This window comes from Pogoniulus pusillus, chromosome 10 (genome assembly GCF_015220805.1).
Source record: "Pogoniulus pusillus isolate bPogPus1 chromosome 10, bPogPus1.pri, whole genome shotgun sequence".
In the NCBI taxonomy this organism is placed as follows: Eukaryota; Metazoa; Chordata; class Aves; order Piciformes; family Lybiidae; genus Pogoniulus; species Pogoniulus pusillus.
The window spans coordinates 37,957,298-38,101,476 of NC_087273.1; the positions used below are offsets into that span (position 1 = coordinate 37,957,298).

Sequence of the window (144,179 nt, forward strand, 5' to 3'; positions counted from 1 at the left end):
ATCTCATCAATCTACCTATGTGAGGTTTTTTATACAGCTACTGCTCAACTCAGTACCATTGCAACGTCAGTGGAGGTTGAAGGATGCATAAATAGTCAGCACTTTGTTTGCACTTCTCAGAAACAGGATTTTCTTCTGCTCCTGCCCTGACTATACCTTTTCTGACTTTTTTTTTTTCAATAATCTCATTGAATGAAACACACACACAAAAAAAAGGCTTTGGGCAATCTGATCTAGTTGAGGATGTCTCTGCTTACTGAAGAGGGGGTTGAGATAGATGACCTTTGGAGGTCCCTTTCAACCCAGACAATGTTATAGTTGGTTAAACATTCTTCAACCCTTTTAATTGTCTTTTAGTATCTCATTTCCTAACTCTTATACCTAATTCTTTAAATTCTTTATCTCTCTGTCTCTCCATATATATATATATATGTATATACACCTAATTCCTTACATATATATATGTATGTACCTAATACCTATTACATATATATAATATATGTAAATATATATGCATGTATGTATATATGCACACACATATATGTATGCATACACACACACATATGTCTATATATACATACACACACACACATATATATCTACACATACACACCTAATTCCTTATATATATAAAATATTATTACAAAAGGGATGTGGAGATGCTGCAGCATGTCCAGAGCAGGGCCATGAGGATGCTGAGAGGGCTGCAGCAGCTCTGCTGTGAGGACGGACTGAAAGAGTTGGGACTGTTCAATCTGGAGGAGAGAAGGAGGCTCCAAGATGACCTTCTTGTGGCCTTTCAGTATTTTAAGAGGCCCTACAAAAAAGCTGGGGAGAGACATTCTGGGCTGTCAGGTAGTCACAGGACTAGGGGGAATGGAGCAAAGCTGGAGGTGGGGAGATTGAGGCTGGCCGTGAGGAGGAAGTTGTTGAGCATGAGAGTGGTGAGATGCTGGAATGGGTTGCCCAGGGATGTGGTTGAGGCCCCATCCCTGGGGGTGTATTAAGCCAGCCTGATCTAGGGTAGGGTATCCCTTCCCATTGCTATACATCTTCATTGGTTCCCTTTTCATATTAATTTCAATTATATTAAAATGGTATAGGTGAGTTTTAATGTTCATAAACAGTTTTCATAGTTATTAACAATCATGGCCTGGCTAGCAGATTTAAAAAAGATTATTAGTTTTGCATAATCTATCACAGTCCAGCGTGGTCCAATCTTTGTTTTTACACACTGTAGACTTTCCTCCAGAAGCAGAATGCCCATGCCTCTCAAGACAGCTAAATGCACTAGAATACACATTAGAAAGGTATACAGCAGCACAGCAAGTATGGATTACAGCCAACATGACCCAGTCAATGCATTGGAATGGACTGACTCATTGGCAAAAGCCCACAACCAAGACAGTCAAGAACAAATTGTATTAAAAAAGAAATAAATATATCTATATCAATTTGCTTATGTTACTAAAAATGGTAGATTGCCAAAACTGACTAAGAATAATTGCTTCTTTATATTTTACTCTGCCCATGCAACGAAATTAAATTGGCCTGCTTAGTCACACTTCTTGCTTGGAATCGCTGGGCTGTTTTGCTCCCATGAAAGCCAAAGGGTTTAATACATTTTGTTTTGATATGACAGCATTTAGCAAAAAAAAAAAAAACAAACCAACAAACCACCCAAAACCAAACAAAAAAACCCAAAAAAATAAAGGCAGACAAAAATAGCTGTCTTATTTTCAACATAATAAAAATAAGTTCACGTTTTCTGCAGACATAGAGTTTAATGGATGATTTTGCTTGAGAGAATATAGATTTTTCAGGTCTTGAATATAAAACACATCCTTGTGAGAGATCTGTTAAACCAGTAAGAGCGTCTTGAAACAGTCTATGAAGGTCTACACATGAAACCTTTTTAATTGAGTGGTAATTGGCTATTCCAGATCTTCATTAGTGACGTCTGGATTGGTATCAAACTTAATGAGAATTAATCCTTCCCTTCCAAACTCTTTATTTTGAGCCTGAAGAGCAAAGAAAAAGTTTGGAGATGTTAGGTAAAGTCTATGAAGCTTGTGACCCCCAACCACGCAGGTTGGGGTTTGGTTTCTTTTGTGTCACCTTATTCCAAAACAGTGATATTTTATTTTTCTTGCCCTTTTAAAGCAGTTTCACTTTCAACACTGAAGCCAGAGCTACTGAATTAAGTAGGCAAAGATAAGGTTTCCAAGTACTGGTTACGTCTCAGAATGAATTTGAAAGGAGATAAAGCAGAGGTGTTTGTGATATTTAGTGATGAATAAAAGAAGATAATCTGTCCTTGAACCTTGTCCTCTAAGGATCAGTGCAAAGAGTCTTATTTTGATTAACTCGTGAAAGATGAATTAGGGATTGGGGGAAGGAGGACAAAGGGAAGAGGAATCCTTAATTACATTCTGAAGCAACTGTGTGCAATCATGTTTCAGGATTTTCTTGCCTGAATACATCTTATTAAGTTGCAACCATGCACTCAGACACTCCATAACTTGGAGAATGAAGATTGCTTCTAGTTGCTCTCTTTAAACCACTTCTCCAGATCACAAATGCCACGATGCTGAATTGCCTCCCTCTGATTAGAAGGGTGACATTGGAAACCACGTGTCTGAAAATGAAGCTAAAAGGCAAGGAGCACATAGCAGTTGCATATTGCATTTACTAAAATGCCCGTGAATGTTTGCATTTGTGCATTCAAAGGCTGCAAATAAGTTCAGAAATTTAAACATGGTAAAAAAAAAATCCTTTGTGATCTAAACTAATTATTTTACTGCTTTTTCTTTGCTGTTTTCTTTTTTTAGCCTTTATCCTCGAGTTACTTTATTATCGTTGACTCCACACTTAACTGTATGATAGGGATGCAAATGAATGATAAATGCACATTGCTAGCTTGCTCATAGTATTTTGAGAATGCTTTTCGGGTGAAGTTATAAATTGAAAGCTGTTGGCAAAGGCTCATTTCTTACAGTTGCCCTTGGTAGGATCCATTGTTCTAAAAACAGTACGTGTTAAAAATATTTTTGTCCGTGGAAAATGTCAGTTCAGCAGCTCCACCAACACTTGGAACCTCTGCAAGGAGGCGTCCTGACTCCTGGGCGATCACGTTTCAGATGTAGATCTGTTTCATTCTCCACATCCCCCCCGCCTCAAAAAAAAAAAAAAGGCTTCGGCAGCGCTGAAATGAGGCAGAAAGTTTGCGCTGCTGCCGCTTTCCCAGTCGGACCAAGTCCAAAGAAAGCAGGTATTCAGTTCCCAAAGCGGCTTCCCCGGGCAGCTCCGGGGTAGCGAGCTGTGCGTGGATGCTGCCAGGCAGCAGCCCCAGCGTGACACTGCGCCTTCTCCTCCCACCGCGGCGCGCAGCTCCAACGCGGGCACCGTCTCCGCCGTTTGCTCACTGAGCACCTGGTTTATTTATCCCATCTACTTATTATTGTGTTGTCATCTCCTCCTCACAACCCCCTCCTCGTGGTCTGAGCAGGAGGCTGGGAAGAGGGGACAGCAGCACTAGGGAGGTAGAGGGCAGCAAGGGTGCAGGATTGTTACGTCCCTTGAGCAGGTCGGTGCCTTGCCCCGGGAAAGCTCCGTCGTGGCCCCGGGGCCAGGGGAGGGGACCCCGGACGGGCCAGCTCACTGACCGCCCCGTGCCCCCCGCTACCACTGCCGACGGCCCGGGGAGGTGGGGTGGCTTGCCCGTGGAAGTAGGGCAGAGTGGGGAGATGGGAAAGGACAAAAGTGTAAAGCAGGGGCCCCGCAAGTTCGGATTAGTTTGTGACTTTGCCTTCACGCCTCGGGAGCAAAACTGATCGCGGCTTCGATGGCAAGCGAGAGGGGGCGGATGGAAACATAAAATTTCCTAAACTCTCTCCTTCAGCTCCTCGTTTCAAATGCAAATCGGGAGGTAGATTGGCTCCCGCCCCACCCCCTAGCCCGGCTCCTGATTTTTATCCAAAGGACTCCATCTGTATATCCTGTCAAGGAGGAGGAGGAGAGGCGGGGGGGAGTGGGGCCGGGCCGGCTGCTTGCTCCCTGGATCCCTTTTCAGTAGCCGCCGCTGGGTCTTCAGAAGGTACAAAGAGTCCTGGTGCCTCCTTTGCACGCTCTCGGACGGAGCTGGCAGCCGGAGCGGTGATATCCCCTGCCCAGAGCAGCATCCCCACCTCCTTTGCCTTCTTCCCTCCCTCCTCCTTCCCTCCCTCCTCTTCCTCCTCCTCCCGCAGCCACGATCCGCACCCAGTCGGAGCTGGGCTTGGCACGGGCACTCACTTCTCCCACCGTGTGCCCAGCAGCCGGCCGTGCCGCGCCGTGCCGTGCCGTGCCGCGCCGCGCCGCGCCGTGCAGTGCCGCGGAGGAGAAGCGGAGTGGCGCCGGCGATCCTACCTCCGCGGCTGCGGGCGGGTGCGCGGGTGGGCGCGTAGCTCTGATGCCAGGCGGGCGCAGCCCGGCCCCCGCCTGGGAGCATCCCGCCAGCACTTCGGCGCGGAGGCGCAGTCGGCCTTTAGGATTAAAATACTCAGCGCGCCGAGCGGCCCGGGGAGAGGGGCAGCAGGTAAGTGCCGGCTGCACCTGAGCCTTCCTGGCTTTCCTCTCCCGCCTTCCCTCCCGTGCAGGCAGATTGAGACCGGAGGAGTTGCCGGAAAGCGTTGCGTGCGGTGCGTTTCCCCCTTCCTCCGACCCCACTTGCCCCTAAACTGGTCCTGCTTGGCTGCGGTGCTGCGGCTTGGGGTCGGCGGGGACGGGAAGGGGCCGGCGGGGCGGCCCGGGCAGTGCGACTGGGAGAGGCGGCACCAGATGTGGCAGGGAACCCGTTGGGTGTAAGGGAACTGATGCTGTACGCGTGTGTGCACCTGCTGAGGAATAAGAGAACAATAGCATCCCTCTGACTCTTCGGAGAAGTCTCTCGGAGAAGCGGGGAGGTGGAGTGGGGGAAGGGAACACCACAGACTTCTGCAAAACACTGGCAGCACCAAGTCCTGACTATCTCGGTCCTGTCTGTCACGCCGAAGCCGCTCATTGCTTCGAGCCCGGCACCGATGCTACAGAGCAAAAGATGACTGAGGCCAGGAAATTCCCCGGGTTATTTGGCAGAGCTTTCCTCCTCGTATGTCAAGGATGTTCTAGAGTTTGCAAATGTTGAAGTGATGAGAGCTTATTCCTTTGATTAGTATGCAGTCGGTAAGACTAGCTCTGCAGTGCTTGGCTGTTTGATGCTGACCCTTCCCCCCTTGCCCCGTCCCCCCTCATCTATCTGTACACCCACACACAACCGTGTCCTGCTTTCCTCAGCAAGGTTGTGTGCACCGATAGCGAGCGGTTTGTGATCTGACTTGTCGTGGTTAAAAGGAAGAGAATATATATATATATGTACATACACACACACATATATCCCTTTTTGATATAAGATTTAGCCTTTATATTTGTCCTTTCCAAAGGTGAGGTAGTTCAGGTGAGTCAGGATTCTGCAAACGATGTCATCCCCATGAAACCAAGAGATTTAGGCAGGGATGAGAGACGGGGACTTGTGAGGCACTCTGATTCCAGGAACTGAAATGCTGATACTTTAATCTTTTCCCATTGCAAGGATAAAATCTTGTGTTGTGATAGATAACTTCTCCAGTCAAAGCAGAGACTTGAAAGGGCAGCATATACTTTATAGTCTCTCTAACAAGACCTACAGCCTTGCCATTTTTCAGCCAGAACATAGGTGATTGTACAGCTTTGCAGAAAATAAATTGCTTTTCCAGGACAAATAAGTAGATACATAAAGGAGCCAAAGTCTGGAGAATGCTGGGCGCTGAAACAGTCTCTTCTTGGCAGTGATGTGCAGCTTCACTTTTCTGCCCTTATTGCACTTACTAATTGTTCCTCCCTTGCATTATTTGGAGTTTGCAGGGAATTTTCACTGGTCAAAGCCAGACACTTACACTGCTTCTGAAAAAGATCTACATAGTAGCACGTGAAGACTGATTTGGATGGGTAGCAATGTGGAAGTTGTTCCAGTACCTTAAGTTTGCTTAGCTTAATTAATACAGCTTCTGAAGTTCCGACAGGTCAACGGATGACAATCAGATGGGAAACGATGCTGATTTACTTTTAGCAATAGAACAAGTTCTAAAGCTGCAAAACTGAAGTGAGGATGTTTAGAAATATCAGGACTGTGCCTCATTAGAGCGAATTCAGTGCCATGGGTGTCTTGTCATCTTTAGGGGGGGGGGAAAGAACAAAAAATGCACTAAACAAAAGCCACAGAGCTGTCTAGGGACCAAATGTGACATCCTGTTTAAAGTCCTTGTACACACTTTTCTAGCTCTCCAGCTTGCCAACTACCAAGGGATCTAATCTAGGCACACTTCTTTTTTTAGGGTCATGAAGAGAGGCTAAAAGTAAGGTTTAAAAAAACCCAAAAAACAGTTGTGATAAAATACACAGCAAGGGGAGGAGAGCAGAGGGGCTAAAAGCTCATTCTAACAACTTTTAATGTTGAGTTTGTGAAACATCTTGGGGTTTAGTACGTAATATAGGTTAAAAACTGCCTGGGATAGTAGGGAGATATCAAAGGTAATTATCTGAGCTATCACTGCGTGTTAGAAGTCTGTGTCAGTTAAGGTGGATAAAAATACAAACATCAGTAGTTTCTTGCACAGGAAATAGTTGACTGTTCTTGAATGAACAACATTAAAGAGTGCAGTTTTAATCAGGGGACACTTCACCCTTATAATGGGAGACTTTACTGTAATTAAAGGCTGATGTAGGTCATTAGAATTGTGTTAAGTCAGATGACAGCCTCACAAGTCTCTTAAGTCTTCATTTAGCAGCAAAGCACTCTTGATTATTTGCTATTGATTTAATAGCAAAGCATTCCTATCTTTCTGTATAAAAGGGTAGTTAGAAAGCATTTGTGGAGCTGCAGATTGTCCATGAATTAACTGATTAGAAAACTGAATACAGCATCCATGGAGATTTTCCCCTAGCCTTTTTCATATATAATTGCTCCTGTGCTCTGTCCATATCTTTTTTTCTGGTGCTTCTTCAACAACCAAAGACTTTACTGAAGAAAACAGCAATTAATGCAAAACCTTAGGTTGTTCTACTCTAAGTTAAGATCCTACTTTGCTGTAAACCTGGTTAAGCCTTTCCTCAAGAGTATTCAATTCCCAAATTGACTCCAATGTGCAACGAAACCAGAAAACATATTAAACATCAAGTGGGATCCAGGTTAGTGCACTGCTTGGGAGCCGATCTTAATGACAGCCTGGCCACTAAATTTCTGTGTGTGTCTTGGGTTATTGGCTTCACTATTTGGTGTGTGCAGTGGTTCTTCAATGAAGGCCTTCAGTGAGCCATTCTGTTTCATTTAGTTTATTGCACACTTTCTTTTTCTTCCCACTTATTCCTGTTTTCTTTTCCTTTATGATGTATGCTTTCATGCTACTACTGGGTATTGTTTTCTTGTGGTGATAAAAATCATTAAATTCTAGCTGAGGAAGGCAGCATAAAACAGATGATGGTTACTTCGGTTCTTCCTGTCAAACAGGGCTTAGCTGTGAGCAGTAATGCAGGAGTGCCTCCCCTGGGAATTCAGAGGATCTGCAGAGAAGTCATCCCTGGGTATTACGTGAAGTTCTTCAGCTTAAATGGGGCTGCAGAAACGGAGCTTGTGTGAGATTTAAATATTGGACTCGATCAGTCGCAGCCACACAAACACGGCTGGCATTTCTTTTCAATACCTGATCAAATTAGCATAAGCCTTTCCAGCAACTTGGCTCTCTAAAATGTGCCATAGGAAGGCGAAAAATAACCCCCAAGAGGTTTCACATGGAGAAAGTTACACTGAAAAAAAAAAACCCCAAACCAAATATATAGCTATACATACACAAACCAAATCTTTCTGTTGTTAATTTTCCTTGAGGAAAATAAAGGAACGCATCAACGACCCAAACAGCTCAGCACTCGAGCCACGCACAGTCTTGTGTTCAACTGCAGAGCAGTATGAACAGAAGCAGTATGAAAGACCCAAAGCTGTTGCCTGGTTTTCTTTCCAGGTTTTTTGGAAGCCCTATCGTTTGCTGAAGTGTGCCTAGTGTTTTCCTGTTGTCTCATCGGGTTCCTTCACCTGAGTCAGGGGGTATTGGAGCCGGTTTAGTGTAACAGTGCCATATGTTTGGAGGAGTGATAGTTTTTTGCTTGGTAACCAGATGCAGGCTGCAGGATGTGCACTACATTTACAGCTCTCCCATGTGAATATTTAGGCCAGCTAGCAGCAGGAGGTTGTGGTCTGGAGTTGTAATGTCATCTGGCACTGGGAGTTAATAGGTTTCATTGCGCTGCCCTGACTCCCAGACCTTTATTTCATGGTAATCCCCCACCTCACTTGCTCCAAGGCACCCTCCTTTTTTTTGTTTTCCTTTCTCTTTTTCTCCTTAACTTTATTTTTTCCCTTGGTAAAAAAAAGTGATAACCTGACTTTGCAACCTACAGCATAATTAGACACGTAATCTTCTCTAAACCCTTTTGTCTCCAGAATCAGAGCTCCTGCGCCTATGAAGGAGTCTTCCAAGATATTTACATTGCTTGACATAGAGGAGCTGCAGGTTCATAAAAAGGAAAGAAAGAAGGAAATCTTCTCTGTCACAGAAAGTGACACCCTTTCCCATGGGCACTGTAAAACTGAATGTCAGTATATAAATATTTCATTGAGGGTAGTTCAGCTGTCAGGGGGCTCACTTGCTGAATCCACCATGGGTAAGGGATCATGGTTCGAGATGCAGTGGCAACAGTCACCCAACCTCACAATTATCTCAACACTCATAGCTTTGTTTCATTGAATGATATTTAAAAGCCCCAGACACGAGAGAACTGTGCACTACTGGCCAAATTAAAGCACTGTTTACTGGCAGGTGCTGTCTGGGCTGCACTGCATCAAAGTCCAGGTTTACACAGTGAATTTTTCAATGGTATCTAAAACTGAAGCAACCTGATGAAAGAATAATAATGAGGGGGGAGGGGAAAGGCAACAGAAGTGGGAAACTCTTCAGTCACACCTTCAATGAATGTCCTGAGCTGACAGCTAGCTTTCACAAAAAAGAAACATAACCCAGAGTGGTTGAGGCTTATAAAGGAGAAGGTTTTATATTTCCACTTCTTCCTGAAGAATTTTGCACATTGGAAAGGCTTTGGGATGATATATGGTGAAGGGCAAAATTCCCTGCTGGGCTGAAGAGCTTGACAGGGAAATGATATGGTTCATAGATGAAGCTGACACTGTGACACTGGGTAGTGACGTGTGAGTGGAAGCCTGAAAGAATTTGCACTTTGGCTTCAAAGGTTAGGTGGTACCAAGATTGTCTTGAAAGCCTTCTGCAGGCAGCACTACAAGGTGGAGGAAATGTCAGGGATGGGGGGAAAAAAAAGGCTTTAATGATGGTGCCTAGGAGACAGAAGAACATCCTTTTGCCCATGTTTCCTGGGCTTCATGGCTACACACAAACAGCAAGAGCCACTCTTCGTGTGCTGCTTTAGGAATTACAGAGGGAAGCAAAATATTCAGAGAGATTTTCAGTGGGTGTAAATTACCCTTAATTGCTTGCAGTGAGGAGAACTATTTCTTAAAGCTGAGGATCTTCTTCATGATCTGAATGTTTTCAATAACTCAAGATTGCTTCCCAGAGACAGGGTATAATAGTGCCTTTTTGACACGAGCAGATTGCTCGGGCAAAGAAGAGTAGTCACTTTTTCTTTCAGACTAGCAGTCTTCACCAGAATATTTCTGCTGCTAGATAGTGCCTGAAAGAGAGTTCAATTTCTCTACAGCAGATGGGAGAAAAGAGAAGTTTTATGGTATATATTGAATAAGGATGCTATTATTTTTGTTTTCAAATGGATGTGCTTCATTTTGATGTTTTCTGTATCAACCAACTATTTAAGGACAGAAATAGGAGGGTTTAGACATCTAGTGGATATTTTTTGGCGTTGGTGGTTTGTTTTGGGGTTGGTTTCCGTGGCTTTTGGTTGGTTGGGTTGGGTTTCTTTATAGCTGTTCACATGGACAGCGTGTTACTGGTCTGGTGAGGCAAACCACATGCACAGTCTAAACCCCAAAATGTGCTGTCTGAATTACACATAAGTTCTGATACTTTAGGTTGTTCGTATTTGTGATTGTCAGCACTTCAGATCGTTCATATTTGTGGTTGTCAGGACTTCAGATGGTTCATGTTTGTGATTGTCAGGACTATATACAAAATAAACAGGAAATGTAAGCTTGGATTTGAAAAGTAAAGTCTGGTCCTTTAGGTATTAATCCTTTAAGTATGTCAGCACACAAATTGAGATTGTTTTTAAAGCCTAAGTGATTTTTTATCTAAGCAAAGTGTGAATGAGGAGGTATGATTACGTTTTGCCCCCTAAAGGTGTTTAAGGGCAGGCTGGATGAGGCTGTGGCCAGCCTGATCTAGCCTAGGGTGCCCCTGGCCATGGCAGGGGTGTTGGAACTAGATGATCCTTGTGGTCCTTTCCAACCCTGACTGATTCTATGATTCTATGGGAAGGGGAGTAGCAGTTTGGAGATTCAGAAACAAGATGTAAGGGTGCATTGATGTCCAAGGTTAACCAATGACATGAAGATTCAGAAACAAGATGCAAAGGTGCACTCATGTCCAAGGGTAACCAATGGCATCAAGATTCAGAAACAAGATGCACAGGTGCACTCAAGTCCAAAAGTGACTAATGACATCAGGTGCAAGTGCTTCTCAGTTCTGTGTATTCTGAGCCCTGTTTGAGCAGAAAGTGATGGTGCTTCACAAAAGAGCATCTTTAAACCCCAGATACAAAATGGTTGCAGGTCAGTTCTGCCTGCACTTCGTATCCATGCCTGTAAATGCATACGACAAAGAAAGCCCTGGAACCAGGGTACTGATTCCCCCTATTGCTGTCAGTGTCACAGCTGCTGTTGCAAGTACAATCCTGAATGTTGAAGTTGTGCCTGATGAAGTTAAAAATAAAGAAGCAACACCTTTTAGTTTTCAGTTTTAGGAATGCTGTGATGTTGCTTGTGTGGGCTTGTGAACTTCCAACTTACAGACTTCATACAAGTGATATTGAAATGTTAGTTATGCTTGGATGGAAATATATATATATATATATATATATATATATATTTAAACCTATTTCCATATCAATAGAATTCAACATAATAAACAATAAACATAACATTTAACATAGTAAACATAATTTAACATAATAAACAATAAACAACATAAGAAACAATCATTCCCAAAACAGAAAAGCTTTTAATCATAGAATCATAGAATCAACCAGGTTGGAAGAGACCTCCAAGCTCATCCAGTCCAACCTAGCACCCAGCCCTAGCCAGTCAACTAGACCATGGCACCAAGTGCCTCATCCAGGCTTTGCTTCAGCAGCTCCAGGGATGGTGACTCCACCACTTCCCTGAGCAGCCCATTCCAATGCCAAACACTCTCTCCACGAAGAGCTTCCTCCTAACATCCAGCCTATACTTCCCCTGGCACAGCTTGAGACTGTGTCCCCTTGTTCTGTTGCTGGTTGTCTGGCAGAAGAGCCCAACCCCACCTGGCTACAGCCTCCCTTCAGGTAGTTGTAGACAGCAATGAGGTCGCCCCTGAGCCTCCTCTTCTCTGGGATAAACAACCCCCGCTTTGAGGAGTGTCACATTCAAAAGGCAATTTCAGTGTCACACTCAAAAGGCTGAAAAAAACCCAACCCTTATAAACAAAAAACTAATAAAAGGGGAAAAAAAGAGGTGATAAGAGGCACAGGAAGACTTCTTCTGGAGAAAAGGAGAGAGGGAGGGAAGATTGTTTTGGAGCAGGAAGCGCTGGCATACAGTTGAATAAAAATAATTGGAATTCTGGAGACAGTGTGGTGAAAAGTATTTGAGAATGAGTAAATGACAACATTTTTTTTTCCCCAGAGGGTGTGAGTATTCTGCTTTTCATCAGACTGTGCTGTCTAGCATATGGACTGGGTTTCAGTTGGTATTTTGGGTGCGTTTTTCAGTCCTGTGCTGTGGTGTGTGGCTGGGGACCGTGGCAGTCCATATGGTGGCTTTCATGCTTTCCCTGCAGGTGTAAAAGAAAGGATGTAAGAGAATGCTGTTGAAGATGAAAGGTTAGAGCAATTCTAGGTTTGGAATGTCTGTTCAGAGCAAGAACAAGACATTTCAAACTGCTTGGTGGAAAGACTCTAGCATATTGTAAATGTTTTACTGACATTTCTTAAGAAAACCCATTTTGTATTTTTATCTCTGTTAAATAACAATCTGCTGCCTCTCTGAAATAAACTGACAGTTTATCAATATCAGATGTCTTTAACCTGATGGAACTGAGAAACAGAGGGGGAAAGTAACGGCTGCATAAAGAGCCTCTACTACAAACAACGTTTGGCTTATTTGAACCGAACAGTAGGGAGGGGAGGTATCAGTGAGGAAGCACAGCTCCTCTCCTTAGAGCTCATGGCAGCCCTCTCAGTAACCACCGTGTCGTGTGGCCATGATTTAACCCAAAGGCCAGTTCCAAACTGAGCTATGGCTGGTTGGGATGGATCATTTCAAAGCCTGTCTGCTGACAAGGACAATGTTGGCAGGTTAACCCCGCAGCAAAAAGGATGTTGGTTCCCCTTGGAGAGATGCCTTTTCTAACTGCCACATCAGGGTTTGGAAATTAGGGTCTTTGGTGAAGATGTTGCCTCTTCTCTCTGTTTTGCCTGTGGGGACACACTGGATTTTCACACGTGGGAGCGTTCGAATTGCTGCCGCTTAGCAAACACGCTCAGTGGGTTCGTGGTTTATCCCACCAGTCTCTGAGCAAAGCCTTTCTGGTGCAGGGCACTGCCACAGAAGGGATTACTACAAAAAGGCTTTAAATACAGTCTGTTATCAGAAGAGGGTTTTATTTGTTTCGTGTTCCTGCCCTCTAGCTACCTTTGGCAGCCCAAGGAGTAGAAGTTTTGCAGCTAAAAGAGCCTGACATACTGAAAACAGAGGACGGAGATCCCATTTCACTCACTTTTACTAGTAGTGGCTGGGGATGGAATAATAGCCTGGGTAGAGCATTTGGGGTGTGTGTGATTTAAAGTCCAGCCTTTTTAGGTTAATTAAATGTAAAAAGATGAAGTCTTTCTTCCACAGCTTCCCAAGGAGCAGTTGCTCACTCCAATCTAGTGGCTTGCTCTATCTGTTTTAGTTTCATCCTGGTGTTCACTTTCTGTTTGGCACTTCTTAAATTCTCCTTAGCTACCTCATAGGCAGTTTAGATAAGGAGGATGTTTGTTTTGGAAGGAGCATTGCCTACCTGAGTTTAATGCAGGTGATGCTCCTTAGCGGCAAAGCCACGTTTGGGTTAATCATAGATTTCAAGATGAAGTCTGAATGCTTTGGGTAAATCATAGAATCAGCCAAGTTGGAAGAGACCTCCAAGATCATCCAGTCCAACCTAGCACCCAGCCCTAACCAGTCAACTAGACCATGGCACCAAGTACCAGATCTTATACTTTTAAAAACAGCATCATAGAATGTTAGGGGCTGGAAGTGACCTCTAAAGATCACCTGGTCCAACACACTGCCAGAGCAGGACCACTCTTTTTTTTTTTCCTTTCCTACAGTGCAGTTTTCATTTTTATTAGTTTTTTTTATCCCACTTTTCCTCCATCTCCCTCCTTTCCTTTCCATCTGTTTTCCTCCATCTGCCTCCTCTTCTTTCTATTTTCTTCCTTTCCTCTTCGTCTTTTTTCCCTGATGTTTTCCCCTTTCCTTTCCCCACCTTCCTCTTTTCATCTCCATCTTTTTGCTATCCATCTTCATCCTTTCAGCACCACCTCTGCTTTTCCACCATATCTACCCCTTTCCCATCCAACATTGTCCCCTTTTCCCCCCAAACACAGAGCACCTGGGTGCCGTTGGAGCCTCCTCCCACCCCAAGTGTTACCACTGTGCCCTCACTGCCCACTCTCCTTTTTCCTCCAAACACATAGCACCTGAGTGCAGTTGGAGTCTCCTCCCACCCCAGGTGTGACCACTTTACCCTCCCCGCCCACTCCCCTATTTAATGAGCCCTAGGGAAGGGGGAAGCCCAAGTTTGCCCATTGTGGGCAGAGGGATCCTCCTCGCATCCTTGCTGGTGAGTACCCATGGTGTGCACTGGTGAGTGGTGGAGGTGATCTAAAGGCCGGGGGGCCTGTGTGGCCCCCCGGCTAGCTAGGGCACATACTCAGTTACCATTCTAATGTCACTATTGGGTGGTGGTTGTAAATAATTGTTTAGACTGAGCTCCTTTCTGTTTAGCTGCTTTTTTCTGTGCAGTTAGGTCGAGCTGAAGTACGTGGCTGAACTGGAAACTCGTGAGAGGTCAGTATTGTGTTGTGCTAGAATAGCTTCAGTTGGAAAAGCCCTCCAAGATCACCAAGTCCAGCCTTTAATTAACATCACTATGGCCACCAAACTACATTCCGAAGTGCCATAGTCATGCATAGCCTGAACTCTTCCAGGAACAGCGACTCCAAGACCTCCCTAGGCAGCCTCTTCCAATGCCTGACCACTTTTGCAGCAGAGAAATAATTCCTCCTATCCAACCTAAACCTTTTCTGGAGTAACTTCAGGCCTTTTTTTTTTCCTCTCATTGTATCATCTCATGCTAGGGAGAAGAGCCCAACTCTCACCTCACTGCAACTTTCTTTCAGGAAGTAGTTAGTTGTAGTAGTTTCTTTCAGAGAGCAGTTAGTAACATGAAATATTTAGTCTTGGCCAGAGAAGGTTCCCAATTGCAGGAGGCAGAAAACAGTACTTGTGTGGGTATTGAAGGTGCTGCTTTTTTATGAGCTAGGGTTTGTTTTTTTTTGGTGAGTTCTGTGAAGTTATTAAATGGTGAAGCTTTGGAAATAAAACCCGAGAAGTTGCCAAAAAGAAGATGGAAAAAGTGTCAGTGCTGAAAAAAACGTTTGTCATTAAATCAAGTTTTGACCTGAAAGCACAAAATGCCTCTGTCCTCTCCTCTTTCTGAACAGAGTTGTGAATAAAGCTATAAAGCAGTGTTACATGCTTCTTACTGTGCCTGACGTTTGCTTTAGCTAAGTGGTAAAAATGGGTGGGGAGACTCTGAAGGTTTTGTAAGAGGGTCACATTCAAATGGGAACCTAACATAACATCTGGTGTACTGTGACTAAGAATAAATCAAATTGCTTCAGTTCATCTTCTTCTCCTTTGTTTTACTCTTTCCAGTTAGCTGGAAGAGAGTAGAACTAGCATATGTCTTTGCCATGAATATAGCTTCCTGCCTGTAGCTGGTTTGCAATTATATCATGGTAATGGTAAGTGTAGCAGGCAGAGGAGAGGGAAAAGAAATCACACCGAATTACTGTGAATATCTACACTTGCTTTGGTTGTTTTAAAGCATTGTTTTTTACTGGGGGGATTGGTGGTTTAAGAGAACAGTCCTGAGAAAAGTTTGTAGTGCTGCATAAAGATGTATCAGCAGTAGTGGTGCTGTGCAGCACCCAGGCTTATGTAAGCTCAAGCATGTCGATGAGGAGTAAAACCCTGAGTAAACCTTTTGGATGTGTTGTGTGAAAGCTGCAAAGACTTTGCCATTCTTGAAATAAAATAGATCTATATTCTCACAGCAGTTCTTGTCTTTTTCTTCTTCTGGATAGGTACCTATTATGCCATAACTTTGGAGGTGATTCAGCAGTGGTGACTTCTTCCAATCAGCCAGAAATTATTCTCTCTGGACTCTCAGTTGACACCGTGCCCGAGGCTAGAGCTACTGAGACAACTGGAATTGTGCCTGCTCTCGTCAAGGTTTTTTTTGTTTGTTGTGTTGGTTTTTTTTTTACACAGGAGGGGAAAAAAACTACCAAGCAAACCCAAAATACACACACAAAAAAAAGATGAAGTTGGGCAGAGTGGAGTTCTGCCGTTTTCTGCAGATATTAGCTCTTTGCCTCTGTCTTTCTGGGATGAATCAAGCAGAGCCCTCGAGGTCCAAGTCAAAGCCCTACTTCCAATCAGGGAGGACGAGAACCAAGCGCAGCTGGGTGTGGAATCAATTCTTTGTGCTGGAAGAATACATGGGTACAGACCCACTCTATGTAGGAAAGGTAGGGAATTTAAACCAACTTCGGAGGGGGTGGATGTTTGGGGTGGATTTGATGTGTTTATGTGATGCAACCTGAGCACTGGAGTTGGGTTTGTGTGGTTGATGCAAGCCAGGGTGGGACAACGTTTTGTAGTTTGAAGAAGAGTTTAGTTACTCAGAAGAGCAAGAATTACTATTATTAGCAGCTAATAATTAGTGTATAGTAGCTAATAAATATTAGCTAATGTAAGTATAGCTAATATAATAACATTATTATTAGCAGCTATACTTATATATGATCTATGGAATATATCATATATGGAATGTGATAATGGAAGTGTTTTCCCTGTGTTGATAGTAAGGAAATGTTTCATTACCAAGTATGCTATTACTAATATTAAATGCCCTTTGCTTGCCTTTTTTACTTGGGGATAGAGAAAAACAATCATGAATATTGTTTCAGAAGACCTACCAGGCAGTCCCAGAAAATAGAAGTTCTGTGTTGGGTTGTTTGTTCCCTAAAGATCAGTGCTACTGAAGGGAAGAGATAAAGAATCTGGCATCTGGGGAGTGTGACAAGTGAAAAAGGAGAGCAGGTCTGCTTTACTGCTTGGCTTTGATGTTGCCTGGCTGGCAGATGGGCACCTTGGGGGGCCTCGCTGCCCTCTGAGCAGTAGAGCCTTGTGGCTTTACCTTCTTTCTGATGGGCACTCAGCCAGGGCAGAGCAAGCCCTTGCATCATGGCATTCCCAATGGCTTCTTCTGCATGCCCATTGCTGCACATGGAGAGCACTGAGCACAGCTGGGAATCTGGGCTGTGGCTCATTCACTGCTGGTGGGTAATATGCTGCCTTCAGCTACTCTGAAGGGAAAAAGAAGAACCCAGACGAAACCAAACCAGCATCCTCTTGTGTTTCTATGTAGCACTAACTTGTGATCACATTATTGAGAGAAACTCCCCATTTTTCTACTCAATATCTGAACCAATCCATAGGATTTGTCATTAAAAAAAGGCCATGTGTAGAAAACAAAGGAGTGGGTGACAGCTTTTGGCAAAATGGCAAGTGTACAGCAAAGGAGATGAAGTCATCTGAAATCCAGCCCTTCAAATCTGCAAGTGCCATGAATTTCAGCTTACTTAATTTGGCCCTACTGAGACAAAAACCTTGGTGTTTGTGTTAACACAGTTAAGCACTTAAGGTTTAATCATGCCAACTGCATAATCAAGTTAAATGGGGAGCTGCTCTCGTGATTACAGCTATGGTTGTGTTTATTTGCTCTTCTGAAAGCTGGCACTTTGCACAGCTGAGCCCTTAAAGATGTGCTAGGATCACAAATACCATCTCTTACGACAGTAGTCCTGAAAGTTGCTGTTAAGGTTTAGGTTATGTAGCAGTTTCCATTCTGATGCCATGCAGCTGCTGCTTGGCTTAGTAAAGTTTCATCCTTTAGGCCAATTTGTTCTCAGGTTGGAGCTTCTCTTTTGCCTCTGGGAAGTAGTATGCTTGGCATTCTTGCTGGGTGATAAAAAGGGAAGTGTGGCTTACCAATTTGAATATCTCTCCTGCAAAAGAAGTGTCTTTAAATACTCCACTGAAGACTGCTTTTGATCTGTAGTAACTTTCATATGCCTTTGATTGCTGTAGTATGGCCAAAGATGCTGTGGTAGTGCTGGAGTACATGATATTTGCATGTGTGGGGTTATTTTTAGCTCCACAGTCTGCTCTTCGCTGTCCTTTGCAGGAGTCCTAGCATTCATAAGCAGTTAGCTTCTGAAAAAGCAAACCTTTTTTTAGTGTGTTTCTGCTGCTGCAGCCTGTGCCCAGCCTGCTTTTGCACCAGCAGTGTGAATGGTTGCCTCAAGAACTCCCATTGGTACCAGCAATTCAGTTTGTAGGAAAAGCAGATAGAAATTTGCACTTGCCAAAGGAAGCCTGTGTTCCTGGAAACGGAGTCCTTGCTGAGCATCTCACATGAGGAAAAGTGCCAAGTTCCTAACCTTCTCACTGGAGAAGCTTTTGACTGTGTGGTGCCTGAGGTGCAATCATGACCGAAGCTACATTCCCACGCAGGGGAGCGAAGAGGTGAAGAAGTGATTTGCTTTCTGTGCGTTACCATAATGTGTGTAACACCACTCTGAAGTTAGCAGCAGTCACCTTCCTCCTCCTCTTTCCCCCCCTTAAAAATACTGCTCGTGTTTTAAAGCCTTTACAGGCAGGTAGGGACTGAGAAGACGGAGATTTGGATAGCAGAGTTGGAGCTTTTTTTCTTCCCCCCCTTTTTTTCCCTCTCCTTTTCCCCTTGGTGAGGCAACTACAGCAAGGAAAGAGCTGGCATAACTCACTTATCTCATCAAGTGAAGTGGAAGCTGCAGCCAGACTCTGCCTGGCGTTCTGCAGAGTGCTCCACTCCTGGGTAGGTCACTCCTGCACCGCTTTAGCTTCACGATGCTTTGCAGGGTGCCAATCTAACCACGCATCCAGGAACCAGCAACCTTCCTCCAGCTCCTAAAAGGCTGCGAGACGAGAACGCTTCAGAACCACTCAGGCAAATGGACTTGCAGGAGGGAATATTTTCCTCTCCACCACTATTCAATTTTACCAAGCCCCAGGCGATGCTGTTTGGAAGGCAGCATTTGGGGAGCAGGAGGGTTACGTTCGAGGCTCCTGAAAGGCACCAGCGTTGCTTTCGTGTTCAACCTTAGCTCTGTCCTCCTGGGTGTGTGCGTTCTGGCACTTTACCTGCTCATACAGGGTAAAATCCTCTTCCTCTTAAATTCTACCCCAGGATTGCAGCTCAGTGAAGAGTGCCTTTCACTTGAGCTGATTTCTCAGTGTTTTCACCTGTATTTAACAAGAAAGCAGATCCATATCTGAGGTAGACTGCAGCCTTCACTTCCATTTATTGGTCAAGCCTTTCTTTTTTGTCTCCTGGTTGTGCTTTTATGTTGCTTTAGTTTAACATTTATTTTCTCAAGGCTTGTTTCTCATGTTGCTCTGGAGGAGTTTCATTTGTCTTGCACTAAAAGGAGTCAGAGGTTACTGAAGGATTTTTTTTGTCCCCCCCCAACTCCTGCTTATTTTTTCTCTTCTTCCTCTGTTTTATTTTCCTTTTTGCTGAGCATCTTTTCTCTCTGTGATAGGAATTTTAATCATCTTGAATTCAATCCTGAGTAATTCTGAGTGCCTTTGGGGAGGTGCTTAACATGTAATCAGTTTGTGGAGTGAACCAGGTACAATTTCTTTCTGTCCATCAGCACAGCATACGTTGCCTTCACTTGAAGGGCTGAAGCATTTAACTGTTGGATTGTGCTGTTTTGAAGCTAGCTAGAATGTTTTGGTGAGAAGAACTGGATTATAGGCTGTGGAAGGGAAACAAGGCTGATGTCTGCCTCACTCATAGGCTTGCTGAGATGGATAAAACCAAAAATCCAAACATAGATAAGGCACTGGCTCCTGCTGCTGGGGAACTGGCTGAGCTGCACCTCTAACCTCCCCCTCTCTGCCTTTTCTCTGACTAAACCAATTTGCTTCCTAACCTCCCCGACTGAACCTCTGTTGTTCCTTGGGACTGGGGTAAGGTTGAGAGGGGTAGGGGGAAGGTGCAGGGGTGGTTGGGAGCCCCTCCTGGGGACTCAGTTTTCTGGAAGGGCTGCTGTGTTTCTGTATTACCTTTTACCTTGTGTATTTTGTATATAACTGTATCTACTGTAAATATCTGCTTGTGTATTGTGCTAAGCTGTAAATAATAAGCTTCATTCAATCTCCAGAGCTCTCTGAGTCTAGTCTGGGTGATTTTACAAAGGGGAGGGTGGGGGGTGGGAAACACCCAACCCATCACATGAGCACACTCACAGAATGGTTTGGACTGGAAGGGATTTTTAAAGATCATCTATTTCCAACTCCCCTGCCATAGGCAAGGACTCCCTTCTGTTCAGACAGGAACTGTAATCTTCCAGCCATACCATGTAGGAGATGACAGGAATAGGCAGGTTCCCAAAGTCCCTCAGGATCACCAAGGCCAACCTAGAATCCTACTCTACAAGATTCATCTTAAATTACATCCCTGAGTACCACATCCAAATGACCCTTAAACACATCTGGAGTGGGTGACTCAACCACCTCCCTGGGCAGTTCATTCCAGTCTCTGACCACTGTCTCCATGGAAAAACTTTTTCCTAATGTCCAGTCTAAACCTCCCCAGTCTCAGCTTGAGGTCATTCCCCCTTGTTCTGTCTCCAATTACCTGTGGGGAAGCAGCAGCCTCTCCACAGTGTCCTTTCAAGTAGCTGTAGAAAGCAATGAGGTCTCCCCTCAGACTCCTCTTCCTCAAACTAATAATTTCCAGCTCCCTCAATTGCTTCTCCTAAGATGTATTCTCCAAGCCCTTCTCCACCTTCATTGCCCTCTTCTGAGTCTCTGGAGAGGAGGCACTAACTATGATGTTCATTACACTACAAGCATAGGTGGCTTCTGTTTGCCAGGGAATGTATACCATTGCTTGGTAATACATTCTGTGTAATGCCTTTCCCTGTCTTTTCCATATAAGTTACTTCAATGGAATCTCTTTGGGCATCAAAATAACAGTAAAGAACATTTTGCAGTGATTCAGTGTCTAAGTACCTGAAATTAAGGAAGAGTGTGTTGTTACAGTGAGTGCTTGAAAAGCTGAGTACAGTCATGGAATCAACCAGGTTGGAAGAGACTTCCAAGACCATAGAATTAGGGTTAGAAAGGACCACAAGGATCAGCTAGTGCCAACCCCCCTGCCATGGGCAGGGCCACCTTACCCTAAATCAGGCTGTCCACAGCCTCATCTAGCCTGGCCTTAAACATCTTAAGTGATGGGGCCTCAGCCACCTCCCTGGGCAACCCATTCCAGCCTCTCACCACTCTCATGCTGAACAACTTCCTTCTTATGTTCAGCCTGAATCTCCCCACCTCCAGCTTTGCTTTATTCCCCCCAGTCCACTCACTCTCTGGTAGCCTAGACAGTCCCTCTCCAGCTTTTTTGTAGGTCCCCTTCAGATCCTGGAAGGCCACAATAAGGTCACCTGGGAACCTCTTCCAGCCTGCACAGCCCCAACTCTTTCAGTCTGTGTTTATAGGAGAGGTGCTCTGATCATCCAGCCCAACCTATCACCCAGCCCTGTCCAATCAGCTGGACCATGGCATTAATGCCTTACTTTGTAATTAGAGTCTAAATATGTACACACTGGCAAAACTCCTGTGGCTAACAGTAGAACTTTAAATCTCTTTTGATGCCTCTTTTGGTTTTATTATGTAAGTGTCAGGTCTCCACAGCTGGGGTTGTGTGTTAGGTTTTTTTGGTGGGGTTTTTTTTTGGGGTCCTTGTTGCTGTTAGGGTTTGGTTTGGTTTCTGTTTCAAGTGTTCTGCTGCTGGTGTCTCCATCTGCTCAAAAGCATTGCAATGCCACACAGTCTCAGACAGTAATCTTTTCAGTTTTATTAGTAGAAAAATTAAGTAGACATAGAAAGTAAAGCTCAAAGAAGCCTGCAGAAGTGAAACAAGTCTGATCTTCATGTGAGATGCTGAGTGTTGATCAGCTTCACTGTTTCCTTTTGGATGCAAAGCAGAGCTCCTTTCCCAGTGCCTCTAAATATAGCTATAGTTCAAAACAGAGGCAATTTGAAGCTCTTGAGTTCATCTCAGCTTCTTTTTACCTCTGAAATCTCACTAAAATGTGGAGGAGTAAAAATAAAAGAGAAAACATAGGCTTGATTAGCCACAAACCCAAGAAGTTGATGTTTAACTTTGAGAGGACTTTGAAAACTAAAAGCTTGTAAAGTGCCCCACAGGGCACAGCTCATTGTTAGTTATAGTCATAGAATGGTTTAGCTTGGAAGGGGCCTCAAAAATCCTCCAGATACAGCCCCCTGTCATAGGCAGGGACACCTTCCACTAGAACAGGTTGCTCAAGGCCTCATCCAACCTGGCCTTGAACATCTCCAGGGATCTTTGATCGCTTTCTGTGCCTCTCTCATCCACAACCTCCCTGGGCAACCTGTGCCACTGTCTCACCACCCTCACTGCAAAGAACTTCTCAACATCCAGTTTAAATCTCCTCTTTGCCAGTTTGAGCATGCTACTTCTCCTCCTGTCACTATAAGACTTTGTCACTAGTCCCTCCCCAGATCTCCTGTAGTCCCCATCAGATGCTGGAAGGTCACTCCAAGGTCTCCTGGAAGCCTTCTCTTCTCTGGGCTGCAGAGCCCTAACTCTCTCAGCCTGCCCTCATAGCAGAGCTGCTGCAGCCCTCTGAGCATCTTTGTGGCCTCTTCTGAACTCACTCCAACACTTCCCTGTTCTTATAAATCATAGAATTAACCAGGTTGGAAGACATCTCTGAGCTCATCCAGTCCAACCTAGCACCCAGCCCTGTCCAATCAACCAGACCATGGCACTAAGTGCTTCATCCAGGCTTTTCTTAAACATCTCCAGGAGTGGTGACTCCACCACCTCCCTGGGCAGCCCATTCCAATGCCAATCACTCTCTGTCAAGAACTCCTTCCTAACATCCAGCCTAGACCTGCCCTGGCACAACTTGGCTCTGTGTCCCTCTTGTCCTTCTTGTGCTGGGGGCTCCATAATGTATGGAGAAGGAAAACATAAACCCCAATCTGCATTTTCTAGGTGGTAAAATCAAGGAAAGAAAGCTTACATGAGCAGCCTGAGTGTGTGGTGTTAGAGCTTTCAGTCATTACCTTCCAGTCCCCTTTTACCTCCTCCTTTATCCTTCTTATAACTATTTTAAGATAAAAAGGCTTGTTGGATTCAATTTTCCAGCATTTTCTGGATTACTGTAGAATAAGTGAAGCACAAAAGGCAAAAAAAAAGGAAAATACTAAGTAGTGAACGTAAACATTTGCTAGAAAATTGGTGCTTTAAAGTGCATTTAGAGGCTTATGCCAAGGCAGGATGGGGAAAGGGCCTTTGCAGAGCAGCAAAATCACATCCATCTGTGTTATTGTCATCAAAGAGAGAGAGTTGTTCAGTTGGGGAGAAAAGGAATCATAGAGTCAAGCAGGTTGGAAGAGACCTCCAAGCTCATCCAGTCCAGCCTAGCACCCAGCCCTGTCCAATCAACCAGACCATGGCACCAAGTGCCTCAGCCAGGCTTTTCTTGAACACCTCCAGGGATGGCAACTCCACCACCTCCCTGGGCAGCCCATTCCAATGCCAATCACTCTCTCTGACAACAACTTCCTCCTGACATCCAGCCTAGATCTCCCCTGGCATAACTTGAGACTGTGTCCCCTTCTTTTGTTGTTGGCTGCCTGTCGGAAGAGACCAACCCCATCAGGTAGTTGTAGACAGCAATGAGCTCTGCCCTGAGCCTCCTCTGCTGCAGGCTGCACCCCCCCAGCTCCCTCAGCCTCTCCTCACAGGGCTCTGCTCCAGGCCCCTCACAGCTTTGTCGCCCTCCTGTGGACACCTTCCAGTACTGCAACATCTCTCTTGAACTGAGGAGCCCAGAACTGGACACAGCACTCAAGGTGTGGCCTGAGCAGTGCTGACTCGAGGGGCAGAATAACCTCCCTTGTCCTGCTGCCCACACTGCTCCTGAGCCAGCCCAGGATGCCATTGGCTCTCTTTCCACCTGGGCACACTGCTGCCTCATCTTCAGCTACTATCTACCAGTACCCCTAGGTCCCTCTCTGCCTGGCTGCTCTCAGCCACTCTGTCCCTACTTTGTAACACTGCATCCTTGCACAAGTCCTCAGCACATGACAGTCATGAATCTACAGGAGTAAGTCCAGACAATGGCCACAAAACAGAGGGCTGGAGCACCTCTCCTAGAAGATCATGCTGAGAGAGTTGAGATTGTTCACCCTGGAGAGGAGAAGGCTCTGGGGAGACCTTATTGCAGCAGCCTCTTGGTACTTCAAGGGGACCTGTTCACTACTTAAGAATAGGGACAAACTTTTTAGCAGGGCTTGTTGCCATGAGACAAGGAGTAGTAGTTTTAAACTTAAAAAAACCCAAGGATGGGTGTAGGCTATATGTACTGAATGCTTTTTTAAGGTGAAAGAGGTGAAACATTGGCCCAGATGGCCCAGAGAGGCAGGAGAAAGCCCATCCCTGGAAACATTCAAGGTCAGGTTTTGAGGAGCTTTGAGCAACCTCCTCTAGTTGAAGATGTCAGTGCTTCTCGCAGGGGTGTTGGATTAGATATGTTTAGAGGTCCATTGCAGTCTAAAACGCTCAGTGGTTCTATGATTCCATGAGATTAGCCCTGATAGCTTTTAACCACTCTAGAAACTACACAACAGCAGTGTGGGGAAGCAGAGAGGAGGTGGGGTGAAATTACAGAGCCTAAGTGTAGATCAAAGGTTCTAGGCTGCCTCATTTGGAGAGAACAGAGATGGAGGTGGGTCAGGTAGAATTCCTTGGAATGTTTCTGTTCCTCCTTCTGCCTCAGGAGGCAACCCGTGGGGATCTGCACTCTCTGTAGCCTCAACCTGGAGTCTTACTGCTTTGAGCATCCTGTGCAAGATAAATGTTTGTGACTGCTTTGCAAGTAAACTCCCAGCTGAGAGTAGCTACAGCTTTGCACAGATTTTTGTTCCTTTTCTTCTGCTTCCCCTCCCCAGGTACTTTTTGGGGAAAATAAAACAACAAACCCAACTTTTCTTCATCTGTCTTTGTGGACACTATATGGAAAACAGAGAGGGGATAATAACCTGGAGAGAGGCTTCCCCTTCCTACATTTTTTGCTCCTTTTCTGTTTAAGTTATCTTTACTTCTAGCACAATCTTTGTAGCACTGCTGCTTTATGTCCTCCCAAAAGGCCATTTATGAAAGTGAAAAAGGAAATCTGCTGCATTTCTGACCTGTATCCATCTCAGGAACTCTTTGTTGGTTTGTGCTGTGAAAATTGGTAACAGTTGACCTCTGAAGGGAAAGAGGCTATGTTATCCCTGCCAGTGGTTTTCTACCATGAGTGCTGCAAATGAAACAGATGATTTGATTAAATAGTCAAGTCCTGCTTGCTTGCTTTGTGGATTTAGTAGGTCTTGGTGAAGGGATGCTTCAACTGCACAGCAGAGAAGTAGAAGTCATCCTTGGAAGCATTCAGATTGTTCATATTTGTGGTTGTCAGGACTTCAGATGGTTCATATTTGTCATTGTCAGGACCATATACAAAATAAACAGGGAATGTAAGCTTGGATTTGAAAAGTAAAGTCTGGTCCTTTAGGCATTAATCCTTTAAGTATGCCAGCACACAAATTGAGATTGTTTTTAAAGCCTAAGTGATTTTTTATCTAAGCAAAGTGTGAGTGAGGAGATATGATTACATTTTGCCCTCTAAAGGTGTTTAAGGGTAGGCTGGATGAGGCTGTGGCCAGCCTGATCTAGGGTAGAGTGTCCTTGGCCACAGCAGGGGTGTTGGAACTAGATGATCCTTGTGGTCCTTTCCAACTCTGACTGATTCTATGATTCTATGGGGAGGGGAGTAGCAGTTTGGAGATTCAGAAACAAGATGTAAGGGTGCACAGCAGCAAAGTAGAAGTCATCCTTGGAAGCATTCAAGGTCCGGTTGGCCTCTGAGCAACCTGGTCTAGTTAAACATGTCCCTGCTCACTGCAAAGGGGTTGCACTAGATGGATTCTAAAAGTCCCTTCCCAGCCCAAGCATTCTTTGAGACTATGATCTCAGCTTGTACTACGCAGTCACTAGCAGCCTCTTTTCTTTACTGGGTAGTCACTGTGGGCTTTGTGCTTTTCCATCCTTTATTTGGATTACCTTTATGATGGTTTGGGAGTTACCCTCCTCTCCCCACAATGAGTTCACCCAGACTAGGCTCAGCCAGCTGGGAGTTAAGGAATGAAGCTTTATATTCACAGCTAAGCACAATATACAAGCAGATATTTACAGTGTATTACAAACACCTACCGCTCTATACAGAAATAGACAAGTCAAAGGCAATACAGAAACACAACAGCCCTCCTAGAAATCAGAGTGCCCAGGAGGGGCTCCCAACCCAAACATTCTTTGAGTCTGTGATCTCAGATGTACTACACAGTCACTAGCAGCTTCTTTTCTTTACTACGTAGTCATAGAATCATAGAATCAACCAGGTTGGAAGAGACCTCCAAGCTCATCCAGTCCAACCTAGCACCCAGCCCTAGCCAGTCAACCAGACCATGGCACTGAGTGCCTTATCCAGGCTTTTCTCAAAGACCTCCAGGGACCTCACTGCGGGCTTTGTGCTTTTCCATCCTTTACTTTATTAAGATTACCCATGTGATGGTTTGGGAGTTACCTGCTCCCCCTCATATACAAGTCAAAAGCAATACAGAAACACAATATCCCTCCCAGAAATCAGAGTGCTCAGGAGGGGCTCCCAACCCAAACATTCTTTGACTCTGTGATCTCAGCCGTACTACACAGTCACTAACAGCTTCTTTCTTTACTAGGTAGTCACTGTGGGCTTTGTGTTTTTCCATCCTTTATTAAGATTACCCGTGTGGTGGTTTGGGAGTTACCTGCTCCCCCTCATATACAAGTCAAAAGCAATACAGAAACACAATATCCCTCCCAGAAATCAGAGTGCTCAGGAGGGGCTCCCAACCCAAACATTCTTTGAGCCTGTGATCTTAGCTTGTACTACACAGTCACTAGCAGCCTCTTTTCTTTACTGAGTAAATTCAGCCAGACTAGACTCAGCTGAGCTGGAAGTTGCTTTATATTAACAGCTTAGCACAATACCCAAGCAGACATTTACAATCTATATAGCTATAGACAAGTCAAAAGTAATACAGAAGCACAACACCCCTTCCAGAAATCAAAGTGCCCAGGAGAGGCTCCAAACCACCCTTCCACCTTCTTCCCACCCCCCTGCCTTATCCCATAGTCTGCCTTACGTGCAAGGTGTTTTGAAAGGATCAGCAAAGGGGGTTAGGAGCAGGATGGTTAGTTGGGTTACACAGATCCAAGCAGAAGCAGCTAACGTGGCAGAAACCCAGGGAGAAAACACAGACACTGAACTCCAGCAGGCAGAACTCTCTTATCTACATTTGTGCCCATGTTTTGATACATCTCAGCAAACCTGTGAGTGAAGCAGACACCACTGTTGTTTCTTTTTCACAGCCTATCATCCAGTTCTTCTCATTCAAATATTCCAATTAGCCTCAAACCAGCACAACCCTGAATAAGAGAAAGCTAACACTCTGAGTGTTTCCTACTTAACATGCCTGGCTGAAGCATCTCTGGGGAGAACAGTGAGATTAAGGCAGACTGGAAGAATTATCCAAAGGGATAACCTAAAAATCTACTGGGTTTTTATCTGCTTGCTTTCATTAGCCTGCACAGCTCTAGTGTAATTTCCTCTTTCCCTCTTTAGAGGAAGTCATCTTCTCACATCGCTGAAGGAATGCAGAAATGGGGATTTCAAGTGGTGACAATTTCACATGCTCCAGCTCTAAAAGACAATTTGTGTGTAATTTCATTAGTAGGAGCCATAATAGAGTTGAGAGACTTATGGTTAGCTGCTGAACCAGAACATGCAGCTTTTTGATCTCTTTAGTGTAATATAGAACATTGATCCTTAACATGTGGCATTACGGAAGAGGAAGGTTAGTGAAGGTGATGACAACATCCATAAGTGAAATATCCCTGTGCTAGTTTGAAGCTAGCTGGGATATTTTGGTGAGAAGAATTAGATTCTAGGCTGTGAAAAGGCAACAGTAGTGATGTGTGCTGCACTCATAGGCTTGCTGAGATGTATAAGAACAAGAGCACAAACACAGATAACAGAGTTGCTCTCTGGGCTTTGAGCTGAACTTCCCTCTCTCTAACTTGCTGCCTGACTAATCCTTCTGCTTCCTAACTCCCCTGGCTGATTCTCTAAACTCACTTGGAACATAAGGCGAAGTCTGGAGTAAGGTTGAGGGGTGGGGAGAATGTGGAGGGGTGGTTGGGAGCCCCTCTTGGGGACTCTGGTTTCTGGGAGGGCTGTTGTGTGTCTGTATTACCTTTTAACTTGTTTATTTCTGTCTAGAGCTGTATATATTGTAAATATCTGCTTGTATCTTATGCTAAGCTGTAAATATAAAGCTTCATTCAATTTCCAGCTTGGCTGAGTCTAGTCTGGGTGATGTTCTTAAGTGTGTGTTGGGGCAGGTAACCCCCAAACCATCGCAGTACCTCATTGCAGCTTCCTATTCAGTGGCACAGCCATGCTGTCGATACAATCCTGTCACACCACTTCTGTAGTGCACTGGACTAATAGGTTGTACCTGCAGTGCTTTGCTCTGAATTTCTTTTGGGCATTATTTAAACCTCTGTTTTCTGGGTCTCTGGCAAAATAGAACAGCAAGAGCAAAAGCTGATTTTGCAGTGATACGTCGAGGCGAGTCTCTCGTGTGCTTGGCTGCTGAGCAGAAAATGCCTTCATTTCATGACAGCATGAGGCTTACAGTTCTGATGTCAGGCAAGATCAAGCTTCCTCAGCTAACTTCTTTTCTTAACCACATGGTAACGTTCCCTCTTTCTGCTGAGCATGTTTTCAGGCCTCACTTGATGTTGTTGGCTGTCACTCGACATTCAGTTTTGCCTCCATCCTCTGCTCTTGCATCAATGAGGATGGAGATACAACTCCCTAAAACTTGAGCTTCCAAAAAAGTGGGCATTTGCTTTTTTTAACCCTGTTTCTGTCTTTGATTTGACTTTTTTCTTAAGGCTAAGAAAATCCATTTAAAAACATACATCAGGATCTTGGAATCTTTTGGCTTGTAAGGGACCTTATATAAGCCATCGAGTTCAAGCCCTGAAGTGAGCAAGGACTGTGTCCAGTTCTGGACTTGCTGTGTCCAGTTCTGGGCTCCTCAATTCAGGAGAGATGTTGAGGCACTGGAATATGTCCACAGGAGGGCGACAAAGCTGGTGAGGGGCCTGGAGCAGAGCCCTGTGAGGAGAGGCTGAGGGAGCTGGGGGGGTGCAGCCTGCAGCAGAGGAAGCTCAGGGCAGAGCTCATTGCTGTCTATAACTACCTGAAGGGAGGCTGCAGCCAGGTGGGGTTGGTCTCTTCTGCCAGGCAACCAGCAACAGAACAAGGGGACACAGTCTCAAATTGTGCCAGGGGAGGTCTGGGCTGGATGTTAGGAGGAAGTTGTTGTCAGAGAGAGTGATTGGCATTGGAATGGGCTGCCCAGGGAGGTGGTGGAGTTGCCATCCCTGGAGGTGTCGAAGCAAAGCCTGGCTGAGGCACTTAGTGCTCTGGTCTGGTTGACTGGCTGGGGCTGGGTGCTAGGTTGGGCTGAATGATGTTGGAGGTCTCTTCCAACCTGCTTGATTCTATGACATCCCCATTCTGGCAATCACAAAATAGTGTTTCCCTTTCATCCAGTGTGCTTAGAGCACTGCATTGTGGTGTTTTCTATGGGTGAATAGGGAGTATGTTGAGAAGAGCCAGGAATGGTCTGACAGAATGTCCTACCCACATAACAGGACATTCTCTAGTCCTCTTGGAGCAGAAAGCAACAAATTGGATGTCTTTTTTTCCATGTGATGTAAGGAGATTTTGCTGCCTGAATTCCACAGAATGTTGCCATAGTAATTCTGTCCCTTTTAGTTTTCCTTCCCCCCCCCACCCTTTCCCTCCTGTAAATCATGAGAAATTACCTTGAGGACTATAGAGACATGTAATTTTGCTGCTCTGAAGTGTGTGTGTGAGAAGAATTGAGCCCACAAAATTATTTTCCATTTGAAATGCTTCCAAACTAGAGAAAATCTTGCACTTGGGTACATGTGTATGGATGATAAGCTGCTTAAACACTTCATACTGCGGTACCCAATTGTAACCTTGCTGACTAGGCAGCTAAGCAATTCATCTTCCTTGCAAGGTAGGCAGCTGCTGGGTGGGGGACAGAGTTGAGCTCCTTCTGGAACAATGGAAAGTTTTCAGACCCAGCTGGAAAAAGCAGATGGTCATTTCTTAGGTTTCCATAACCAGGGGATAAATGTAATGCCATAAATTAGCAGAATGCTTAACTCTTCTTCCTGCTGCAATTGGCACACATTAGCTGGGCAGAGTAGGCATCTGGGAAAGTCAGTGGCAGGGTTCATGTCTCTTTTTCACTATAACAGCACTGGTGAGGTTGCACCTCAAATGTTGTGTTCAGTGTTGGGTCCATTGCTACAAGAAAAATATAGAATCATAGAATCAAGCAGGTTGGAAGAGACCTCCAAGATCAGCCAGGCCAACCTAGCACCCAGCCCCAAACAATCAACCAGACCATGGCACTAAGTGCCTCAGCCAGGCTTTGCTTCAACACCTCCAGGCACAGCAACTCCACCACCTCCCTGGGCAGCCCATTCCAATGCCAATCACTCTCTCTGACAACAACTTCCTCCTAACATCCAGCCTAGACCTCCCCCAGCACAACTTGAGGCTGTGTCCCCTTGTTCTGTTGTGGGAGAAGAGCCCAACCCCACCTGGCTACAGCCTCCCTTCAGGGAGTTGTACACAGCAATGAGCTCTGCCCTGAGCCTCCTCTGCTGCAGGCTGCACCCCCCCAGCTCCCTCAGCCTCTCCTCACAGGGCTCTGCTCCAGGCCCCTCACAGCTTTGTCGCCCTCTTGTGGACACCTTCCAGTACTGCAACATCTCTGCTGAATTGAGGAGCTCAGAACTGGACACAGCACTCAAGGTGTGGCCTGACCAGTGCTGAGTACAGGGGCAGAATAACCTCCCTTGTCCTGCTGCCCACACTGCTCCTGAGCCAGGGCAGGATGCCATTGGCTCTGCTGCCCACCTGGGCACACTGCTGCCTCATCTTCAGCTGCTATCTACCAGCACCCCCAGGTCCCTTTCTTCCTGGCTGCTCTCCAGCCACTCTGCCCCCAGCCTGCAGCACTGCCTGGGGTTGTTGTGGCCAAAGTGCAAACATTGAGGTGCTGAAGCCTGTTCAGGGAAGGACAACAATGCTGGTGAAGGGTTGAGAGAACAGAGCTTAGGAGTGGCTGAGGGAACTGGGATTGTTTCATTTGGAGAAGAGAAGACTGAGGGGAGACCTCATAGCTCTCTACAGCTACAGCAGACTGCAGTCTATTATTTCTGGAGTGTCATCCACAGACGTGTTTGCTGTGTTCCACTGACTTACACCTGCACAGCTCTGTGCAATGGGAGAGTACATTGCTACCACGAGCACAGCCTGAAGAGAGCAGGGTTTTTACTTGTGGAACTGGAGGCCTAATGCAGCTTACAGAGTCACAGAATGCCAGGGGCTGGAAGGGACATCAAAAGCTCATCCAGTCCAACCCCCCTGCCAGAGCAGCATCTCCTATAGCAGATCACACAGGAATGTGTCCAGTCAGGTTTTGAATACCTCCAGAGAGGGAGACTCAACAACCTCCCTGGTCAGCCTGTTCCATGGTTCTGTCACCCTCACAGTGAAGAAATTCCTCCTCATGTTTATATGGAACTTCCTCTGCCTCAGCTTCCACCCATTGCCCCTTGTCCTCTCACTGGGCATCTCTGAACAGAGCCTGGCTCCAGCCTCCTGACTCTCCTCCATTACATATTGATAAGCATTGGTGAGGTCACCTCTCAGTCTCCTCCTCTCCCAGCAGCACAGCCCCAGCTCCCTCAGGCTCTCCTCATAACAGAGATGTTCCATTCCCTTCAGCATCTTTGAGCTCTGGGCTGGACACTCTCAAGCACTGGACACTCTCAAGCACTGGACACTCTCAAGCACTGGACACTCTCATTCTTTGGAGACTTTCAAGGCCTGTATATATGTGTTCTTCTGTCATCTGTGCTAGATTGTGTGGTCCTGCTCTGGCAGGGGGCCTGGACTTGATCTCTTTGGGTCCTTTCCTCTGTCCTGTGATCCTGTGAAGCAATTCTGTGTCCCTCTTGAACTGGGAGGCTCACAGCTGGACACAGTACTCCAGATGTGGCCTCACCAGGGCAGAGTAGAGGAGCAGGAGAAGCTCTCTTGCCCTACTAGCTGCACCCTTTGTAACAGACCTCAGAATGGCATTGCCCCTCCTGGCCACGAGTGCATATTGCTGGCTCATGGTCAACCTGCCATCCACTAGCACCCCCAAATCCTTCTGCCCTTCACTGTAGGGTTGATTTCTCCTCCCTAGTATCAGGTGACAGAATGAGAGGAAGTGGCCTGAAGTTGTACCAGGGGAGTTTTATTTTGCTATTGGGAAACATTACTGTTGAAAAGTGGTCAGGCATTGAAACAGGCTGCCCAGGGAGGTGCTGCAGCCTCTGCCCCTGGAGATGTGGTTTAACAGCCATGGTGCTGCTGGGTTGATGGTTGAACTCGATGATCTTAGAGGTCTTTTTCCAACCAAAACAATTCTACAACTCTATAGAGCCTATGTTAAAAAAGCTCTTAGGTAATTCCTTTGGTTGGACTGGATGATCTTGGAGGTCTCTTCCAATGGTTGATCCTGTGATTCTATGATGTTTGCAGTCTTCATGCATATGCAGGCTGTTGTCCTTCCCATCCATTTATTAGCCTTTTCCACAGAAATCTCTCTCAGTTAGCCAAAACATAGTTCATCCATTTAAAAACTTCTCCTCATTGCAGTTTTGTGTTTATCTTTACTGCTTTTTATTCATTCCCTCTATTTTTTTGCCCAGTATCTTCCTGACAGTAAAAAAAAAAGCCACAAACACAAAACACTTTGTTATATTTTCAGCTACAAAGAAAGCAAGCCAAGTGAAGCTGTTATTTCCTGACTCATTGTATGATCCAAATTGCACACTTCATGTTGGCTTCTTTCTTTGCAAGCTCACACCCACCACTGGTCTGAGGATCTTAAAGCCTTATTGCTTTCCTGCTTCATTCTTTCTGCTGAATCAAGAGTGCTCCAGAGTGCATATCAATTCCTCTTGAAAAATGTGGAGGGTAAAGGAAATACTACCTTTTCAGAGAGTTGGTTCTGGTTATCTGTGTGGCTGATAAACTGAACAAAGCCATGTTGGTTATTCTTGCCCTGTAGTCAGCACTGGTCAGGCCACACCTTGAGTGCTGTGTCCAGTTCTGGGCGCCTCAGTTCAAGAGAGATGTTGAAGTACTGGAACGTGTCCAGAGAAGGGCAACAAAGCTGTGAGGGGCCTGGAGCAGAGCCCTGTGAGGAGAGGCTGAGGGAGCTGGGGGTGTGCAGCCTGCAGCAGAGGAGGCTCAGGGCAGAGCTCATTGCTCTCTACAGCTGCCTGAAGTGAGGCTGTAGCCAGGTGGGGTTGGGCTCTTCTGCCAGGCAACAGAACAAGGGGACACAGCCTCAAGCTGTGCCAGGGGAGGTCTGGGCTGGATGTTAGGAGGAAGTTGTTGTCAGAGAGAGTGATTGGCATTGGAATGGGCTGCCCAGGGAGGTGGTGGAGTCGCTGTCCCTGGAAAGAAAAGCCTGTCTGGGGCACTTGGTGCCATGGTCTGGTTGCTTGGACAGGGCTGGGTGCTAGGTTGGACTGGATGACCTTGGAGGTCTCTTCCAACCTGCTTGATTCTATGATTCAGTGTGCAAGGAGGTAATCTGTTAAGCCAGAAGCAAAATCCAAATATCACCAATACAAAATCTGTTATAAAAGTGATTTTGTGTTTCTTTTCTGGGAATAGGAAAGCTGAGGATAGAAAATGAAAGCTGCAAGGGTTTTGTGTAGAGCGTCAGTGGAGAGGGATAGAAAATTTGGAATTTGACCAAAAATAGCCTAAAATGTGAGCATTGTGGCACTAAACAACACAGGATAAGAAAGCAAATCCTTCCCTCTATAGAAATTCCACAAATGACTGAGTCAGGATAGAGCCTGGATAAGCAGAAAAGGAACACACAGATCTGGAGGAGTCTAAGCACGTCTGAGCTCTCAGCAGATGGATGGAAGGATGTGAATATATGCAGCTGTCAGGGCAGCAACTGGGCCATGTCCAGATTGTTTCCATATTAAGAGCTGAGAATCAAAAGGATTAATGCTTTGGTTTACCACTAAGGAAGGCAGCTCTTATCTTACCAAGTAAATCTGTGCTTCGAGTGAAGGAGGTGAAATGGCAGTCATGGATTTTCCAAGCCTTTTAGAACCTCAGTAGACACCTTTCCTTCTAGACTGCTATTGTGACATTCATCATTTCATCTGGCTGGAATTCCTTCTGTCTATTTACTGGCTACAAGAGAGGGTTTTTTTCCCCTGCAGATTAATTTCCATGTCCTGCCCCAGTTAGGCTTTGTCTCATACTTTGTAAGCCACAGGATTGCATTCAGTGATTTCCCTTCTCTATTATTTCAATAAGGGCAAAGTGGTAGAAGATTCTGGACCATTCTGTTGTTCTGATGGCAAAAATAATCTTCCTGGAAAACTTTTTTTGGCCAATTTTAGTTCTAGTAGCAGAAAATTAACTTAATGAGTCCTTTACATGTGAGATGATACAGACGAAGGGCTCAGGTGTTATTCTGTGTCCACCAAACAGGCAATTAAGTTATGAGGAAGACAGAATGATTAAGGCATCCACCTTGGTGACAGGTCATAGAATCAAGCAGGTTGGAAAGGACCTCCAACTTCATCCAGTCCAACCTAGCACCCAGCCCTAGCCAGTCAACCAGACCATGGCACTGAGTGCCTCATCCAGGCTTTGCTTCAACACCTCCAGGGATGGCGATTCCACCACCTCCCTGGGCAGCCCATTCCAATGCCAATCACTCTCTCTGACAACAACTTCCTCCTCACATCCAGCCTAGACCTGCCCTGACACAACTTGAGACTGTGTCCCCTTGTTCTATTGCTGGTTGCCTGGCAGAAGAGCCCAACCCCACCTGGCTACAGCCTCCCTTCAGGTAGTTGTAGAGAGCAATGAGCTCTGCCCTGAGCCTCCTCTGCTGCAGGCTGCACACCCCCAGCTCCCTCAGCCTCTCCTTGTAGGATTTGTGTTCCAGGTCCTTCACCAGCTTTGTTGCCCTTCTCTGGCCATGTTCCAGTACCTCAACATCTCTCTTGAATTGAGGAGCCCAGAATTGGACACAGCACTCAAGGTGTGGCCTGACCAGTGCTGAGTACAAGGGAAGAATAACCTCCCTTGTCCTGCTGCCCACACTGCTCCTGAGCCAGGGCAGGATGCCACTGGCTCTCTTTCCACCTGGGCTCACTGCTGGCTCATCTTCAGCCTAATATCTACCAGCACCCCCAGGTCCCTTTCTTCCTGGCTTCTCACAGCCACTCTGCCCCCAGCCTGTAGTGCTGCTTGGGGTTGTTGTGGCCAAAGTGCAGAACTCTGCACTTGACCTTGTTCAATCTCATCCCATCCAGCCTATAGCAGAGAGGTCAGGACTAGATGATCCTTGTGATTCTATGATTCTATGGTTATTTGCTTTGGAAGGAGAATCAAGAGTGGTCCTACTCTGCATGCTCCTAAAGTGATGTGTCTCATTAATAGACCCTTCCTGAAGTTTTACTGTAAGGTTAAGCTCAAGGAAAACATTTAATGCTGTTGTTGTTTTATTTACTGATGTACTTTTACCTCAGATGAAGATTCAAATGCCTCCAGGCTGGAGTGTGAGACTGTCAGAAGCAGCAGCAGGCTGCCACATGTGGAAAGGCAGCTCAAAGCCATGAGTCTTCTTATTGACCGAGTCAAACCCCTGAGTGTCTTCACCAAATGAAATGGTTTAATATGTACCTGATTGTTCACAGGCAAGCAGAAAAATCACTCTTAAAAGTGACAGTGTAAAATTAAACTTCATTACTCAGTGGATGAATGCTATGTGTGAGTCACACCTGCCTGTTCTGGAGTTCACTTTTCCCTTCCTTTTTGTTATTATTAGTCCTGCTGAGCTAAGGCAGCTGAGAGACAGCAAACTGCAGTCCTTTATTTCTGGAGTGTCATCCACAGATGTGTTTGCTGTGTTCCACTGACTTACACCTGCACAGCTCAGTTCTGAGCAATGGGAGAGTACATTTCTACAGTGGGAACAGTCTGAAGAGAGCAGGGGTTTTACTTGTGTAGCTGGAGGCATAATTTATCTCACACAATCACAGAATGTCAGGGGCTGGAAGGACCCTCCAGAGCTCATCCAGTCCAACCCTCCTGCCAGAGCAGCATCACCTAGACCAGAGGAATACATCCAGGCAGATTTTGAATACCTCCAGAGAGGGAGACTCAACAACCCCCCTGGGTAGCCTGTTCCAGGGTTCTGTCACCCTCACAGTGAAGAAATTCCTCCTTATGTTTATATTTAACTTCCTCTGTCTCAGCTTCCACCCATTGCCCCTTGTCCTGTCACTGGGCATCACTGAACAGAGCCTGGCCTCATCCTCTTGTCATTCACCCTTCACATATTTATAAACACAAATGAGGTCACCTCTCAGTCTCCTCCTCTCCCAGCATCACAGCCCCAGCTCCCTCAGGCTCTGCTCGTAACAGAGATGTTCCATTCCCTTCAGCATCTTTATGACTCTTTCAAGCAGTTCCCTGAGGTCCTTCTTGAACTGAGGGACCCAGAACCAGACACAATAATCCAGGTGTCTCAGCAGGACAGAGTAGAAGGAGAGGAGAACTTCTCTCAACTCTCTCTGCTAACCACAGTCCTTCTAATACACCTCAGAATGGCACTGGTCCTCTTGGCCACAAGAGCACATTGCTGGCTCATGGTCACAAGACTCAGCCATGGTTGCAGCAGGAGCAGCTTACACATGAACTGTCCTCTGAACCTATGTGAAATGCAGGTCACTGCTGGTCTTGTACTACCACCTTTCAGCATGCAGCACATTACTACAAAGTCTGTTTACTGCCTTAATGCCTTTGTTTTATGATCAAATAGTTCATTCAGTGTGCTCTTTGCCTGCTGCTGCTGGGTTTGTGTGTGTGAATGGTGTTCAGTTCATGCCATTGGGTGCTCCAGATTTGTAACTGAGCAGCTACTGTCCTTCCACTGCTGCTGCTGGGTTTGTGTGTGTGAATGGTGTTCAGTTCATGCCATTGGGTGCTCCAGATTTGTAACTGAGCAGCTACTGTCCTTCCACTGCTGCTGCTGGGTTTGTGTGTGTGAATGGTGTTCAGTTCATACCACTGGATGCTCCAGATTTGTAACTGAGCAGCTACTGTCCTTCCACTGCTGCTGCTGGGTTTGTGTGTGTGAATGGTGTTCAGTTCATGCCATTGGATGCTCCAGATTTGTAACTGAGCAGCTACTGTCCTTCCACTGCTGCTGCTGGGTTTGTGTGTGTGAATGGTGTTAAGTTCATGCCACTGGGTGCTCCAGATTTGTAACTGAGCAGCTACTATCCTTCCAGTGCTGCTGCTGGGTTTGTGTGTGTGAATGGTGTTCAGTTCATGCCATTGGATGCTCCAGATTTGTAACTGAGCAGCTACTATCCTTCCACTGCTGCTGCTGGGATTGTGTGTGTGAATGGTGTTCAGTTCATGCCATTGGATGCTCCAGATTTGTAACTGAGCAGCTACTGCCCTTCCACTGCTGCTGCTGGGTTTGTGTGTGTGAATGGTGTTCAGTTCATACCACTGGATGCTCCAGATTTTTAACTGAGCAGCTACTGTCCTTCCAGTGCTGCTGCTGGGTTTGTGTGTAGATGGCTTCCAGAACATAACCCTATTTCTGAACTGGCTTATTTTCTCTTTGACAAGAAATGGAGAGTGCATTCTGCTTCTGTTATTCCTTACATATCTTTTGCAGGTCTTCCACCTGCTTTAAAAGTAGGTGCAGAACTGGCTGAAGGATATTCCTTACCTTGAGCTGTCATAAGCACTAAACACCAGTGTTTGATCACTGCTGTGAACATCATGTTCTTGTGCTCTTCACTGAATCACAAATTAAAGAATCCCCAGACAATCTTTTTTTGTCTTCTTGTGAATTGTATTGAGCAAATGTGAATAGGAATGAATGGGGAAAACAAAAGAGGAAGAAGCAATAAACAGGATGAATGCAAGGCAAAGAAAACAAACAAACAAAGCCAGTACCAGGCTAACTCCCAGAAGAGTAGATCTTATTTAGCCTGGAGAAGAGGAGGCTCAAGGGGGACCTTATTGCTCTCTACCACTACGTGAAAGAAGGTTGTAGGCAGGTGGGAGTTGGTCTCTTCTCCCAGGCATCCAGGAACAGAACAAGAGGGCACAGTCTCAAACTGCACCAAGACAGGTTTAGGATGGATGTTAGGAAGTTCTTCACAGCAAGAGTGATTGGCATTGGAATGTGCTGCCCGGGGAGGTGGTGGAGTCCCCATCCCTGAAGGTGTTTAAAAGGAAGCTGGATGAGGCACTTAGTGCCGTGGTTTAGCTAATTAGAAGAGTGAGGTGATAGGTTGGACTCCATGATCTCAAAGATCTTTTCCAATCTGGCTAATTCTGTGATCTTTGAGACCATTAGGAGGAAAAATGATCCACCAGTTAGCAATGAGAGGAACAGAGTTAGTGAAGAAGCATGAAGCTGTTGAATTTGTGTATGAGCTGGAGGTAGGTGAATTGCAAGTGAGGTTATTAAACCAAATTCCCTGTTCAAAGGTTTGATTTCAATGATATTTGAAATCTATGCATCTTTGATCTTCATCAGTTGGACTGATCTGCTTGTGGCTTTGCTTTGCAGCAGCTTTTATTCATATTTGTTATTTTCCCAAGCTGGATTTCATCAGTTCCTAAGCAATATCACTTTTGACTAAACTGTGATTGCATTTAAGTGACAATTTACACATCTTTTGAAGGGAAAAATAACATAAATGAATCACAGAATCAAGCAGGTTGGAAGAGACCTCCATGATCAAACAGTCTGACCTAGCACCCAGCCCTGTCCAGTTAACTAGAATCATAGAATCAGTCAGAGTTGGAAGGGACCACAAGGATCATTCAGTTCCAACCCCTCTGCCAGGGCCAGGGACACCCTACCCTAGAGCAGGCTGCCCACAGCCTCATCCAGGCTGGCCTGAAACACCTCCAGCAATAGAGCCTCAACCACCTCCCTGGGCAACCCATTCCAGCCTCTCACCACTCTCATGCTTAACAACTTCCTCCTCACCTGCAGTCTCCATCTCCCCACCTCCAGCTTTGCTTCATTCCCCCTAGTCCTGTCACTCCCTGATAGCCTAAAAAGTCCCTCCCCAGCTTTTTTGTAGGCCCCCTTCAGATCCTGGAAGGCCACAAGAAGGTCACTTTGAAGCCTTCTCCTCTTCTCCAGACTGAGCAGCCCCAACTCTTTCAGTCTGTGCTCATAGGAGAGTTGCTCCAGCCCTCTGAGCATCCTCATGGTGATCTAGATGAACTAGACCATGGCACTAAGTGCCTCATCCAGTCTTTTCTTGAACACCTCCAGGGTCAGCAACTCCACCACCTCTCTGGGCAGCCCATTCCAATGCCAGTCACTCTGTGAGATTTATGTTTCTTGTACACAAACAGTAACTCTTTAATGAACTGAAATCAATATCTTCCCTTTGAGAACATACACAGCAAACTGCAGTACCTCTTCTTAATGTGTTTAGCTTAGAACTTGGTGAATGGAGAGACAATTATTTGTTTTCTGTTAAAAATAGAGGAGCAGATCCTCAATGAATGGAAATTGCTCTCTTCTTCCTGTGCTAATTTCCACGAGGCTGCATCACCCCTCCCTCAGGGTGGATATTTAGCACAATTTGTTAGATTAAGCGATGGCTTTAATGGACCACACAAAAGGTGTGAGAGCAAAGTGAGTGTGCCTGGAGTATAAAGTTCTGCACATTACAATCAGTGACAGAAGGCCTAGCAGTGAGACAGTAATCCTATCAAAATACAGAAAGATCAGAGTGTTTGTTGAATTAGAATTGCTTTAATAGGGATGTGTGTAAGGGGGTAGCAAAAGAGCTGGAACCTTTCCATCTGCTTTGTATACAAAGTGATTAGATTGTGATCACTTAGTCCGAGAGGAGAGAAGTGATGCACAGTTCTGCCAGGATGAGACATGCAAATTGGATCAATTAAGCTTTGAGAGTGCTCAGACAATCTGGTAGAGAAGTTTACATGCTGTGTCAAGTGAAACTTAGCAGAGATGGGTCTTGAATGCTGGGGGCAAGTATTATAGTGATTTAAACTCTAATCTTCCAAGATTAATTCATTGTTTTCAGATTAGGTTGTAAAACCAATCAGATACTGCAATAAAGCAATCAGATGCTACCCTAGAATGTCTCTTTAGGAAATTCTTGATGGTATATGCAAGAAGTATGACAGACAAATTAGTGACAGTCATCTGAGTTGAAACATTTGAGGCAGATGAGAGTAAATTCAGATGACTGATCTTGTTTGGAGTTAGTGGAATATGCAGTACCAATAACTCCTGTACCTTCATGTTGACCACAGGGCTTCAGAAGGAAGAAATGTCCTCAAATGGAACTCGTTTGTGTGTTCTATTTCTGTCCAGCTGGAGCTTGCTCAGAAGGGGGACAGTGTGGAAATGATCATTAGATGAGTGCTGTCATTTCATCAGGGACCAGTTAAGAATTTGAGTTGTTAAGCAATACCTTTTACAGCAGTGAAAGGACCCCATGTATAGAATCACAGAATCAAGCAAGTTGGAAGAGACCTCCAACATCATCCAGTCCAACCTAGCACCCAGCCCCAGCCAATCAACCAACCATGGCACTAAGTGCCTCAGCCAGGCTTTGCTTGAGCACCTCCAGGGATGGCAACTCCACCACCTCCCTGGGCAGCCCATTCCAATGCCAATCACTCTCTCTGACAACAACTTCCTCCTAGCATCCAGCCCAGACCTCCCCTGGCACAATTTGAGACTGTGTCCCCTGGTTGTGTTGCTGGTTGCCTGGCAGAAGAGCCCAACCCCACCTGGCTACAGCCTCCCTTCAGGTAGTTGTAGACAGCAGTGAGGTCACCCCTGAGCCTTCTCTGCTGCAGGCTGCACACCCCCAGCTCCCTCAGCCTCTCCTCACAGGGCTGTGCTCCAGGCCCCTCACAGCTTTATCACCTTTATCTTTTGAGGTAATCAGAGTGATCCTCACTCTATATGAAGTACTGGAACCTCCAGAAATTAGTTGCTGAAGGAAGACTTTGAGCATTTTCAGCAGAATCCAGATGGCTTTCAGAATTAGAAACAAGTCTGCAGAGTTTGAATTTCAATGTCAGTCAGTGAGTATATATGACCAATGTAAAGTGACACCTGCTGTATCAGTGTTTTCTCCTCATCTGTTTATCAGACTCACACAAATTGATTGTCTTGCCAGCATTTAATGGCAATGAGAAACACAGCAGGGATGTATTCTGGTGAAAACAGGAATAGTAGGCAAAAGAAATCCTGTCAACAGCAACATTGTACATGGCAATAAAAACAGCATCCTATCTATGGACTTCTTTTGAATAATCTGAATATCAGTTTTAATCCCTAAAATCTCTTCTCATCATTTGAGATGCCAAAATATGAATTCAGGAAAGAAGGTGTAATGCTGCAGAGGAATTTGATGAGATTGGCTGTATTATATACTCATTGTACTCACCAGAATGGGAGAAGGCACCAAGAGAGCTCTGCCCTCTACACACAGCTGTTAGAAATTTTAGTGGTGGTCTGACAAGGGGATTGAGTCCAGCATCAGTAAGTTTGCAGGTGACATCAAGCTAGGAGCAGATATGTTGGAGTGTAGGAGAGCCCTGCAGAAGGACCTTGCCAGGCTGGAAGGGTGGGCAGAGGCCAAGGGGATGTGATTGAACAAGGCCAAGTGCAGGGTTCTACACTTTGGCCAAAACGACCCCAAGGAGTGCTACAGGCTTGGGACAGAGTGGCTGAGAGCAGCCAGGCAGAGAGGGCCCTGGGGGTGCTGGGAGAGAGGAGCTGAAGATGAGGCAGCAGTGCCCAGGTGGGCAGCAGAGCCAATGGCATCCTGGGCTGGATCAGGAGCAGTGTGGCCAGCAGGACAAGGGAGGTTATTCTTCCCCTGTGCTCAGCACTGCTCAGGCCACCCCTTGAGTGCTGTGTCCAGTTCTGGGCTCCTCAATTCAAGAGAGATGTTGTAGTACTGGAAGGTGTCCACAGGAGGGCGACAAAGCTGTGAGGGGCCTGGAGCAGAGCCCTGTGAGGAGAGGCTGAGGGAGCTGGGGGGGTGCAGCCTGCAGCAGAAGAGGCTCAGGGCAGAGCTCATTGCTGCCTACAGCTACCTGAAGGGAGGCTGTAGCCAGGTGGGGTTGGTCTCTTCTGCCAGGCAAACAGCAACAGAACAAGGGGACACAGTCTCAAGTTGTGCCAGGGGAGGTCTAGGCTGGATGTTAGGAGGAAGTTGTTGGCAGAGAGAGTGATTGGCATTGGAATGGGCTGCCCAGGGAGGTGGTGGAGTCACCATCCCTGGAGGTGTTGAATCCAAGCCTGGCTGAGGCACTTAGTGCCATGGTCTGGCTGATTGGCTGGGGCTGGGTGCTAGGTTGGACTGGATGATGTTGGAGGTCTCTTCCAACCTGGCTGATTCTATGATCCTATGTTAATTCTGCTTTAACAGTTCCATATATTTTACTTAGCAAGTGCTTAACTGCTTTTAGGGGACTCAGTTAATTACTTCTTTTCCACACTGTAAATCTTTCATCATTAAAATGATCAGATTGCACTATCTTCCATAGTCCAGCGCTTTATAAGCTTCTAGAGGCACAGCTAGGCACAGTAATTACTTTAACTGCTTTACAGTGGCATTTTTTACTGTTAACTTCAAGCCTGTCAGGGTTTCAGCACTTCTCACTACCATGCAAGGTAAGATTATAAGTGGATTTTTAGTAGCATTAAACTTTCAAGAGCAAATGAAATTTGAGGAATTGAAACAACATAAACCCAAACCAGAAACAACAACCCAAACCCCAACAGCTCTGCACCCTCTGGGTATCTATTTCTTTGTGCTAATGTTCCTGGGAAGCAGGTTCCTATGAGAAAAAATCATTATCAAGCAAGCACTGCTGCAAGCTATTTTGGATAGTTGAAGCAGAAACAGGATAATCACTCTGAACTATAGATCCATAGTTTGACAAAGAAGAGGCAATAGGGGAGGTCTAATTTCCACTCAGACACATTCAGTATAAGTACACATCTCAGAAAATGCTCTCATGGCAAATGCATTTTTGTTTGTAAATTTGATGGTGTTGATGTGGTAGTCAAACAAGCAATGGCTGGGAATGTTTTTCCTGCTCACTGCTATTACAATCCTTCAGTTTGCAGTGGTAGTTGTGGAAAAATGGAATCATAGAATCAAACAGGTTGGAAGAGACATCCAAGCTCATCCAGTCCAACCTAGCACCCAGCCCCAGCCAGTCAACCAGACCATGGCACTAAGTGCCTTATCCAGGCTTTTCCTCAACACCTCCAGGCACAGTGACTCCACCACCTCTCTGGGCAGCCCATTCCAATGCCAATCACTCTCTCTGCCAATAACTTCCTCCTAACATCCAGTCTAGACCTCCTCCAGCACAGCTTGAGACTGTGTCCCCTTGTTCTATGCTGGTTGCCTGGCAGAAGAGATCAACCCCTACTTTGCTACAGCCTTCTTTCAGGTAATTGCAGACAGCAATGGGCTCTGCCCTGAGCCTCCTCTGCTGCAGGCTGCACACCTCCAGCTCCCTCAGCCTCTACTCACAGGGCTGTGCTCCAGGCCCCTCCCCAGCCTTGCTGCCCTTCTCTGGACACCTTCCAGCTCCTCAACATCTGTCTTGAATTGAGGAACCCAGAACTGGATTGTTGTGCAATAAAAGATTGTTTCATCTCTAGTGGAGAGGTGATTTGAGAAGAAGAATGAGTGAAGATTCTTGAAGGCTCTGTTTCTGTAAGCTGCTACATGTGCTTAAGCTTTTCAAGCACTTGGACATCTGCTAGCCCAGAGATACTCTTCTGTGACTTGTATTTGGTATTTATCTGCCATGATACATCTGTTTTCAGCCTGATGACTTTCACAGAAGGTGTATGTAGGGGAATACAGGGAGGGAGCATCCTCACACATTAGTGTTGCAGTGCTGAAATTGAGTAGTGTCTCTAAGATACTTTTGATTTACAGCTTCAGGGGTTTTGGTTGACAAAACATGTCAAATACTCTGGTTCAGCACGTAGCAGCATTTAGTATATTTCATTATGGATAGATATGGATCATGTGGATATAATGTTGGCATGTATAGAAGAGCATTTAGTCTCTTTCCTGGAGAATAAATAAATGCAGAGACACACATCCAGTTGGTAAGAACAAACATTCAGGAATCTGCAAATGGAATTTCACTCCAGTGGCATTTGCACATGATTTAATTGCACAAACGAGGTTTGAGTCATTAGTTTCTTTAATCAAAACTCAAATCTGTTTGCATTAAAAACAGAAGCAGTTTTCATATGGTAAGTCAGCTAGCAAATGCACTAATATAGGGCTTGGTTTGTCAGTGATGCAGTTCTGTTGCTGAGGAGTACTCTAAGGAATGAATACTGATGAGCTGAGAGTGGTTTGGGGGAAAAGACCTCCGAACCAAACTGACAACCCATACCATCTCTGCCAGGATTCCAATGTACACACGCTCTGGTCTGTTTCCCTGCTCTAAATGCTAGTGGGATAATATCTGCAAAGCTTGAAGTGTGTGTGTGTATGGTGGAGATCAGGTCTCTTTTTTCCCCCCACCTTGCTCCTGTTCTGCAGGTGCTTTGTTGCCTGCAGGCTGTTGGTGGTGCTGCAATACAGTAGTGCTCACCCCCCGCCCTCAATCAATATTATGCAATTAGTAGGTGATGATGCACAGTATACAGATGGTTTTTACCTCCCAAAGCTGCCAAACTGCCTTCTTATGGGTGTGAATGACAAGCAGTCATTTTGGAGAGTGACATGTCATGATGATGGCCCATTAAAACTCCTCAAGAACACTCAGCCGGGTACATGTGCCCACTCAGCTCCGTCTACAGCAGCAGCTGCTTCTGAGTTCCTCTTGTAGCTGCACGAAACTTAATGGGCTGCTTGCACAATTCCATGTCCCCACAGGGTGTTTTGTGTCCTTGTTAATTCTTGGGGTGGGAGAAGGCACAGGTTTGTGAGTGCTGCATCTGCAGAGATGGGAAAAGAGGAGGACAGACTAAGGAGATGTAGGTTTAGAATCATAGAATCAAGCAGGTTGGGAGAGACCTCCAAGCTCATCCAGTCCAACCTAGCACCCAGCCCTGTCCAATCATCCAGACCATGGCACTAAGTGCCTCATCCAGGCTTTGCTTGTGTGTGCATGTGCCTAGGTATTGACATTTCCATACATGCACTCTCTTGTGTGAATCATTGTGTGCCTCTCCTGTCCATATGGAGCTAAATTATGGAAGTATAAAGGAGAGATCACAATTGGCACAATTGAATGTTATTAAGAGAAAAAATAAAGCCATAAAATATATGACATGATGGCTCTTATCACATCCAGCTCTCAGTATATTCCTATTAATTATTCATCTCATTAGCCTTTTGGTGACAACATCTCTTATTCCTAGGGGAACATTTCAGCTGGACTTTGTCTTCCACTGAGAAGCCTGAGGGCTTGCTTAAGATACTAAGTGGAATGTTCTGAAGTGTAAGTCTTAGAATGTTGGTACTTTTGGTGTGAATTTTGTTTGAACAATAACCATCAAGGAACTAAAGAAGTTGCACTGTTTTTTCTCTCCCATTTCACCTTCTTTTTTTGTTTCCAAAGGGTTGGTGAAATTAAATATTCACTTCACTTTCTGTGGCTGGAGGGATCAGGTTGCTATCCTCCTGCTCAGTCACTTGAGGGTATAAGGGCTCTATATCTTCCACTTAAGTCTTCCAGCAATGTTTCTGAAGCTTTTGATAGGGAAGCAAAACAGGGAAGGAGAGGATTGTAAAGCCCAACTGCTTATTCCAAGTTCAAGCATAAGAGAGAATAAATCTCAGTTAATTAACAAAAAAAACCCTCACTATTTTAATTTCTTTTGCACTGAAACTCAACATTCTGTAGCAGTACAAACCAAACTATATTAATAGGGGAATATTGAGTTACTTTGCAACAATCTGATACTTAAGCTACTCTCCCTGCCCATCAGTCATGTTTGTTTCTCTGGTTCCAGCAATTTCAAATCAATGACAATTTAATCTGCACAGCCTATTTACACACACACACACACACACACACACCCAGAGTAGTCTCTTTTTGTAAACCTGGAGCAGTAGGAATAGACATCCTCAGTGAAATGGCACATGCTCAGATTTGGATTACTAGACTTTATAATTCCTGGTGCATTAAACAGAGCATAAAAGAAAGATGCTGGTAAATAGTATGGCTTTATTCTTAATTAATTGCTTTGGAGTAACAGCCAATGAATAGTAGCTCCACTTACTGCTTCAGCCTTTCCTTTCATTTGTACTTTCCATTTGTACTTCTATTTCAAACAGTCATTCTTCCTTTTGCCTCTCTTCTTTTGTATTTCTCTTTCCTCCTCTGCCTAATTGCATCCTTTCGAGGTCTTTCATCAGTCTTTCCCACTCTTGCTTCATCAAACCTGTTCATGTTCTCATTCAGTTTGTGGGCTTTGGTTTGTGGGTTGATCAATCTATCTATCTGTCTGTCTATCTATCTAAATATCCATCCATCCATTCAACCATCCATCTATCTGTCCATCTTTCTATCTGTCCATCCATCCATGCATCTATCTATCTATCTATCTATCTATCTATCCATCTATTTATCTGTCTATCCATCCATGCATGCATCCATCCATCTTTTCATCCATCCATCTATCTGTCCATCCACCTATCTATCCATCCATACATTAATCTATTTGTCTATCTATCCATCCATGCATCCATTCATCCATCCATCTATCTGTCCATCTTTCTATCTGTCCATCCATCCATGCATCCTGCATCTATCTATCCATCCATCCATCCATTAATCTGTTTATCTATCTATCCATCCATCTGTCCATCCATCCATGTATTCATCCATCCATCCATCCATCCATCTATCTATCTATCTATATGTCTATCTATCTATCTATATGTCTATCTATCTATCTATATGTCTATCTACCTACCTACCTATCTGTGCATCCATCCATCCCTCTATTCATCCATCCCTCTCTCTCTATATATATATCTTTTAAATTCTTTTTTCCTCTCTTCCCTCTTTATCCTTCTTATTTAAATTCTCTCTTAGCTTATACTGTCTCAGTCCTGCACCTGCATGAATACCTTGATTGCAGATGGAGCTTTGCTCTCACTGGCTTTGCGTGCACTGTTGAATATCAAGATCTCAGAGGTGAAAAGGCACCAACTGACATATAATTTGCCTGCAGGAGGGCTGATAAGGACAGGCTGTGGGATGACACAGCTGGTAATCACAGGGATGTGCCCTGGCTTTACCTTGAGTGTGAAATGTGCTCATATGAAAGGTAACCTCTCATAATCTAATCATCTTTTTGGTGATCTAGGGTAGATGTGTTGGCTTGTGGTCATTCATGAGGCTCCAGCATGATGTACAGCAAGACAAAAGAGGATTCAGCAACAGTCTGAGTTCAAGTAGCTTGTGCTGGCTGTGAAGAGGCATCAGGAATGTCCTTGATCTCTGCTATCTCAGCAGCGTTTAGGGCTTTGGTCAGACACAATTTTGGGAGCTTCAAATCAACACAGAACAGAAGTCTTGTCAAGGCTGACTGGGTTTTGAGCAAGCCTGTCACCAGCTGCTTGTTTTAGCTAAATATAATATGGTTCTGTGGTTTGTAGCATGGGACCTCGTTGTATCCCCACATGACTATCTACACTTGCCTGATGAGGAGGAAGTCTGGAGGCAACAAAACAGTGCATGAAATTGCTAGCGAGGCACAGTGGCAAACTGTGCCACTGTGGCACAGTTGTCTGTGCTGGTTCTCTGCTCTCCTGACAGCATTGCTGAGACAAGGAAACTCTGACAGCATTACAAGTGCATTCCTTCTTTGCAAACCCTAATTAAAAACGTTAGGAGTTCTGGCTACAGCCATTTGTATTGTCTTGATCTCTTGTCCTCAGTGTTATCTGTTATGCTGAAAGCACAGAACGTAGACCTGCATATTTCTTTCTGAGCTCAGGCTTGTACTACAGTTTTACATAAATTAATAAAACCCAAAGCAAACAAAAGCCCTTCAGGAGCTCCTTTATCACTTTCTCAGTGGTTCTTAGGGAAAAAAAAAAGGGGCTTTTTGAAGAAAATCATTACCTGCTGAATAATACTTGCAGAAGTGCTTGGGTGTGAAGTCAATTATATGAATCACAAGCCTTGGCTGGCATCAATAAAATGTTGAGAAATCTGTTTCTGTCTCACATGACTTCTGTAATGAGGCTGAAAAGGAAAATTAAGGATGATGTTGGAGGTCTCTTCCAACCTGGTTGATTCTATGATTCTATGATTCTATTGATATTGAGATATGGTTAAGAGTTTATCAGAGTGAAGAGTTTCCTAACTCCCTCTGCAGACAATTGTGTCAGTAACTGATGTGTTTGTGGGGCCCTTAAACATTGCAGGGATGTGGTAGGGGTGCCCTTTGGATTTCACTTCCATCTAAACTCCATTGTCTATGCTGGATTTTAAATGGTAGCTATGATTTTTGTTGAAACTGGTCCAAATCTGCAACACTGAGCCCTTAGTTATCCTGATAACACTTTTGTTAAAGCAATGAGTTCTGAACCTTCTAAGGGTAGTGACAGAGAACACTGAATCCCAGAACAGAAGGGTTAAGAACCTGGCAAGGGCTGATAGAAACAGCCAAATTCTTTGTTTCAAATCACATACTCTGTTTCATCTTCTGGCAATTACATGTTTAATCCATATATGCCTGACAAGTTTCCTTTTTAAGTACTCCAAGAAAGCAGAAGGGACACTACCTGAAGGGAGGCTGTAGCCAGGTGGGGTTGGGCTCTTCTGCCAGGCAAGCAGCAACAGAAGAAGGGGACACAGTCCCAAGTTGTGCCAGGGCAGGTCTAGGGTGGATGTTAGGAGGAAGTTGTTGTCAGAGAGAGTGACTGGCATTGGAATGGGCTGCCCAGGGAGGTGGTGGAGTCACTGTGCCTGGAGGTGTCGAAGCAAAGCCTGGCTGAGGCACTTAGTGCCATGGTCTGGTTGACTGGCTAGGGCTGGGTGCTAGGTTGGACTGGATGAAGTTGGAGGTCTCTTCCAACCTGCTTGATTCTATGATTGTATGACATGTGGTATATGAAGAGTACCACCCTCCCACAGTCAGTGCTCAGTTATTTTGTGATAGTGAGTTATGATTGTTAGATGGAGAAGAAACTTGCTCCTGGCTTCCTGTTCTTTCTTCCTTTTGTCCTTTCTTTTCTTGCTTTCTGTTCCCTCTTTGCTTCCAGCAAGAAGGCAGTTGAGTCAGTTCTGTATCACTGAGAACTCTGAGTGCCTGCACAGTCATGAGGAAGAACTTTTGATTCCTTTCTTCTCTCTCTAGTTACTTTCACAGCAAGAAAAGGAAAAGCTCAGGCAAGGTAACTCCTTGAGAAAACTTCTCAGTTGTTCTGCAGATGATCCCATGGAGCTGTGGAGCTAGGCTCTTTAGAAGCATCTCATTCTTGCTCTTACTGAGGGGTGTGTGTGAGAGCTTAAAAGGGAAACTGTGAGGCTACATCTCTAATACTGAGTGCAGTTTTGAGTCCCTCACTGCAAGAAGGACATTGAGGTGCTGGACTGTGTCCAGAGACAGGGAATGAAAATGGTGAAGCGTATGGAGAATAGGTCTTGTGAGAAGTGGTTGAGGAAACTGGGGTTGTTCAGTCTGGAGAAAAGGAGGCTGAGGGGATACCTTCTGGTTCCCTGCAGCTCCCTGAAAGGAGGTTGGAGCCAGGTGGAAGTCAGTCTCTCCAAAGTAACAAACAATAGGACAATAGGAAACAGCTTCAAGTTGCACCAGGAGAGGTTTGGGTTGGACATTTGGAGCACTTTCATTACTGAGAGAGTGGTCAGGCATTGGAGCAGGCTGCCCAGGGAGGTGGTGAAGTCACCATCTCTGAAGGTACTCAGAAAACACATAGACTTCAGGACATGGTTTAATGGCCCTGATGGTGTTGGTTTGATGGTTGGACTTGATGATCTTAAAGGTCTTTTCCAACCTTAATGATGCTATAATTCTTTCCCATCGTTACCTCTGATCCTGTTGGTGCTGGCAGCACCTCCTGTTCTCCCTGTGCTTCTCTTCTTCACCCAGGATCTCTAAACTCTGCACTGATGTGTTAGTGATGTTGCTTCAGGGAGGAATAACTGCAAAGACAGTTGGAGATCTTGGAGATCTCTTCCAACCTGCTTGATTCTATGAAATTCTATGAAATACATTGTTGGTGGCACTGACAGATCACACAATTAAAACCTGTCCTGCATCTGCTGTGATAGACATCAGAGCCAGATCTAGTTGATTGGCTAGGGCTGGGTGCTAGGTTGGACTGGATGATGTTGGAGGTCTCTTCCAGCCTGCTTGATTCTATGATTTATTAAACTAAACTGCTGCAGGGTAAAAAAAATGTGAGAGCAATACTGCTTATGTTAAAGGACTTCATTACAAGAGGGTTGTGGAGGTGCTGGAGCAGGTGCAGAGGAGGGCAAGAAAGATGGAGAAAGGCCTGGAAAATAAGTCTTATGAAGAGCAACTGAGCAAGCTGGGGCTGGGTAGTTTGAGGAAGAGGAGGCTGAGGGGAGACTGATGTCTCTAGCTACCTGAAATGACATTGTGGAGAGGCTGCTGCTGGTCTCTTCTCACAGGTAAAAAATGATAGAGCAAGAGGGAATGGCCTCAAGCCAGCACTGGGTGGGTTTAGACTGGCTGTTAGGAAACACTTTTTTCCCAGGGAGAGTGGTCAGACATTGGAATGAGCTGCCCAGGGAGGTGGTGGCTGTGGAGTCACCAGCCCTGGATGTGTTTTAAAGTCATTTGGATGTGGTGCTTGGGGATGTGGTTTAGGGTGAGCCTTGTAGAGTAGGGATATGGGTTGGGCTTGGTGATCCTGAGGGACTCTTCCAACTGGAATGTTTCTGTGGTTCTGTGTACTAGAGTGATGGAGCCTTTGCTGCTGAGGGAAACAGACTGCTTCGTGCCCTCACACTTAGCCAAAGAAGCAGCTCCTAAAACTGGGCCTAAAGAAAGATACAAGTGCCCATATTTAGACTGAGAGACAGGGGATTTAGTAAATGATCTGGAAAGAAAAAGAGTGTATTTCTTCTATGCAGTGGCTCTCTCTGCCTCCCCAAGCCTTGTGTGGCTCTCTCCTGGCTTTCCATCAAGCTATCCTCCTGTCAAAATGCACTGCCTGTCAGCACAGTCACTCACTTGGAGATGCTCATCTGGGACTTAGAATCATAGAATCAACCAGCTTGGAAGAGACTTCTGAGACCATCCAGTCCAACCTAGCACCTATCCTATTCTAACTGGATGGAGAACTTAGACCCTGGCATGTGTAGATCAGCAGATGTGTGTTTCACCTCAGCTGCTGCTCTGAGCCAGCACAGGGATGTTTTGCAGATGCTGTCAGATTATTCTGCAAGCAGCTCTCATGTCCCTGTGATAGATGCAGAATCAGAAGCACAGAAAGCCTTTTTTAATCTGTTTTATACACTTGGAATTACAGTTTGAAAAGGTTTGTACAAGTTTGAGCCTAGCTGGGATATTTTGGTGAGAAGAATGAGATGATAGGCTGTGAAAAGCACTGCCTCTCTGCAGAACCTTGCTGCTTCCCCTTTCTGTCTTCATGTGCTCTTTTCTTGCACATGGTGCAACACAGGCACCTCCCACACCAAAACTCTTGATGTTCTCAGGTCAGAGGTGTGTGAAGTGAAACAAGGAAACAATAGGGTTATGAATCTCATACTGGAAATAAAGTTACTTGAGAGCTAATGCAGACTGTAGAGTGACCATCTGTGCTAGTTTGAGCCTAGCTGGGATAGTGCAGTGAGAGGAATTAGATGCTAGGCTGTGAAAAGGCAACAGTGGTGATGTCTGCTGCACTCATAGGCTTGCTGAGATGTGTAAAAACAAGAACTCAAACCATAGATAACAGAGTGTGTCTGTGTTGCAGCTGGTGCCTATGCTTTTCTCCCTGGCCTGCCATCTGTGTAACTAATCCTTCTGCTTCCTAACCCCCCTGGCTGATTCTCCAAACTCACCTTGAACGTAAGGCAAAGTCTGGGATAAGGTAGAGGGGTGGAAAGGAGGTGGAAGAGTGGTTGGGAGCTCCTCCTGGGGACTCTGCTTTGTGGAATGGCTGTTGTGTTTCTGTGTTACCTTTAACTTGTCTATTTCTGTCTATAGCTGTAGGTGATGTAAATATCTGCTTGTATCTTGTGCTAAGCTGTAGATATAAAACTTGGTTCTAATTTCCAGCTCTGCTGAGTCTAGTCTGGGTGATTTCATAAGAATGGGGGGGCAGGTAACACCCAAACTGTCACACCATCATGGATATATCCTGGAGGTGCCAATGCATGAGATGAATTTAAAATATGCAAACCTATTTTTTTACCTGCAGAGTGCCTCCTTCAGAAATCAGAGAGGGAAAAAAAAACACATCATTTGCAGTATCTGTTGCAAACTACTTCTGGAAGACAAATTATCTGTGATGAAATTAGATGAGATATACCTAATGCATCCTTTGCAGCACAGGAGGTTCTGCCTCAACACAAAGGGGAACTTCTTTACTGTAAGGGTCACAGAGCACTGGCACAGGCTGCCCAGAGAGGTTGTGGAATCTCCTCCTCTGGAGACTTTCAAGGCCTGTCTGGATGTGTTCCTCTGTGATCTGTGTTAGATAGCATTGTCCTGCTCTGGCAGGGGGGTTGGACTTAATGATCTCCTTGGGTCCCTTCCAACCCCTAACATCCTGTGAGCCTGTGATCCATGTGTCTTGAAACATGAATTTGAAATTGCCTATTGCTTGGCCCTCTCATTTCCCCATGACAGCCTCCCTCAGCCAGACTGAATTTCAGTTCTCCTGAATGCCTCTGTAGAAAATGGGGAATGATAGACAAGCTGTTAGATGCTTCCATCACAGCTGCTTTCCAAAACTTTCCTGTAGAGTTCAAGGGTCTGGAGGACTAATGCCAAATGAGTCACAAGAACAACTAAAAACACCAAGTCTTGCTCTCCAATTTGCTACTTCTTAAAATAAAAGGGAAAGAAACCTCCCAATCTCAACAAGGGGAAAAAAAAAGGCTGTGCAAAGCATTTTCTAGTCATTGTTAGAAAGGAAATGCTACTTCCCACTTGCTAAGATGTTAAGCTGAATATCTGAAGTCACATTTCACAGTAGTAGGGCTGTACACACAGTACAGGATGGCTGCAGTCAAAAGTGTTCTCCTTTCTTACAAAGCACTGATGCCTCTGCACCACAGAATCATAGAATCATGACTTTGAAGGTCACTCTTTGGAGGGATTATGTTGGGTGGATCTGGGATAAAGGTGGTCTGAAAGCCTGGTCAAACACCTGTATCCTGTCAGCCTGGTTTTTGCTCTGTTCTCTTGTATTGCACTTCTAAGTTATCTCAGATTGTCACTAAAATGTACCTAAAAATGCTGAGTTTTCTTTAGAGTGCTTAACACAAAATTGATTGGACCATAGTGCCAAAGATAGAATCATAGAATCAAACAGGTTGGAAGAGACCTCCAAGATCATCCACTCCAACCTAGCACCCAGCCCTGTCCAGTCAGCTACACCATGGCACTAAGTGCCTCAGCCAGGCTTTGCTTGAACATCTCCAGGGATGGTGACTCCACCACCTCCCTGGGCAGCCCATTCCAATGCCAATCACTCTCTCTGTGAAGAACTTCATATCTTGAGCTACATCACATCCTGGAGTTAAGTGAGAAGAGAATGATGCTTTACTAAGCTGACCATAGGCAAACATTGTTTTCAAAGGCTTAGCAGAACAAAGGTTTGACAAAAGAGACAAAGAAGTTTGGTCTTCCAGAGCCTCAACCTTGGAGCAGCAAAGGTCACTCCCATTAATCCATGCAGTAGCAGTTTTCTTCCAAGGCATCATTCCAAAAAGTGGCTTCTGTTCATTATTTCACTTCAGGGCACCAGTCACTGTGGCATAAGCCACGAGGAGATTTATGAACCTCAGAGTGGGACTCCTTAAAAAACAATGTGCTAATTAGAGAGCCACTGAGTGAGCATATGGGAAATGCTGAAGCTGCAGAATTTCTTCTTTCTTTGGGATGTGAAAGTCTTACTCAGTGCTTCTTGGAGGATTTACGCTTCTGGCCGCTCCTGTGAAGGTCTCTTCTTTCAAAACACTGCTGGGAAGTTATTCAGGATAATGCTGGATCTGAAGACAAGGTGAAAGGGAAGCTGTGCAGCCCTGCAGCATGAAGCCCAGGTGTGAGTGCTGCACTCTGGTGTACTGATGAGCACTGCTTCACCTTCATGAGTAAGCTGCTATGTCACTCTCAGCAAGCTGAGGCACTGAATCTCTCCCTTTGTCTGTCTGAAGAGATCTGCTTGCACATCTCTAACTGTTCTGCATGATAAACTACGAGATCTGCTGATTTTCTCTCATCTAGCACATCCCTAAGTATGCCACAAAAGGTGGAATAACATTTACAGGGAGAATGGGAAGGTCTCAGCCACCACAGAAAGAACAGAAAGACCAGTGCCCTGCTGAAATGTGGGAGATGGAGAAAACTGAATCACTTCAAGTAGACAAAGTGTGGAGTCTTTCTGTCCTGTAACTCCAGTCCTTGGGTACTGTTTTGCTCAGCATTTCAGTCTAGACTGTGGGATCCTGGCTGCGGAGGGGCACCCACGCGATGCCTCTGCAGCACATGGCAGACATATGCACCCTGAAGTTTGTCTTAGGAAAAGGAAAGAGGAGGAGGGGGGGGGGGGGGATAAATCTACATGAAACACAAACCAGACAGATTCTTGCTTACCCAGGCCACTGCTGCTTTGTGAGTAAGATGAGCACTTTGCCCAGACACTTCTGAAACAGCAGCCAGAGCCTCACCTGCCAGATCTGTGCCATCAACAGAAGTATGGTTTGTTGAGTAAACCTCCACTCACTGGAGCTGAGCAATATGCAGGGCTGAGGATCTTAAAACACCCTGCATATGCAATACATTTTGCCTCGATCTGCTCACAGTGTCAGCATTGACTATTCCTGAGTGTGCTGAGAAGGAGGACTTCAAATGTTCAAGGAACTCCACCAGGGAGATACCAGGGTGGTTTTAGTATCTTAGGAGTTAGGGAGCAGGAGAACGAAGGAGGATAAGCCATATTTTGACATGAAGTAGTTATTCTGATTTAGACACATTCTGGGTTTTGATCTAGTCCAAGGCTCAGGCTTCATTTCTCTGTTGACAAAAAAATTAGAGAGGGAGTGAGCTGGAATTGCATAAGTATGAGATATCCAGACAGGGAAACAGTAATAATAACACAAGCAGGCAGCATTTTATCCAGCTGCAAAATGTAAAGCTGCTCATGACTGTTTCCCTGCAGAAATAAGAAAAGGTTTTGGCAGCTGTGCTGCTGTGCCTGCAATAGCATTTTTCTGCATGTATTCTCAGTGTGATGCTTCCAGCTGAGAGATAAATAAAACAAACCCATGCTAGTAGAGGAAATTATAACGTTGAGGACCATGGAGTTACCTCCAAACTCAACTTGACATGAAGTTAGGACAGGTACAAAGAGGCATAAAGAATCCAAGCATGTTTAAAATTGTCCTCAGTGATTTACAAGTGACAATGCACTGGTTAACAAGCAGGCACTTGGAATCTTAGCAGTGTTGACAGATGCATAGAATGGTGGTTAGGTTGATGGTTCCTAGACTTCTCTGCACTCACACCGTGTTAAACAGACCACATGTGTGTTCCTTGAGTGTGATAATGCAGATGGATCACATTGCTGACACAGGTTTGAGAAGTGTGTGAAGGTTGTTTGAATCAGTGTCTGTAAGAGGAAGATGAGGCTCAGCAGAGCTCAGAGCCCTATAGATCTGCTGTTACTGGTGATAGCTCTGTAGCTTAAAATGGCTTGCATGACAAGGAGGAAAGTTTCCTTTTATAGAGCTGTCTTGCAGTTCTAATGGAAGATGCAATTTGACCTACTGAGGTACATGAGTTCTGTGCTTGCTGCAAGTAGTGCCAGGGAAGCTACCGCTGACTTAGGATGCTGTGTAGTTGGGGTGGTACCAGGACACTTCTGATTTTCCTGGACTTAGGTGATGAGAAGCAAGAAAAGAAGTGCAGTTACTTCTCTGAGCAATCTATCAATCCATTATAATTCATTTTCCATCTGCTGCTGCTCTATACAGCAAGCACTGAGGAAATCAGTATGTCATTTCCATACATGCACAGAAGCAAACAGCACTGAGGAATTCAATATGTCATTTCCATACATGCACAGAAGCAAACTTACATGGTCAGTAAGCTTCTAGTGACACTTGCTGAAGTCTTCCCCTTCCCTAGGATAATACACTGAAATCACCAATGTAGGTAAAATCAGGTAGGAATAAAGCCTGGTTATAATCCTGTGTATGCAACTGTGTACAACTGTGGCATAAAACCAGTATCAAATGGATTTGAAAGCAGGAGTGTGTGCAGCATTGAATGAAAAGGTCTTGCCCAGAAAGAGCAAGCTGACAGAATCTAATGATATCTACTGAGGTACATTAGTTCTGTGCTTGCTCCAAGTAGTGCCAGGGAAACTACACCTGATTTCTGATGCTGTGTAGTTCAGGTGGTACCAGGACCCTTCAAGCTTAGATGATGAAAAACAAGAAGAGAAGTTACCTAAGGTGATGAAAAACAAGAACAGAAGTGAAGTTACCTAAGGTGATGAAAACCAAGAAGACAAGTTACCTATCTGAGCAATCTATCAAACCATTTTACATCTGTTACTGCTCTATACAGCAGTAAAATCAGGTAGGAATAAAGCCTGGTTATAATCCTGTGTATGCAACTGTGTACAGATGTGGCATAAAACCAATATCAAATGCATTTGAAAGCAGGAGTGTGTGCAGCAATGAATGAAGTGGTCTTGCCCAAACAGAGCAAGCTAACAGAATCTAATGTTCTCTGCTCAGGTTCTGTGCTTGCTCCAAGTAGTGCCAGGGAAACTACACCTGACTTCTGATGCTGTGTGGTTCAGATGGTGTCTGAACAAAATGTGGTGTAAAAACAATATCAAATGCATTTGAAAGCAGGAGTGTGTGCAGGAATAAATGAACTCAGGTTCTAATGGTATCAGCTCAGGTTCTCTGCTTGCTTCAAGTAGTGCCAGGGAGACTATACCTGACTTCTGATGTTGTGTGATTCAGGTGGTACCTGAACAAGCGTGGCATAAAACCAATATCAAATGCATTTGAAAGCAGGAGAGTGTGCAGGAATAAATGAACTCAGATTCTAATGGTATGAACTCAGGTTCTGTGCTTGCGCCAAGCAGTGCCAGGGAGACTACACCTGACTTCTGATGCTGTGTAGTTCAGGTGGTACCTGAACAAGCGTGGTGTAAACCCAATATCAAATGCATTTGAAAGCAGGAGAGTGTGCAGCAATGAATGAAGTGGTCTTGCCCAAACAGAGCAAGCTGACAGAATCTAATGGTCTCTGCTCAGGTTCTGTGCTTGCTCCAAGTAGTGCCAGGGAAACTACACCTGACTTCTGATACTGTATAGTTCAGGTGGTACCTGAACAAAATGTGGTGTAAAAACAACATCAAATGCATTTGAAAGCAGGAGTGTGTGCAGGAATAAATGAACTCAGGTTCTAATGGTGTGAACTCAGGTTCTCTGCTTGCTCCAAGCAGTGCCAGGGAGACTACACCTGACTTCTGATGCTGTGTGGTTCAGGTGGTACCTGAACAAGCGTGGCATAAAACCAATATCAAATGCATTTGAAAGCAGGAGAGTGTGCAGGAATAAATGAACTCAGATTCTAATGGTATGAACTCAGGTTCTGTGCTTGCGCCAAGCAGTGCCAGGGAGACTACACCTGACTTCTGATGCTGTGTAGTTCAGGTGGTACCTGAACAAGCGTGGTGTAAACCCAATATCAAATGCATTTGAAAGCAGGAGAGTGTGCAGCAATGAATGAAGTGGTCTTGCCCAAACAGAGCAAGCTGACAGAATCTAATGGTCTCTGCTCAGGTTCTGTGCTTGCTCCAAGTAGTGCCAGGGAAACTACACCTGACTTCTGATACTGTATAGTTCAGGTGTTACCTGAACAAAATGTGGTGTAAAAACAACATCAAATGCATTTGAAAGCAGGAGTGTGTGCAGGAATAAATGAACTCAGGTTCTAATGGTGTGAACTCAGGTTCTCTGCTTGCTCCAAGCAGTGCCAGGGAGACTACACCTGACTTCTGATGCTGTGTGGTTCAGGTGGTACCTGAACAAGTGTGGCGTAAAAGCAATATCAAATGAATTTGAAAGCAGGAGTGTATGCAGGAATAAATGAACTCAGGTTCTAATGGTATCAACTCAGGTTCTGTGCTTGCTCCAAGCAGTGCCAGGGAGACTACACCTGACTTCTGATGCTGTGTAGTTCAGGTGGTACCTGAACAAGCGTGGTGTAAACCCAATATCAAATGCATTTGAAAGCAGGAGTGTGTGCAGGAATGAATGCTATGGTCTTGCCCCAAAAAGAGCAAGCTGACAGAATCTAATGGTATCTCATGTGATAAGCATCCAGCTTATCTGGGCAAGAACAAGAGAATTCCATGTCCTGCTGCTCGACACCAGAGTGTTTTTGTAACGTATCTCCGTGCCACTGCCTCTCTTGTAAGTTAATCTCACCTCTCATCAATTTTTCACCAGCTCCACTCCGATGTTGATAAAGGAGATGGTTCCATCAAATACATCTTGTCAGGCGAAGGGGCAAGTTCCATTTTCATTATTGATGAGAACACGGGGGATATTCATGCTACAAAGAGGCTGGATCGAGAGGAGCAAGCCTACTACACGCTCCGAGCGCAAGCGCTAGATAGGCTGACTAACAAACCCGTGGAGCCAGAGTCTGAGTTCGTCATTAAGATTCAGGACATCAATGACAATGAGCCAAAATTTCTGGATGGGCCTTACACTGCTGGAGTTCCTGAGATGTCTCCTGTGGGTAAGTGCAAAATACACCCTTTCTGTCGTGGGGAAATGTGTTCCTCTTGCCTTTCTAACCACTTCGTTCATCTTTACTGTACCGCACTAAGCTGCTTAATTATCAATGAGGCACCTGCAGCAGTTAGAGGTTTGGAGACTGAACTGGAAGTAGCAGGCTTAGAGCAAGCATTTGCCCTCTCAAAAATGTTGTGAGACTCAAATAGCTGTGTAGGGATTCAGAGAAGCAGTTTATGGTGTGCTTCTCGTTCCGGTGCCCCGAGGCTTTGTTTTATAATTCTCATTAACAATAACAAATTTCATACCTAAGCTGTGCTACTCAGAGGTGAGAGTAGATCATTTTGTTCAGATAAAGTCAGTTCTTAATGAATTCTTCCAGTCTCTGCTAGTGCATATCATAATGCTTTTATTTTGCCAGTAGCACTTGGCTGTGCCTTTTCTGCTGCTGAAGTCCAACTCGCTCAGAAATGTGTGCAAGCAGCAAGGGACTGGGAGAGGACTTGAGGTGGTCTCAAAATTCCAGTGGAATCAACCAAGGTTTTTAGAGGCTTTCAAGGGGAAATGTTATTTTTTTCCCCCTGAGCTTGACTTGAAGAATTTCAACATCAAATTCCTTATCTCTTCAGTTTTAAGAGTCAAAATTCACCTCTGTTCTCATGTGCCGTTGTTCCTTTGAAGGTTGCTTCAGACCAGATAGGACTTTGGCCTGGAGGTGCTTTGGTAAATTTGAGTTTAACCTGAGATTATAAATTTAAGCATGAAGCTAAAAAAAACCAGGAGGTGACCTTACTGCACTTGAGTAGAAATATGTGTATGGGATGTCTCACTTCAGGTTAAGCGAGTTAGGTGGCGATTCCAATTAGGATTTTCTTTGCTTGGCTGATTTTAAGCTATCAAAAATTCATACTCTTACAGTAAGACTGCCCCATATAGAATTGGACATCCTCAACAGCATCTCCTCTGGGTTTGGACACATTAAACAACACTTTTAAATTAGAGCCAGAGAGGGGAAAAGAATCTCCCCTGCCTAAGTGCCCTGCAGCAATCATTACTCAGCATCACTTTTGCAGTTGAAGCTCAGTTTAGGAGCCAAAAGGAGATGACTAAAACATTGTTAATGACTTTTCCATTTGTTTATTTTGCCAAGCAGTGAGCACTGACACTATTCCTCATTCCACACTTGGCATTTGCTCATTTTCTCTCTAGCACTGTGTGGATGGCTGAAGAGGCAATTGTAGTATTGGAAAGAAAGATGGACAAACAGAGCTTTTGAAGAGTATCAAAGAGGAGAGGAAGCAGTGAGGCATTGCTGAGAGCTTTGTGCTGTTGAACTATGAGAAAAACAGACAGGAAACCAGGAAATCAAAAGCTATAAAACCTAAATATTCAGCACTTCAAAACCACAGCCAAAGATGTCTTTATATTTTCATTATCATCTTCTTTTAGAATTAAGTCAGCTGAGGGAGAGAAGGGATCCATCCAGAGGGACCTGGACAGGCTGCAGAGGAAGGGCACAAGTCATCCTCAGGAGGTTCAACAAGACCAAGTGCAAAGTCCTGCAGCTGGGTCGAGACAATCCCAAGCACCAATCCAGGCTGGGCAGTGAGTGGCTGGAGAGCAGCCCTGAGGAGAGAGACTTGGGGGTGCTGCTGGAGGAGAAGCTCAACAGGAGCCAGCAGTGTGCACTTGCAGCCCAGAAAGCCAAGCAGAGCCTGGGCTGCAGCAGGAGAAGTGTGGCCAGCAGGGCCAGGGAGGGGATTCTCCACCTCTGCTGTGCTCTGTTGAGACCCCACCTGGAGTCCTGCATCCAGTTCTGGAGCCCCTGGGACAAGAGGGCTGTGGAGATGCTGGAGAGTGTCCAGAGCAGGGCCAGGAGGATGCTCAGAGGCTGCAGCAGCTCTGCTGTGAGCACAGACTGAAAGAGTTGGGGCTGTGCAGGCTGCAGAAGAGGAGGCTCCCAAGGGACCTTCTTGTGGCCTTCTAGGATCTGAAGAGGGATCAACAAAAAAGCTGTGCAGAGACTTTTTAGGCTGTCAGGGAGTGAGAGGACTGGGGGAAATGGAGCAAGGCTGGAGGTGGGGAGATTCAGCCCGGACATGAGGAGGAAGTTGTTAAGCATGAGAGTGGTGAGAGGCTGGCATGGATTGCCCAGGGAGGTGGTTGAGGCCCCATCCCTCCTTCCCACACTCCAGCACATCCACATCCTTCTTGTAATGGGGGCTCCAGAACTGGATGCAGTATCCATGTTATGCCCATGACAAGGACAAGTTATATCCATGACAAGGGATTTAATTGGATATTAAACAAAATGCAAGAGATCATGGGATTGTAAACCCAACATTAACTCTGAAGCTCAGAGAACTCTAAACCTTAACCCAAAGGGTGCTTCTGCAAGTAATGAGTCTGAATTTTACTTGCCAAATATTTTAGGACTTTATCTAAGGCTAATTGAAGTCAATTTTCTCTGTTATTTGAAATGGCTTCGGGTCAGATTCAAATTATATTTGGGTCAGGCCCAATTATATTGATTATCCTAGAGAGGGTAAATATCTTGATGGCTTGGAAATCTATCCTTAGGGGAGAAAAAAAAGACCTCAAAGATATGATTTATCTGAAAACCTCTTTTTTTTCAAGTCTCTTAAAGCATACAGCTTTATTATATTTAAAGCAAAGAGATTTCAAATGGTAGATAAAAGAGCATTAAGAGTCCTCCTGTGATCTTAACAGATTGATTTGAGGCACTGACCTGTTTAGCTTATAACCAAGGGAACTGGGGATAAAAATACCAAAATTGTTTAATCTTCTCTACTCTCCAGACATATTGACAGCTTTGCTTTTTACCCAGCACAACAAAAAAATCATCCTTGTTGCATTTACTGTGCCCTGATTATATAAAACTTGGGGTTTCTATGAAAGAAAACAAAAAAGAAAGAAAATAGAATAAAATAAAAGCTTTAACTAATGAATCATAGAATCAACCAGGCTGGAAGAGACCTCCAAGATCATCCAGTCCAACCTAGCACCCAGCCCTGTCCAATCAACCAGACCATGGCAACACCTCCAGGGACAGTGACTCCACCACCTCCCTGGGCAGCCCATTCCAATGCCAATCACTCTCTCTGCCAACAACTTCCTCCTAACATCCAGCCTAGACCTCCCCTGGCACAACTTGAGACTGTGTCCCCTTGTTCTGTTGCTGGTTGCCTGGCAGAAAAGACCAACCCCACCTGGCTACAGCCTCCCTTCAGGTAGTTGTAGACAGCAATGAGCTCTGCCCTGAGCCTCCTCTTTGGCAGGCTGCACACCCCCAGCTCCCTCAGCCTCTCCTCACAGGGCTCTGCTCCAGGCCCCTCACCAGCTTCATTGTCCTTCTCTGGACACCTTCCAGCACCTCAACATCTTTCTTGAATTGAGGAGCCCAGAACTGGACACAGCACTCAAGGTGTGGCCTGAGCAATGCTGAGTACAGGGGCAGAATAACCTCCCTCATCCTACTGCCCACACTGCTCCTGAGCCAGCCCAGGATGCCATTGGCTCTCTTGGCCACCTGAAAGCTGAGGATGTGTGACATACTTTGTCTGACATGGGCAATTTAAGAAGCTTCTCCTCCCCACTTCCTGAAAAAAAAAGTGCAGATAAACCTGACCAGATTACAATTTATTTTGATTTCAACCTGGATTCTTGCTGTTACAAGGGTTGGGTTTTTCTCTCCTTAAAGAGTGGTTTCTAACTCTCTGTTCAACCTGGATTCTTGCTGTTGCAAGGGTTGGGTTTTTCTTTCCTTAAAGAGTGGTTTCTAACTCACTGTTCAACCTGGATTCTTGCTGTTGCAAGGGTTGGGTTTTCTCTCCTTAAAGAGTGGTTTCTAACTCTCTGTTCAACCTGGATTCTTGCTGTTGCAAGGGTTGGGTTTTTCTCTCCTTAAAGAGTGGTTTCTAACTCTCTGTTCAACCTGGATTCTTGCTGTTGCAAGGGCTGGGTTTTTCTTTCCTTAAAGAGTGGTTTCTAACTCTCTGTTCAACCTGGATTCTTGCTGTTGCAAGGGTTGGGTTTTTCTTTCCTTAAAGAGTGGTTTCTAACTCTCTGTTCAACCTGGATTCTTGCTGTTGCAAGGGTTGGTGTTTTCTTCCCTTAAAGAGTGGTTTCTAACTCACTGTTCAACCTGGATTCTTGCTGTTGAAAGGGTTGGGTTTTCTCACCTTAAAGAGTGGTTTCTAAACTCACTGTTCAACCTGGATTCTTGCTGTTGCAAGGGTTGGGTTTTTTCTCTCTTTAAAGAGTGGTTTCTAAACTCACTGTTCAACCTGGATTCTTGCTGTTGCAAGGGTTGGGTTTTTTCTCTCTTTAAAGAGTGGTTTCTAACTCACTGTTCAACCTGGATTCTTGCTGTTGCAAGGGTTGGGTTTTTCTTTCCTTAAAGAGTGGTTTCTAAGCTCTCTGCTTTCATTTTCATGCATCAAAAAATGTGATCATTCAAAAAATGAGCACTCTTAAACAAGTGCTTCTTTTCACTAATGCTGTGTTTGAATCCAGTTAGGAAGGAATCTGATCCTCTGTTGAAGGCCTTTACTGGTCATCTGCCAAACTGCTGCAATATGAATTTGCAACCTAACCTCCAAACAGAGTCCTAGGCTGTTGAATGGAAAAGCCTCAGTGTTCCAGAGAAGCTGACAGTGAGAACAAAATAGTCCTTTCTGGCTGTCAAAAGGTGATGACCACAGACAAGACCTTGGCTTCCAAATGCTGTTTTACTCTGCTCTCAGCATACATTGTGGATGCTGTTGTACAGAAGAAAACCTAAAGAGAACCAGTGTGGAGGGTATGAAAATAGGAACTGAATGCAGAATGAGATCCTCACAAAATACACCCTCCTTGCTAGCCAGTCAGACATTTCACTTTCTTCTTTCTGTCAACACATTTTCTGCTCAGGAAGTGTTTGTGCAGCAGATTATTACCACAGCTGATGCTAAAATATTGAAGATTACTGAAGGAAATGGATACTTTTCAGAGGCTTTTAGAGGCAGCTCCTACCAGTTTTTTCTCTGAGTTGAAACAGAGCCTCTTGAGCTTTATGAAAGGATAAATGATATTATAGGCTAAAATAATTTGTTTATCTATCTATATGTGTGCAGATATCAAGATGTATAATACTTCTATATGCCTGCCTATTTGACATGCATTATGATTTTAGCATGAGGAGTTCCAGGGGAAATTATTGCCATCCTTCATACGAAAGTATACTTTGGATGTTGGCATCATTTGAGAGCTCACATAGCCTCCACCAGCCAAAGGCAGAGAGAAAGAAGGGGAGTGAGATGGTTTTTATTTGTCTGGCTCAAAGGCTGAGGCTATTTGAGAAGACAAAACTGTCTAAGAGCCGATGCTACTCATTTGCAGCGAGGGCATTTTGCTCTCAGCTGAATCCACATGGATCTGATGAACGGTTGCTAAAAAAGAAAGAACCAAAAGCCACCTCAGACTTTTCCAGTCTGTTGCTTAAGTGTAGCTCAAGTTTTTTTTGGATCTTTTATGAACAAAAGTCCCTTCAACATTTTGCAGGTACCTCCGTGGTTCAAGTGACAGCCACTGATGCGGATGATCCTACGTACGGCAACAGCGCTCGAGTGGTTTACAGCATACTGCAAGGGCAGCCTTACTTTTCTGTGGAGCCCAAAACAGGTAACTGCCAACAAACTCTCTGCAGTAAAGCTCACAGGCTCACAGGATGTTAGGGGTTGGAAGGGACCCAAGGAGATCATCGAGTCCAACCCCCTTCCAGAGCAGGACAATCCTATCTAACACAGATCACAGAGGAACACATCCAGACAGGTCTTGAAAGGTTCCAGAGAAGGAGACTCCACAACCCCTCTGGGCAGCCTGTGCCAGTGCTCTGTGACCCTTACAGTAAAGAAGTTCCCCCTTGTGTTGAGGTGGAACCTCTTTTGCTGCAACTTACACCCACTGCTCCTTGTACTATCCCAAAGCCTGTCCCCCACCTCCTGGCAGCCCCCATCTCAGTCTTCTCTTCTCCAGACTAAACAGCCCCAGGTCCCTCAGCCTCTCCCCATCAGCCATGCCCTCCAGTCCCCTCATCATCCTCGTAGCCCTCTGCTGGACCCTCTCCAGCAAATTCCTGTCCCTCTTCAACTGGGGAGCCCAAAACTGAACACAGTATTCAAGATGGGGTCTCACCAGGGCAGAGTAGAGAGGGAGGAGAACCTCCCTTGATCTGTTGAGGGAGAAGAAAAAAATCTAACAGAAAATGTGCACTAAAACTTGCTAGAAACTTACTAACGAGGTCCCTTGGTTAATTTAATACATTTGGACTTTGTTGATCTTTTAATCTCTTATTCTTCAGAATAGATTATGAAACCCACACATCTGTGCTATGTGATAAGCAGGCACTGCTGGAGTGGAAAGTTTTATCATCTTTTCAATCTAGCTCCCTGCTCTCCTGCTTTTTTTTTTGCCATCTCTCCTGATCAAGGGAAATTTCAAGATGCTGTGGACAAGTTGGTTTGGTTTGGTTATTTTGCAGATGTTTGCTTTAGAGCTAAATGTCACATAGCCAGACTTAACCTTAGGTGAAGCTTTATGGCATGGTGATCTCTCCACTCTGCTTTTCAAGCTGAGGTTTTGTTGTAAGAAATGCATATTTCTTTTGGTTATTAGTTTGAAGAACAAAGCCCTGTGCTGCCTGTCTTTACCTGATGTAACATTTTGTGGCCACCTTCAAAATAACTTTATCTGCTTTACTGTATTCATGGAGTTTTGTGACTGTTTTAAAGCACAAGAGAATGCAACCTCTGTTGCTTTAGTAAGCATCACACTTTCTACTGTATCATTTCATAGAGGAGGAAAATCAAGTTGTGGCTCTGCTCAGTTCAGTTTTCATAGACTCATAGAATCAACCAGATTGGAAGAGACCTCCAAGATCATCCAGTCCAATCTATCAGTCAGTCAAATCAACTATTTGACATCCTGTGTTCTTTTGGTCAACAACTGTAGCAGAAGCAGGAACTATAATTCTATTTATAATGCATTTTTTAACCCTATTTATCCTAAAAACATGTGCAAGGTGAATCAGAGCTGAATCCCAATTATGAAGTTTTGGTCAACTACTCTATTTAGTAGAAACAAGAAGTATAATTCTATTCATATTGCATTTTTAACTCTTTTTATCCCAAAAACATGTGCAGTGTGATTCAGAACTCAATCCCAGTGCTATGAACTTTTACTCAACAACTCTATTTAGCAGAAAGAAGTTTAATTCTATTTATACTGCATTTTTTAACCCTATTTACCCTAAAAACATGTGCAATGTGAATCAGAACTGAATCCCAGTGCTACTTTTGCTCAAGAACTGTAGCAGAAGCAGGAACTATAATTCTATTTATACTATAATTCTATTTATATGTATTCTATTTATATATTATAACTATAATTCTATTTATAATTCTATTTATACTGCATTTTTTAACCCTATTTATCCTAAGAACATGTGCAATGTGAATCAGAGCTGAATCCCAATTATGAAGTTTTGGTCCACTACTCTATTTAGTAGAAACAAGAAGTATAATTGTATTCATATTGCATTTTTTAACCCTATTTATCCTAAAAACGTGCAATGTGAATCAGAGCTGAATCCCAATGATGAACTTTTGCTCAACAACTCTGTTTAGCAGAAACAAGTTTAATTCTATCCATATTGCATTTTTAACCCTATTTACCCTAAAAACATGTGCAAGGTGAATCAGAGCTGAATCCCAATGATGAACTTTTGCTCAACAGCTCTATTTAGCAGAAAGAAGAAGTATAATTCTATTCATATTAGAACAAGGCCATCCTCAGCAGGGATATACAGCACTTACTTTCCTCCCCATTGAGTGTGATTTGCAGTGGTTTCTCTCTGCCTGCCTCTCCATGTATATCTGTGTGCAGTGTGTATTGTCATCATGACTTAATGACTGCAGGCAGCCCTTGAACAATAATGTGATAGCTTGTGCTAAATCAAAATCTTTAAGGACTCAAAGTGAAATGTTTGCATACATTTTCACTTTGATGCCACGCTCAGATTTCCTGTGCAGCTGATAATTAACTTCCAAATGATTGATTAACCTCGCTTGGCAATTTAAAGCTGGGAGATAAAAACAAGCAGGCCAGAAGAAGGAATAACAGCTGAAATTGCCTGTTAATTGTATTTTGACGTGCCCTGTGAAATGGGTGAAACAGTGCCAGGCAGCCTGTTCGTGAAATAGATGTTTCAACCCAGAGATGATTAATGGCAAGTCTTGAGTTCATAAGGGGAGAAAGAAACAAAACTCTAACCAAAACATTCAACCAATATCAGATGAAGAGATATGTGTCCCAACGTGCCTCTCCTTTATTTAGCTTGTTTATGTTTCCTTTGCTGCTGAGGCTAAGTGCTGGTGGAGTAAACGACTGCCTCTGGAAATCAGAGTTAGAGGTTTTACTGTGCACCGAGCATGAAATATTCATAAAGTCATCACATTTTGAGAAGGCATGTTTATTTTCTGAGCTAGATCAACAGAACTGGAAGGCTGGAACGTGGAGCTTTCGTCTGGTTTTCATGTCAAGTGAATTAGTTACAAATTGTTGGTAATTTCATGTGTGCGTGGAGTGCAGCGCGATACCAGCAGTGGCAAGAACTGGTGTGATAAATGGCAGCTCCAGGCACTCTGAAAGGAATCTTGACCTCTGAGCCTTAAAAATGAATGCAGAATATTCTGTTCTTCCTGACTGAAAGAGTGGGAAATCGAACCCAGAGAGAATCATAGAATGGTTTAGGTTGGAAAGGACCTCAAAGCTCAGCCAGTTCCAACCCCACGCCATAATCAGGGGCACCTCCCACTAGAACAGGTTGCTCAAGGCCTCATCCAACCTAGCTTTGAATATCTCCAGGGAGGTTGTGGAATCACTCTCTGTGTCAAGAACTTCCTCCTCACATCCAGCCTGAACCTGCCCTAGCATGACTTGAAACTGTGTCTCCTTGTTCTGTTGCTGGGTGCCTGGCAGAAGAGCCCAACCCCACCTGGCTACAGCCTTATCCAACCTGGCCTTGAATACCTCCAGGGAGGGAGCATCCACAACCTGCTCCCAGTCCAGTGCAGATGATGATAGGGCCTCATCCAAACTGACTTTGAACACCTCCAGGGAGGGAGCATCCACAACCTCTCTGGGCAGGCTGCTCCCAGTCCTGTCCCAGTGATGATATCTTCTATAGAAAGGAGTGTTACCCAAGATGTTATGGGTAGGGGAGAAGGGAGAAGATATCTGAGACAAAAACCCCCTACCAAAACCAGTCATGGATGGCATTACTTAAAGAATCTAGTACTAAATAATAATGGATGGATTTTGGTGAGTGCCTTAAATGAGCTCATAGTGTGTCAGTCCAGCTCCCATCCAGAACCACTCATATTGGTGTCAAAATGAATTCTTTACTCTGCTGTGGCAGTCATTGATCTGCTGCTACCTTTGAAAGGCAAACTCAGCTCTCATGGTAACGTACTTGCTTGTGCAACCACTGACATACCTTATCCTACTGCAGGTGTTATCAAGACAGCCCTTCCAAATATGGATAGAGAAGCCAAGGACCAATACCTGCTGGTTATTCAAGCCAAGGACATGGTTGGGCAGAATGGGGGCTTATCAGGGACTACATCTGTGACTGTCACGCTGACCGACGTCAACGACAACCCACCCCGCTTTCCACGCAGTAAGTGCTTGTGCAAAAACAGGGCTTGCCCTCTGCTCTCTAGATGTTTCCTTTACAAGTCATGTTCTTTCTAAACAAAGAGGCAAACTGCTCAGCTTCCACGTTGAGTAATTTGAGAATCATGAGCAGCAAGATATAGCACAGGCTCACAGGATGTTAGGGGTTGGAAGGTACCCAAAGAGATCATTGAGTTCAACCCCCTCTGCCAGAGCAGGACCAGAGAATCTAGTGCAGGTCACAGAGGAACCCAACCAGACAGGCCTTGAAAGTCTCCCAAGAAGGAGACTCCACAGTCTCTCTGGGGAGCCTGTGCCAGGACTCAGGGATCCTTACAGTAAAGAATTTCCCCTTTGTGTTGAGGTGGAACCTCCTGTGCTGCAGCTTATGTCTACTGCTCCTTGTCCTATCCCAGGGAGCAGTGAGCAGAGCCTGTCCCCCCCATCCTGACCCCCAGCCCTCAGAGATTTATAAACATTTATCAAATCCCCTCTCAGTCTTCTCTTCTCTAGACTAAGCAGCCCCAGGTCCTTCAGCCTCTCCTCATCAGGCAGTGCTCCAGTCCCCTAATTGTCCTCCTAGCCCTCTGCTGGACCTTCTCCAGCAGATCCCTGTCCCTGTTTAACGGAGGAGCCCCAAACTGAATGCAGTATTCGAGATGAGGTCTCAGCAGGGCAGAGTAGAGAGGGAGGAGAACCTCCCTTGATCTGCTGGACACACTCCTCCTAATACACCCCAGGATCCCATTGGCCTTCTTGGCCAGTTGAATGTTGTTTCTTTAACTTGGAGTCACAGAATCAGTCAGGATTGGAAGGGACCACAAGGATCATCCAGTGCCAACCCTCCTGCCATGCCCAGGGATACCCTACCCTAGATCAGCCTGTCCACAGCCTCATCCAGCCTGGCCTTAAACACCTCCAGGCATGGGACCTCAACCACCTCCTTGGGCAACCCATTCCAGCCTCTCACCACTCTGATAGCAGAGAACTTCCTCTTCACGTCTAGGCTGAATCTCCCCACCTCCAGCTTTGCTCCATTCCCCCAATCTCCTCACTTTTAGTCCTTCATATTCTTTGGCATGAGGAGGATTTCTCTTGTGCAGGCAGTGTTCCTGAGGAGCTAATCTCAGAAGAGCTGGAAAGTCAGCTTATCTCTATTTTCTCCAGCCAAGGTGGCTCTCACGCTAAGCTAAGAACAGAGTACACAGCTGCCTGTTCAAACTGAAGAGCTCACTTTATTAATAGCATCCTGTCTGGGGTGGTTTTCTTTCTTTTTCCTTTAAAAAGCAAACCTGAAACCAAACCAAAACCAAATAAAACAAGCCCCAAGTCCTTCCAGAGTAGAATAAGAATAATGGGAAGAATATATTCACATCCACCCCAGCCTCACCTCCAACAATATAAGGAATCATAGATCTGTACATAACAGATTTCCTGTTATTTCAAGCCACCAACTGCTTGAAATAATAATAGATGAACTGAAGTTATTTTTTGAAGGTGAGGGTGTTATTGGCTACAGACTGCACTCAGATACCCTTTTGACAGCATATATTTCATTTTCTACTTGAATGAGAAAGCTGGAGTTCTCCAGCATGCAGATGGTGCACTTACTGTTAAGGAAATGAATATATATCAGTTTCTAGCCATAGTCAGACTGAAAACAGCCTAATCAAGGGACACAGCTAGAAAAGGATAAGATTTATTTGACTGACCTATTTGGGTTTTTTTCCTCTTTTATGGAACAAGAAGTAAAATATTTTTTGCACTGGAACTCTGTAGCAATGATTTGCACTTCTGTTTTGGATTGGTTTTGCATCTTTGCCTTCTACTTCTCTTACCCTTGGAAGAAATTATGCCCACAGTACTTAAAGAAGAGTCCACCCCATTCACTTCATGATTTGCACTTCTGTTTTGAATTGGTTTTTGCATCTTTGCCTTCTATTTCTCTTACCCTTGGAAGGAATTATGCCCACAGTACTTAAAGAAGAGTCCACCCCATTCACTTCGTGATTTGCACTTGTTTTGAATTGAGTTTGCATCTTTGCCTTCTACTTCTCTTATCCTAGGAAGAAATTATGCCCACGGTACTTAAAGAAGAGTCCACCCCATTCACTTCATGATTTGCACTTCTGTTTTGGATTGGTTTTGCATCTTTGCCTTGTATTTCTCTTACCCTAGGAAGAAATTATGCCCACAGTACTTAAAGAAAAGTCCACCCCATTCACCTTATGATTTGCACTTCTGTTTTGAATTGGGTTTGCATCTTTGCCTTCTATTTCTCTTACCCTTGGAAGAAATTATGCCCATAGTACTTAAAGAGGAGTCCACCCCATTCACTTCATGATTTGCACTTGTTTTGAATTGGTTTTGCATCTTTGCCTTCTACTTCTCTTATCCTAGGAAGAAATTATGCCCACAGTACTTAAAGAAAAGTCCACCCCTTTCACCTTATGATTTGCACTTCTGTTTTGAATAGGTTTTTCATCTTTGCCTTGCATTTCTCTTATCCTAGGAAGAAATTATGCCCAAGTACTTAAAGGAAAAGTCCACTCCATTCACCTCATGATCTGCACTTTTAGTTTTAATTGGTTTTGCATCTTTCCCTTGTATTTCTCTTACCCTTGGAAGAAATTGTGCCCACAGTACTTAGAGAAGAGTCCACCCCATTCACTTCATGATTTGCTCTTCCGTTTTGAATTGGTTTTGCATCTTTCCCTTGTATTTCTCTTACCCTAGGAAGAAATTATGCCCCCAGTACTTAAAGAAGAGTCCACCCCATTCACGTCATGATTTGCACTTCTGTTTTGGATTGGTTTTTCATCTTAGCCTTGCATTTCTCTTATCCCAGGAAGAAATTGTGCCCCCAGTACTTAAAGAAGAGTCCACCACATAGAAACTCTAGCAAAGAAAGGGCAATTCCTTTTTAAATTGAGTGTGTTCAGGTAGCCTGAGTAAATAGGCAAGGCCATTATTGAGAGGTAGATTTACAGTCCCAGAAGGTTTAATTAATCAGAGTTTTAAATTTCCCAGGGTCCTATCAGTATAACGTGCCAGAGTCTTTGCCAGTGGCTTCTGTGGTGGCCAGAATAAAAGCAGCAGATGCAGATGTGGGGCCTAACGCTGAAATGGAATATAAGATTGTGGATGGTGATGGTCTGGGAGTGTTCAAAATTTCTGTTGACAAAGACACCCAGGAGGGAATCATAACAATTCAGAAGGTAAGTCTGATTTTTCTCACTCCTTCAGGCTGGATCTGTGCAAGGTAAGGGCACGCAATTAGAGTACAAGCTTTTGTTTCTGAGAGCTTTATCAGCTGTAAAAGCCTCCACTGGCACATCTAATCTTGACTTCAGTGTGCCCCTATTTGACTTGGGCTGAAATTTCTGGTGGTCTGGGTTTTTATGGCAATAGCTGTGTTGTTTTGATGTGGGTCCTTTTAAAGCTCATGCATGCAGAAGCTTGGATGGAAATACAAAACTTAGTCTCACTCCTCCGTGTGAAAATATATCTTAGAGTAAAAATGCAATCTCTAAATACAGAAAGGATGGCAACTCTAATTGCCTTTGGTTGGTGTTGAAATTATGAGAGGCCTGGAACACAAACCCTGTGAGGAGAGGCTGAGGGAGCTGGGAGTGTGCAGTGTGGAGAAGAGGAGGCTCAGGGCAGAGCTCATTGCTCTCTACAACTACCTGAAGGGAGGCTGTAGCCAGGTGGGGTTGGTCTCTTCTGCCAGGCAACCAGCAACAGAAGAAGGGGACACAGCCTCAAGTTGTGCCAGGGGAGGTCTAGGCTGGATGTGAAGAGGAAGTTGTTGGCAGAGAGAGTGACTGGCATTGGAATGGGCTGCCCAGGGAGGTGGTGCAGTTGCTGTGCCTGGAGGTGTTCAAGCAAAGCCTGGATGAATCACTTAGTGCCATGGTCTGGTTGATTGGACTGGGTTGGTCTGAATGATTTTGGAGGTCTCTTCCAAGCTGCTTGATTCTATGTACCAGTAAGAGTAGTTGCTTTACAATATATTATATTATAAAGTGAACATATTTAAAGGGATATTTATTTCTGCTTAGTTTCAGACACATAGTTAGAAAATCAATTTATTACAAGTGAAAGCATATCTTGCTTCTATAAAAGTATTTAAGCTAAGCTTCCTTACCTTGCTACAACACATTTCAAAGAGCATCCTCTTGCCAACTCAAAGTGTGCTGAAGGATTTTGCAAGAAAATTTAAATTTTGAGGAGAACAGGGGGAAAAATAACCACAACCTCTAACACCTTAGGCAGAAGTATCTCATAAAAAATCACACTCTCAGCGTGCGAATGATTGGCAATGACTATAGTGCATCTATGATCCTAGCGCTGCTTAGTGCTTCAATTCCCTCTAAAATGTGAGACTGATTTGGCATTTTAGACTTTGTGTATGCACCTGAACAAAATCCTGTGCTTGTGGTTAATATCATTCCCTAGAACTTTCATTCCCCACCCCCCCAAACACTCTTTAATCTCTGTAAACTTCACCTACCAGTTGTGATGTTTTGGCTTTGGTTTGTTGTGGGTTTTTTTCCCTCCCTTCCTTCTCTGATGCATCAATTCCTTGCTTTGTTGTTTTTTTTTTCCCCCTCCCTTCTCTGATGCAACACTTTCTTTCTTTGTGGCTTTTTTCCCCCTCCCTTTTCTGATGCATCAGTTCCTTTCTAAAGCAACATAAAACTTCAGTAACATTTCTCCTTTGAAAGAGTTTAATGCTGCGTGACTTTGCACAGCTAATTCTGATGCCTTGAACACCTGCTGAGAGCTGGTAAGCATACATAGATGTTACAACAAATAGAGGATGTTCAGCTCCCTTGAAAGAGCAGGCTTTAATATGTGTGATGTGAATCATCTTCTTTGAAGGCAAGAAACAGCCCTCTATGGCTTCTTGACTAATTCCTGCCTAGCATGCTTGAAACACAAGCAATGAAGAGTTAGTTGTCTCTTTATTCAGCAGCCAAGTTCAATGTGCTTCATTCAGCTTTCTGAGCAAAGATCTGGAGGAAATATGCCTGTCCTAGAGGGAGAGCATTTATCAGTGTCACAGTGAGCAACAGTGAATCAGCTGGGGGCTTCAGTGATGTGATTTGAGGAATGATAAGGTTAATGTTAATGTTTACTCTGCTGTTGTAGTCATTGTGTTTGTTACTGGAATATCCTGATTCCACTGTTCTACAGGAGACAGAATAAGTTTTGTTTGTTATTTCAGTAGTCACTTTATCTAGAGAGCTGAACTGGGCTCAGACTAGATAGAAGGAAGAAATTCATGACGAGGGTGAAATGTTGGCAGAAGTTGCCCAAGGGGGATGGTAGAAGCCTCATCCCTAGATGTAGTCGCGAATCATAGAATCAACCAGATTGGAAGAGACCTCCAAGCTCATCCAGTCCAACCTAGCACCCAGCCCTATCCAGTCAACTAGACCTAGGTACCAAGTGCCTCATCCAGGCTTTGCTTCAACACCTCCAGGGATGGTGACTCCACCACCTCCCTGGGCAGCCCATTCCAATGCCAATCACTCTCTCTGCCAACAACTTCCTCCTAACATCCAGCCTAGACCTCCCCTGGCACAACTTGAGACTGTGTCCCTTTGCTCTGTTGGTTACATTGGATGCATCTCTGAGCAATCTGATCTGTCTGTCCTTGCTCACTGCAAAGGAGTTGGAATAGAAAACCTTTAAGTGTCCCTTCCAACCCAAACCTTTCTGATTTGATGATTCTATGACATTTATCTTGAGATGTGCTATGGGACTACATTAAAAGGTTACTAAATTTCATCATGAAGTACTGTTCCAATTTGCTAATGATTTTTTAACTTGACACTGCCATATTTTGTGACAAGAATTCAGATTTTTTTCTCTGCAGCATCAGGACATTCCTCTCATTTTCCTACTGTTATCAGCTTTTCTTCCTCTACCACAGGGCACTTGGTGCTGTGGTCTAGTTGACTGGATAGGGCTGGATGGTGGGTTGGACTGGATGATCTTGGAGGTCTCTTCCAACCTGCTTGATTCTGTGATAGTCAAAGATGAGGCCCCACGCTGAGGAACACCTCACAACCCTCTGGATTCCTTTATCAATCTGTTCAGTATCCAGGAAACTTGATGACTTGCCCAGTGCAGAAAGACCTTCCTTACCAACCCAGCAGAAAACATTGTCTAGGAGGGGAGAAAGTAAGTGAAAAGCTCAAGTAGAGTGGCTAACAGGCATGCACACACCTTGTGGTTCTCTAGAGAAGAAGTATGCAGAAGACCATCAATGTCCTGTGTGTGCAGGTTGAATGTTTCAACCACTGAGCCGTACCTGTCAGATCAATGTGGAGCTGGGCAGAGGTTGTACCTGTGTGCTAGTTTGAAGCTAGCTAGAATGTTTTGATGAGAAGAATTCGATTACAGGCTGTGATAATATGTGCCTGTTAGTAAAGAATCAGAGAAGAAATGGAGTCTGTAGCCCGTAATCACAGTGTCATAAGCTCTTTTATGTTGGAAAAGCTCTTGGTCATTAGAATGATGTCATAGAATCTTTAAGGTCATCGAGTCCACCTGCTAGCACAGCACTGCCAAATCCACCACTAAGCCATGTGCCTCATCACCATGTGTACACAGTTTTTACATACCTCAAAGGACAGCGAGTCCACCACTTCCCTGGGCAGCCTGTTCCAATTCTTAACAGCCTTCCTGCCTAAATATTTTACTATCTGGGCACCTGACCTTCTGCACACCTCTGAGTGCAATTAGCTCTCTTGTTTTCAATCATCCAAAGCACTGAGAAGCAGCTCAGCCTTCATACCATACACATGCCCATCTTTTTAAACTCATTTGTATTTGTATGCTCAGATGACAAGTCTGTGTACACATCAAGCAGCAAAATGCCAAGGCAAAGACTTTTGAAAAGGCATGCTTTGGTTCTAAATGCAAATGCATGCTTCAGCTTTGCATACTTCTGCTGCAATTCTACATACGAATCAGCAGGCTAAGCAGCAAAGTCAACGCCAGTAGCTCTGAGCAGCTGAAGGCACTGCTCCATTCATTCCTGTGCTGGGTGTTATACAGAAGATTTGGCACCTGATTGTTTGTGCTCCATGCACAGACTGAGAATTGTACATTCTGTTCTGAGACCATTTGATAAATTGATTTCCTCCCTAAAACCCAAGGCAATTTTTTCCTAACACGCAAAGAGCATCCAGTGAAAAAGAAAAGGAAACACAACAACTAACTAAAATACTCCCCCAAACCAAACCAAAACCCAAATGAAACAAACAAACAAAAAAAGAAACAGCAAACAAACAAAAAAATCCCCAAGTCAAACAACCTCCTCCCTCCCCAAACCAAACTCCAAACCAAAACCAACCAAACAAAAAACTCAACTCAAACAAAAATAAAACCCAAAACCCAAACCAAGCCACCCAAACATGTAGTCAGGCTGGAGCTGGTCTCTCCTCCCAAATTACTAATGATAAGACAAGAGGAAATGGCCTCAAGTTGAATCAGGGGAGGTTTAAGTTGGATGTTGGCAGGAAGTTCTTTCCTGAGCAGGTGGTCAGGCACTGGCACAGGCTGCCCAGGGCAGTGGTAGAGTCACCATCCCTGGAGGTGTTTGAAAGGAGAGTGGATGTGATGCTTGAGGCTATGGTGTGGTGATGAAGGATGCTGAGATGAAGGTTGGACTGGCTGGTCCTGGTGGTCCTCTCCAACCATAGCCATCCATAGTGATTAGATGTTGTGCTGAGGGATTTGGTTTAGCCAAGGACTTGTCACTGTGAACCTAATGATTGGACTCAAGGAGCTTGAAGGTCTTTACCAATCTGAGAAATTAAGTGATTCTGTGATTCTGTAATTGTTTCAGTTGGAAAAGTCCCTTAAGATCATCAAGTCCAAACATTAAACTGACAATGCAAGTCCACCACTAAACCCACACCTCCCCTGGCACAACTTGAAGCTATTACCTCTTGTTCTATCATGTGAGTTGGGAAAGGAGACTGACACCCACCGTAGCATCCCTTGGGTCCAGCCACCAGCCCCTCGTGCTTCCCCAGCCCAGTGCTCAGGCCCATGATCTCACAGTATCTCACAGTATCACCAAGGCTGGAAGAGACCTCATAGATCATCAAGTCCAACCCTTTAGCACAGAGCTCAAGGCCAGACCATGGCACCAAGTACCACGTCCAATCCTGCCTTGAACAGCTCCAGGGACGGCGACTCCACCACCTCCCTGGGCAGCCCATTCCAGTGTCCAATGACTCTCTCAGGGAAGAACTTTCTCCTTTATCTCATTTACATTTCTTACAAGTACAGGTTTATCCTGGTTCACTCTGTGACTCAGTTCTCCATCTGCAGAGGCAGATCAATTCCTTTTTGTGCTGTCATTTGTAATTCACATTCTGCTCTCAGTGCTCTGCTAGTAAGGACTTGGATCATTTGCATAGCTCCGTTTCACAGCACTGAGGCTGTTAGGAAGAGAAGTGCAATCTTAGGGAATAGATTGAAGCCTTAAAAAATGTGTTGGGTTTCTTTCTGCAGTGGCAACCTTAGAACTGGAGAAATGTTTATGGAAGTGAGAAATGATTCTGTTATTTAATATGACAGACCCTGAACTGTCCATGCAAACCTACACATGGAGAACTTCAAACTGAATTCGTGTCTACTCTTTACAGATTCTGGATTGTAATGCACATGAATGGAATCTTGGCTTCACTTTCTGTGCAAAATACATCCACAGGACCATACTGCTTGTGGCTAAAAGCAGTGTACTGAAAAAGGCATCATATAGGTACAGATTTTAGGAGGAAGTTGTTGGCAGAGAGAGTGATTGGCATTGGAATGGGCTGCCCAGGGAGGTGGTGGAGTCACTGTCCCTGGAGGTGTTCAGACAAAGCCTGGATGGGGCACTTAGTGCCATGGTCTAATTGATTGGCCAGGGCTGGGTGCTAGGTTGGATTGGTTGATCTTGGAGGTCTCTTCCAACCTGGTTGAGTGTATGATTGTATTATTATGATTGTATACATGATTGTATGATTATGATTGTATGCATGATTGTATGATTGTCATTGTATGTATGATTGTATGATTGTGATTGTATGTATGATTGTGTGATTGTCATTGTATGTATGATTGTATGATTATGATTGTATGTGTGATTGTATGATTATGAGTGTATGTATGATTGTATGATTGTGCTTGTATGCATGATTGTATGATTATGATTGTATGCATGATTACTCTCTAGGTGCTTTCATGTTTGACAATCAGCCTGGTTGATTCTCTGATTCTATGTAGCCAGTGACAAATACTAAGATTTCCCATGGTACAGTTCTTGCTCAACTTTCCCTTCTTTTTACCCCTCCAATACACAGCCCTATCACACATCATCACCAAGTAATGTGAATGCTAGATGGGAAAAATGGGGAAAATAGTGCTGCAAAGTACCTGCTCACAGAAATTAGCTGCTAAGAGATTAGTCTAAAACCTGAGTTCATTCTCAGAGTAATGCTGGCAATTATAAAATACGTGGGGTTTAGGCATAAGCTTTTGAGTGAAAAGCTATCTTTTTATTGCTGTTAACATTTCACTTCTTTCCTTCCTTTATTTTTTTTTTTCCATCAGGAAATTTTCTTTCAATTCTAGATCGGAGTTTACAATGTAAGAACTTGAGGCTTCCGTGGTTCCTTTGAGAGATAATGTGCATTTGTTTGATGTACTGCAGTTTTCAGCATAAAGCCTCAACTGGGCTTTAAGGGGGGAAAAAAAGCAAGCAAGAAAGAGATTTTCACCTCTGAAAAGCACATTATTACCAAGTTACCATACAATAAAAAATGAGCATTACAGAAATGGGCGACCTGTGAAGGATAATTACACATCCAGCCTCTGCAATAGAGAGGACTCGCTCTGTAATTCCCTTCAGATGGGTTAAAATTCTTACCCCTTAAAAGGAAAAAAAAGAAGAAAGACTCCCACAAACTGCCAGAGGAGAGAAAGATGAATGGATCCTGCATGGGATCTAATCAGATAATACTAATGCACAGATATTAATGGAGCTGTCAAGCTCTATTCAGTGTACTGAAGGAGGGATATTGTCTGGGCATTGTCCCCTTAACCTTCAGCGCTGATGCAGTGATTTGTAGCCTGTCGTCTTGGTATCCCCTTATTGGAATCAAGTGCTCTTGTTATAGAAGCAAATAGTGAAGGTATGATCTGAAGACCTGTTAAATAATGCTCTCTGTGTAACAGATGCCAGTGATAATTAGATGAGAAGGAAAAAAAAAAAGTGGAAATCTTGTTTTCAGGCTTTCATTAGATTCCGTAGCATGCAATGGCTTCATTATGGCCTCTACAAACTGTTGAGATGTTGCCACCAGCTCAAAAAATCTTCCATACTAATCATAGCTTTACTACCTGAAGGAAGGCTGTAGCCAGGTGGGGTTGGCCTCTTCTGCCAGGCAACCTGCAAGTCTCAAGTTGTGCCAGGGCAGGTCTAGGCTGGATGTGATGAAGTTGTTGGCAGAGAGAGTGATTGGCATTGGAATGGGCTGCCCAGGGAGGTTGTAAAGAAAAGCCTGGATAGGGCACTCAGTGCCATGGACTAGTAGATTTTCTAGGACTGGGTGCTAGGCTGGACTGGATGAGCTTGGAGGTCTCTTCCAACCTTTTTTTACTTAATTTTCCCAGATTCCATTCTGCCTCCAAATCTGCTACTTGTGTATTCACCATAGAGTCTGAGGATGTTTAGCTCCTATGAACAGGCTGAGGATGGTGACTGAACCTTTAGTAGGCATCATCACACCTCGCAGGAGACAGACTCTGCTACAAAGAACTGAAATAAAGTAGTTCTCTTGCCCTTGATGTTGTCAGATTCCTTTGCTAATCCATACCTAAGCCAGCAGTGTGCACTTGCAGCCTGGAGGGCCAACCAGATCCTGGGCTGCATCAGGAGAAGTGTGGCCAGCAGTGTAATGGTTCTGGAGCCCCCATTACAAGAAGGATGTGGATGTGCTGGAGTGTGTCCAGAGAAGGGCCAGGAGGATGCTCAGAGGCTGCAGCAGCTCTGCTGTGAGCACAGACTGAAAGAGTTGGGGCTGTGCAGGCTGGAGCAGAGGAGGCTCCCAGGTGACCTTCTTGTGGCCTTCCAGGATCCGAAGAGGGATCAACAAAAAAGCTGGGGAGGGACTTTTTAGGCTGTCAGGGAGTGACAGGACTGGGGGGGAATGCAACAAAACTGGAGGTGGGCAGATTCAGGCTGGAGGTGAGGAGGAAGTTGTTGAGCAGGAGAGTGGTGAGAGGCTGGAATGAGTTGCCCAGGGAGGTGGTTGAGGCCCCATGGCTGGAGGTGTTTGAGGCCAGGCTGGCTGAGGCTATGGCCAGCCTGATCTCAGGTAGGGTGTCCCTGGGCATGGCAGGGGGGTTGGAACTGGCTGATCCTTGTGGTCCCTTCCAACCCTGACTAATTCTATGACTCTATGATTCTATACCTACCCTCTCCTAAACACCAGCTGCTCCCCACTGTGTATGTAAATGCATTACATTTTTTATTGCTTTAAATTCCATTGACAGGAACCTTCTTAGCTTTTGGAAGCTATAAGCAGCATTGGCTCCCAGAAAATATCTGAGAGAATCCTAGGGCAGAATTCTTGTTTCTGAAAGCAGATGTTTTCCTCTTCCAGCTCCTGAGAACCTCTTAGTATTGCCTGATGTAAAACAGGCATTCACACGAAGATCAGCTGGTTTCTTCCCTAGAAGAGTTTTGCTACACTCACAGTGAGCTCCATATGGTGATTTTCTCACATGTTCACGGCTGTTGCAGGAGGTGAAACCTGTTCTTAGTGATGAGAACTGTTCAGAATGTGCATCTACACCATCGTTAGCTCTGCAGTCCCCCTCTGCGAGGAAATGTCTTTCTCATGGATCAGAGAATGGTTTAGGTTGGAAGGGACCTCAAGGATCAGCCAGTTCCAACCCCATGCCATAGGAAGGGACACCTCCTACTAGAACAGGTTGCTCAAGGCCTCATCCAACCTGGCCTTAAACACCTCCAGGGAGGTTGTGGATGACAGAAGCACAGAATGTGATCAAGAATCCTTGATCACATTCTGTGCTTCTGTCATCCACAACCTCCCTGGGCAGCCTGTGCCAGTCTCTCACCACCCTCACTGCAAACAACTTCTTCCTAACATCCAGTTTAAATCTCCCCTCTGCCAGTTTAAACTCATTACTTCTCATCCTGTCATTACAAGACCTTGTCAATAGTCCCTCCCCAGCCTTCCTGTGGCCCACTTCAGATGCTGGAAGGCCACTCCAAGATCTCCTTGAAGCCTTCTCTTTTCCAGGCTGCAGAGCCCCAACTCTCATAGCCTGTCCTCATGGCAGAGCTGCTGCAGCTCTCTGAGCATCTTGGTGGCCTCCTCTGGACTCACTCCAACACTTCCCTGTCCTGCTTGTGCTGGGGGCTCCAGAACTGCACCCAAGACTGCAGGTGGGGTGTGAGGAGAGCAGAGCCAAGGGGCAGAATCCCCTCCCTTGCCCTGCTGCCCACACTGCTCTTGCTGCAGCCCAGCACAGGGTTGCTGTCTGGGCTGCACTCACACTGCAGGCTCCTTTTGAGCTTTTCATCACCCCAGACCCCCAGATCCTTTTCCTTTGGGGTTTGTTTCCCTTCCAGTCTGACACTCCTGTAATCCAGTTAGATCAGGAATGATCTCTTTCTATGTTACAAGATTGAAATCTGATGAGTTCAAAATGTGGGTCAGCCATGGCCATCAACATTGACATGGAAAGCATGATTTAATTTATTAAAGTTCTAATTTAGTCATCTTGAGGCAGTGCAGAAATGTGGACACATCTTTACAAACAATAATGGAAGCAATAGTTCCTTAATTATTCTGCTTGATCTGTGCAGATTTAAATGGATGTAATTTGTCTACATAGGTTGTGCACCTTTAAATCAGTTTTCATAATGTTTTTTTTCCTCCCCCTCAGGACAGTTCTGGTGTTGATGTTAACACAGCATAAGAAGCTATTTTATCTGGAATCTCACAATGCCTTTCCATGCATGTTTGATTAAGTGCTGCAATAATCTAATCTCAAATCATCCAATTGCAACAGATACATCACTAATTATTCTAACTGAATTAGCCTTCCCTTTTCTTCCACTTACTGATTTTTGTTCATTCTGACTGAAAATATTCTCTTTGTTCAAGTCTTCTTGTGGTTTGGGTGGGGATTTGTTTTAGAATCTTGGAATCAGAGAATCAAGCAGGTTGGAAGAGACCCCCAAGATCATCCAGCCCAACCTAGCACCCAGCCCTAGCCAATCTACTACACCATGGAACTAAATGCTCCATCCAGTCTTGAACACCTCCAGGGATGGTGACTCCACCACCTCCCTGGGCAGCCCATTCCAATGCCAATCACTTTCTCTGCCAACAACTTCCCCCTAACATCCAGTCTAGACCTCCCCTGGCTTTTCCCTTTGTTTTGTTTTATGTTGTTTGTTTGTTTGCTGTGGGTTTTGTTGTTGTCTTGTTTTGTTTTGTTTTTTAATTAACACATTTCAGCTTTTTTCCCTCTGGCAATCTTTGGTTTATCATTTTCACTGAATCACAGAATCAGTCAGGGTTGGAAGGGACCAGAAAGATCATCTGCACATGGCAGCAGGGTTGGAACTAAATGATCCCTGTGGCCCTTTCCAACCCTGACTGATTCTAGATTCTGTTACTCAGTTTCAACCCCCCTGTCATGGGCAGGGACACCCTGTCCTAGATCAGGCTGGCCACAGCCTCATCCTCCAGGCATGGGGCCTCAACCACCTCCCTGGGCAACCCATTGCAGCCTCTCACCACTCTCATGCTCAACAACTTCCTCCTCACATCCACTCTGACTCTCCCCACCTCCAGCTTTGCTCCATGCCCCTTACTCCTGTCACTACCTGCTGGCCTAAAAAGTCCCTCCACAGATTTTTTGGAGGCCCCCTTCAGATACTGGAAGGCCACAGGAAGGTCATCATGTGATGCTGTTATTGGAAAATGGAAGGTCTTAAGATATTTATGTCTTTGTTTACCTTCTTCCCTTGCTGCACATCTGGCTACATCAGTTCCTTAACTGTTGTCAGCATATAACCTAACTTCTGAGACGTTTTTCATCACCCTAACACCACATCACATTGGCATCATGGCTGTGAAGGTTTGTTTCGCAGCACACATCTTGTTGCACTTCAAAATACAAAGCCAAATTGAAAATTAAAAGTTATTAAAGATGCTTTAAGTTAAAATAATAAAAAATAAAGACTCTTTAATAAAAAAAAAAAAAGTATTAAAGATGCTTTAGTGAAAAAAAAAACCATTAAAGATACTTCAGTACAAATACTGACCCAGTTGGATGCAGTATAATAATCAGCATCCAGACAACATTTCTTTTATGGCCTGTGTTGGGAGGGCTATGGATAGCACAGCTCTGATTCAGTGCAAGAAGTGAGCTCTTGCACAGCATGAGGATCACATCTTGCTGTTTGGAGAAGTCTTGTGCTGCCACATAGAGTTTACAGAAGTTCAGTGCCTTTCTGAGCATGATGTGTTGCAGTTCATTTTTATATCCAGACTGGTTACAGCTGTGCTGTAATGGCAGCACAGTCACTCACTTTAAGATGCTCCTCTGGGACTTAGAATCATAGAATCAACCAGGTTGGAAGAGACCTCCGAGATCATCCTCAGGCTGGACGTGAGGAAGGAGTTGTTGAGCATGAGAGTGGTTTCAGTGAGCCTGGAATGGGTTGCCCAGAGAGGTGATTGAAGCCCTGTTCCTAGAGGTGTTTAAGGCCAGGCTGCATGAGGCTGTGGCCAGGCTGATCTAGGGTAGGGTGTCCCTGCCCATGGCAGGGGGATTGGAACTAGATGGTCCTTGTGATCCCTTCCAACCCTGACTGATTCTATGATAATATGATTCTGTGATTCTATGATTCTATAATCTCCAGTCCTATCACCTATCCTATTCTAACTGGATGGAGAACTTAGACCCTGGCACATGTAGGTCAGCAGATGTGTGTTTCACCTCAGCTGCTCCTCTGAGCCAGCACAGGGATGTTTTGCAGATGCTGTCAGATTATTCTGCAAGCAGCTCTCATGTCCCTGCCTATGGCTGTCCCTGCCAGTTTAAACCCATTCCTCCTCGTCCTGTCATTACAAGACCTTGTCAATAGTCCTTCCTCAGCATTCCTGTAGCCCCCCCTTCAGATACTGGAAGGCCACTCCAAGGTCTCCTTGAAGCCTTCTCTTTTCCAGGCTGCAGAGCCCAAACTCTCTTAGCCTGTCCTCACAGGAGCGGTGCTCCAGTGTTCTTGTTTCACTGAGGGGGTAGACCTGTCTTTACTCTTAGTGTCATTGGGGAATATTCACTAATGAGGGACTGCAAATAGTACTTTAAGCTAAAAAAAAAAGAGCCACCAACTACATTCTACCAATCAAAAGTGCTGAATAGAAATGGCAATGTTGACTTTATACTCAATACCAGTTGCAAGTGAAACAGTTTTGCTGCAGCGTCAGTGGCTAATAAAATTGCTCACTGACTTTGCCTCCACAGGAGCTGGACTTTGAAGCTAAGACAAGCTACACCCTGAGGATAGAAGCAGCCAATATGCACGTTGACCCTCGCTTCCTAAGCCTGGGACCCTTCAGTGATATGACAACAGTGAAGATAATTGTGGAAGATGTGGATGAGCCTCCAGTGTTTACTTCGCGATTGTACTCCATGGTGGTGTCTGAGGCAGCAAAGGTTGGCACCATCATTGGAACTGTAGCAGCCCATGATCCAGATGCTTCCAATAGTCCTGTCAGGTAATAGTTGCTTCTTTAATTTACTTTTGTGTTGTAGTTGTTCATTTTGCTGTGGGAGGGTCTTTGGTTACACTCAAAGCAATTAGAATCACAGACTCATTTAGGTTGGAAATGTCCTTTAAGATGATTGAGCCTTACCATTAACTCTGCCAATTCCACCACTAAGCTATACCCTCAAGCTTCACATCTGTATGGCTTTTAAAAACATCCAGGGGTGGTGACTCAACCACCTCCCTGGGCAGTCTGTTTCCATGCCTGAAAATACATTCAGTTAAAAAAACTTGTCCTGATACTCTTAAATTTCTGCAGGAGGAGGAACACATAAAGCATAGAATGCTTTAGGTTGGAGAATCATAGAATGCTTTAGGTTGGAAGGGATTCAAGGATCAGCCAGTTCCAACCCACCACCATAGGCAAGGACATCTCCTACTAGAACAGGTCACTCAAGGCCTCATCCAACCTGGCCTTGAACACCTCCAGGGAGGTTGTGGATGACAGAAGCACAGTTGTCTTCTGGATTCTAACAGGAATCTCCTCAGCAATAACTTGTACCCATCACTCCTTGTCTTTTCCATGTGATTCCTTGTTAAAAGGGAGGCTTCATCCTCCTGGTAGCCACCTTTTCTGCACTGGTTCATGGTAATAAGATCTTCTTCTGCTGTCTACAACTACCTGAAGGGACGTTGTAGCCAGATTGGGGTTGGTCTCTTCTCCCAGACAACCAGCAACAGAACAAGGGGACACAGTCTCAAGCTGTTCCAGGGGAGGTCTAGGCTGGGTGTTAGGAGGAAGTTGTTGGCAGAGAGAGTGATTGGCATTGGAATGGGCTGCCCAGGGAGGTGGTGGAGTCACCATCCCTGGAGGTGTTGAAGCAAAGCCTGGCTGAGGCACTTAGTGCCATGGTCTGGTTGATTGGCCAGGGCTGGGTGATAGGTTGGACTGGGTGCCTCTCTCTTTCTCTCTTCCTATATTTGCAACATATTTAAATTATACCTGGTTCCTACCAGACATAAACAAGTCCTGGGTGGATATTTGGCATGGGTTTTCTTGTGGAATGTATCTTTGCTGAGCTCTTTCTTTGCTGTAGCAGTGTTTTCTGGCACTGCTGTTAGCATCTGCTCTAGCAGGATCATGTAAAGTAGAAATAAATCCAGTTCCATAGATGCAGTCTATGCTCAGAATGCTTTTGATTCCTGAATAAGCACAAGGATGAGTTTGTTTGCCTTGATCTGTTTAAGTTTAACAATGCCAGCATGAACGATTTAGCTTTATCACCTGCTGAACTAACATCTTAGAGATCTCTCCTTCTTCACAGCTTGGCAGTTGAGAGTGAGGAAAAAGAAAATCAGAGTTTATCTGAATGCTTGTGAGCCTGGAGCACAAACCCTATGAGGAGAGGCTGAGGAAGCTGGGGTTGTTTAGCCTGGAGCAAAGGAGGCTCAGGGCAGACCTCACTGCTGCCTACAACTACCCGAAGGGCGGTTGTAGCCAGGTGGGGGTCGCTCTCTTCTCCTAGGCAACCAGCAACAGAACAAGAGGACACAGTCTCAAGTTGTGTCAGGGCAGGTCTAGGCTGAATGTGATGAGGAAATGGTTGCCAGAGAGAGTGATTGGTATTGGAATGGGCTGCCCAGGGAGGTGGGGGAATTGCCATCCCTGGAGGTGTTGAAGCAAAGCCTGGCTGAGGCACTTAGTGCCATGGTCTGGTTGATTGGCTGGAGCTGAGTGCTAGGTTGGACTGGCTGAGCTTGGAGGTCCCTTCTGACCTGCTTGATTCTATGAAATTCTATGAAATGCATTGTTGGTGGCACTCACAGATCACACAATTAAAAGCTGTCCTGCATCTGCTGTGATAGACATCAGAGCCAGATCCACCTAAAATTGGAATGAGTTAAGGAGGATTAATGCAGAATACTTTTCATGATCTATTTAAGAAGTTTAAATTATTAACCTATAAATAAGTATCCCAAATCCCAAACTTTAGACTATGATTATATTGGTCGAAAAAATACTGTGTTTTTACAGTTAAAACATTGAAGTTACAAGATCAGACCTAACTAAAACCTCAACACTGCTTGGTGGGGGAGGGGAGAAGTAATATATCCTTTAAAAATAAGAGGTTATCTTTTATGGACCAGAGAGCTATTGATGTTTGAAGTAGCTTAAATAAAGGATTTAAAACAACTGCAGCTCAAAGATTTCCAAGTATTAAAGGCTGCAAGGAATTAAAGGATTTGGAGTATTTTAAATCATCATTTTTTTATTTCTTTTTGGGGAATTTGAATGTGGATGTAAGGTTTGCAAAGTAGTGAAGGCAAATGCCTTGCTTCCTACCCATCAAAAATGATTTTCCTTCTTGTTTCATAAGAATCTGTTGTCTCATTTATGCAACTTGTTTGCTTTGCCTCTACCTCCCTGCTGTCTACCCCCTCCTCCCTTCCTTCCTTCCTTCCCTCCTTTCCTTCCCTACTTCCCTTCCTTTCTTTCCTTCCCTCCTTCCCTTCCTTTCTTTCTTTCCCTCCTTCCCTTCCTTTCTTTCCTTCCCTCCTTCCCCTTCCCCTTCCTTCCTTCCTTCCTTCCTTCCTTCCTTCCTTCCTTCCTTCCTTCCTTCCTTCCTTCCTTCCTTCCTTCCTTCCTTCCTTCCTTCCTTCCTTCCTTCCTTCCTTCCTTCCTTTCTCCTTCTCTCCCTCCCTCCCTTCTCTCACTCCTCTCCCTCCTTTCTTCCCTATCCCCTCCCTCCTCCCTCCTCTCCATTCTTCCTTCCCTCCCTCATTGCTTTCTTCCCTCCCTCATTCCTTTCTCCCCTCCCTCCCTTCCTCTGCCCTTCCCTCTTCTTATTTCTTGCTTGATTTTTGTTTCCTTTTCTGCCTTTCAGACCTGTCCTCTTCTCTTCCTTCTCTTCCTCCATTGCTGTTTGTCTCTGGCTCTTGGCATTGCACAGTGATAGTGTTAATGATTGGGAAGTCTGTGTGCTGGCAGGAGATTGAGTGGCAGCTACAGGGCTTGCCAAGACTGACTACATAACAGGTGACAGGCATTGTCTCGTGGGGGAGCTTGCCAGCCACAGAGCAGCTGAAGAGCACTGCTGACCAAATATACGACAGGGCTGGCATGAAATAGAGTCAGAGATGAACTGCAGTTAACATATCTCGAGGTGGAGGGGGAGTGGAAAGAGAGAGCCTTAATCCATGAAAAGTGCTGTCACTGTTGTTGTTGCAACCCTTCTCTTTCTCTCACTGTGACATAACACAGTAAAAAGCAAAATAACATAAATCTAGTTAGCTAACAAGTGTCTGCTCTAAGATTTTGCAGCCAGGAGGGATAGCTAAAAACACACTGATACAACCAGGTAGAAGCTGATATAGTACAACATGGAACAAACAGATAGAGTCAGAAGATCATCATATCTGGACATCCTTTTGTTTAACTCTCTTCCATAGTTCTTCTTTTCCACATTGGTCAAATGATTTATTTAATGCTTTGGAATCATAGAGCCATAGAATGGTCTAGGTTGGAAGGGACCTCAAGGATCATCCAGCTCCAACCCCCCGCTGTAGGCAGGGACATCTCCCACTAGAACAGGTAGCTCAAGTTCTCACCCAACCTGGCCTTAAACATCTCCAGGGAGGAAGCAGCCACAACCTCCCTGGGCAACCTGTGCCAGTGTCTCACCATTTTCACTGTAAAGAACTTCCTCCTAATATCCAGTCTAAATCTCCCCTCTGCCAGTTTAAATCCATTACCCTTCATCCTGTCATTACAAGACCTTGTCAATAGTCCCTCCCCAGCCCTCCTGTAGCCCCCTTTGCATACTGGAAGGCCACTCCAGGGTCTCCTGGTAGCCTTCTCTTCTCCAGTCTGAAGAGCCCCAACTCTCTCAGCCTGTCCTCATAGCAGAGGACATAGCAGGGACCCTCTATCAAGAGTCTAATGTATTATTAATGTCATAGTAAGTGCAGTGATTACACTTCATAGAATCAAGCAGGTTGGAAGAGACCTCCAAGCTCATCCAGTCCAACCTAGCACCCAGCCCTGTCCAACCAACCAGACCATGGCACATTTGAATTCACCCTGAGAAGTACTCTGGAGTATATATATTTGATCTAAAGGAGGGTGCAAGAATATGATCCAACATTACATCAAACATCAAGAACATCCCAGTTGTAAATGTAAACCTGCCTAATCAACTCTCCCTTTCTCTTAAAAGGGTTATGTCAAAACACCCACAAGCACTCTGACCTTTTCCCTTATGCTGTTTTCTGTTTGGTAAGGAGCTTACTTCCCCTTCCTAAAACAATTTGGAGATAAAATATATGCTAAGCCAAAGAGTTAAGGGCATGAATCTCTGTTTGTCCAATGGCAGTAAAGCATCAGGAGCTGACAGCAATGACATGCCATCTCTTGACCTACTCTGCATCCTACCTCATTCCTTTGTAGTTATTTCTCCCCACCCCTGCCCCTGCAGCTCTGGATGACTCAGAAGCTCTTCTGTCCCTGATAGAAAGCTCTGTGCTCTGACTGCCAGCACCCATGGGAGCAGCACCTGACTGGTGCAGCCGTGGAGTGAACTTCAACCTGTATTGCTATGCCATGAATAAATGGGAATTTCCCTTACACTGTAGGAAAAGGAAAATAAAGGGAGAGAATAAACTCCCCAGCCCTGAGAAGAGAGGCTGAGGCAGCAGGGGGTGTGCTGCCTGCAGAAGAGGAGGCTCAGGGCAGACCTCACTGCTGTAGCCAGGTGGGGTTGGTCTCTTCTGCCAGGCAAGCAGCAACAGAACAAGGGGACACAGTCTCAGATTGTACCAGGGCAGGTCTAAGCTGGATGTTAGGAGGAAGTTGTTGGCAGAGAGAGTGATTGGCATTGGAATGGGCTGCCCAGGGAGGTGGTGGAGTCACCATTCCTGGAGGTGTTGAAGCCAAGCCTGGCTGAGGCACTTAGTGCCATGGTCTGGTTGGTTGTCTAGGGCTGGTTGCTAGGTTGGGCTGGATGATCTTGGAGGTCTCTTCCAACCTGGTTGATTCTGTGAAACCATTCTGTGAAACTTAAGTGGATACTGAGAGAATGGAGCTCATCAGTCAGCACAGGTTGCTCTGTAGCTCTTTGCATATGGCTTTGAATCCCAGAGAAACAGGACAAAGTGAAGCACAAAATGGGGCAACAGTGGAAGCACTCCTGAGGACTGTATAGCTGCCTTCCAATACCTGAAGTGAGACTACAGAGAGGTTGGAGAAGGACTTTTCTAGCAATAGAAAAAGGAGGAAATGTTTTAAACTGAGTCAAATCAGGTTTAGACTGGATTTTAGGATGAAGTTCTTCAGTATGAGGGTGGTGAGACTCTGGAGTAGCTTGCCCAGAGAAGTTGTGGATGCCTGCTCCCTGGGAGTACTCAAGTCCCGATTGGATGAAGTGTTGAGAAGTTGAGTCTGTTTGAGAGGTGGGGAGGTTGGAGTAGATGATCTCTAAGGTCCCTTTCAACCTAAGCCATTTTATGATCCTCTGATCATAGTAAGGAATCGCTGAAGCATTTTTCCCAGCTCAGATTAAACATATTTGTGGTCAAGGGCTGCACCTGGTGCAAGTGTGTGGAAATCATGGTAGGGGCAGAGACAGGCTTCTAGGACAATCAGTGTAGGGACAGCTACACGAGGGTACTCTGGATATACACTGGTTGCATGATTGGCTGTTCACACCTACCCTCCTCACTTGATTTATCTTCTTTTCTGGAAATGAATAATCTGACTGCGGTGACACAGTCTCTGCTACTGGGATTAGTCACTTTCTGTTCAATGTCCTTTTGGCTGAGCAAAGAGTTCCAACAGAGGAAACTGTGCATGTGGCATGGTTTTTAGGGTTTTGTTTGTTTGAGAGTTTGTTTTTAAGCCAAAAGAGTGTTTATCCCTTCAATTTCTAATCAGTTGAAAGTTTTCTTTCAGAGTTAATACATGGACAATGTTGACTGGATGAGGCACTTAAAGACTGGATGAGGCACTTAGTGCCATGGTCTGGTTGACTGGGTAGGGCTGGGGGATAGGTTGGCCTGGATGATCTTGGAGGTCTCTTCCAACCTGGTTGATTCTATGATTCTATGATTCTATAACTGAAAAGTTCTCTTTCATCCTTCACCTAGGTACTCAATAGATCGAAACACAGACCTGGAGAGGTACTTCAACATTGATGCCAACAGTGGAGTCATCACAACTGCCAAATCTTTGGACAGGGAAACCAATGCTGTGCACAATATCACCGTTTTGGCTATGGAGAGTCGTAAGTAACCATTTAAAGGTTCTCTTTGCTGCCTGTGCCTGCTGCTGCAGCCTCGGCGGTGAGCAGCTGTGTTGAGAGCAACGCTGACAATTTCAAACCATGGCAGACAAAAATAACTGCTTCTTGCAAAAGGGGAAAAAAAATCTGTGTGATAGCAAATTGAGGAATAAAACAGATGAAGTCTTTGTCCTTTCCTTTGCCTCACACTTTACATAGTCTTTTGGCTTCTGAAAAACAAGCACAAAGGAAGATGAAACATGCTAAGTCAGCAGTCTCTGACCAAGTGTCATTAGAGGAAAAGTGATATGGAGTATAGAGGAAAACAGTTAGCCTGATGGCATTCACTTAGAGCTGATTGCCTCAGCCACAGCATTCTTAAAAGGTATGAAGGAAAGGGGATGAGACTGTTTGTGTGGTTTCACTTTCCTGACTGTGGAGGATGTTTTGCACTTGGTGTCATTTCTGCTGGAAGATGCAAAGTGTTGATGACTGAACCCTTGCAGTGCATACAGAAAGGATTCTGTTCATGCAACTTTGAACCTAAACTTGTTCAGCTTTGAATATATATTCTTCACTGAGAGAGTCATTGGCTACTGGAATGGACTGCCCAGGGAGGTGGTGGAGTCGCCGTCCCTGGAGCTGTTCAAGGCAAGGTTGGACGTGGCACTTGGTGCCATGGTCTAGCCTTGAGCTCTGTGGTAAAAGGTTGGACTTGATGATCTATGAGGTCTCTTCCAACCTTGGTGATACTGTGATATTCTGTGGGAAAGTAGATGGTTTTGCCTTTATATTTGAAGAGTTTATTTCTTCCAGCTCCATCCTTACTATTGCTCTGTTGGGCTGTGATAATAAAAGTTATCAGTCCTCTAGCTTGCTATTTAAAAACATCCTTACTTCTGGCTTTCAGTGAGGTTAATTCAATGTTTAACCTGAAAGCTAACATTCATCATTTAATGTCTGAACAAATTTATCTTGTATTCTCAGGAGCAGACTTCTGGTTTAGGAGGCCAGCATGGAAACCAAAAACTTTCCTGGGTTGTAACAAATCTGCCAAGATAGCCAAGGGACAGAACTGACACGAGCAAGAGTCTAGGCACAAAAGTAATACCTCAGAATGCTTTGATTTATGTTCATGGCCTGCCTGGTTTTCACTAATCTTAGATCAGTAGGTGAAAAAGTTAGTGTCAAGATTTATTCCTCTGCTATTTCAGATGTGGATTAAGCAAAGCAAACCAAATAACCCCACTTTGTCCTATACATTTGGATGCATTACTTGAAATACTCATAAGGCTTACTAAAATATGGTTGCAATATCCTAGCAAAAGAAACACATTTGAAGTTTGAAGGTTGGGGTTTTTTTCCCCCCCATTCTGCCCTGCTCTTTCAATAATGTCACCAATTGTGGTTAAAAAAAAATGTAGTACTGCACTGCCTCTTTGCCCTGCTGCAAAACAGAAGTGTTGCTAGCAAGACAAGTTTTACACATGCTGATGTCCTTTATCCTGACTGCAAAGATACCTGCAGCTTGGGATGCACTGGTGACACTGAACCCTGAGGAGATTCACATCTTAGCTAGAGATGTGCAGCACTTGAAGAGGTGCACCTACAGCTTGGGATGGACTGGTGACACTGAACCCTGAGGAGATTCAAGTCTTAGCTAGAGATGTGCAGCACTTTAAGAAGTGCACCTGCAGCTTGGGATGCACTGGTGACACTGAACCCTGAAGAGATTCAAGTCTTAGCTAGAGATGTGCATCACTTTGAGAAGTGCACCTACAGCTTGGGATGGATTGGTGACACTGAACCCTGAGGAGATTCAAGTCTTAGCTAGAGATGTGCACCACTTTGAGAAGTGCACCTGCAGCTTGGGATGGACTGGTGACACTGAACCCTGAAGAGATAAGGATACAACTCAGTGTTAAGGTGCTATGACAGTGTTGAAGTAACGTAGCTGTGTGTGCACTTGAAAAGCTTTGGGATGTGCCTGGACATCCAGCCTCCTCATTATTGGGTTTTTTCCTGCTATACACAGCTCAAGGAGTAATTTTTTAAAGTTCTTTCCAGCCTGATCAACCTGAATTTGGACAAATAACATTATTGAACCTGCAAGAACTGTGCTGTTCTCAATGTGAATATTGTTGTTAGCTGGAGATCAGCTTGCTCTTGTCCTTCCATGCAATGCAATTCAGTGCTGTGATTAGTGAGTTAGATTTTTGTGTCATCCCTGAGTGCAAAATCTTAGTTTGGTTGAAGTGGCTGAAAAACACAAACGTTTCCACTAGGTCCAGAAGATCAAGCCAAGGGCTTCCTTTACCTTTCTAGGAGGGACTGCAATTGATTTCACACATCTATGCAAAACAAAAATGCCCTGGCTCAAAGAAATGAGCTTTTCTTGATTGTTATGTTGGCTTCTTTTCCTACAGAGAATCCAGCACAGATTGGGAGAGGCTATGTGGCCATCACCATCCTTGACATCAATGACAATCCCCCTGAGTTTGCCATGGAGTATGAAACAACTGTCTGTGAAAATGCTCAACCTGGTCAGGTATGGCTTGAGAGCTCTTTAATGGTTGCTTTTCTCAGGTAGGCATTCACTCCTCATGGAAGCCTGTCAGCTTTAAGGTTAAATATAGTCATCTTATGGTAGTAAAACTGATGCTCTGATCTGCAGCACAAGCAAGTAGTAATCTAACCATAACACCTTCACCATGCTTCTGAGGAGAGGGGCTCAGGTGTAAGAAATTAGTTGTGAAGATATTGTTGCCATCTTTGACTTCCATATCTATAGGATCATAGACTCACAGAAGGGTTAGGGATGAAAGGAACATTTAAAGATCATCTATAGTCTAACCTCATTTCAGGGAGCAGGGACATTTTCCAGTAGCTGTTGCTCAGAGCCCTGTCCCATCTGACCTGGAATATTTCCCTCATTTCAGGGAGCAGGGACATTTTCCAGTAGCTGTTGCTCAGAGCCCTGTCCCACCTTACCTGGAATATTTCCCTCATTTCAAGGAGCAGGGACACTTTTCCAGTAGCTGTTGCTCAGAGCCCTGTCCTATCTGACCTGGAATATTTCCCTCATTTCAAGGAGCAGGGACACTTTTCCAGTAGCTGTTGCTCAGAGCCCTGTCCCATCTGACCTGGAATATTTCCCTCATTTCAGGGAGCAGGGACATTTTCCAGTAGCTGTTGCTCAGAGCCCTGTCCCATCTGACCTGGAATATTTCCCTCATTTCAGGGAGCAGGGACATTTTCCAGTAGCTGTTGCTCAGAGCCCTGTCCTATCTGACCTGGAATATTTCCCTCATTTCAGGAAGCAGGGACATTTTCCAGTAGCTGTTGCTCAGAGCCCTGTCCTATCTGACCTGGAATATTTCCCCCATTTCAGGAAGCAGGGACATTTTCCAGTAGCTGTTGCTCAGAGCCCTGTCCTATCTGACCTGGAATATTTCCCCCATTTCAGGAAGCAGGGACATTTTCCAGTAGCTGTTGCTCAGAGCCCTGTCCTATCTGACCTGGAATATTTCCCTCATTTCAGGGAGCAGGGACATTTTCCAGTAGCTGTTGCTCAGAGCCCTGTCCTATCTGACCTGGAATATTTCCCCCATTTCAGGGAGCAGGGACATTTTCCAGTAGATGTTGCTCAGAGCCCTGTCCTATCTGACCTGGAATATTTCCCTCATTTCAGGAAGCAGGGACATTTTCCAGTAGATGTTGCTCAGAGTTCTGTCCCATCTGACCTGGAATATTTCCCCCATTTCAGGGAGCAGGGACATTTTCCAGTAGATGTTGCTCAGAGCCCTGTCCCATCTGACCTGGAATATTTTTAGGGATGGGACATCTACCCTCTCTCTGGGCAAAACTGGGCCAGGGTTTCAGTATCCTCAGTGTAAAAAATGTCTTCCTTCTCTTTAGTCTAAAGCTCCCCTGTTGCAGTTAAAAGCCATGATCCTCATTCTCCCACAACAGACCCTGCTACAAAGCCCCTCTCCTTCTTTCTCATAGCCCCCCTGTGAATACTGAGGCATTTCTTCTCCAGGATGAACAACCTCCCAATGACACATTTTGCTAGACTCACCTGATTCTGAATGATATTAAGAGAGGATACTTCCTCCTAATTTTCCTGAGAAGTGGGAAATCACAACACAGAGGTTGTTCTGAGACTAAAGGCTTAGAATTTCTCAGCTGAGTGCACACTTTTATTTCACTTAGGAAGTATAGGCTGTACAGCTACAGTTTCAAGAGGTAGATGTATTCCTCCCATGTTCCCCAGAGGTTTTGTCTCCCCAGGTGCCTTCCAATGATTCCTAGGCTCAACTAGAAGTAGGTGACATGGTTTGTCCTTGTTGTCTCTAATATTTGCACTTCACCTTTGTAAAACTTCAAATATTCTGCATATTTGGTTTTGTCTTTGTCTCTCCTCTGATCCCAGATATTCCCTGGAATGTTGTGCACTTTTTGTGCCTTCTCCCAGAATATTGTCCTTCCTGTGGCAGATGTTCATTGCAAATTTCCAAATCATGAAATTAGCCAGGTTGGAAGAGACCTCTAAGCTCAGCCAGTCCAACCTAGCACCCAGCCCTGTCTAATCAACCAGACCATGGCACTAAGTGTGTCATCCAGGCTTTGCTTGAGCACCTCCAGGCATGGTGACTCCACCACCTCCCTGGGCAGCCCATTCCAACAGCAAATCATAGCATAATTTAAATCCTTAGCAGAAAGCACTGTGATTATTAGTTTGTGTTCCTGAGAAACACAGACCAGACAGGATCTTACTGGAGTACCTGCTTGTTTCCCTGCCATCTAGTCAGTTAGCTTTGGTTAGGACTTGGGGGTGCTGGTGGATGAGAAGCTCAATATGAGCCACCAGTGTACACTTGCAGCCCAGAAAGCCAACTCTATCCTGGCTTGCACCAAGAGAAGTGTGGCCAGCAGGTTGAGTGAGGTGATTCTCCCCTTCTGCAGCTCTCTTGTAAGACTCTACCTGCACTACTGTGTCTAGTTCTGGGGCCCCTGTTACAGAAAGGTCTGGAGCTGCTGAAGGGCCATGAGCATGGTCAGAGGGCTGGAGCTCCTCTCCTGTGAGGACAGGCTGAGAGAGTTGGGGCTGTTCAGTTTGGAGAAGAGAAGCTTCTGAGGAGACTTTATTGTGGCCTTCCAGTGTCTGAAGGGGGCTACAAGAAAACTGGGAAGGGAGTTTTTAGGGCGTCCAGTAGTGATAGGACTGTGGGGAATGGATCCAAGGGGAGATTTACATTAGATGTTAGGAAGAGGTTCTTCACCATGAGGATGGTGAGACACTGGAACAGGTTGCCCAGGGAGGTGTTGGAAGCCCCATCCAGGAAAGATTTTATGGCCAGGCTGGATGTGGCTCTGGACAACCTGATCTAGTGTGCGATGTCCCTGCCCGTGGGGGCAGGGGGGGTTAGAACTAGATGATCCTTGAGGTCCCTTCCAACCCTGACAATCTGTGCTCTTTACCATTCCATGTAATGAAGCCCCAATGTATCTCACAACAGGTTATCCAGAAAATCAGTGCAATTGATAAAGATGACCCACCAAATGGCCACCAGTTCTACTTCAGCCTAACAGCAGAGGCAGCAAATAACCACAATTTTACACTGCAGGACAACAAAGGTAAGGACATTCAGTTTAGGGAAGTATTCACCTCTAACACCTTTCCTTTTGAATCTATTTTTCTGACCTGGCATCAACTTCTGTTTTGGTAAAGACATAAAGGAAACTGTAATCAGCCTAGAAAGTAATGTCATCAGTAGATTATTTGTCAGAGGAATGAAGCTGTTGTTTGAATCACTTAAACAGCAGCTTCCTTTTTTATCCTCTCTCTCTCTCTCTCTTTTATTTCATTTCTTTTTTCCCCTCTCCAGAAGTCATCATTCTTCTATTTTCCCCATGTATTTACAGCTTATTATCCAAATTAGATTTTCCCTTGAAGCAATGACTGAAAATTGTCCAGGAATTTATGTTTTATTAACATAACTCAGGGCACAAAAAACAAAAACCCAACCCCAAACCAAACAAGTGCAGGGTAAATCTGGAAGGGTTGCTTTTATTTCCTGGTTTTAAAGGAAGACCTCTGCTTTCCCTGAGTGCCACCACCTATCAAAGAATGCCTTCAACAATAGAAGCTGCCTACAATATTGACACAGACTTCTCAGGAGTGTTTCCCCAAAGACTGATACAAAGCCTCCCACTGACATCACGTTTCGATTAGTTGAAGCATCTGAGTAGCACACTCCTAATTAGTGCTCTCGTTAGTTGCTCTGTGTAGTACAGCAGCTGGGGCATGTATCAGTCAGTTTAGCTATTAGGTGAGGCAAACAGATCTAAATAGGCACTGTGGTGCAGTTGCACTGCTCTTTTATGGATTGCTACCAAACCAGAGCTACAAAGTCATCCTTATTAATAAGATAACAACTCCTCAGGCATATGGTGGGCTAAAGGATGCTGCTCGACAGTATCAGCCAGACTTTGAACACCATTCACTGAGTATCACATGTGACATAATAAAGTTCTCTCACATAGCTATTTATGGCCTTACTCTGCATCTAGTTACTGACACACTTAATTTTCTTCACAAGAGCAGCTTGCAATCTGCAACTGAAGGTATTAAGAGTAATAATGCTGGAAATAATAAAGCTGCAGTAGAATACTTGAATTTGGTTGCAAGCACAGTGAAGTATGTAATGAAAAGGCAGGCCCTCTGACAGAGAACTTACCCTCTGGAAAAAGCAATTCACAGGTTGGTTTGGGTTGGAAGAAGCTCTGAAGATCATAGAATCAGCCAGGCTGGAAGAGACCTCCAAAATCATCCTTTAATAATAACGCAAGTAGCTTAATAGGATATTTTTTAATGAGGTATTTAGCCTGGAGAAGAGGAGGCTCAGGGATGGCTTCATTGCTGTCTACAGCTACTTAAAGGGAGGTTGTAGTCAGGTGGGGTTGGTCTCTTCTACCAGGCAACCAGCAACAGAACAAGGGGACACAGTCTCAAGTTATGGCAGGGGAGGTCTAGGCTGGATGTTAAGAGGAAGTTCTTACCAGAGAGAGTGATTGAATCATAGAATCACCCAGGTAGGAAGAGACCTCCAAAATCATCCAGTCCAGCCTATCAGCCAGCCCTGTCCAATTCTTAGGACCTAAACATCCTCAGACCCTATGGTGAGTACACAGGTAGCAGGTTTGGAGGCAGAATCGGGTCTGGGAAATTAAGTAAATCATAGAAGCAGTTAGGTTGGAAGAGACCTCCAAAATCATCCAGCCCAACTTATCACCCAGCCCTATCCAGTTAACTAGGCCATGGCACTAAGTGCCTCATCCAGTCTTTTCTTGAACACCTCCAGGGATGCTGACTTGGTGACTCTACCACCTCTCTGAGCAGCCCATTCGAATAGCAAATCACTCCCTCTGTGAAGAACTTCCTCCTAACATGATCTACTTCCAGCCTCTTCAGCATTGGCAGGGACAGCCTCCACCAGAGCAGATTGCTCAAGGTGTCATCCTGACATCTCCCATTTGCTGTCTTGGACCAAGAGTGCTCTGGGCAGACACACAGAGAGAGGCACAACGCATCAGCACAGGGGCTGGAAAGGTTGACCTGAAAGCCAACTCCATGCAAACACACTCTAGAGAGCTCTGGGAGATGCAGCAGGGAGTCTAATCCTGTCTTAACCCCAGTTAAGCTGGGGGTTAACTGGGCTGGAATGCCTATTTGATGTGCAGCAGCACTGACCCTCAAGATTGCCATAGGGTGCTTGTTGTGTAGATGAGGAGAGGGTGGCCAATGCCTTGGTACTGAGAAATTAGACTCGATGATCTCAAAAGTCTTTTCCAACCTGGTTGTTTCTGTGTGATTCTGTGTCATCCAGCCTGGCCCTGAGTACCTCCATGGAGGGGACATTCATGATGTCCCTTGGGCAGCCTGTTCCAGTGTTTCACCACCCTTACTTGTAAAGCACAGTAATAGATTTTGGCAATACCTGTAGAACCAATGCGCTTACAAGACAGAGCAGCAACTGCCCCTTTGATGTTAATTAGTTGTGTGCATGCCTCATATGATGCTGTATGAAGAAATGCTACATGCTTTGCCAGATAGGTCATAGAATCAACCAGGTTGGAAGAGACCTCCAAGATTATCCAGTCCAACCTATCATGGCACAATAAGACAACTTCACAAGACTATTGGTATGTCTGTCTTTGAACAAGACAGGCAAATAGGTAGATAGACAGAGCAATTGATCAACCTTTTCTGTACTAGGAGGTGTAACTCTCTACCTCTCAGGAGCTGCCAACTTGTATTGAACACAATGAGTTTTGCATGTGTATTTTGGGACACGTGGAGTTTTTAATCATCCAGCTCAGAGCAGCATTGAGTCACACATTTTAGACATTAAATGAGTCATCTTGACTCTCAGATGAGACTGAAAACAAGCACATGTCTTTGTTACATGCACAGTTATCTGTATCTGTGCACCAACTGTTGGGGTTTTGGGTTTGGTTTGGTTTGGTTTTAATTCAAAAAGTATTTTAGTTGATCTTCAAAACTTTCTCTTCTGTTAAGATGTTCATTCCTTCCCCTAACAGGACATCTGTGTTTCTGTACAACTGAAATGAACCCTTGGAAATTAGGCCTGGAGTAGGTATATAAATAATCCAACCACTGAAGAGTAATTTTATTACTTCCCTTTTTAAAAGTCATCTCCACTTCAGTTGCACATCAGGAGTGTGGAACTGTGGGCTTAACTAAAACCAAAGGTGCTCCTGGAATTTTGAGGCAGTTGTTTGTGGAAAACAGAGATTTCCTTATTCAGTTGGGTAGCATTTCTCAGCTGATCCTGCCTTTGCTGCTTCAGAAGTATATGGTCAGGAAAAGTAAATCTGTTAAAATAATATGAGTGTGTTTACAAAAGGGTTTTTTTTCTAGTGGAAGACTGTATTATTTCTAGGCTTGTGTTTGAGAAAGATCATGTGTTATATATCTCATTTTTTCCATCCCTTTGTCTAGATAACACTGCCACAGTACTAACCAGAAGAAATGGGTTCAGGAGGCAGGAGCAGTCTGTTTTCTACTTGCCAATATTCATTGTGGACAGTGGATCACCTTCTCTTAGTAGCACTAATACCCTCACCATCAGGGTCTGTGACTGTGATGCAGATGGTGTGGCTCAGACATGCAATGCAGAAGCATACATCTTGCCTGCAGGACTTAGCACTGGAGCACTGATAGCAATACTGGCTTGTGTCTTGACACTGCTGGGTAAGTCATCTCCCTGTTACCCTTAGATAGCAATATAAGCTTCTCTGGCTTGCTGGAGAGGGTACAGCAAAGGGCTCCAACGATGATGAGAGGACCAAAGTGTCTCTCTGAGAGAACTGGAGCTCTTTAGTCTAGTGGAGAGAAGACTGAAGGAGCACTGATAGCAATACTGGCTTGTGTCTTGACACTGCTAGGTAAGTCATCTCCCTGTTACCCTTAGATAGCAATATAAGCTTCTCTGGCTTGCTGGAGAGGGTACAGCAAAGGGCTCCAACGATGATGAGAGGATCAGAACATCTCTCTGAGAGAACTGGAGCTCTTTAGTCTGGTGGAGAGAAGACTGAGGGGGAATCTCATCAATGCTGATCAGTACTTTAAGGATGGGTGTTAGGGGGGATGGAGCCAGGCACTTTTCAGTGGTACCCAGTGAGAGGACAATGGCTAGTGGGTAGAAATCAGAACATAAGTTCCATCTTAACAAGAGGAGGAACTTCTTTAATTTAAGGGTGCTGGAGCAAGCTGCACAGAGAGGTGGTGGAGTCTCCTCTAGAGAGATTCCAAACCCACCTGGGATGTGTTCCTGTGTGACCTTCTCTAGGTGAACCTGCCTGGCAGCAGAGGTTGGGCTGTATGACCTCCAGAGGTCCCTTCCAACCCCTACCAAAGAATCAACCAGGTTGGAAGAGACCTCCAAGATCATCCAGTCCAACCATCCTGTAATTCTGTTGTTTTGTAGTGTAATCTTCAAGGCCAACTCATCCCAATTTCTGCAAACAAGGACCACTAACAATCCAGGCAGAACAGCACTTTGTATCAGGAGCCACACAAAACCCTTAGCTTGGGATTTTCAAGTTCAGATATCTATGCTAAGATGCCTCCAGACCTATATATGAAGTAATAGTGAAACAAACCAAAGATCATTGCATCATATGTAACAGTTGAGACTTGTTCAACATCTCTCTAGGTGCCAAGGACAGTGGCACTGAGTGCAGCCTCAGCAAGTTTGCTGATGGCACCAAGCTGTCTGGTGCAGCAGAGAGGCTGGAGGGAAGGGATCCATCCAGAGGGATCTGGACAGGCTGCAGAGGTGGGCACAAGTCAAACACATGAGGTTCAACAAGGCCAAGTGCAAGGTCCTGCAGCTGGGTGGAGGCAATGCCAAGCACCAATCCAGGCTGGGCACTGAGTGGCTGCAGAGCAGCGCTGAGGAGAGGGACTTGGGGGTGCTGCTGGATGAGAAGCTCACCAGGAGCCATCAGTGTGCACTTGCAGCCCAGAAAGCCAAGCAGAGCCTGGGCTGCAGCAGGAGCAGTGTGGTCCCAACTCAAAATGTCATTCTTTCTGTGATACATAAAAAGGGAGTTCCTGAGATGGCATTAAGGAACTGCTGCAAGCTATAATCTAGCTTGGCCTGGGCATAAGCCCTTCTTAAATAGGAGCCATATGTCTTAGAGAAGAGCACTGAGTGGAGCCCCAGCATGTTAGCAGGCAATAGTTTGCTGATTCAATTCAGTACTCCAGAGTTCAACTAGGAGCAATCAATCTAGAAACCTGATATTCCATTCTGGTCTTTTTTCAGACTGTGCCAAACAAGGCATTTTGTAAAGAACTGAGGATAAGCTCTCTGGATACAGTGTTTGAATAATGAGCTGTGTACTGAAGAGGAATCTTGCATGTGGCCAACAGTTTTACTTGTCCAAGAATTGGCTTTCCAAATGGAGCTGTCTGAATGCCTCACCACTGTCTATTCAAATAGACACTTGTATGTGCTGTCATCACTTCCAATCTAAATTGTTTCTTTTGGGTGCAGTTCAGACCTGCAGGCACAGTTTAGACTCACTGTATGCTAGCCCTGGATCTGAGTCCTGTGGTTTTGTGCTGTAGCCTGCTGCTGTTGTATTTTGAGCCGGGTGCCAGCCTGCCCAAGGAGGAGATGTATAAACATTACTGTTGCTCAGTGAAACCCCTGTCAAATGGTGTTGATTGTTTGATTCCACAACTTCTATCCTTTTTTCTGGGATCAGCTGAGAGGTGTTGCTGTGAGGAATTTACTTTCTCCTTTTTTCCCTTTACCTGAGAAAAACTCCTGAAGATCCACTAGCACAACATTAAGACCAGGCTTTGACTGCTGCCAAGTGGTTCCAGGTCTGGAACCAAGGGCTGCACCTTCCTGTATAAGAGTTTAGCGGGGAAAAGGAGAGACAGGCAACAGGATCAGGTTTTTTCCTGATTCAAGGTTTACAGGTGCTGCAAATCCAGTCAGTCATCACTGTCATCTCAATGTCAATGCCAGTGCAAAGCAGGGGAGGCATAAGAGCTGCAGAAAGGTGGTGGATGCAGGCATTCTGGCACTGCAGTCTGGAACTCTCAGTAAGCTCTTAACTCTTACAGGTAGTGTGATGGACTTCACTCTTTGTTCTTGTCCCATAGATCCCTTTCACTAATAACTGAGCATTTGGCTCGACTGAGGCTTAGATTGTCTTGGTGGGATTTCATACAAGCAGAATCAGCCAGTTTGGAAGACACCTCCAAGAGCATCCAGTCCAACCTAGCACCCAGCCCTATCCAACCGACCAGACCATGACACTAAGTGCCTCAGCCAGGCTTTGCTTCAACACCTCCAGGGACGGCAACTCCACCACCTCCCTGGGCAGCCCATTCCAATGCCAGTCACTCTGTCTGCCAACAACTTCCTCCTAACATCCAATCTATACCTCCCCTGGCACAATTTGAGACTGTGTCCCTGTGTTCTGTTGTGGGAGAAGAGACCAACCTCCACCTGCCTACAGCCTCCCTGCAGGTAGTTGTAGACAGCAATGAGCTCTGCCCTGAGCCTCCTCTTCTGCAGGCTGCACACCCCCAGCTCCCTCAGCCTCTCCTCTCAGTTTGTTATACCAGTATAGAGCCAAACTAGTGGCCTCAGTGTGCAACATCTATGTCTGTAAAGCTATTCTATTGTTACTTCTTCTGCAAAAAGCACCAAAATAGGTTTTCTGTGTTCAGGCAGTCACTAATTGCTGACTTAATCTCTGCTTTTGTGTTAAAAATAGGGGAAAAAACCCAAAGCCAAAACAGAACACCATCACTTAGTGAGAAATGGATAAGCTTTTAAATATTCTGCACTTGATTTTTGGCTTATATTTGTCTTTGCAGTGCCTGCAATGCAGCTAAAGCTTTGTTCTCTTAGAGATTAAGCTTTGTTTTTCTTAGCTGTTGTGTTGGATAGAAAATAGCTATTTGATAAAGTCATCTAAATGCTGCAATATTTAATTCTTAGGCTGTATTTTTCATGGCTATAATCAGGTGTGACAAGTGAACAAGGAACACTAGATCTAGCATTTGTTGTTAGAGCTGTGTCCAGTTCTGGGTTCCTCTGTTCAAGAGAGATGTTGAGATACTGGAATGTGTCCAGAGAAGGGCAACAAAACTGGTGAGAGGCCTGGAACACAGCCCTGTGAGGAGAGACTGATGGAGCAGGGGGTGTGCAGCCTGCAGCAGAGGAGGCTCAGGGCAGAGCTCATTGCTGTCTACAGCTACCTGAAGGGAGGCTGCAGCCAGGTGGGGTGGGTCTCTTCTGCCAGTAACAGAACAAGGAGACACAGTCTCAAGCTGTGCCAGGGGAGGTTTAGGCTGGATGTGAGGAGGAAGTTGTTGTCAGAGAGAGTGATTGGCATTGGAATGGGCTGCCCAGGGAGGTGGTGGAGTCACCGTCCCTGGAGGTGTTGAAGCAAAGCCTGGATGGGGCACTTAGTGCCATGGTCTGGTTGACTGGCTAGGGCTGGGTGCTAGGTTGGACAGGATGATCTTGGAGGTCTCTTCCAACCTTCCTGATTCTATGATTCTGTGAGTGGTCACCAACAAAAATACAGCCAACCTGTGTCACCATGAAAGGAGACAGATGAGCAGATAGTGTGTGCTTGCAGCCCAGAAGCTCAGTCTCCTCCTGGACCTCATCTCCTCCAACCTGATTGATTCTATCATTCTCTGATCTTCATTTTTATTGTACCTTTAGGCAGTCCTGCCTGCCAAATTCCATATGTTTCACTTATTAACAGGTATTTAACTTCCATAAGTAACTATATTAAGAGGGAAAGTGGTGTGAAAATGCATTTACACTTGAGTAAAGGAAATGATTAGCTGCTTGGTTACCTGGTAATAAAGATTGTGGCAAAACATGTTAAAAGCATAATTAAAAAGTTATGTCAATAGCAATCTTGGCTGAAATGTATATTTATATTGCTAGCAAACTAATTTGTCTTTCACTTTGCATTATCTTTTATAGTAAGGGAAATCACCAAGAGTGGGATGCTGTTGTTGTCTCGATGGTGACAATCTTAAGTTTCTCTCCTGCATCATTTGCAGCTCAATTCGTGTTGCACACACATCAAAAGTGTTTTGCAATTTCACAAGAGCCCCTTGAAAGGTCAGAATTGTGTAGTGCCAAGCTGCTTATGTCAATATTGTTCACAGCAAAGTGCCCCAAACCTGCAGCTTCGGAATGCAATACATAAAGCATGAATCAGGCAGATGCCAGGGGCAAGAAAGTGAGAGCATGATGCTGGTGCTGCAGTAATACAGTGTCACAAGGCATCTGTTAGTTGATGGATCATTAGATGTGTGGCCAGTAGCTACTGAAAAGAAGGGGAGAAAACATTGCCTAATGTATTTATCACAAATCCTCAGAAAAGAAGTAGAACCTGTTCCAGTTTTCTTCTCAGACATTCATAGCTCGGAAGGAAAATCAAAAGCATTGCAGAGTCCACCTTTAGACTCATCTTATGCTTTAGCCAGAGTACCTTAACCAGGGGTAGACATAGGATATTCTGCATCTGCAGGCTCTGAATGACCGACTGGTTTATTCTAGCCAAGTGATCAGGATATTCAATCCTGCCTCACAGTGTCTAGATTGAGATTGATTTTTGAAATTCCTCCATCAAGACAAAGGCTTTAAAGAATCATGGACTCATAGAATCAGTCAGAGTTGGAAGGGACCACAAGGATCAGCCAGTTCCAACCCCCCTGCCGTGCCCAGGGACACCCTACCCTAGAGCAGGCTACACACAGCCTCAGCCAGCCTGCACTTAAACACCTCCAGCCATGGGGTCTCAACCACCTCCCTGGGCAACCCGTTCCAGCCTCTCACCACTCTCATGCTCACAGCTTCCTCCTCACCTCCACTCTGAATCTCCCCACCTCCAGCTTCACTCCATTCCCCCTAGTCCTGTCACTACCTGATGGCCTAAAAAGTCCCTCCCCATCTTTTTTGTAGGCCCCTTCAGATACTGGAAGGCCACAATGAGGTGACTTGGGAGCCACTCTTCTCCAGCCTGCACAGCCCTAACTCTTTCAGTCTGTCCTCAAAGGAGAGATGCTCCTCTACCTAACTGAGAATTGGAAAGAAAGATAACAGAACAGAACAGAACAGAATAGAATAGAATAGAATAGAATAGAATAGAATAGAATTCAATAGAATAGAATCAAGCAGGTTGGAAGAGACCTCCAAGCTTATCCAGTCCTACCTAGTACCCAGCCCTAGCCAGTCAACCAGGCCATGGCACTAAGTGCCTCAGCCAGCCTTTGCTTGAACACCTCCAGGCACTGTGACTCCACCACCTCCCTGGGCAGCCCATTCCAATGCCAACCACGCTGTGATTATGCTTCTTGTACAGAAACAGTTAATGAATTTAGCTGGGTTTATTTTATTTTCATTTAATTTTAATTTTTTAATTTAATTTTAATGTGCAGAAACTATTTAATGAATTTCAAACAGCCCCAACTCACTCCAATCTGTCCTGATAGCAGGAATGCTCCAACCCTCTGAGCACTGAATATCAGTCCTACATCAGACAATTTATTGAGGCTGCTTTTGGGACTGCCCAAAGAAGCTCACCATGATTGTTTTTTTTTATCTGTATCATCTTTTACTTTTCCACATGTTTCCAAAGCATCTGCTTGGCACAGCCAAAGCACTGTAAGCAAAGGTTGTAAAGCTCAGGCACATGAATGCATGGAATGAGGTATTCTTAGGCGTCAAAATAACCACAGAATCAGAGGAGATTAATTGAATGTGGGATGCCACTTTTCAGTGCACTGTTATTTTTACAGTCATGGAGATGCCTGCTACATCCAAGGAGAGGCATTAACTCAGCAACTGCTATCCAGATGCTGCAGTGTAGCATTAATCATTTTCTAAGAGGATGAATCATGCTCCATCATGTTCCACAGATGTGTGTAGCATTCATATTACTGGTGCCATATTTTGTGTGTCAGCAGTGATGTCTCTGCTGCCAGGCAAGCAGCAACAGAACAAGGGGACACAGTCTCAAGCTGTGCCAGGGGAGGTCTAGGCTGGGTGTTAGGAAGAAGTTGTTGGCAGAGAGAGTGATTGGCATTGGAATGGGCTGCCCAGGGAGGTGGTGGAGTCACCGTCCCTGGAGGTGTTGAAGCAAAGCCTGGATGAGGCACTTAGTGCCATGGTCTGTTTGATTGGCTAGGGCTGGGTGCTAGGTTGGACTGGCTGAGCTTGGAGGTCTCTTCCAACCTGCTTGATTCTATGATTCTACGAACAGTGTTTGAACAGGAGGAGCCTTAAGTTCTTTTCTCACAGTGATTTTGGCTAGCACTGCAGTTTAGTTTTAGCTTTCAGGCAGAAAGAAACTTCTAAGGATTAAAAGGTTTTAAAATAATTGCATTTCTAGCACTACCTGAGCCAATAAACTCCAGCCCTAGCGGTGCTCAGGAGAAGTGAGCCATGAATCTCAAGCGCAGCACTTTATACTACATAGAAAGGGAGGAAGTCTTACACAGGGGTACTTTTAATCCATCCACTGAGGTGGTTTCCTTTTACACAATGCTTAACAGTTCATTGTTCTCCAACCTACCATTTCTTAATCTACTTTTAAATTTGGGGTTTTATTTCTTTTACTTTGGTTTGTTTGATTGCTTTTTATTTTATTTGATTTTTTTTTCCTTTCATTTTATTTGCATTTATTTTATTTTGGTTTGTTTAATTTGATCTTATTTTATTTTAAATTTTATTTTGTTTTATTTTAATTTATTTTGGTTTATTTTATTTTTGGTTTATTTTATTTTTACTTTATTTTAAGTTGATTCATTTTCCTGTGTTTTGTTTTACTTTATTTTATTTTATTTTTATTTTATTTCATTTTACTTTGTTTCATTTCACTTTATTTTGCTGCATTTTATTTCATTTTATTTTGTTTCATTTCACTTTATTTTATTTTACTTTATTTTATTTTTTATTTATTTTATTTAATTTTTTTTTCATTTCACTGTATTTTATTTTACTTTATTTTATTTTTTATTTATTTTATTTCATTTTATTTTGTTTCATTTCACTGTATTTTATTTTACTTTATTTTTTATTTATTTTATTTTATTTTATTTTGTTTCATTTCACTGTATTTTATTTTACTTTATTTTTTATTTATTCTATTTCATTTTACTTTTATTTCATTTCATTTTACTGTATTTTATTTTACTTTATATTGTTTTACTTTATTTTATTGCATTTTACTTTATTTTATTTTACTTTTTTTAATTGACTTATTTAATTTCATTTTACTTTTATTTCATTTTACTTTATTTTACTTTATTTTATTTTGTTTCATTTTACTGTATTTTATTTTACTTTATTTTATTTCATTTTACTTTTACCTTATTTTATTTTATTTTACTTTATTTGGTTTTACTTCATTTGATTTTACTTCATTTTGTTTCTATTTATTTTATTTTATTTTGGTTTTATTTCTTTTATTTAATTTTACTTTTATTTTATTTTTGGTTTTTTATTTGGTTTTATTTCTTTTGATTTAACTTCATTTTGGTTTTATTTATTTTATTTCATTTTACTTTTATTTCATTTTATTTTACCTTATTTTATCTTAATTTATTTTATTTAGTTTCATTTTATTTGTTTTGCTTCATTTAGTTTCATTTTATTTTATTTTTGTTTACTTTTTTTACTTTATTTTATTTTACTTTATTTTACTTTATTTTGCTTTATTTTGCTTTGTGTTGGTTTAATTTATTTTGTTTGATTTTCATTGTCTTTATTTTGGTCTACTTTACTTTATTTTCCTTTATTCTTTTGTTTTATTTTGCTTTGTGTTGTTTTGTTTTATTTTATCTCATTTTGGTTTGGCTTATTTATTTTCAGGAGAGATTGGCCATAATTTAATTGGGTCTCTTCCCAATCCATGATTGCTAAATTCTATTTAGTTACTTTATAAATGTGCTTTTCTCAATTGAGCAATTAAGAGTTCAGGAAAAGCTCCTTTTTGTCTATATTTTCATGGCTGTGGTATCACAGAATCATAGAATCATAGAATCAACCAGGTTGGAAGAGACCTCCAAGCTCATCCAGTCCAACCTAGCACCCAGCCCTATCCAGTCAACTAGACCATGGCACTAAGTGCCTCATCCAGGCTTTTCTTGAAGACCTCCAGGGATATTGTAAGAGTCAGGCTGAACCAGACCTAAAATTTATGTTTAGTGGACAGCATAGGCTATAAAAATAGAGATGAAAAGCTTAACCTAGAATGGGTTGGGAAATAGCTTCTTGTGATGGTTTGGGTGTTACCCACCCCCCCACTTTGTAAAATCACCCAGACTAGACTCAGTGGCTCTGGAAGTTGACTGAAGCTTTCTATTTACAGCCTAGCACAAGGTACAAGCAGATAGTTACAACACATCATAAATATACAGCTATATACAGAAATATGCAAGTTAGAGGTGATGCAGAAGCACAAGATACAAGCAGCTATTTACTATATCTACAGCTATAGACAGAAATAGACAAGGTAAAAAGGTAACACAGAAACACAGCAGCCCTCCCAGAAACCTGAGTCCCCAGGAGGGGCTCCCAACCACCCTTCCACCTTCCTCCCACCCCTCTACCTTACCCAAGACTTTGCCTTATGCTCAAGGTAGTTTGGAGGGTCGGCCAGGGTGGGGTTGGGAAGCAGATGGATTAGTCACACAGACAGCAGGTTAGGTTAGAGAGAGAAGTGCAGCCCAAAGCCCAGACAGCAACTCTGTTATCTATATTCATGTTCTTGTTCTTATACATCTCAGCAAGCCTATGAGTGCAGCAGACATCACCATTGCATCCTTTTCACAGCCTGTAACCTAGTTCTTCTCACCCAAACATTCCAGCTAGGCTCAAACTAGCACACTTCTTTGACATCTAAGCTCTGGTGGGCTAAAAGCCGTTTGAGAACCTGCTGGGTTTTAAACCTCCCCGTACGAGTTGCCGGTTGTGTCCTTGGATCTGTGCCACGAAAACTAAGTTCCAGCAGTAGGAAAAAAGGCTACAAAGAAACCTTAGCCCTGCTAAAACTGCAGTCTTTCTGTGTTCCAGTTCTCGTCTTGCTGATCGTCACCATGAGGCGCCGGAAAAAAGAGCCTCTCATCTTTGACGAGGAGCGAGACATCCGCGAGAACATCGTCAGGTACGACGACGAGGGCGGCGGCGAAGAGGACACCGAGGCCTTTGACATGGCCGCCTTGAGAAACCTCAACATCATCCGAGATACCAAGAGCAGGCGGGATGTGACGCCCGAGATTCAGTTCTTGAGCAGACCCACTTTTAAGAGCATCCCGGATAACGTCATCTTCAGGGAGTTCATCTGGGAAAGACTCAAGGAAGCGGACGTGGACCCCTGCGCGCCGCCCTACGACTCCCTGCAGACCTACGCCTTCGAGGGCAACGGCTCGGTGGCCGAGTCCCTCAGCTCCTTAGATTCCATCAGCTCAAACTCTGACCAGAACTATGATTACCTCAGTGACTGGGGCCCTCGCTTCAAGAGGCTCGCAGACATGTACGGCACCGGACCAGACTGCTTATACTCATAGCCTTGAAGCCTTGCACTGACAATGCACTGCAGAGTACTACAATAGCAAACTTCAACCTTACAAACTGAAGGAAGTTGTAAATATTTCTCCATTTTTAACCTTTTAGGTTTGGTTGGGGGTTGGTTGGTTTTGGTTTTTTTGGGTTATTTTTTTTTTCTCTCTCTTTTTTGCCTTGGTGGAACATAACCTTCATGGGGACTTGTCCTAAGGACTGCACTGACCACACAGAACACGAGCATTTGGTGGCACTTTTGATAAACTAAAATGCTCAGCCATGTTCAAATAGATAGCAACCTTCAGATGCCTGCAGGGGGGACTCAAGGGGACGGTGTGCACTGTGAGCTCAGTGAGCCAATGATGCTCTGTGGATGCCTTCACAGTATTTGCTGTATCTAGAACACAGAGTCTCTGGTATGAGCTAAGTGTAAGAAGAAACAAATTCACAAACAGAATGTGCCATTCAATGCAACATTAGACTCATAGAATCAAGCAGGTTGGAAGAGACCTCCAAGATCAGCCTGTCCAACCTATCCCCCAGCCCTATCCAATCAACCAGACCATGGCACTGAGTGCCTCATCCAGGCTTTTCCTGAACACCTCCAGGGACGGTGACTCCACCACCTCCCTGGGCAGCCCATTCCAATTAGGATATAGAACATTTAGAGGACGAAAGGTTTGGGGGTTTTAGCAGATTATCTGTTGCATGCATCTTGTTAGACCAGGAGAGGAAGGACAGACACGAAAACAAAAACCCAGCAGATCGTTTTGTTTGCTTCTTCCTGTTTGTCCTCAGAGCTGTTTAACCTCTGTCATTTTCTGGGTAGCTTTATGAAATGCTACTGCTTGTACTCAAGAATTCCACAGTGTTTGTCATCAGCTTTACTGAAGCAGTTTCCAAACCACACAAAATGTGAACTATGGAGGGGTGTTCTCCTGGTTGGGAAGTGCTGTGATGCCCTCGTAGGTATAGAAAAGATGTTGCTATCTATTTGCTGTTTTTTAGTATCTCTTCTGATTTGTACAGGAGAATTTATCCTTTTTTATTATGATTTGACATAAAGCGTTGTATTTATTTTGGAGCTCCAATCTCCACGAAATTCAGGTCCATTTTTACTGCCTCATGGTATTAGACTTGTCAGAACATGCTGCTTTTTTTTTCCCTCCAGTCTCAGATAAACGTAGGCAACGAAGCATGGATCTGGAGAAGTGACAGCAAAGCAATCTCGCCCCCACCCCTCATCTCTCTCAGAAAGGAGAGCAGCTCCGAGCTCAGGAGGTTGTTCTTCTGAACCATTAACCGAGTCTGAGACATTTAAATAAAGTATTTGTACCCTGAATTTTTGGAAAGAAGACTACAGAGTTAGCTGAGAGTGTCTTTAATGCAATGTTAAACATGCTGTATGCTTCAAAGACTGTAAACACCTTCCTTTCCTCCCTCCCCTTCTCTTTTGCTGCTGCCGAATCACAGTAAAAAGACTTCTGTTTCACTTCCTTTCTCATGTTAAGCTACTAACTCCAGAAATCATCTTTAGATCCCGCTGCCCATGAGTAGTTTTGGTTCCCCCACGAAGGTGTTAACTCACTACACTGGTTCAGGAGTGCCAAAACAGGAGGACAACTGCTGTTGGGTGAAATGCTGTACGGTTTTCAAGTAGGGTTTCTTAGAATAAGCCAATTTTTTAATGATTCTGACAATATTTATACTTCATCTTTCATGGTTTATTACTAGCTAATAAGGCATATATTCAAGTAAAATAGTGTTTCCAAGTATGAATTCAGACTTGTTTTGTTTTAGATAACCTGTAGACGAGTTCCTGGGTAAGACTCTGCTCCTGCAAACCCTTTGTGCTTGTACCTGACTTGGAGTGACTTAACTTGCCTGCAGCTATTGAGGCACACAGGTTTGTGGGGCTCTATGGGTAGAAGGTACTCCACAGAGAGTGATGCTCACTCTAAAGCTATCATTGTGGGAAGAAGGATGTGTGTACCAACACCTTGATGCATGAGTGAAAGCAGGCTGGGGGATGATCACTAAGGCTTTGTGATTTTGGCAGCCCAGCACTCTAAGAATGTGAAAGTGGCCTTCAGCTCCAGCAGAGAAAATATGTTTCCAAGTATGATTTCAGACTTGTTTTGTTTTAGATAACCTGTTTAGATAATAAGTACCTAAGTAAGACTCTGCTCCTGCAAACCCTTTGTGCTTGTACCTGACTTGGAGTAACTTAACTTGCCTGCAGTTACTGAGGCATATAGGTTTGTGGGGCTCTATGGGTAGAAGGTACTCCACAGAGGGTGATGCCCACTCTAAAGCTATCATTGTGGGAAGAAGGATGTGTGTACCAAAACCTTGATGCATGAGTGAAAGCAGGCTGGGAGATGATCACTAAGGCTTTGTGATTTTTACAGCCCAGCACTCTAAATTAAGAATGTGAAAGTGGCCTTCAGCTCCAGCAGAGAAAATGTGTTTCCAAGTATGATTTCAGACTTGTTTTGTTTTAGATAATGAGTTCCTGGGTAAGACTCTGCTCCTGCAAACCCTTTGTGCTTGTACCTGACTTGGAGCGACTTAACTTGCCTGCAGCTATTGAGGCACACAGGTTTGTGGGGCTCTATGGGTAGAAGGTACTCCACAGAGGGTGATGCTCACCCTAAAGCTATCATTGTGGGAAGAAGGATGTGTGTACCAACACCTTGATGCATGAGTGAAAGCAGGCTGGGAGATGATCACTAAGGCTTTGTGATTTTGGCAGCCCAGAACTCTAAATTAAGAATGTGAAAGTGGCCTTCAGCTCCAGCAGAGAAAATGAGCTAATTTTTAGCCACCTGAAGCAAATTTAACTTGAGTTACATTTTGGTAGACAATCATTGTTTCATAATTGGGTAGATTTGCTTCTAGTTACCTTAAATATATATATATATATATATATATATATATATATATATATATAAATGACAGATTTGGTAATGGAACTGAAAGATGTCACCAATACTTTTAGTCATACATGTTAAGATTTTCAATTAAACAGTTAAAAAACACAGAACAAACCAAACAAGCCAAACCAAAAGAAAATGGACAACTGTGGAGAGTTAATGGAGAGTGAGTTCAGCAGGGATTAAATCAGCTGGGTGCTGAGAGAGCAGTATTTTGTTAATCTCCTCCTTGTTTGTGGGAAGATGATTCATGCATCTGGATTAAGATGTCCAAAATGCTGATTTGAGCATGTAACATCCAAAGGAGATTTTGTTCTGTTGCTTTCCCACCTTGTGTAGCTGTAAGGAAAATTCTCCCTGGTTATGAAACTAGGGCTGGGGCTTTTTTTTGGTGTGGACCTCTACATTTCCCAGATATGTCCCGACATATTTGCAACCCAACACCGTTTCTTCCACACCAGGAAGCAGTCCAATTAAAAACATACAGCTTTGTTAACTGAAGAGTTGTTTGTGATTATCTACTTCAGGTTTTGTTCTTGAAACCTGGAGATTCACAGCACAATACAGGAATTATCTCTTTCATAGAATCCTAGAATCAGTCAGGGTTGGAAGGGACAGCAAGGATCATCTAGTTCCAACCCTCTTGCCCCAGCCTAGATCAGGCTGCCCACAGCCTCATCCAGACTGGCTTTAAACATCATCCAGCCTGGCCTTAAACCATTTCCTAGACGAAGAGAATGAAACAGAATGTCCACAGGGGAATGTCATACTTTGCTTTCTAACTAGAGTTTATCACTTCTCATGAGCAAGAAGGAAAAAAAAAGCCTTTCAATGTGGTACACAAAATCTGCAAAAGTAGAGCATACAATTGCAGATAGAAACAAACTGGGTGAAAAAAACCACCTGGATTTACTGCAATGAGCTCTGCCCTGAGCCTCCTCTGCTGCAGGCTGCACACCCCCAGCTCCCTCAACCTCTCCTCACAGGGCTCTCTGCTCCAGGACCCTCCACAGTTTTGTCGCCCTCCTGTGGACACCTTCCAGTACTGCAACATCTCTGCTGAATTGAGGAGCCCAGAACTGGACACAGCACTCAAGGTGTGGCCTGAGCAGTGCTCACTAGAGGGGAAGAATAACCTCCCTTGTCCTACTGATACAGGATGCCATTGGGTCTGCTGCCCACCTGGGCACACTGCTGAGTTATGTTCAGCTCCTCTCTACCAGCATCCTCAAGTCCCTCTCTGCCTGGCTGCTCTCAGCCACTCTGTCCCCAGCCTGTAGTGCTGCTTGGGGTTGTTGTGGCCAGAGTGTGGAACCCTGCACTTAGCCTTGTTAAATCTCTTCTTGCTGTAACAGAGTGCCATTGCACACTGAGATCATTTCTGAGCACATGCTAAAGACAGACACTGATGCAACAGCTTTAAAACACCATTTGTAGAGCACTGACTGACAAAAACTAAACAACCCCAAACTATTTCTGCCTAAAAATAAAAGCACATAGAGCTTCCAAGGTCTGAAAATCAAATTCTTATGCCTTTCTTCAGACTGTGTGACCTTCTGTAGCTTTACTGCCCTTCTGGAAAGCAGCTGCATGGAGAAAGACTTTGGTGGACATCAAGTTCCCCATGGGACAGCACTGTGCCTTTGTGCCCAAGAGGGCCAATAGGGTCCTGGGGTGCATCAAGAACATGTGTCCAGCATATCTTTGGATGTTCTTCTCCCTTTGCATTACATTCTTCATCCTTTGCTGTATACATCCTCTGCTCATCTCTTTCTCTACTTGCTATTTCCTAAGGGAACATTTTAGCTTTCTGAATTCTCTCTATATGGTGCTTTCTGCAATAGGTCAAGGATGATTATTAGATCTAAACAGAACAGCTATGCACTGTTCCTCCTGAGATGAATAATTATGATGCTGCCAAAATAAGGCATTGTTGGCCTTGGAATCAGAATATCCAGTTATCTGCTCTGCTCTGTGACATTTACTGATCCATCTTTGCCATCCATTGATATAAAGGCCCAAAGAGGAACAGTGTGTTCCCAATAATTCAGGGAATTAATCTGCATCATCAGAGTTTGTTTTGTTTTCTCTTTGCAATTGAAAAGATGAAGTATCCTTGTTGATAGAATTCAGTCCTGGTGTAAGTCTGGAGGCACTCACTCCTGAGATGAGCTCAGCAGCAGTGTGGTTTTGGTGTATATGGAAGGGCAAGGGAGCATCAAATGCCAGTGAGCATTCCTGGAAAAGGATTTGGCAGGAAGAAATTTACCCCAATGCAATGGGGTGGCCACAGCAGTGGGGTGGTACTGTGCCAAAATTTGCCTTTCATCCATCCTGCATTCCACAAACTTTCAGACAAAGAAAGGGAGATGGGATTAATTTGCTGCTTCATTATGTCTTTGAAGCAGTTGTTCCTTCAGAGCTGTAATAAAGCAGTGCCATATAAATGTGGAGCAAAGCTGGAGGTGGGGAGGTTCAGACTGAGCACGAGAATTAACTTGTTCTGCATGAGAGTGGTGAGAGGCTGGAATGGGTTGCTCAGGAGGTGGTTGAGGCCCCATGGCTGGAGGTGTTTCAGGCCAGGCTGGCTGAGGCTGTGTGCAGCCTGCTCTAGGGTAAGGTGTCCCTAGCCATGGCAGGGGGGTTGGAACTGGATGATCCTTGTGGTCCCTTCCAACCCATATAGAAATATGCAAGTTAAAGGTAAGGGGAAAAATCAAGAAGCTGTGCTGCTGCATGAGAGTAATAAAAGACTTCATGTCTCAAGAGGTTAATATGAATTAAGAAGAACCTGTACCTTTATAAAAGAGTGGAAATGAGATACTAGTCAATAGTGTTACTTTACTCTCAGCTGGTTATTGGGGTCCCTATGTCAAATGAATTCTGTTTTGAAACTAGGTCATAGAGAATAAGTCCTCACATAACTGCTGACCATTAATTTAGCATCTGTGTTGGCAATAAAGACAAAAAAAGCACCAAATTAAGACACTAAAATACCCTCTCTCTTGCCATCTGACTTCACAATGTTCCCCTCAGGTCATTTTTTTGTAGCTACACCATTAGTAGCCATCACAGAGCAAGATCAAGAAAGCTTCAGATGTTAGTGGACTGTTCATTCAGCATTTTTATAAGCCTTAGAATAAGAATATTATGGCATCAGAAACAAAAGAAAATAGTTGACTAAGCAAAGATAATTCAAGTTGAGGTCAGTCATAAAACCTTTCTGATACTTAATCCATTGCCATGCTCAACTTACAACCCCCCTAGCAGTTATGTTAAACCCAGCCTAAAAGTCACTGTCCACTGGAGGTGTTGAAGCAAAGCCTGGATGAGGCACTTAGTGCCATGGTCTAGTTGGTTGGACAGGGCTGGGTGCTAGGTTGGACTGGCTGATCTTGGAGGTCTCTTCCAACCTGGTTAATTCTATGATTCTAATAATATAAATCTAAAGCACTAACATTTTCTAGACTTGCATTGTGCAGTAGTTATCTGCAGGGCCAGGATATTCTTCTACATGGAGCTGGCAGACCAAAAGTGTGAAAGCAAAGAGTGAAGTTAATTATTGTAGATCCATAAACATATTTACAAAGGAATTAGCCACTGTCTGCAAAACAAAAACAAGCCTTGGACTTTTTATCTTCTTACTTCTAGCTGATGATATCCATTGACTTGAATGAGGACCACAAAGATTTGAACAGGCAAAGAGTTATTTTCTGTCAAAATGGAAACTATCAACAGAATTGGGATTAAAAAAATCCAAACCAAAATAAAAGAAAGCTGAAACTCCCTCCAAGATCCTCAAATAATACGAAGGGGGCAAGTACAAAGTGTGTGAAAAGGAACTGCAAGAGGGATGCCTGTGAGATTATTGCAAGGAAGTATAGAAGCTAAGTGAAAATAGTCAAACTAGACTTCAGCTGAGCTGTTTAAAGAGAATTACAACTGTCAGTGACAAAGATAAAAATAGCAAAGGGTCAGCAGGGATAGGAAGCAGAAGAAAATTGATGCTAATAGATGGGAAGGAGGGAATAAAGTTCAAGGTGAATCTCTGGCAGTTGCCAAAGGAAGATTTTTTAGCTCTGATTTTGTTAGCTGTAAAGAAGGAACTAAATAAATAGATGACTAAATACATAAATAAGGACTTCAACACTAAAGTTGAAGAGATTATAGAAGAAGGGATGGCATAATCAACAACAAAAAAGCCTATCAATCCTAATTCTCCTGATGGAAGATTGCTTGCATTCAACTAATTCCAGTTTTCAAAGGCTGCTGAAATAAATTTTGTGTTGCTTATTTGGTACTGCGCAGGAGTTACCTGTCACTGAGATTCATTTCTAGATTATAGGATCATAGACTCACAGAATCACAGAATCAGTCAGGGTTGGAAGGGACCACAAGGATCAGCCAGTTCCAAACCCCCTGCCATGCTCAGGGACACCCTACCCTAAATCAAGCTGTCCAGAACCTCATCCAGTCTGCGCTTAAACACCTCTAGGCATGGAGCCTCAACCACCTCCCTGGGCAACCCATTCCAGCCTCTCACCACTCTCCTGCTCAACAACTTCCTCCTCACCTCCAGTCTCAATCTCCCCACCTCCAGCTTTGCTCTGTTCCCCCCAGTCCTGTCACTCCTTGAGAGCCTAAAAAGTCCCTCCCCAGCTTTTCTGTAGGTCCCTTTCAAATACTGGAGGGCCACAAGAAAGTCACCTGGGAGCCTCCTCTTCTCCAGCCTGCTGAGCCCCAACTCTTTCAGTCTGCCCTCATAGCAGAGCTGCTGCAGCCCTCTGAGCATCCTCATGATGATCTAGATGGACTAGACCATGGCACTAAGTGCCTCAGCCAGGCTTGGCTCCAACACCTCCAGCCACGGCCACTCCACCACCTCTCTGGGCAGCCCATTCCAGTGCCAATCACTCTGTGAGATTTGATTGGCTTAATTAATTGGATTTATAAATTGGTTTTTGCTGTTGCTGTTTTTTTATCTCCATTCCCCAAAACAGTTGGAAACTGATTATGGTTTCACAAGTGGCTCTAGAACGTATTTCTTGCCTGGATACTCAAGTGATCAGCACATATCAAGTTAGCAGTCAGGACAACATCCCAGGCTGACCAGCAGAAAAGAGATTATAGTTTGCTATTTAATGTCCTTACCAAGATGGTTTTGTGTAACAAATCCTGACATTCTTCCAGCAATCTAGGACAGGGTCAGTGCCCTTCATGTTCTCAGACATCTTTCTGTATGGTTTTGTAGCTTTTGATCTGATGTTGAAATACTGAAGCCTTCGATTTGCTGAAATAAAATAGTACTGTGACTTGTGAGGCCTTCAGCTGGAGATTTTTTGGTGCCTATCCAAGCAGATCTTCTTTAATTGAGAGATGCTCAGCGCTGGAATCTATTGCTACAGCTCTCTTCTTTCTCTCTTTCTTTCTCTCTTCCTCTTTCTCTTCCTTTCTCTCTTGTTTTTTTCTTTCTCTCTCTTTCTCCCTCTATTTATCTCTCTTTCTCTCTTCCACTTTTTTCTCTCTCTCTTTCTCTTCCTTTCCCTCTCATTTTCTCTCTCTGTATTTCCGTTTCTCTATTTCTCCCTCTTTCTCTATTTCTCTTTCTTTCCCTCTTCCTCCCTTTCTGTCTTTCTCTGTCTGTTTCTCTCTTTCTTTTTTTTTCTTTTTCTCTCTCTCTTTCTCTCTCTCTTCCTCTCTTTCTTTCTCTCTTGTTTTTTCTTTCTCTTTCTCCCTCTATTTCTCTCTCTTTCTCTCTCCACTTTTTTCTCTCTCTGTTTCTCTTTCTCTCACTTTTTCTACTTTCTCTCTCTCTGTTTCTCTCTATTTCTCCCTCTCTTGCTCTATTTCTTTCTTTCCCTCTTTGTCTCTTCCTCCCTTTCTCTCTCTTTCTCTTTCTTTCTCTCTTTCTCTCTCTCTCTCTCTTTCTTTCTCTCTTGTTTTTTTTTCCTCTCTCCCTCTATTTCTCTCTCCTCTGTTTTTTTCTCTCTTTCTCTTTCTCTCTCTCTTTCTCTTTCTCTCTCTCTCTCTCTCACTTTCTCTCTAATTCTCTTTCTTTCCCTCTTTGCCTCTCCCTTCCTTCCTCCCTCTCTCCTTTCCTCTCTCCCTTCCTTCCTCCCTCTCTCCCTGCCTACCTTCCTTCCTTCCTCCCTTCCTCCCTTCCTTCCTCCCTTCCTCTAAACCTTTCTGTCTCTCTCTGCCTCTGTTCCACCATTTATTTGCCTGCAGCTATGAGTTACAGCCAGCTCCATTTCCTTCTTTATTCTCATTTATTTATGACTCTCAGCTACATTATTGACCCTTTTCCCAGCCTGCTAACAGCAGTAATACAATATTTGGTGCAGGTTTTTTTCTCTTTGAGGACTTTCAGTCAGCCTTCTCTTTCTATCTGACTGAATTTGAGACTAGGTGAAGATCATGCAATGTTTTCAGACTTCTGATTGATATTACAAAAAGGAAGGTAGCTCTTAGAGTGCCTTAAGTGCTGCTTGAGTGTGTTAGAAAACCACTGGTGTTGTTTAAGGCAGTTTGACCCATCCTTTTTTTTCCTCTCTTTTTACTTACACTTAGCTCAGCTTTCCAAGTTTCTGTCACTTCTGGCTGCATCTCTGAAAAGCTCTCTTAGCATTCCCCTGCTGTATGTCACTCAAGACCACTTTCCTAGTAGTTAATTGGGAAAAGACAGCTCACCCTGACAGGCTCTAGCCTCATGGTATTTGCACACAGCAGTCTTTATCACTGACTCATCATGATGGATGCTGCTTCTTTATATCATTGTAGGGAAAACAGCAAGAAATTCAGATGGCATCCCCAGTGTTTTTCTGTGCAGTGCTCCAGGAGAGAAATGGAGGGGAAAGTATCACAGAGAGAGTGATTTGCCGTGGGGATTGGCTGCCCAGGGAGGTGGTGGAGTCACCATCCCTGTTCAAGAAAAGCCTGGATGAGGCACTTAGTGCCATGTTCTAGTTGATTGGACAGGGCATGCTCTGGATTGGACAGGACATGGTCTAGTTGATTGGCTTGGGCTGGGTGCTAGGTTGGATTGGATGATCTATTCAAGCAAAGCCTGGATGAGGCACTTAGTGCCATAGTTTAGTTGATTGAATAGAGCTGGGTGCTGGGCTGGACTGGATGATCTGTTCAAGCAAAGCCTGGATGAGGCACTTAGTGCCATGGTCTAGTTGATTGAATAGAGCTGGGTGCTGGGCTGGACTGGATGATCTGTTCAAGCAAAGCCTGGATGAGGCACTTAGTGCCATGGTCCAGTTGATTGAATAGGGCTGGGTGATAGGTAAGATTGGATGATCTTGGAAGTCTCTTCCAAGCTGGTTGATTCTGTGATTGTATGATTTTAATAAAGGAAAATGGAACTCATTTTCTTAACACTGAGGAGGAAAACTGTGCATATTTTCAGTCTGCACAGTTATTGTTTTTACATGCAAACCCCAAAGCAACCAAACCAATGTAGATCAGTATGGAAGCAGGCTTCCTAATCTTTGTCTTTCCTACTACTTTCTTTGCTCTGTCATGACAAGAAAGTAGCAGAAAATTGTGGTTTGTATTTTCTCTATTCTTAGAATCATAGAATCAAGCAGGTTGGAAGAGACCTCCAAGCTCATCCGGTCCAACCTAGCACCCAGCCCTAGCCAATCAACCAGACCATGGCACTAAGTGCTTCATCCAGGCTTGGCTTCAACACCTCCAGGGATGGCAACTCCACCACCTCCCTGGGCAGCCCATTCCAATGCCAATCACTCTCTCTCCCAACAACTTCCTCCTCACATCCAGCCTAAACCTCCCCTGGCACAACTCGAGACTGTGTCCCTTCTGTTGGTGGCTGTCTGGGAGATCAACCCCACCTGGTTACAGCCTCCCTTCAGGTAGTTGTAGAGAGCAATGAGGTCACCTCTGAGCCTCCTCTTCTACAGAGCCTCATTGCTGCCTACAACTACCTGAAAGGATATTGTAGAGAGCTTGGGGCTGGTCTCTTGTGACAGTGATAGAACAAGAGGGAACAACTTCAAGCTGTGACTGGGTAGGTTTAGACTGGACATAAGGAAAAATGTTTTCACTGGAAGTGGTCAGACACTCCTCTTCTCCAGGCTGCACACCCCAGCTCCCTCAGCCCCTCCTCACAGGGCTGTGCTCCAGGCTGTGTTGCCCTTCTCTGGACACGTTCCAGTATCTCACCATCTCTTTTGAGCTGAAGAGTCCAGACCTGGACACAGGAGGGAATTCTTTAGGTGCCTGTTTTAAAACAGTGTTCAGTAATTTATGCACAGTAGCTCTGGAAAGTACATGTTTTTGGAATGAAAAGCATTCCTTTCTAGGAAGAAGAAAGCCCTGCAGTATTAGCTGCAGTGACAGCTGAATCATGCTACCTTTGAATTAGTAACACAATCGTGTCCCCTAATTAGGGAAAGGTCAGTGAGGATTGAGAATGCTAATCACAGTGATAAAACTTTAAATGTATATTACATGTTGTGTGTGAAGTGTTTTTCGAGCTGGGGAGCATTTAGCCAAGTGTCACAGGTCTGTTTTCACAGAAATAGCTCCAAATCAGGGCACACACAATTTAAGAGACTCACCCAAGGCCACACTGCAATTCCAGTCCAGTAACAAAAATAAGATTCCATAATTTAAGTCTCCCTTTTTTTTCCCCTAGATCTAGCTAGACCTCACTCCTGCCAAGCACCTGTCTTTTAGACAAATACCCTTGCTCTCAATGGTGAGGTAAAATGAGAGGAAATGAAGTCACCTTGTGTGATTTTATTAGCTGACCTGTCTGGATGAAATATGGAATGCTCTAAAGATGGTGCATAGAATTTATCTTTCTAGTTCTAAATATGTTAATGCTTTTTTTTCTTCTGTTTCACTTCTTTTACTCTTTTTCTCTTCTTTTCTTTTCTTCTTTTCTTTTCTTTTCTTTTCTTTTCTTTTCTTTTCTTTTCTTTTCTTTTCTTTTCTTTTCTTTTCTTTTCTTTTCTTTTCTTTTCTTTTCTTTTCTTCTCTTTTCTTTTCTTTTCTTTTCTTTTCTTTTCTTTTCTTTTCTTTTCTTCTCTTTTCTTTTCTTTTCTTTTTATTTTCTCCTTTCCTTTCCTTTCCTTTCCTTTCCTTTCCTTTCCTTTCCTTTCCTTTCCTTTCCTTTCCTTTCCTTTCCTTTCCTTTCCTTTCCTTTCCTTTCCTTTCCTTTCCTTTCCTTTCCTTTCCTTTCCTTTCCTTTCCTTTCCTTTCCTTTCCTTTCCTTTCCTTTCCTTTCCTTTCCTTTCCTTTCCTTTCCTTTCCTTTCCTCCTCTTTTCTTTTATTTTTCTCTCTTCTTTCATTTCCTTTTCCTTTTCTCTTTTCTTTCATTTAATTTTCTTTTTCTATTTTCTTTTCCTTTTCTCTTTTCTCTTTTCTTTTCTTTTCTTTTCTTTTCTTTTCTTTTCTTTTCTTTTCTTTTCTTTTCTTTTCTTTTCTTGTCTTGTCTTGTCTTGTCTTTTCCATTTCTCTTTTCCTTTTCTCTTCTTTTCTTTTCACCTTCCCCTTCCCCTTTCTCTTTCCTTTCCCCTCTTCTCTTCTCTTCTCTTCTCTTCTCTTCTCTTCTCTTCTCTTCTCTTCTCTTCTCTTCTCTTCTCTTCTCTTCTCTTCTCTTCTCTTCTCTTCTCTTCTCTTCTCTTCTCTTCTCTTCTCTTCTCTTCTCTCATCTTTCCTTCTTTTCCCTGTATCTCTTGTAGAAATTCTGTACAGAACAGAAACGTGGCAGTGTCACCAGAGGTGCACCCTTACACCTCCCTCCTTTGCAGCTGGCTAGACTTAAGAGTGCAAAGAGCAGATGTGGTAGCAAAGGCCTGAGAGCATTAATGGCTTAAATGAAAAGCAAATGGCATATCAGAGGGAAATGTGAAGGAAGTGCAACACCTTCCATCTAAATATACACATGCAGGAGCAGCTGTTTCCGAGGTAACACAGTGTGCCTTTCTGAGCAGCAATTCCCAAAAGCAGGTGTAACTTCCAAGGGATGAGTCAGTGCAGAAAGACATTCAGACCCATAACATTTCCAACACCAGCAGTTAGTTATTTTAGGTGATTTTTCCCCCTCCCCACCCCTTGTCACAGGCTTTTATATAAGCACCAGGGAAAAGTTTGCCAGGAGAATAAGTGCAGTCTTCTGGCAATCTCTGCCTCTGCTTCCTGAAGGGAGTTCTCTGCTTCTGTGTGTCAGTAAAAAACAAGAACAAAACTAAGCTGATAAGAAAGTCAGGAGGAGCATGAAAGAGTATTTGATTAAGGCTTCACTGCCTGGCAGAACAGCTGCCTATAAATCTTTTGTGCATCTTTTTCCCTTTGTGAAGCTGGGCACTAGCCAGCCTAGGATGCTCCATAGGCAGGGAAGGAAATTCTCTCTCTTGCCTGAAGCCTGTGTAATTTCTTGCAGCTTTTCAGAGTGCATGTAAAAATACCACTACTCTGATTAGGCTTCTATTTCTTTTCTCCACAGGACTGAGATCACCCTGGGCAGTGTGGGATCAGACCAAGAAAGGCAGGGAAGAAGACTTTTTTTCCTTCTGATCAATATTTAAGCAAGAAAATACAGACTAATAATGCATGCATGCATTTTCATGAGCTTTCACCTTTTTTTTTCACCCCTTCCCCAGTGCTTGCAACAGCATTAATCAATTTTTAATTATGAATTCAGGCAGGTGTTAAAATATTCAAACTGTATAACATTTTCCAATGGATTACCAATGCATTCAAATCCACTTGAAATTGCTTTCTGGGTGCACACCTGCAAAGGAAAAAAAGTGTTACTTAATCATGTCTGCAGAAGATCTATTTAAATCTGTGCCCAGATTTTGGCAGCTAGGTTCCTGCTGCACTACTTTTGGGTGCTATAATGTACCTCTTAGTACTTTGCTCAGAGTGCTAGTGGGCTAAAATAGCTAACAGCACACAGAATGAATATGAAACATCTACCTGTTAATCTCTTACAGCCTCTATCTTGATGCACCTTAACCAGTTTGAGCTCTAAGGGTGGCTTACTTAATGAAGGGCTGCAAATTTGCTGTTCTAAAAGCTTTTGAGGGCTTGTTATTGCATGAGGTCTTGCAAAAGCTTTTAGAAGATGTGATGAACTATTTTATTTCTCATTTAAACTTGCATTTTTCATTCACAGATTGAGGAGCCTACAGTCAAGGGAGGTGTAGCTGTTGTTGGCTTCCTTTCAGCACTATAATGGGGAATAGACTCATGGAACAGAATCATAGAATCAGTCAGGGTTGGAAGGGACCACAAAGATCATCTAGTTCCAATCCCCCTGCCATGGGCAGGGACACAGATCAAGCTGGCCAGAGCCCCATCCAGCCTGCCCTTAAACACCTCCTGCCACGGGGCCTCATGACTTGTGGTCCCTGGAGGTGTTCAGGAAAAGCCTGGATGTGGCATTTAGTGCCATGGTTTAGTTGACTGGACAGGAATGGGTGCTAGGTTGAACTGGATGCTCTTGGAGGTGTCTTCCAACCTGGCTGCTTCTATGATTCTATTCTATGGATAAATTGAGAGGACTGAAGAGGTTGGACATGATGTAGATGTTAATCTGTAAAGAGCTCAACAGACACACATGGAACTAGCACATAAGTCTCCAACCTAATGAAAAGCTGATGAGTAGCTGATGTTCCTTGAAATCTGTTTCCTCCTGAGACCAATTGCTGTTGTACAAGTGCCTTGGTCACTGCATGCTCAAGAGGCTGCTGAGGCACACAGGTGTACCAACATGATTATGAGTGTGAGTATGAGCGTTGCCAGTTCAATTAGTTGTATTTGTTTCATATGGTTTGGGGTTTTTAATAAAATACACTTTTCCTCCTAGAATCCTGCTCTAGGTTGTGCTGGAAGGGACCTCTAAAGCTTATCTAGTCCAACCCCCCTGCCAGAACAGGATCACCTAGAGCAGATCACACAGGAACACATAAAGGAGGCTCTTGAACAACTCCAGAGAGGGAGACTCCACAACCACCCCATGGCAGCCTGTTCCAGTGCTTTGTCACCCTCATAGTGAAATGCTTTTCCCTCCTGTTTCCATGGAACTTCCTCTGCCTCAGCTTCCACCCATTGCCCCTTGTCCTGTCATTTGGCATCACCCAGCAGAGCCTGGCTCCAGCCTCCTGGCACTCACCTTTTACTTGTTTATAAACATGAATGAGGTCACCTCTCAGTCTCCTCCTCTCCAGGATAAAGAGCCCCAGCTCCCTCAGTCTCTCCTCACAAAGATGTTTCCTTACCTTTCATTTTCATGGCTTTGCTCTAGACTCTTTCAAGCAGCTCCCTGAAGTCCTTCTTGAACTGAGGGGCCCAGAACTGGGCGCAGTATTCCAGATGCAGCCTCAGCAAAGCAGAGTAGAGGGGAAGGAGAACCTCTATCTGTATCATTCTGACATTACTTCCTACCTTCTCTATTTATCTTTTCATTCTTCCCATTTTCTGATTTACATCCTACTTCTGCTGGAGCTAAAACCAAGCCAAAGCAAACCAAACCCCCCCCAAAGACAGCAAATAACCAACGAAGGTGCAGACCTTAAACATTTGTCTTACAGATAGCAATTTCCAGCCATAGAGGTTTAGAAGCAAGAATGACAAGAATTGAAGTAGAGCCAGAGAAAGGATCAGAGAAAGTCTCCCTCAACAGCCATTACATAAGATGCCTTCTGTCAAGAGGATCCACTTCATTCTGGCTTTTGGTGCTTCAGAGATATTGTAGGACTCTCTTGAAAGCCATTGTGTGGAATCAAATAGAGGTTCAGCAGCTCAGCTGTCTCGGTGGTTACATCACTTCTCCATCTATGAGTTCACAAATAATTGGAAATATATCAAGGACAGAGATTAGAAAAGGAAAACCTATTTCTTGGTGATAAAAGTAGGGGAAAAGAAAGTAGAATTAAGTACATCAGCAGTGGTTCTCACAGTCTAAAGTGGACAACAAAAATACTCCTCCAATGAGCTTTTGAGGATGAGTTTCTAAAGGGAAGTGCACAGGAAAAAAAGTAAGCCCAGGTATTAAGAATTATGGTATCAGGTCATGAAGGATGTTCTCCAACAAAGTGATAAGTGACCTTCTAAGGCAGCACAGCATGCTGGAGAGAGCAGAGAAAAAGCACCAGCCCTCTGTTACTTCTGGAGGTCCAAAGTGAGAGGAAATGAAAACAAATAACTTAATTAAATAAATCATTTCTGAGGGATTTAGAAAGTAGTAGCCTAAGTGGTTTATCAATCTGTGCATCATCATGATAGCTGAATTGGAATCAACCAACCAGGTTGGAAGAGACCTCCAACATCATCCAGTCCAACCTAGCACCCAGCCCTAGCCAGTCAACCAGACCATGGCACTAAGTGCCTCAGCCAGGCTTTGCTTCAACACCTCCAGGCATGCTGACTCCACCACCTCCCTGGGCAGCCCATTCCAATGCCAATCACTCTCTCTGCCAACAACTTCCTCCTAATATCCAGCCTAGACATGCCCTGGCACAACTTGAGACTCTGTCCCCTTGTTCTGTTGCTGGTTGCCTGGCAGAAGAGCCCAACCCCACCTGGCTACAGCCTCCCTTCAGGTAGTTATAGACAACAATGAGGTCCCCCCTGAGCCTCCTCTTCTCCAGGCTAAACAACCAACATTTTGTTTCAGTTCTTTCACAAACTCTGCTGCAGTTTCCATCAGGTCAGGTACCTCCGAGCTCTACAAGCTATAAACGAAATGTGTTCATTAATGTCTCACATTTAATTAGTAGGTGACAATTTGGAATGTCAGCCACCAGCTGCCTAGGTGTCCAGATAATTTCAAAGTAATTAGGGTCTTCTGAATGTGAGTTGAGTTTAGCTATTTATCACTGTACAGTTAGTGTTCTTCTGTTCTATGCTGCCCATTCGTTTCAGCACCACTGCTCAACTGAAAAGATGGAAGGAGGAAAGCAGAGAGACAGAAAAATAGGAAACAAGCATTTTATATACACAGTCTGGGATGTGACTGGCTGAGAGCAGTCCTGAGGAAAAGGACCTGGGGGTCTGGGTTGATAAAAAGCTCAACATGAGCCAACAGTGTGCACACAGCCCAGACAGCAATCCCGTCCAACCTAGCACCCAGCCCTATCCAGTCAACCAGACCATGGCACTAAGTGCCTCAGCCAGGCTTTGCTTGAACACCTCCTGGGATGTGTCCAGAGGAGGGTGATGAAGCTGGTGAGGGGCCTGGAGAGCAGCCCTGAGAGGAGAGGCTGAGGGAGGTTTAGCCTGCCAAAGAGGAGGCTCAGGGGTGACCTCATTGTTCTCTACAACTACCTGAAGGGAGGCTGTAGCCAGGTGTAGGTTGGTCTCTTCTCCCAGAAAAGCAGCACTAGAACAAGGGGACACAGCCTGAAGCTGTGCCAGGGCAGGTTCAGGCTGGATGTTAGGAGGAAGTTGTTGGCAGAGAGAGTGATTGGCATTGGAATGGGCTGCCCAGGGAGGTGGTGGAGTCACCATCCCTGGAGGTGTTGAAGCCAAGCCTGGCTGAGGCACTTAGTGCCATGGTCTGGTTGACTGGCTAGGGCTGTGTGCTAAGTTGGACTGGATGAGCTTGGAGGTCTCTTCCAACCTGCTTGATTCTATGATTCTATGAGTGCTGTCCAGGTGTGGGTGTTTTTGGAAGCAGTATGCCTCGACAAGAAGCAAGCAGAGTAACAGAGCTTTTGATCCTGCTGGCTGATGTGCACAGTCAACAACCCTGCCGACTGCAACGCTCGAAACACTGGCACCAGGAAATCTACCAGCAGCGTGGAGCTGCTCAGGTAGAATAAAACAGACACATTGAGGTAGGTGGAACGTTGCAATTATTTATCTGCAAACAACCACAGCAGCAGCAGCAAAGCCCTGACGTGACAGAAGATGGTTAACTTCAAGGGTGGAATAGATCTTGCAGTCACCAAGCTACCTGAGAGGCAAGTTGTCTGTAATTAACGGCCAGGAGAAAGCAGGGTGTCAGCATTTACACAGAGAAGGGCAAGGGAGTAGGTGGCACCAATCTAGCTGACAACTGCAGAGAGTTGTGCAAATGTTTGCATGTGGCTTCTTAAGAAGCATTCATCTGCAAAGGACTATACCTATAAATGGATTATGGTATCTTAAAACCCTACATGCCTTTTATTGCCACTGCTGGCTGCTGCTCTTCTTCCATCTTGTCTAATAAGATTTCCTTTAAGGAAAAAAAAAAAGCCAAACAAATGTTTGTGCTGTTTTAACAACAGCAGCAGCAACTGAGGAGAAGGGGGGAAAAAAACAACCCCCAGTCCCCTTTTTATACCAGACAAAACTCTTTGTAGCAGTCTAAACAGTTCCAAAGGCTGTTTGTTTTGTGTAGCACACGATGTGTGGCTGCAGTGGCTCTATATAACCTAAGTACACAAAGCTGGCAAGGTGGGGTTCAGTCTGCTGCTGCTGAGCTGCCTCCTTTTATCCTTCTTCCCTCCCCAGAATAAACTGCTGAGCTTTCAGATGCTCTCCTGTCTCCATGTAGTCACTTGGCTAAAATGAGTTTTAAACTTTTCCCCTGTTAAAGGGATGAAGAAGATTGATTGAGCTCCACACACAGAATCATGAGCCCTGGCCAAGAGGGCCAGTGGCATTCTGGCTTGTATTAGAAACACAGTGGCCAGCAGGAACAAGGAGGTGATCATAGAATCATAGAATCAACCAGGTTGGAAGAGACCTCCAACATTATCCAGACCAACCTAGCACCCAGCCCTAGCCAGTCAACCAGACCATGGCACTAAGTGCCCCAGCCAGGCTTTGCTTCAACACCTCCAGGGACAGTGACTCCACCACCTCCCTGGGCAGCCCATTCCAATGCCAATCACTCTCTCTGTGAAGAACTTCCTCCTAACATCCAGCCTAGACCTGCCCTGACACAACTTGAGACTGTGTCCCCTTGTTCTGTTGCTGGTTGTCTGGCAGAAGAGACCAACCCCACCTATACTCAGCACTGATGAGGTTACTCCTTGGGGATTGTGTTCATTGCTGGGCCCCTCATTACAAAAAGGATATAGAAGTTCAGGAGCATGTCCAGAGAAAGGATAATGAAGCTCATGAGAGGGCTGGAGCACATGGCCTGTGAAGTGCATCTGAGGGAGGCAGAGCTGTTTAGTTTGGAGTAAAGGAGACCTGATAGTTCTCTCTAACTACCCAAAGGAAGGTTGGAGCAAATGACCAGAGTAGAGCAAATGGGTGAAAGCTACACCAGGGGACATTTAGGCTGGGTGTTAGGAAATAGTTCTTCACTGAAAGGGTTGTCTAACAGTGGAGTGGTCTGCCCAGGGCAATGAGGGAATCACCACCCCTGGAAGTGTTCAAGTTGCCTGTGGACCTGGTGCTTAGAGACCAGGTTTAGTGTTGACCCTTAAGTGCTGAGTCAAAGGTTGGACTGGATGATCTTGGAGGTCTCTTCCAACCAGATCTATTCTGCAGTTCTGTAAAGCTCTTTCCCCTCCCCCCCTTTTTGTTTTAACAGCACTGAGGGAATCCAGAGCAATATCAAAGCTGGCCAAAGTCCCAGTGTCATCCAGAGAGGGGGTAGGGGAGATCTCAGGAAACTAAATTGCTGCTCCAAATGTCAGCAGTTAAAATTAATTGAAAATAACTAAGTAACTCTCATCTTCTTGTTCCTCTTCAGTGTTTATTTGATTTTGATATTATTACGATAGTAAATTCATGCACAGACTGAAAATAAGCCTGAAGTCATCTGCAGTTTCATTCCTGACTCTTTGCAGGAGCTCTGGAGGGGGGCAGAGGACTTTGTTGTGGCAGGACCTGGCAGTCAGGACTCATTCCACCACCCCAGCCAGGAGTGGGGCAGAGAAAAGGGCAGCCCCAAACCTGGGCACTTGGTATCTATCTGGGTACAGGGACAAGCCCAGGCTGAGCTGGAACATGAGTGCATGGATGAATCTGTCTATGTGGAGTCCAAGGTAGGGCTGTGGGGACATGGATGGGCTGAGGCCAGCCCAAGGTGTCCACATAGGGCACTTATGTCTCTCTCTAGAGGGACCTGATCTAGTGGAAAGTGTCCCTGCAGGTGGGTTGGAACTTGAACCTTGAGGTCCCATCCAGCCTTGACAATTCTGTCTATGATTCTAGGACAACACATCCTTGGTCATGCCAGAGACCTAATTCCCAGTAGGACCCAACCAGTCCAGTCCATGCTGGATGGTGCTGCTGTGATCATTTCAAGGTGAGGTACATAGAGTCATAGAATCAAGCAGGTTGGAAGAGACCTCCAAGCTCATCCAGTCCAACCTAGCACCCAGCCCTAGCCAGTTAACTGGACCATGGCACTGTGTGCCTCATCCAGGCTTTTCTGGAACACCTCCAGGGATGGTGCCTCCACCACCTCCCTGGGCATCTGCACAGAGGTTTGGGCTACATAATCTCTAGAAGGTCCCTTCCAGCCCCTACCATTCTGTGACTCAGCAGAAGGCTGAGCTCCAGAGTTTCCTTTGAACCCAGAGTTCTCTCTGCTTCTATCAATTAGAATTGCTTTGATAAGGACAGGCCTCTGCCCAGTACTGAATTTCATGACCTCTTCTCCCAGACAACCAGCAACAGAACAAGGGGACACAGTCTCAAGCTGTGCCAGGGCAGGTCTAGGCTGGATGCTAGGAGGAAGTTGTTGGCAGAGAGAGTGATTGGCATTGGAATGGGCTGCCCAGGGAGGTGGTGGAGTTGCTGTCCCTGGAGGTGTTGAAGCCAAGCCTGGCTGAGGCACTTAGTGCCATGGTCTGGTTTACTGGATAGGGCTGGGTGCTAGGTTGGACTGGATGAGCTTGGAGCTCTCTTCCAACCTGGCTGATTCTATGATTCTATGATTCTATGATTCTATGATTCTATGATTCTATGCTCATTCTCTCTCAATCCTGTGACTTTTGCTATTTTAATTTATTTTCATCTCAAGTTTTAAATTACTCCCTGTAACTTTGCTGCACTTTGTCTCCCATCTGATTGTTTTCTTTTTGTCTGAAAAAGCATCAAAAGGCTAGAAAGGGCTGAGAGTGTAACAATTAGTACATTTACCACTTCTTTTTTTTCTTCTTCTGAGTTCCCATTATTATTTTACTTCCACTTTTTGCCATATTTCTTCCTTTGACCCTAACACTGCCACTGCTTTTCTGTGAGCAGTTGCCTCTATTTCATCACTTGCAGCTGGCAGCCACATCTGTCATTCACAAAACCTTTCATAAAGAATTATCCTTTGGGAAGCTAACTGACATCCCAACAATTTCCTTAACAAGCTATTGATTTTCTTGTGCTTTTTCCTCTCCACAGCAGCTTCATACTTTTGAAGATACTCTAACTAGGAAGGCAATGCAGCAGGTAGTTTCTGAACCAGGTTTCCCCTTTCATCACTCCATTTTTATGCCCCTGTGAGCCTGCCAGCTGCTTATTAACACTGTCTTTGCCAAGCAATCAAGTCCCTCTTGAATGCATAAAAGTTTAAAACCCCCTAGAACATTACTGGCTTCTCCCTCTGGGGAGGTAGAGGCAGGGGATTAATGTGGATGAGTCAGGAAATGTATAAAACCAGAATGATTTTGTTTTCCTGCAACCCTGCCCCCCCAAACTAGATGCAGAAATTAATTTAGTTTAATTAGCAGACTCAGTTTGGTTAAGAATCTCTCACAAAGGATGTTATAGATAAATTTGGTGATTTAGGAAGTCAGGAAATAGAAAAGACTAAGCTATAAACACAGCTTTCCCCCCTCTCAGTCAGGCTGAGCAGAAAAGCTTCCTCATGGATGTGAGCTGGGCTGGAATCTCCCTTCAGGGGAGCCTGTGATGTTACTGGTGATATCCAAGTGAGATCCATGGTGAGGATCCAGGTTGCTCTCTGCCTGCCTGCTTTTCAACTGCTCTGTCCCCAGCCTGCAGTGCTGCTTGGAGTTGTTGTGGCCAAAGTGCAGAACCCTGCACTTGGCCTTGTTCAATCTCATCCCATTGGCCTCTGCCCACCCATCCAGCCTGGCCAGGTCCCTCTGCAGGGCTCTCCTACCCTCCAACAGCTCCACAGCTGCTCCTAGCTCGGTGTCATCTGCAAACTGACTGATGCTGGACTCAATCCCCTGGTCCAGATCATCAATAAAGATATTGAACAGGACTGGACCCAGCACTGATCCTTGGGGGACACCCCTAGTGCCAGCTGCCAGCTGGATGTGGCACCATTCACCACCACTCTCTGGGCTCTGCCATCCAGCCAGTTCTTGACCCAGCACAGAGTGAATCTCTCCAAGCCATGAGCTGCCAGCTTGGCTAGGAGCTTCTTGTGGCAGACAGTGTCAGAGGCTTTGCTGAAGTCCAGGTAGACTCCATCCACAGCCTGCCCCACATTCACCAGGCAGGAACCTGATCATAAAAAGAGATCAGGTTGGTGAGGCAGGACCTGCCCTTCCTAAACCCATGCTGGCTGGGCCTGATCCCTTGGCCATCCTGTAGGTGCTTTGTGATGGCTCTCAAGATGGCCTGTTCCATGCCCTTGACTGGCACTGAGATCAGGCTGACAGCTCTGTAGTTTTCCATCTCCTCCTTCCAACCCTTCTTGTACTACATCCCTTCTGATTTAGCCCCTATTGATTTGAGCCCCTACCATGTTCCCCTTTTGCATGCTTACTTACCTGGAACAGTCACCTGCCTTTGTCATGGAGAGACAGCCTGTGTAAAAGCCAGCAGCTTATCAAAAAGCTAATGGCAAATGAAATGCTGCCTTTCAAGTGTAACTTTGGAACTTCATTAAAATTTAGCAGCTATTATTGATCTTTTGAAGACCCCCCAACATCCATTGAATTGTCTGATTTTGTCCTTGTAGAGCCATTAATAATTCAGAAACTTTTGTTTCAAACCCCTCATGTCAGCATCTCTGTCAGCATCATGCTAATAATTTTCACTTCACTTGAATATGAAAGGAGGGAGATCAGCACAGGCAGGAAGAAGGAAACCTGAATTCCAACTTTGCAGGAGTGATCAATCAGAGGAAATTTATTTCCCACTGAGTGGTATCAGCAGGCTAAATAGATTTAAATGTCTATATCTCTATCTCTATACCTATCTGTATGCATATAGATATTAATAATGCATTTTCTCTTTTGCATACTAAATAGTATCATGTGCTTGTAGTGCAGAGATGATGTGCACAGAGTGTATCTATCCAATGAGAACAACAAATCGTGCCATGGAGATCACAGAATCAGTCAGGGTTGGAAGGGACCACAAGGATCAGCCAGTCCCAACCCCCTTGCCATGGGCAGGGACACACTTATGGGGGCAACTCATTGCAGAGTCTCACCACTCTCATGGTGAACAACTTCCTTCTCACATCCAGCCTGAACCTACCCATCTCCAACTTTGCTCCATTCCCCCTAGTCCTGTCACTCCCTGAGAAGGTTTTCTAGACCAAGTGTCCATTTCCCATTTATACTGGGCATGAAAACCCAGCCAACCACCAGCCTGACTGCAGTGCAAGCTTGCACAAGGGTCAGCCCACGGGCAGGACAGCATCCTTTGCTGCTCCCCTACAAGCCCACAGGGCAGGGAAGGGGGGAGAGAGGTTTTAATGCCTTTCTTCTCCCATTCAAACCCACAGAGTGTGTGGGAATGGAGAGGAATTTGGGGTATTCCTGGACAGCTGCAACAACACTGGGCACATGGATTTTTTTAGACCTTTTAGACCTTCTTCTGTCCTTTCAATAAATCCTCAAATGTGGCAGAAAGAGAACTAAGAAAATCTTGTGAGAGTGCTGTGTCCAGTTTTGGTTCCTCAATTCAAGAGAGATGCTGAGGTGCTGGAAGGTGTCCAGAGAAGGGCAATGAAGCTGGTGAGGGGCCTGGAACACAGCCTGTGAGGAGAGGCTGAGGGAGCTGGGGATGTGCAGCCTGCAGAAGAGGAGGCTCAGGGCAGAGCTCATTGCTGCCTGCAGCTACCTGAAGGGAGGCTGTAGCCAGGTGAGGGACAGTCCTTCTGCCTGGAAACCAGCAACAGAACAAGGGGACACAGTCTCAAGTTGTGCCAGGGGAGGTCTAGGCTGGATGTTAGGAGGAAGCTGTTGGCAGAGAGAGTGATTGGCATTGGAATGGGCTGCCCAGGGAGGTGGTGGAGTCACCATCCCTGGAGGTGTTCAAGAGCAGCCTGGATGAGACACTTGGTGCCATGGTCTGGTTGACTGGCTAGAGCTGGGTGCTAGGTTGGACTGGATGATCTTGGAGATCTCTTCCAACCTGCTTAATTCTATGATTCTATGATTGTATTTGTGATTTATTTTTAGAAGGTTTTGCTGAAAGGAAGGTCAGGTTCTAGTTAGTTGTTGGAAAACATTCCAGAATATTTGGAATATCTGATATTCAAAGATTTATTCTTCTCTCTTTTTCCCAAGGAAAGGGCCAAGGGAACTTAAAAAGAAGGAAAATTCCATGGCCCTTCAGTCTTTCATCACAATTTTCTACTCAGCAAACTGCTTACAAAGCTTTATTTATTGTTAGTTGCTGCATTTTCTTCTGTTCCACCTGGGTTAAAATAAAGAACTGGGGTGGAGATGCAATCATTTTTTGTGGTATCACTTATACCATGGACATAGTTTTAAGGTCAGAGTAACTGATTGGATCTGGTGATTATTACTCATGGACAAAGTTAATTCTGGATGGAAGATTCCTATCTCTCAAAGCAGCTTTCTGCTTCATTTAGAGGCTTGGTGGAATTAAACTCACCTGTTTGTGTACTTTCTCTCCTGCACTGCTCTTTGTGCAGTGAAATTAAAACCTCTTGCTTGATAAAAAGCAAGTAGCTGATTTTACACTCATTATCTTGTCTCGACTGAAACAGTACTGTTCAAAAGTGTTTGGGTTGGGTTGGTGTTTTCTTTTCCCTTGCTTCCTTCTTGCAAATGAGGTTTGTAAAAACACAAAGCCAGAAAGAGGATGGGAAAACAAGATTCTACAGCATAGCTGGGGAACCAGCTCCTAGCATGCTGTGTGCTGACTGACTTTTTTTATCCTGCAATCATGTTGAATACATTTTTAAGCCCTTTGTTTTCTAGGCAGTGCCATCTTTGGCAGAGTACACCTTAGGTATGCTTTATTAATACATCACTTGCATGACAAATTCAATGGCATGCTGAAGCAACAGCTCCACAGAGCAGCAGCACACTGATGATTTATTGCTGCAACATATCATCAGAATGAGGCATACTAATAATAGATGATTAAACACCCCCCCCCACCACCACCACCACCTACAGGAGTATTGTTCAGGAGTGGATTCAATTCAGGCAGCAGAATGAACTTAGAACTTGTAAACCATTAAATCAAACCCTCAAAGTGTTGTCACTGATGTAGCAGCATTTGCTGGTTTGCAAAGGCATCTCCTAGGTGCCTCGTCCCACTTCAGTCTGAACCCTGGAGCTCTATGGATGTGCAAGGTGGCAGCTCAGTAGTGCAATCTCTCTGGTTTGTCTTGACATAAACCAGTGGTTTAACTATTCTCCAGGGTCTAATTTTGCTCCCTTCTCTGCTGTGGCTAACAGAGGCATAAGAGTGTGGCCCATAATGCACTGGTGATGTCCTTCTGAGAGATGCTCTCAGAGAGAATGTCCTGAAACATGATGCAGTCAGAAAGAACCTTGGTGTTTATTTACACCACTTGCAAGGTCAAAGTCAATGGCATGCAAAACATGAAATGAAAATTGGATACTCAAGAGAACACATTACATAAAGATTGACTACTAAATATTTTCTTGCTATGGGAAAGCTTTCTTATAGAGAAGGATTGGATAAGCTTATAAGAACATCTCTTGAGAAAATTAAGAGCTGCACTTAGTTTTGGAATGCTTACCAAATGGAAATTACAAGACAGGAGGTAGTAAATACTCCTCATTTACTTTCAGTCTCAGGGACATAGGAGCTGAGCTCCTTTTCTGCAGAAGACTTAGAGGTGCTTGGAAATTCATTCTCTGCATAGATCTGAGCCCCTAGTCCAAGAGGAACATGGAACTGCTTGAGAGAGTCCAGTGCAGAGCCACAAAGATGATGAAGGGAATGGAACAGCTCTGTTACAAGGAGAGCCTGGAGCTGGGGAGGTGGTGGAGTCGCCGTCCCTGGAGGTGCTCAAGACAAGCCTGGATGAGGCACTTAGTGCCATGGTCTGGTTGATTGGCTGGGGCTGGGTGCTAGGTTGGACTGGCTGAGCTTGGAGGTCTCTTCCAACCTGCTTGATTCTATGATTCTATGTTTCCAAGGTGTTCCAATCATCTGACTTGTAGACACAACCATTTTAGGGCAAATTCTCCTAAAGAAAATAATTACTCAAAACAACTGAAACGACCTAATGCAATTTCCCAGTGAAACAAATGTCAAGTGGCATCTTTTCTGGCTGTTCAACAGCAGGACTCCTGGAGCAGTTCTAGAGGTTGTCCATGGAGGTGATTTTTCTGAGGCAGTGATTCAGAATGGTTTAAATCCTGGCACACACTCAGAGTTTGTATTTTTGCCTTTCTGTGCTATGTCCAACATGCATTGAGCTGTCTCAGAGGTCCTGTTGAAAGTCTTCCATTCTTTGTTATCAGTCTGCTGCCTTTAGCTGCTCTGGTTTGACTGGGGTGATCCAGGCTTTCATTGCTGTCCAGAACAAATAAATGCTGATTTACTCAGCTTCTTCAATATATAATAGAAACATTCTTGTCTTGCTGTCTTTTCTATGTCCAGTAGTGCTGAATGGATTAACTACATTCAAAACCACCCTGCTAGAAATGAAATTACTCCACCGATGTTGGCACTTAGATCAAAGAGTTTTTAATTAGTGGTAAATTAACTGTAGCCAGGATTAGGAACCTGCTGATGACAAGGACAAAGGACTGAGAAACCCTGATATTTAGGTGATAATGAACAGTAATAGAGTTTTAGCACTAACTATTTGCCTAGCTTTATTTCCTGCTGTTTCTGCCATGATTTAAATGACTTAGGTGGATGACAACGTAAAAATATACAAATGTTTAATGGAATCAGAGAATGCTTTGGATTGCAAAAGGCCTTTAAAGGACATCCAGTCCAAACCTCCTGCCATGGGCAGGGACATCTTCAGCTAGATCATGTCACTTCATAGAGAGAGTGATTTGCCATTGGAATGGGCCATCCAGGGAGGTGATGGAGTCACCATCCCTGGAGGTGTTCAAGAATAGACTGGATGAGGCACTTGGCACCATGGCACAACTGCCTTGAAAAAATCAGGGATAAGATAAACATAACAATGAGCATGTGAGAGTCTAAATCCTCTCTCCCTTGTTAATCAACAAAGATTGTTACTCTCCCTTGAGGTCTTCAAACAAAGGACTGGATGAGGCACTTAGTGCCATGGTCTGGCTGATTGGACAGGGCTGGGTGCTAGGTTGGACTGGATGATCTTGGAGGTCTCTTCCAACCTGGTCAATTCTATGGTTCTATGATTCTGTCCAGTCTGGCCTTGAGCATCTACAGTCATAGGGCTTCCACAACCTCTCTATGTCAATGTCTCACCACCAGAACTGTAAAATTTTCCTCCTTACATCTTACCTAAATTTGCTTTCTTTCAGTTTATAAGCACTAACCCTTTTCCTGCCACAACAGATCCTGTTAAAAGCTCTGTCTCTGATTTTCCTACAGCCTCTTTTTATGCATTGAAACACTGCAGTAAAGTCTCCCTGAAGCCTTCTCCTCTCTGTGCTTGCAGATTTGAAGCCCCTCAGCCCTTCTTCACAGCAGAGGTGCTGTAGCCCTCTGCTCATTTTTGTGACCCTCACATTTGACTAAGTAGTTCCACATATTTTTTTTTTCATGTATCTAAGCCAAAGATCTAATTTTACTACATCAGGAACATCATTAATCCTAACTTGCTTTATTTCTTTGTTCTTCCACGTGTCACAAATGACAAATTATTGTCCACAGAGCTAAACAATAGCATTGAGATGACTCCGCATATTTGCCAGGTTTTTTTCAGCTTACCCTGGTGTTCTCCATGCAGGTTCAGTATCAGCTTTAAAAGGCTTCTTGTTTGCCCTTGAATTGCCTTTCCTTAACAAGCTGTTCTTTCTTCATATTCTGGTCTAGTTCTAAGTGCTCAAGATGCCAGTCTGCTGATTGTGCCAAAACTGAAGCTGAATCAGCCACTCAGATTGCTTTGACATCTACAAGGCAGGAAACATTACACTTTTCAAATCCAACCTGAAGACATTTGAAGACTATTTTTAGCTCCAGGGATTCAAATTATTAAATGAATTAAATGCACATAAGGTTTCGTTTGTGAATGTTACCTGGAGAACTCCCTCCTGTTTTGGGCTTCCCCTCAGACAAAGAGATGATCATAGATTGTAGAGAATCATAGAATCAAGCAGGTTGGAAGAGACCTCCAAACTCATCCAGTCCAACCTGGCACCCAGCCCTGCCCAACCAACCAGACCATGGCACTAAGTGCCTCATCCAGGCTTTGCTTCAACACTTCCAGGGACAGCAACTCCACCACCTCCCTGGGCAGCCCATTCCAATGCCAATCACTTTCTCTGCTAAGAGCTTCCTCCTAACATCCAGCCTAGACCTGCCTTGGCACAACTTGAGACTGTGTCCCCTTGTTCTGTTGCTGTGTGCCTGGGAGAAGAGGCCACCCCCACCTGTCTACAGCCTCCCTTCAGGTAATTGTAGACCTTCATAGAATCATAGAATGTCAGGGGCTGGAAAGCACCTTGAAAGATCATCTGATCCAGCCCCCCTGCCAGGGCAGGATCACCTACAGCAGATCACACTGGAAGGCATCCAGATGGTTCTTGAATATATCCAGAGAGGGAGACTCCACAACCTGCCTGGGCAGCCTGTTCCAGTGCTCTGGCACCCTCACAGTGAAAAAAAACCCTCTTCCTCAGGTTCCCATGGCACCTCCTATAGCAGTTATGTAGCCCTGCAGCAAACTGGTTTGATATCCTTCAATAAAATGCAGATACCCTTTCTAACAGCTGCTTCTTATGCTTGATGTCTACAATAAATCCTGATCAGAGAGACAAGACTGGGGCACCAGCAGCCCATTCCAGTGCCCATCACTCTCTCTATCAAGAACTGCCTCCTAACATCCAGCATAGACCTCCCTTGGCACAACTTGAGTCTGTGCCCTCATCACTCTGTTGCTGGTTGCCTTAGTGCCATGGTCTGGTTGACTGGACAGGGCTGGGTGCTAGGTTGGACTGGATGATCTTGGAGGTCTCTTCCAACCTGCTTGATTCTGTGATTCTGTTCTATGATTCTATGATCCTAATCCCCACCTGTCTGCAACCTTCCTGCAACCATCCTGTGTGAGATGATGGTCTTAAACTTAGATTTTTATCATCTTCCAGTTTTCATTTTTACTTTCAGTTCCAACCTTTTAGAAAATGAAGTTTTTAATCAGCTTCACTCCTAAGTGTTTTGTTTTGTTGCTTCTTTTTTTTTTCCCCCCAGTGATTTTATCCAGACATATTTAAAAGCATGACAAAACATAGCTCTGAGAAACCCTGGTTGCCAAAAATGAAAGTCTCCAGCTGTAATTATAGCCTACCTATTATCTTTCAGTGCGCAGCGTGGCACTGCGCTGTGCACGAGGAAATAGGGAAGATAAGAGCGTGTGAAGAAGGGATGCATTCTGTAGCTGGATTACAAAATCAAAACAAACTGTTATGCAAATTTGGTAATTGCTACAAGGCTCTCCCAACGTGGGATGTTGAAGGAAATCAGTGATTACATATTAGGAGTTGTGTTATGAAATAGTGGATGAGTAGGAAATCTTTTCAACCCGTGTGAAGTCGTAGAATCATGGAATCAGTCAGGGTAGGAAGGGACCACAAGGAGCAGCCAGTTCCAACCCCTCTGCCATGTCCAAGGACACCCTACCCTAGAGCAGGCTGCACACAGCCTCATCCAGCCTGGACTTTAACACCTCCAGGGATGGGGCTCAACCACCTCCCTGGGCAACCCATTCCAGCCTCTCACCACTCTCATGCTCAACAACTTCTTCCTCACCTCTACTCTGAATCTCCCCACCTCCAGCTTTGCTCCATTCCCCTTAGTCCTATAGTCAAGGTAGACTAAGTTAAGCTGAACACTTTGAAGTCAGAATAGCATCTGTTTTGTCAATGGCATGGAACTTCGAGTCTGCCATTCTACTGTGAACCTATATCCAGTGATGTTCCATTTGCCCTGCATTGATACAGATGTCTGTCTCCATCCAAAGGTTGGGAAGAGATGCAGTTCTTTATTGAACGTTCCCATGAGTGAACCTGAGACACAAACAAGGCCATATACCAAAATCAGACTACTAAAGAGAGAGGAAATTCTTCACAGAGTGAGTGATTTACCATTGGAATGGGAGATGGTGGAGTTTCTGTCCCTGGAGGTGTTCAAGGAAAGCCTGGCTGGGGCACTTAGTGCCATGGTCTGGTTGACTGGATAGGGCTGGGTGCTAGGTTGGACTGGATGAACTTGGAAGTCTCTTCCAACCTGTTTGATTCTATGATTCTATGATCTAGTTGATTGTTTAGGGCTGGGTGCTAGGTTGGGCTGGATGACCTTGGAGGTCTCTTCCAACCTGCTTGATTCTATGACTCTAAACAATCTTAGCCAAACAGAGCTAAGCCCCAGCTGGAAGGTAATATTATCTTGAGCCATCACTGCTGGTGACTGGATTATATAGCTGGTCTGCAAGTGCCTCTGTAATGATCTCTCCATGGTCATTTACCTTCCCTTGCATGACCCAGAGATTTACTTGCTTACTCCATGATCTCAAAGTTCTTTTCCAACCTGATTAATTCTGTGATTCTGTGAAACACAATTCCTGGATATTTCATCCACTCAGGTTAAACCTGCAATATTAGAGATCTTTAATTCATTTCAGCCTCATTGCTAGCAGACTGAATAGACCCAAATGGATGTGTGTCACTGCATTCAGCAATGCCCATGTGTTTACATGACATAATGAATAGGGAGGGCCTATGATGTTAATGTTTTCATCATGACATTTAAAACTGCATAAACACAGCAAGGCTTTCAGCAAATGAATTAGCATGGAGAACAATTACAACTGTAAAATGTCATGAACTAGAGCTGTGCTGATTTCCTTAGTGAGATTTGAAACATAACTCCATACATTATGAAAAGCAAGACAGAAAACTCAGTTTAAATTACTTGGGTTTTGACACAGGAAAAATGTTCACATTTGCCATGCTTCTGGGAGGTCTGAGCCTCTTTGTAAAAGGAGAATGACAGCTAAAGAGAAAGGCAAAGATGGAATTAGTAGAGGAAGTTCAGATTAAATGATAGTGTTTAAGGAAAGAGGATTTACATTTCTAAGATACTCTGTAAACCAGGGAGAATTATGGTGCAGGACTGCTGGATCCACAAATAACACACTAGATTTGCTTATAAAATAGACCAAATAACCAGAGAATCATAGTATGGTTTAGGTTGGAAGGGACCTCAAAGATCATCCAGTTCCAACCCCTGTCCATAGGCAGGGACACCTCTAACTAGAACAGGTTGCTCAAGGTCTCATCCAACCTGGCCTTGAACACCTCCAGGGAGGCTGTGGCTGACAGAAGCACAGAATGTGATCAAAGATCCATGTCTTGGATTGGATAATCATTACTACACACAACAGTCCAGATGAAGTCTCCTATGGCACTCCACACAGTGACATTAAACCACTTTCTCTCTCCAGGAAGAATAATTCAGCAACCTGCAAATCTATTTGACTATCCTTGTGTGCATCACATTAGTGTTTTATAGACATTATATACTCACCCAGCAAGGCTGTGCTTTTTCTCCCCCCCTCTCTGGCCCTTTCCAGATGACTGGTTCCCTTGTTATAGCTAAAATTCCTCTTATTCCCCAGGCTTGTTTTGTGCTGTTGAAATCAATCTGGATCCTACTGCATTGGAAGATTTTCTCTTATATTGTTGTTCCCCAGTGATATCTCAAGCTTCTTCTTTATTGAAGGAAAAAAAAACCCACCAACCCTTTTGTGGTTGTTTCCTGACTAAATTTCATCTATTCAATTTATTTGTATCACAGAAATATATGTGTATAGGTATATGTGTTCAAGAAAAGCCTGGATGAAGCACTCAGTGCCATGGTCTAGTTCATTGGATAGGGCTGGGGGACAGGTTGGACTGGATGATGTTGGAGGTCTCTTCCAACCTGGTTGATTCTATGATTCTATGTATATATGTGTGTATATATATATATATATATGCATATATGTATATACATACTCATAGAACCATAGAATTGCCAGGGCTGGAAGGGACCTCAAGGATCATTTTGCTCCAAGCCCCCTGCCAAGGGCAGGGATAGCTCACACTAGCGTGCTCAGAGCCCCATCCAGCCTGGCCTTTCCAGGGATGGGGCTTCCACCAACTCCTTCAGCAACCTGTTCCTGTAAACTTTCTTTTTTTCAATATTATCTCTTAATATTATGGTTTTGGTTTTAATTCTCATGAGCTGCTACGTATTTTGCTCTAATATGGCAAAGTCTTTCACAGTATCACAGTATCAGTTTGTAAGTATCTGAAGGCTGCTAGGAGAGGGGGACAGGCTCTGCTCACTGCTCCCTAGGATAGGACACGGAGCAATGGGTGTAAATTGCAGCAAAAGAGGCTCTGCCTCAACACAAGGGGGAACTTCTTTACTCTGAGGATCACAGAGCACTGGAACAGGCTTCCCAAAGAAGTTGTGGAGTCTCCTTCTCTGGAGCCTTTCCAGGCCTGTCTGGATGTGCTCCTCTGTGCTCTGTGTTAGGTAGGATTGTCCTGCTCTGGCAGGGGGCTTGGACACGATGATCTCCTTGGGTCCCTTCCAACCCCTAACATCCATGCCAGCTAGGAGCCATCTCCCCCACTCAGACCACTACAACTTACACTTCACTCTTGAGTTTCATGCTATCATTTTGTTCTCTCACCTCTTGCCCACTCTTCTGATACCAATAACCACCCTGACTGATCTCCCTTGACCACAGCCAAGCAAAACCCAGATCTAGTAAGGAAATATGATAAGAATCACCTAAGGAGGTGGGAGATTAAATTATTCAGGCTATGCCTTGTATTTAAATGATTCTATGATTCAATGATTCTAAATGTTTTATGTTTCAATGCTTGCAATCTTATTTTGGTATATAAAGAAGTGCTGTTCTGGTTTCAGTTTTAAATGACAGACAGAATATTTGCTGCAGTGTGTTATTTACACAGAGTCTGATGCTTCTGATTTGATCTGAAAATGCTCAAAACCTAATAGGTTAAATTGTCACTTGCAGGTTACTGTAGTTCAGCTAGAAAACACAAAGTGTTTCTCCTCTGTCCTGCTCCAAGTAGCAGAGATTGAGGTCGAAGACCCCAATTTCTTCATTGAGACTTCTCTGTCACCATTTAAACATCATATTTTAACCTCTGAGTTTAAAGCATGGGGGAAAAATTGCAAGCATGACCCTTCCTTGTTGGGGAGGGGACACCAAAAGACTTCTGCTCAGCTTAGATTTCACAATTTGTGCAAATATACAAGAGGAAAAGAGGTGTTCCCAACCAGTAATTAAGGTGAAACTTGAAGCCATCTCCTAATTAGAGCCTTGCAAACCTTGCAACTTAATCCAAGAGAGCTGGGGGTGAGGTGTTTCAGAAAACAAAAAGCTTCTTTTAATATCAACCTTGGTCAGGCCACACCTTGAGTGCTGTGTCCAGTTCTGGGCTCCTCAATTCAAGAAAGATGTTGAGGTGCTGGAAGGTGTCCAGTACCTCAACAAATTAAGATTAATTAATTATCTCTTCCAAATTAACAACTAGGGAGGGTAGGAGAGCCCTGCAGAGGGATCTTGACAGGCTGGATGAGTGGGCAGAGATCAATGGGATGAGATTGAACAAGGTCAAGTGCAGGGTTCTATGCTTTGGCTACAACAACCCCAAACAGCACTACAGGCTGGGGCCAGAGTGGCTGAGAGCAGCCAGGCAGGGAGGGCCCTGGGGGTGCTGGTAGTTAGTAGCTGCAGAGGAGGCAGCAGTGCCCAGGTGGGCAGCAGAGCCAATGGCATCCTGGGCTGGCTCAGGA

General features: G+C 44.5%; 1 protein-coding gene across 2 annotated transcripts; it reads left to right on the forward strand.

Moving 5' to 3' along the window:
- Nucleotides 1–4,325: 4,325 nt before the first annotated feature.
- On the forward strand, nucleotides 4,326–111,901 carry CDH7 (cadherin 7). 2 transcript variants are annotated; one of them, XM_064150285.1, is made up of 12 exons: nucleotides 4,326–4,576; nucleotides 15,706–16,152; nucleotides 58,846–59,140; nucleotides 64,699–64,818; nucleotides 68,708–68,875; nucleotides 71,902–72,089; nucleotides 84,457–84,710; nucleotides 90,842–90,978; nucleotides 93,402–93,523; nucleotides 96,498–96,615; nucleotides 100,004–100,255; nucleotides 109,638–111,901. In XM_064150285.1, the coding sequence occupies exons 2-12, from the start codon at nucleotides 15,943–15,945 to the stop codon at nucleotides 110,129–110,131; spliced, it is 2,358 nt and encodes a 785-aa protein (XP_064006355.1). In that variant the 5' UTR covers nucleotides 4,326–4,576; nucleotides 15,706–15,942; the 3' UTR covers nucleotides 110,132–111,901. The 2 variants fall into 2 exon arrangements, with proteins under 2 accessions (XP_064006355.1, XP_064006354.1); XM_064150284.1 differs by lacking the exon at nucleotides 4,326–4,576 and adding an exon at nucleotides 14,141–14,177.
- Nucleotides 111,902–144,179: the final 32,278 nt, after the last annotated feature.

Bases quoted from the DNA above. Each gene is read 5' to 3' on its own strand.
- CDH7 (XM_064150285.1), top strand. From the start codon at position 15,943: ATGAAGTTGGGCAGAGTGGAGTTCTGCCGTTTTCTGCAGATATTAGCT. The intron at 72,090-84,456 runs GTAAGTCTGATT...TTGCCTCCACAG, and splicing joins GAATCATAACAATTCAGAAG to GAGCTGGACTTTGAAGCTAA. The intron at 84,711-90,841 runs GTAATAGTTGCT...TCCTTCACCTAG, and splicing joins GCTTCCAATAGTCCTGTCAG to GTACTCAATAGATCGAAACA.